At 44.2% G+C, this 144,179-nt stretch overlaps 1 protein-coding gene across 1 annotated transcript; it reads left to right on the top strand.

The window, feature by feature from the left end:
- The first annotated feature begins 48,096 nt into the window (after positions 1-48,096).
- ATP8B3 (ATPase phospholipid transporting 8B3) lies at positions 48,097-135,493 on the top strand. The gene is made up of 28 exons (XM_070732626.1): positions 48,097-48,239; positions 59,354-59,416; positions 70,116-70,207; positions 71,806-71,919; positions 74,629-74,727; positions 77,229-77,290; positions 78,292-78,364; positions 79,841-79,911; positions 82,397-82,479; positions 85,746-85,904; positions 88,060-88,148; positions 89,371-89,564; positions 93,721-93,929; positions 95,210-95,238; positions 96,765-96,915; positions 99,948-100,136; positions 102,996-103,108; positions 104,095-104,259; positions 105,288-105,399; positions 106,583-106,658; positions 109,166-109,307; positions 110,802-111,072; positions 112,063-112,286; positions 118,936-119,019; positions 126,241-126,480; positions 130,087-130,225; positions 132,445-132,575; positions 133,894-135,493. The coding sequence occupies exons 2-28, from the start codon at positions 59,362-59,364 to the stop codon at positions 134,179-134,181; spliced, it is 3,654 nt and encodes a 1,217-aa protein (XP_070588727.1). The 5' UTR covers positions 48,097-48,239; positions 59,354-59,361; the 3' UTR covers positions 134,182-135,493.
- The last annotated feature ends 8,686 nt before the right edge of the window (positions 135,494-144,179 follow it).

Genomic DNA, 144,179 nt, shown 5'->3' with positions numbered 1-144,179 from the left:
ATCTTCTATGTTTCATACCAATGGAACAACCTACCAGCGGACGTTGTGAACTCCAACACTCTGGACATTTTTAAGAGAAGATTGAACTGCCACTTGACTGGTGTGCTATAGGGTTCCTGCTTGGGCAGGGGGTTGAACTTGATGGCCTTCATGGTCTCTTTCAACTCTAACAATAAATAAATAAATAAATGAATGAATGAATGAATGAATGTCACTCACAAACATATTAAAAAGAATAGGACCCAGAACAGACCCTTGTGCCACACCGCTTGTAACCTGTCTCTGCTCAGAATACTCGCCATTAACAATAACTCTCTGATGTCTACGCTTCAGCCAGCTGCAAATCCACTGAACTATCCAGGGATTAAATCCAATCTTCACTCATTTATCTATCAGCTCTTTATGTGGAACAGTATCAAAGGCTTTGCTGAAGTCCAGATAGGCAATATCCACGGCACCACCTTGATCCTTTGCGACATAGTCAAAGATGTTATGTTTCTAGGTTTCTATGTTTATTGTATTACATATTCCTGCAAGGATTTAAATATGAAAGACGGTATTGGAAGCTCCATCCAATTGCAACATATGCAATTCTGCGCGCAGCCTAAGAAATGAAACTAGTGAGAAAATGGGGTGGGGGAGGGTGGTAGCCAAGTGACATGCAGATACCACTAATGAAATTAATGAGATGCCAGATGCTGGGAATAATAAGACAAAAATAAATCTTGGAAGCCTTTTCTGATATGCATCATCAGACCTTTGGATAACACTGCTGTGGGTGGATGATGCAAATATCTTATGCAAATTTATGAGTTTATGGGGGATGAGTTATTAAAGATTTATTAACCTGAGAAGGTTTAGGCTAGGGGAAATCTATCCTGATTATCCAGTTACAGTCTGGAATCCAAAACACAGGGCAGGTCCTTATATAATTGTCCACGGCAGCTTTGCCTACAGCATTGATCCAACAAGAGATTCGACCAAGGAAGCAATATTGCAAAGCTGCTTCTATCATCCTGGGAACAGTTTTTAGGTGCCACGGAAAGTTCCATCCGTTTTGCTACATGTTGGTGGGGAAAAAGAAAACTATTTTGAACAGATAAGGAAAATCCCAGGCCTCCTTATTTGTTGCACGGAGCTGTGAGATGCAGAAAGGCTCGAAGTCGCAAGAGGAAGATCTAAAAAATGGGAAACAGGCTGATCCAGGTAAATTCTGCATCTTTCAAAGTTGATTTCCTCAGAGCTGGGTGATGCTGTGACCAGATATAGTTTTTATTTTGTGCAGAAGACGCGTGTCCTCAGTTGGTATCTCAAGTGGTTCTTGATCTGGAAAACCTCCTAAACCTTCTCTTCTGAAAAATTATATTTGGGTTCAGGCAGTGCTTCTAAGTTATCTTCTGTTACACGGCCCCCTAAGAAGAAGTAAACATTTCATGCCCACACCCCAATTCTCCAATCTGGGCCCCAATGGAATTTTAGGGTTAATATTTATTATTTTACTTACTATAGGCTGCAAGCAAACTATTAGAAACATAGAAGATTGACAGCAGAAAAAGACTTCATAGTCCATCTAGTCTGCCCTTATACTATCTCCTGTATTTTATCTTAGGATGGATATATGTTTATCCCAGACAGGTTTAAATTCAGTGACTGTGGATTTACCAACCACGTCTGCCGGAAGTTTGTTCCAAGCATCTACTCCTCTTTCAGTAAAATAATATTTTCTCACGTTGCTTTTGATCTTTCCCCCAACTAACTTCAGATTGTGTCCCCTTGTTCTTGTGTTCACTTTCCTATTAAAAACATTTCCCACCTGAACCTTATTTAAGACTTTAACATATTTAAATGTTTTGATCATGTCCCCTCTTTCCCCTCTGTCCTTCAGACGATACAGATTGAGTTCATGAAGTCTTTTCTGGTACGTTTTATGCTTAAGACCTTCCACCATTTTTGTAACCCGTCTTTGGACCTGTTCAATTTGCTCTATATCTTTTTGTAGGTGAGGTCTCTAGAACTGAACACAGTATTCTAAATGTGGTCTCACCAGCGCTCTATATAAGGGGATCACAATCTCCCTCTTCCTGACAATACACTTGTATTGTTATTGCATAGAAACATAGAAGACTGACGGCAGAAAAAGACCTCATGGTCCATCTACTCTGCCCTTATACTATTTCCTGTATTTTATCTTACAATGGATATATGTTTATCCCAGGCAGGTTTAAATTCAGTTACTGTGGATTTACCAACCACGTCTGCTGGAAGTTTGTTCCAAGGATCTACTACTCTTTCAATGAAATAATATTTTCTCACGTTGCTTTTAATCTTTCCCCCAACTAACTTCAGATTGTGTCCCCTTGTTCTTGTGTTCCCTTTCCTATTAAAAACACTTCCCTCCTGAACCTTATTTAACCCTTTAACATTTTTAAATGTTGTGATCATGTCCCCCCTTTCCCTTCTGTCCTCCAGACTATACAGATTGAGTTCATTAAGTCTTTTCTGATAGGTTTTATGCTTAAGACCTTCCACCATTTTTGTAGCCCGTCTTTGGACCCGTTCAATTTTGTCAATATCTTTTTGTAGGTGAGGTCTCCAGAACTGAACACAGTATTCCAAATGTGGTCTCACCAGTGCTCTATATAGCGGGATCACAATCTCCCTTTTCCTGCTTGTTATACCTCTAGCTATGCAGCTAAGCATCCTACTTGCTTTTCCTACCGCCCGACCACACTGCTCACCCATTTTGAGGCTGTCAGAAATCACTACCCCTAAATCTTTCTCTTCTGAAGTTTTTGCTAACACAGAACTGCCAATGCAATACTCAGATTGAGGATTCCTTTTCCCCAAGTGCATTATTTTACATTTGGAAACATTAAACTGCAGTTTCCATTGCTTTGACCATTTATCTAGTAAAGCTAAATCATTTACCATATTACAGACCCCTCCAGGAATATCAACCCTATTGCATTTATTTATGTAAATAAAATTTATTTTAATAAATTTTTTTTAAAAAAACAATCTCCCTCTTCCTGCTTGTTATACCTCTAGCTATGCAGCCAAGCATTCTACTTGCTTTCCCTACCGCTTGACTTCACTGTTCACCCATTTTGAGACTCTCAGAAATCACAGCTGGCCTGGGAAGGCTGCTCTACCCACTTACCTGGGGAGTAGGTCACGCTGAACACAGTGGAACCTGTTTTAGGTTAGACAGGCATCGGCTACTATGGTTATGGCCCTCTTTTGACACGGGGCCAGGTCAGCTTAATGAAGGCGATATTTTGGGGTCGCCAACCTGGCCCATAAATGCCGCCTCTGCTGGGCACTCACAGCGAATGGTATTTATTTATTTATTTGTTTTTTTGTTTATTTGTTTGTTTGTTTGTTTGTTTGTTTGTTTATTTATTTATTTATTTATTTATTTATTTATTTATTTATTTATTTATTTATTTATTTATTTATTTATTTATTTATTTATTTGATTTGATTTGATTTGATTTGATCTGATCTGATCTGATCTGATCTGATCTGATCTGATTTGATTTGATTTGATTTTATTTGTATGCCGCCCCTCTCCGTAGACTCGGGGTGGCTATCAACAACAATAAAAAACAGCATGTAAATCCAATACTAAAACAAGTAAAAAACCCTTATTGTAAAACTAATCATACATACACACAAACAAACAAACAAACAAACATACCATGCATAAATTAAAGGCCTAGGGGGAAGGAATATCTCAGTTCCCCCATGTCTGATGGCAGAGGTGGGTTTTAAGGAGCTCATGAAAGGCAGGGAGGGTGGGGGGAATTCAAATCTCCGGGGGGAGTTGGATCCAGAGGGCCGGGGCCGCCACAGAGAAGGCTCTTCCCCTGGGCCCCGCCAAATGACATTGTTTAGTTGACGGGACCCGGAGAAGGCCCATTCTGTGGGACATAACTGGTTGCTGGTATTCGTGCAGCAGAAGATAATCTGGTCCGGTGCCATGAAGGGCTTTATAGGTCATAACCAACACTTTGAATTGTGACCGGAAACTGATCGGCAACCAATGCAAACTGCGGAGTGTATGGAAGGTATGGAAGGAGGCTTTAGGATGCCATTTGAAGCTTTTGCCCAGCTGCTGGGGATGCTCCTCCTTGTTCAGCAGCAGGTTTGCCATGCCATTCATGGCTACTGCGGCACCCACCGAGAACAACAAGAACCCACACAGCTGCTCTGTTTTCCAAGTTCGGAGCAGCGTGCAACTGGGAAAACACTCCCCATCTGGGGGAATCAATTGAGTGGGACTGTGCATGTTCCCTGGGGGTCACATGTGCCCCCCTGGCATTGCTCTCTCCCCGTGGGCTAGCGCCCAGTGAAGGGCTACCAAATTTTTTACTATCACACTGTGGGCGGGGCTTATGCAGGACACCCTGCATTTTCTTTCAACATCTTTCTGTGCAAATTGGGTGCTCTGGGGTGGAGCTCCATTTTCGCTACTCCACTGCGTTTCCCCCCCATCCGGAGACGTACCGGTTGTTGTATCCTGAAATGGCTACCTTGTAACGCTGTAAATAGTTTGTTCCTCTTTTCCAGCGCTGTCTGAGCCCAAGCAGGAAGTCGCTCCTGATTGGCTCAGACGCGGCCGGCTCTCGCTTTGGCGGGAACCGCAAAAGTATAAAAGAAGCGGCTTCTCCCTGCAGAGCCAGTCGGTACTCGCTGAATTGTCACTTTACCTTGCTGAGCTGTCACTTATTCTCTGAGCTGAATAAAAGTACCGATTGCTCAAACCCTGTCTCTGGGTCTACTTCACTGGCGACGAAGGTGGGATGAACTTCGCGTGCAACATGGACAAAATCCAGATCGGCCAGGCTCCAGAACTTTTCGATGCCGAGAAAATGACTTGGGACGAGTACATGGCCACCTTCGAGATATTCCTCGAGGCGGCGGGAATGCAGGACGCCGGAGCCGATCGCAGACGGGCTATTTTTCTAAACTACTGCGGCGCAGAGATCCGTAGACTTGCCCAAACTCTCACCGAACCAGAACAAGCAAGAGCCACAGCGTGGGACGTCCTTCAACAGAAACTAGCGAGCCATTTTAAACCAACCAGACCAGCCGTGGTTTACCGGCATCAATTTCACATGATGGCTCAGAGAGAAACCGAGTCGATAAGCCAATTCACAACGCGGCTTCGAACGGTACTCGCTCAATGCAAGTTTCAAGATCCGGAAGCTCGCCTCACCGACGCCTTGATTTTCGGCATGAAGAACCACACAGTGAGAAGTAAACTCCTCACCGAAGATGAGCCGACTCTACAAACCGTAATCAAATTAGCGCAAACCGCGGAAGCAGCCGACGCAGCGGCAAGAGAATTAAAAGAGCACGGAAGGCGAGAAACCATTGCCAAAATCGACGCCGAGTCTCCCAGCGCCATGGGAACAGACGTCCGCAGCCAGCCAACTAGCAACGGGGACGACTGCCTCCTCCTGCAAGACCAACCGAGACACCCTAGAGCTACTCATCCAGCCCCCTGCGCGGGCTGCCGGGGAAATCACCAGCGCCATCGATGCCCGTTCCGCGACACCACTTGCCGCCGTTGCAACCGGAGAGGCCACATCGCCATCGCATGCAGAGCAACGGCACCAGAAGAAACTTTTGCCACACAACAATACCAGCGACCCCAAAACCACCCCCCCCAATCGCGAGAAAGGAGACCGTTCCGCAACTCGGGTCAAAGGAATTACCCCACCGCTAACCGAGACTACAATAGAGGTAACTCTCAATATTCCGTGAATAACACGGCAACCAAAAAGGGGGCTAAAATTGTTATCTCGTTGTTGCTAAATAACCAGCCTTGCTCAATGGAGCTAGATACGGGTTCGAGATATACCATCATGCCCTGGGAAAAATTTAAGCTATATATGCCTAATGTGTCTGAGGCTGACCTAATTCAAACCTCTTTGGTGATCAGAGACTTCCAAGGGGGGGTAATCTCGGTCCTGGGAACTGCAAATGTACCTATTGTATTTAAGAATGTCAAATGTACCCTTCCCATGCTTATTGTGACGGGGGCCAAACACTCCCTGCTAGGGCTAGCATGGATGGAACCGTTGGGGATTGAAATTTCGGGTGTGTGTAATGTAAACTGTGATATTATGCCTAACTTTGTGAAAGAGTTCCCTGAAGTGTTCAGCCCCACCTTAGGATTGTATAAGGGAACCCCCATATCTTTCTCTATTGACCCCAAGGTCCCACCAGTTAGACTGAAACCTCGCAGGGTTCCCCTCCCGCTTCTCCCCAAGCTAGACTTACAGCTGGACAAACTCATTAGTCAAGGTATCTTGGTCCCTGTGGAACAGGGGCCATGGGAAACTCCCATAGTGACACCCCTGAAGCCAGATGGCTCCTTAAGAGTTTGCGCTGATTACAAATCAACCCTGAATAAGGCACTCCAACACCACCCCTACCCCATTCCGGTTGTGCAACAACTCTTACACTCCCTGGGGGAGGGGAAAAGGTTCGCAAAGATCGACCTGGCGCAGGCTTACCAGCAACTTCCGGTCGATGAACAAACAGCAAACGCTCAAACAATTGTAACGCACAGGGGGGCTTTCAAATGCACGAGGTTACAGTTTGGGGTGAGCATAGCCCCAGGGATATTCCAGAGCATCATGGAACGCCTATTGTCAGGGGTAAATGGGGCCATCCCATATTTTGATGACATCTTAATTGCAGGGGAAAACCAGGAACAAGTGAACAAAAGAATAAGGGAAGTACTTAAGAGGCTACAGGACAAAGGGTTACGAATCAAGCCTGATAAATGTGTCTGGGGAACTAACAGTATTGAATTCCTAGGATATAAAATAGATAAGGAAGGTATCCACCCCACAACTGAGAAGCTGAGAGCAATTAGAGAAGCCCCAGAGCCACGAGATAAGAGTGAGTTGCAAGCATTTTTGGGCCTCCTTAATTTTTATTCCGTTTTTTTAAAGCAGAAGGCAACAGTAGCAGAGCCTCTCCATCGTTTACTCCAGAAGGAAGCCCGCTGGACATGGGGGAAAATTGAACGTGAAGCCTTTGCTCAAATAAAAAATTTACTAACTTCTAAAAGTGTAGTAGTCCAATATAGTGCCTCACTACCCATTAGGCTCACGTGCGACGCTTCGCCGTACGGCATAGGAGGAGTCCTAGCTCACGTTCTACCTAATCAGACAGAGGCCCCAATAGCATTTTTTTCAAGAACCATGACCAGCACGGAGAGAAATTATAGCCAGTTAGACAAGGAGGCTCTGGCATTAGTGGCAGGGGTAAAGAAGTTTCACAATTACATTTTTGGAAGAAATTTTGAGCTAGTCACTGACCACAAACCCCTACTAGGCCTGCTAGCCCCCAACAAGCCCACTCCACCTTTTATGTCTCCAAGACTAATCAGATGGGCCCTTTTCCTCTCTGGGTATCAGTATGAGCTCACCCACAAGGGGGGGAAGGAAATCAATCATGCAGACGGCCTCAGCAGATGCCCCATAGCAGACCTGGTAGAAGACCCTGTTCCAACCACAGACGTGCTAATGATAGAACTCGAGGAAAACCCACTAACCACAGCAAAAGAGGTAGCTGCACACACGCAGCAAGACCAAATCCTGAAACAAGTAGTGAACTGTGTTCTAAAGGGATGGCAAAATGATATGGTTAAACCTGAATTGTGTGATTTTAAGAACAAAAGGCTTGAATTGTCATATGTAAAAGGTTGTTTGCTGTGGGGGGATAGAGTGATCATCCCCAAACGCCTAAGGGAAAAGGTACTCAGAATGTTACACGTGGGCCATCCTGGGATTGTCAGGATGAAGAGCCTAGCAAGGGGGCATTTATGGTGGCCAGGGCTTGATGCTGATATTGAAAGTTGGGTTTCAAAGTGTGACCCGTGCCAAGAGTCTAGGCCCAATCCCCCCAAAACAACTCCGGCTGAGTGGGAACAGCCTGCTGGCCCTTGGTCTAGGATCCACATTGATTTTGCTGGCCCAGTGGGGTCTCAGTATTTCCTAATAGTGGTTGATGCTTTCTCCAAATGGTTGGAAATAATAGCAATGAACAACATAACCACAAGTGCCACTATCAAGGTATTGAGCAGACTGTTTGCATCCCATGGTTGCCCTGATCTATTGGTGTCTGACAATGGACCACAACTAACAGCCAGGCAATTCGAATTATTCCTAGATGGCCTGGGGGTCAGACATGCCCTCATCTCGCCTTACTCGCCCTGGGCTAACGGGTTGGCAGAACGTTACGTAAGGGTGGCAAAAGAGGCATTGCACAGGTCAGGCCCTGGAGATGTGCAACAGAACTTGGACCAATTCTTATTAACCCAGCACATTACCCCTAACTCGCACACACATGTAAGCCCTGCAGAGTTATTGATGGGGAGAAAGTTGAGGTCACCACTAGACAGGTTAAACCCAAGGTTCTGTTTGAATAATAACCAAATGTGCATAAAACCAGAAAGAGAAATGTATTTGGGTCAAAATGTATATGTAAAATGCTTTGATGGAAATGTAAACTGGATGAAGGGAATTATTGTTAAGCAAAATGCACCCAAGACTTATATTGTTAAACTGGAGGATGGTCGTTTGTGGAAACGACACATAGACCACATTCGGAAACGAACTGAAAACCAATTACAACAACCCGCTGACTCGGACTCTCCCCCCTCAACAGACTTTTATACATTGCCCGAACTAAGAAACACGCAGAGAGACTTATCGGGCCAGGGGGAACCATCCAGCGACGCCGAGCCATCCTCGTCCTCCGAGGCCTTCGTTGGGCCCGCCAGGCCTAGTCCGCCGCACCGGGAGAACAGCGGCGAGCCATCCTCCACAGTCAGTGGCGAAGGAGAAAATGGACTGCGCAGGTCAGCGCGAGAGTCTCGAAGGCCTCACCGATTGGACGACTTCGTCACGTGGCTTTCTTGATGGATGGGTCCAACTATGAGGGGAGGGGTGTTGTATCCTGAAATGGCTACCTTGTAACGCTGTAAATAGTTTGTTCCTCTTTTCCAGCGCTGTCTGAGCCCAAGCAGGAAGTCGCTCCTGATTGGCTCAGACGCGGCCGGCTCTCGCTTTGGCGGGAACCGCAAAAGTATAAAAGAAGCGGCTTCTCCCTGCAGAGCCAGTCGGTACTCGCTGAATTGTCACTTTACCTTGCTGAGCTGTCACTTATTCTCTGAGCTGAATAAAAGTACCGATTGCTCAAACCCTGTCTCTGGGTCTACTTCACCGGTCATGGCAGACTCACTGGAAAAAATGTGTAGAGGCCCAAGGACAGTACAGTACTTTGAAGAATTTTAAGTGTTTGTGCAAATCTGTTCAATAAATTTAAAAAAAAAAAATTGCATTACTTTTGGAACGCACCCTGTAGAGTAGTATTAGTTCCTCCCTAGTGCTAGATTGTATCCCTCTGTTAATGCAACTTAGCATCATAAGAAATGGAGCATGATTTTACCTTGAAAGGGATACCAGAGATAAGATTTTGCCCTAAGGTTTAAGATTCCAGAGAGTGCCAGCATCTTCAGGTAGGGGTGCTGTTTTCAAATCATGGGCTGATGGGTCAAAGCTGGCTCTCCTAGTTTGAGCCGCTATGCGCAACCCCAGAATCTGTTACAAACACTCTGGCCTTGTAATAAAACAATGGATCCCTCTGTTAGAATGCAAATCAAGGGTTAAATTGTCCTACCTACCTGAAGCAGTGAAGCAAGAACTCAAATCTGTTCAATAAATTACTTTTTAAAACTATCCATGTTAGGTAGAATCGCGGTGATTAAAATGGACATCTTACCCAAATTCCTCTACCTTTTCCAAACTGCCCCTATTAATATCGAACAAATTTTTTAAAAAGAGATTAATAAAACTTTTTCAAAATTTATTTGGCAAAATAAAAAACCCAGAATTCAATTCAGATACCTCCAAGACACCAAAAACAGAGGAGGATTAGGACTCCCCGATCTGAAACAGTATTACACTGCAGCGTGCCTAACATGGCTAAAAGATTGGATTAATCTTACTAATAAAAGAATACTGGTACTTGAGGGCCATGATCTACAGTTGGGGTGGCATGCCTATTTATGGAAAGACGATAAACAAAAACAAACTGTCTTTAATAAACACATGATAAGAAAATCTCTTCTTAAAACCTGGTATGAGATTAAAAGAAAATTTTACAACAAAATCCCTAGATGGCTATCTACCATGGAAGCCATAGTGTATCCGAATTTGATAGACCCTACCAAGACCATAAAATATAAAGATATTTTACATCCAAATGGAGAACTTAAAACTAAACAAGAATTGGAAATACAAAATTATAGGATGGACGAGTGGACATATATACAAATAAAATCAAGATATAATAAGGATAAACAAATACCAGGTATAGCAAATTCCACCCAAACTCTAGACAAGATCTTAACAGGAAACGCTGAAAAACAGATAACCAAACTATACCAGATTTTACTAGAACACGAGAAAGAAAAAGAGATGATTAAAAATCCAATGGTTGCCTGGGAGAAAAACCTACAAAGAAAAATCCATATAGCAGAATGGGAGAAAACATGGAATACAATAACCAAAATTACCCTATCATCAGCCTATAAAGAAAATTATTACAAACTATTTTACAGGTGGTATCTACCACCGGCAAGACTTGCCAAAATTTACCCAGCACTACAAAATGTATGTTGGAAATGCAATAAAGAAAAAGGAACTTTCTTCCATATGTGGTGGTCCTGCCCTAAAATCCAAAAAATTTGAGAAACAATTTACAAATGGTTAAAGGAAATCACGAAGGAGGAAATAGAGTACTCACCGGAGGGGATGCTCCTCGGAATTTGGAAAAAATCTTACTCGAAACAAACCCTTTTTTTAGTGACTCACATAAATACAGCTACAAGAATTTCAATTGCGCAAACATGGAAGAACAAACAGACCCCCAATGTAAATTTAATAATAGAAAAAATATATACATGTGCAGAAATGGATAAATTGACAAGCCTACTTAAGGGAAACAGAATCAACGAAACTAAAAGCATGTGGAACAATTGGCACGAGTGGATTCAAAGGAAAAGATTTGTATAACCTTATACAAAATAGCAGTACAAACCTTAAAATAAAAAATGAAAATACCATTTGAATGTTTTTACCCTGTTTTGCATTGCATAGTATTAAGTTAATATTATCCATATAACAACTGTAACCGGTAAAAAAGTTGGATAAGACCTGTAAACTGTATAAACAAATTGTGATATATGTATCTATAAAACAATAAAAAGATTTGCAAAAAATAATAATAATAATAATTTAAAAAATAATTGCATTACTTTTCGAACGCACCCTGTATAAAGCCTTAGTGAGACCACAATTAGAGTACTGCATCCAGTTTTGGTCCCCACACTACAAAAAAGACATTGAAGCTCTAGAAAAAGTGCAGAAGAGAGCAACCAGGATCAGTGTTCCCTCTAATTTTTTGGGGGGGTGGGCGGAAAAGTATAGTGTCTGAGCGGCAGTCCCTTTGGGACTGGGCGGCACAGAAATAATAAATAAATAAATAAATAAACAAACAAACAAATAAAAAACCACCCTGTTTTGCCTCAGAGAATTTCAAAATAAAATACTGTACTGTGTGTCTATAACAGTGAGCTCATAATAGGGCAACTCTATCAATATCAAAATGCCACTTAAATAGTTGAGCTAGTTTCAAACTAGATTTTGATTTTCTTTCTCCCATTCTTTTTCTTTCTCTTTTCCTTCCTCTCTTTTTTCTATCTGTTTCTCTCTCTTCCTCTCTTCCTCTCTCTCTCCTTCCCTCTCACTCTTTCCCTCTCGGCTTCTGGGCAGGTTTGGAAAACTCTGAGTTGATGATGATTTTTAAGTGAGCAATTGCTCACTGCTCAGCTTAGAGGGAACTATGACCAGGATGATTAGGGAACTGGAGATTATAACATACAAAGAACGGTTGCAAAAACTGGGCATGGCCAGTGTGGGGAAAAGAAGGACCAGGGGAGACATGATAGCAGTGTTCCAATACTTGAGGGGCTGCCACACAGGGCTGGGTGGGTGTCAGACTGTTTTCCAAAGCACCAGAAGGCCAGATGAGGAATCACGGATGGAAGCTGACCAAGGAGAGATTCAACCTGGAAATAAGGAGGAACTAAAGCAATCAACCAGTGGAACAGAAGTTGCCTGCAGACGTTGTGAGAGCTTCAACACTTATTTATTTATTTATTTATTTATTTATTTATTTATTTATTTATTTATTTAGTTAGTTAGTTAGTTAGTTAGTTAGTTAGTTAGTTAGTCCAATACATAATACACATTGAAGAGAAAGATATGTAATAATATAAATAAAGAATAGAAGAAAAGACATAAAAGTATAGGAAAACATATTTGAAAGGAAGAAAAGATAAATATCTCCGGGACCGCCTTCTGCTGCACGAATCCCAGCGACCAGTTAGGTCCCACAGAGTGGGCCTTCTCCGGGTCCCATCAACTGAACAATGTCGTTTGGTGGGACCCAGGGGAAGAGCCTTCTCTGTGGCGGCCCCGACCCTTTGGAACCAACTCCCCCCAGATATCAGAGTTGCCCTAACCCTCCTTGCCTTTCGTAAAGCTCTTAAGACCCATCTTTGTCGTCAGGCATGGGGGAACTGACACATCTCCCCCGGCCCTATACAGTTTATACATGGAATGTTTGTGTGTGTGTTTGCTTTTAATAATGGGGTTTTTAGTGTTTTTAAAATTATTAGATTTGTTTTTTACATTGTTCTTGTTATTGTTGTGAGCCACCCCGAGTCTACAGAGAGGGGCGGCATACAAATCTAATAAATAATAATAATAATAATAATAATAATAATAATAATAATAATAATAAATGAGATAAGGAGAGACAATTGGACGGGACGGAAGGCACACTGGTGCACTTATGCACGCCCCTTACTGACCTCTAAGAAACCTGGAGGGGTCAATCGTGGATAGTTTAAGGGAGAAATGTTGGAGGTTGACACTACTGAGTCAGGTAACGAGTTCCACGCTTCGACAACTCGGTTGCTGAAGTCATATTTTTTACAGTCAAGTTTGGAGCGGTTAATATTAAGTTTGAATCTGTTGCGTGCTCTTGTGTTGTTGCGGTTGAAGCTGAAGTAGTCATTGACAAGTAGAACGTTGCAGCATATGATCTTGTGGGCAATACTTAGATTGTGTTTTAGGCGATCGTGTTTGAGACTTCCAAAGGGAGATTGGACTGCCATTTTCCGAAATGGTGTAACAACTCATGCTTGAGCAGTGGGTTGGACTAGGTGATCTGCAAGGTCCCTTCCAACTCTAGTAATCTAATACAGTGATTTTCAACCTTTTTTGAGCCGCGGCACATTTTTTACATTTATAAAATCCTGGGGCACACCACCAACCAAAATGACACAAATAAATAAATAAATAAATAAATAAATAAATAAATAAATAAATAAATAAATAAATAAATAAATAAATAAATAAATAAATAAATACATACATACATACATACATACATACATACATACATACATACATACATACATAACCCCCTCATATATACAATCCCATGTAACATCCCCTTATAAATACCTGTACAGTCAATCATCAATCATCCCTCCTGAAATTTATACTACTGTCTCATTTCTGGGTACTTCTCCTGTCTTTCCCCCTTTTCTCTCTCATGTTTCTAATTTCTCTCTCTTCCTCCCTTTTTCCCTCATTCCTTCTCTCCCTCCCTTTCTCTCTCTTTCCTTTCTCTCATTCCCTTTCTCTCTATCCTTTCTATCTCTCACTTGTTCTTTCTCTCCCTCCCTTTCTGTCTCTTTCCTTTCTCTCATTCCCTCTTTGTCTCCTGGGGCTGACTGCGGCTGCCCTCCACCCCCCACCGCGGAGGGAAAGCATTTGGCATCGGCACCGCCAACCCCCCCTCCAGGAGCAGCAAAAGCCTCAGCGACGGAGCCGAAAGGGAAACGGCGCGATCCGTCACTTAGGCTTTTGCTGCTCCTGGAGGGGGGGGGGAGGATTTTCTCCTCCCCACCCCCCCCGGCAGCCAAACGTCGCTGAGGCTTTGGGCATCGGCGCCTTCCCTTCCACGAGCAGCAAAAGCCTCAGCGACGGAGCCGAAAGGGAAACGGCGCGATCCGTCACTTAGGCTTTTGCTGCTCCTGGAGGGGGGGGGGAGGATTTTCTCCTCCCCACCCCCCCGGCAGCCAAACGTCGCTGAGGCTTTGGGCATCGGCGCCTTCCCTTCCACGAGCAGCAAAAGCCTCAGCGACGGAGCCGAAAGGCAAACGGCATGCCCCGTCGCTGAGGGTCTTGCTGCTCGTAGAGGGGTGGCGCTGATGTTCCCTCTCGCTGCCTCCATCTCCCCACGACCGCCTGGGGCCGCTGCAGCCAGCACGCTCCCGCTCCCACCGCCAGTGCCCTCCCGCCGGGCCCAAAGGACACTTGCCGCCGACGCCAGGAAACTCCAGCTGGGCGGGGCGCTGCCGGTGCCTCCGAGCTCCCACTCGCTCTCCTTTTTCCCGCCTTCCTTCTTTGGGGCCCAGCAGGAGAGCGCCAGAAACCGCGGCAACGGGCAGGAACCGGGGGACAGCTGCGAGTGGGAGCTCGGAGGCACCGGCAGCGCCCCGCCCAGCTGAAGCTTGGCGGCACACCTGACTGTGTCTCGTGGCACACTAGTGTGCCGCGGCACACCGGTTGGGAAACGCTGATCTAATATAATCTAATATTTGGGATCTCAACACGTCCCTTACTGATCTCTTATGAATTGGGAGAGGTTAGTGTAGATCAGTGTTTCCCAACCTTGGCCACTTGAAGGTATCTGGACTTCAACTCCCAGAATTCTCCAGGCAGCATTCTCTGGCTGGGGAATTCTGGGAGTTGAAGTCCAAATATCTCCAAGTGGCCAAGGTTGGGAAACACTGGCATAGATAATCTAAGGGTAAAGTTTTGGGGGTTAAGTGTTGATACCGCAGAGTCTGGTAGTGAGTTCCATGCGTCAACTACTCGGTTACTAAAGTCGTCTTTCCTGCAGTTGAGTTTAAAGTTTGCATCTGTTGTGTGCCAGTTTCTTGTTGTGGTTGAAGCTGAAGTATTCATTGACAGGAAGGATGTTGCAGCAGATGATTTTATGGGCTAGGCTTAGGTCGTGTTTAAGGCGACGTAGTTCTAAGCTTTCTAAAGCTAGGATTGTAAGCCTAGTTGTGTAGGGTATTCTGTTGCGAGTGGAGGAGTGGAGGGCTCTTCTGGTAAAGTATCTCTGGACATTTTCTAGAATGTTTATGTCTGGTGTGGGTCCCAGACAGATGAGCTGTATTCAAGGATCCTTCAGCTTCTCTTAGCCGTCTGAGATGGCTTCCTGTGAGCCAAGGAATCTGTTGTGATCTCCCACAGCGACAACTGGTGCGGGGAGAAGAGGTCTGGCTCAGACGTCAAACGGCAAGTCCTTCAGTCTACTGTTACGCTTCCCTGGGTTCTTCAGCAAGCAGGTTGCTTTTGCAGAGGTCAGAAAAGGGAGGATGAATGCCTAGTACGTGTTGAGCCTCCTTTGCTGTCTTGTACAATAATCTCCAAGCAGGGATACAATCAGCAGTGGGTTGCTCCCAGTCTGGCTCACCCATCCACCTATGATTTGGACAGGGAGTCATTGCTCACAGTCGCTCATGCCCTCATCACCTCAAGGTTCGATTACTGCAATGCTCTCTACATGGGGCTACCTTTGAAAAGTGTTCGGAAACTTCAGATCGTGCAGAATGCGGCCGCGAGAGCCATCGTGGGGCTTCCTAGATTCGCCCACGTTTCTGCAACACTCCGTGGCTTGCATTGGCTGCTGATCAGTTTCCGGTCACAATTCAAAGTATTGGTTATGACCTTTAAAGCCCTGCATGGCATTGGACCAAAGTACCTCCAGAACCGCCTGCTACCGCACGAATTCCAACGACCAATAAGGTCCCACAGAGTTGGCCTTCTCCGGGTCCCGTCGACCAAACAATGTTGTTTGGCGGGCCCCAGGATAAGAGCCTTCTCTGTGGCAGCCCCGGCCCTCTGGAATCAACTCCCCCCTGGAGATTAGAACTGCCCCCACACACCTTGTCTTTCATAAATTACTCAAGACCCATCTATACCGCCAGGCATGGGGGAGTTGAGACACCTTTCCCCCAGGCTTTTTTAATATTTATGTTTGGGTATGTATATGTGGTTTGCTTTTTTAAATATGATAGGGTTTTATGTGCTTTTTAATATTAGACTTGTTTTCGCTGGAATATTGTCTTTATTATTGTTATGAGCCGCCCCGAGTCTTCGGAGAGGGATAGCATACAAATCTAATAAATAGAATAGAATAGAATAGAATAGAATTTTATTGGCCAAGTGTGATTGGACACACAAGGAATTTGTCTTGGTGCAGATGCTCTCAGCGTACATAAAAGAAAAAGAAACATTTGTCAAGAATCATGTGGTACAACACTTAATGATTGTCATAGGAGTCAAATAAGCACTGAAGAAACAATCAATATTAATAAAAATCTTCGGATACAAGCAACAAGTTACAGTCATACAGTCCTAAGTGGGAGGAAAAGAATGATAGGAATGATGAGAAAAAAACCTAGTAGAAATAGAAGTGCGGATTTAGTAGAAAGTCTGACAGTGTTGAGGGGATTATTTGTTTAGCAGAGTGATGGCGTTCGGCAAAAAACTGTCCTTGTGTCTAGTTGTCTTGATGTGCAGTGCTCTGTAGTGACGATTTGAGGGTAGGAGTTGAAACAGTTTATGTCCAGGATGCGAGGGGTCAATAAATATTTTCACCGCCCTCTTTTTGATGATTTGGAACTCACTACTGGATACAATACCTTTAAATCAGGAGTGGGGAGCTATGGCCCCTTCCACAGATTATAATGGGGCCATACCAGTATTGGGCTCCTACCAGTACGGATGATGGTCTGTTTCCCAACTTCTGGTGGGCCCAGTAGGCTCGTGTTTTGCCCTCTCCAGGCTCCAAAGTCTTCCCTGGAGATGGGGAGGGTAAAAATACCCTCCCCCACCAGACGCTCTCTGGAAGTGTCCTCACAGAGCCTCTAGCAAGCCAAAAACAGCTGGCCGGCACATACATGCATGTTGAAGCTGAGTTAGGGCAACGGCTCATGTGCCAACAGATATGGCTCTGCATGCCACCTGTGGCACCCATGCCATAGGTTCACCATCACTGATATAAGGAGGGCCAGAGCGGACATGATAGCAGTCTACAAGTATACAAGGGGATGTCACAGAGAGGAGGGGATCACTTTATTCTTCAGGGCAACAGAGGGCCGGACGAGGAACAATGGCTGGAAGCTGACCAAGGAGAGATTCAACATGGAGATAAGGAGGAACTTCCTGATGGTCAGAGCGATCAACCAATGGAACAACCTACCAGCGGACGTTGTGAACTCCAACACTCTGGACATTTTTAAGAGAAGATTGAACTGCCACTTGACTGGTGTACTATAGGGTTCCTGCTTGGGCAGGGGGTTGAACTCGATGGCCTTCATGGTCCCTTTCAACTCTAACAATAAATTAAATAAATTAAATAAAGAAAGAATGAATGAAAGAATGAAAGAAAGAATGAAAGAATGAAAGAATGAAAGAATGAAAGAATGAAAGAATGAAAGAATGAAAGAATGAAAGAATGAAAGAATGAAAGAATGAAAGAATGAAAGAATGAAAGAATGAAAGAATGAAAGAATGAAAGAATGAAAGAATGAAAGAATGAAAGGTATAGAGAAAAAAACTTGATGTGGTAGAAGAAAACTAACTACAGTTTTGAAACCAGCATGCCTAATTAACTATAAAAAAGCTCAAAATCAAATTGTTTTACAAATTGTTCCCCAGTGTAATAAAATAGCTCACAGATGGAAGAGAGACGTTGGAGTAAGAACTGGTAGCCTTCTCTTTTTTAAAGATAGAACAAACCAAGTTCCTTCTCCTGGTCTTCGGAGGACTTTATGATCCCCTTATCATCTTCTTAAGGGAATCTGCTCCAGTCTCTCCATGTCCTTTTGAAGTGCAACCCACAGAAATGAACAAGGGCTTCTGGTTTTTCTAATCAGCACAGCGTAGAAAGAAATCATTCCCTCCAGTGATCCGAACATGATGTTTCTGTTAATGGAGCCAAGTACTTTGTTAGGTTTTCTTTAAATATATATATATCAGTGTTCCCTCTAATTTTTTGGGGGGGTGGGCGGAAAAGTATAGTGTCTGAGCGGCAGTCCCTTCGGGACTGGGCGGCACAAAAATAATAAATAAACAAACAAAGAAACAAAGAAACAAAGAAACAAAGAAAGAAACAAACAAACAAATAAAAAACCCACCCTGTTTTGCCTCAGAGAATTTCAAAATAAAATACTGTACTGTGTGTCTATAACAGTGAGCTCATAATAGGGCAACTCTATCAATATCAAAATGCCACTTAAATAGTTGAGCTAGTTTCAAACTAGATTTTGATTTTCTTTCTCTCTTCCTTACTCCCATTCTTTTTCTTTCTCTTTTCCTTCCTCTCTTTTTTCTATCTGTTTCTCTCTCTTCCTCTCTCTCTCCTTCCTCTCACTCTTTCCCTCTCGGCTTCTGGGCAGGTTTGGAAAACTCTGAGTTGATGATAATTTTTAAGTGAGCGATTGCTCACTGCTCAGCTTAGAGGGAACTATGATATATATATATATGGGTGGCTTCTTAGTACTCCTAGTCTACGGAGAGGGGCGGCATACAAATCTAACAAACAAACAAACAAATAAATAATAAATACTCCTGGATCTTTCTCACAAGCTTAGCTGGGCCTCCCTAATTCGGTATTTACACATTTATTTATTTTATTTATTTATTCATTTGTCCAATACATAAATACACAGGAAGAAAAATAGACGTGTGATAATATAAAAGAGGGTGAAAGTGAACTTAGAGGAGAGAATATATGAAAGGAAGAGAATATATAAGATAGGTGAAAGAAAGGAAAGACAATTGGACAGGGGACGAAAGGCACATCAGTGCCCTTATGTACGCCCCTTACTGGCCTCTTAGGAACCTGGAGAGGTCAATCGTGGAGAGTCTAAGGGAGAAGTGTTTTGGGGTTAGGGGTTGACACAATTGAGTCCGGTAATGAGTTCCACGCTTCGATAACTCGATTTGATTTTACTTTAGATGTCAAAATATTTACTCAGAATAACAGAGTTGGAAAGGATCTTGGAGGTCTTCTGGTTCAACCCTCTATTTGAGTAGGAGACCTTAAGCCAGGGGTATCAATTCGATTTCATTAAAGGCTGCGTCAGGGTTATGTCTGACCTAGGAGGACTAGGGTGGACGTGGCCAGCCTGACGTCACTCATGTCAGGGGCACCTCTGGAGGCCCATGTGCTCTGCCAGCGAAAATGGAGCTCTGTTTTCAGCTGTAACCACTGAAGGTTACTACCACACTGTGGGCGTGGCTTATGCAGGACGCCCTGCTTTTTCTTTCAACATCTTCTCCACTCCTAGCTGCCCCCAAACTCCCTGATGTCTCATCCTACTTAAAGGCAGCGGCAGTAGGCAACTCCGCCAGCACTGGTCCCATTCACCTTGGCTGGCCAGATCCCAGCGGCCAATAAGGTCCCACAGAGTTGGCCTTCTCTGGGTCCTGTCGACTAAACAACAATGTTGTCTGGCGGTCCCCAGGGGGAGAGCCTTCTCTGTGGCGGCCCCGGCCCTCTGGAATCAACTCCCCCCAGAGATTAGAACTGCCCCAACCCTCCTTGTCTTTCATAGATTATTTATGATTTGTTTTTCTCTGCTGTGAGCCCCGAGTCCTCGGAGAGGGGCGGCATACAAATCTAAATAATAAATAAATAAATAAATAAATAAATAAATAAATAAATAAAATAAATAAATTGCTTAAGACCCACCTATATCGCCAGGCATGGGGGAATTGAGACATCTCCCCTAGGCTTATATAGTTTTATGTATGTTATGCTTGTGTTGTATGGTTTTTAAATGTTGGGTTTTTAATATGTTTTCTTTTAAACATTAGATTCGTCACATCGTACATTGTTTTATTACTGTTGTGAGCTGCCCCGAGTCTGCGGAGAGGGGCGGCATACAAATATAATAAATTATTATTATTATTATTTATTTATTTTTATTTATTTATTTATTCATTTGTCCAATACACAAATACATAGGAAGAAAAAAAGACATGTAGTAATATATATAAGGGTAAAAGTGAACTTAGAGGAGAGGATATATGAAAGGAAGAGAATATATATCAGAGGTCCCCAACCTTTTTTGCACCAGGGACCGGCTTTAAGCTAGACCAATTTTCCACGGCCCGGGGGGGGGGGAGCGTTGGTCATATGGGGGTGGGGTTATGGAGGGGTGGAGCTTAGTGACGCAGCCCTCCACTCTTCTCCACACCGCGGGGAGAATCAGGAGGCTCCTTTGGCGGCTGGGGGCTGCCTGGCTTTGTGATTTTGGCTGGGGGGGGAGTTAGGAAGGTCCTACTTCTCCACCCCCCAGCCAAAAATTCAAAGCCTATCTGCTGGATACGGGCGATGAGTGGGACAGAGCGGCGCGGAAGCCTCTTGCAGCAGCTGCTACAGCCACCGGCTTCCGCGCCGCTCGTCCCACCCATCGCCCGTATCCAGCAGAAGCTGCTGCCTGAGTGCTCTTGGCCGGCGGGATTCAAAGTGCTGGGGTGGGGGATGTCCCGACAGCCCCCCACCCCAGTGCTTTGCCTCCCGCTGGGACACCCCCCACCCCAGCACTTTGAATCCCACCGGCCAAGAGCACTCGGGCAGCAGCTTCTGCTGGATACGGGCAATGGGTGGGACGAGCGGCGCGGAAGCCTCTTGCAGCAGCTGCCACAGCCACCGGCTTCGGCGCCGCTCGTCCCGCTCATTGTCCGTGTCTGGCAGAAGCTGCTGCCCGAGTGCTCTTGGCCGGCGGGATTCAAAGTGCTGGGGTGGGGGGTGTCCCAGCGGGAGGCGAAGCACTGGGGTGGGGGGCTGTCAGGACACCCCCCACCCCAGCACTTTGAATCCCGCCAGCCAGGAGCACTCGGGCAGCAGCTTCTGCCAGACACGGGGAATGAGCGGGACGAGCGGCGCCGAAGCCGGTGGCTGTGGCAGCTGCTGCAAGAGGCTTCCGCGCCGCTCTGTCCCACTCATCGCCCGTATCCAGCAGATAGGCTTTGAGTTTTTGGCTGGGGGGGGGACTTAGGAAGGTCCTACTTCTCCCCCCCCCAGCCAAAAACTCAAAGCCTATCTGCTGGATACGGGCGATGAGTGGGACAGAGCGGTGCGGAAGCCTCTTGCAGCAGCTGCCACAGCCACCGGCTTCCGCGCCGCTCGTCCCGCTCATCGCCCGTATCCAGCAGATAGGCTTTGAGTTTTTGGCTGGGGGGGGGAGAAGTAGGACCTTCCTAACTCCCCCCCCAGCCAAAATCACAAAGCCAGGCAGCCCCCAGCCGCCAAAGGAGCCTCCTGATTCTCCCCGCCCTGCCCGACGCCCCACCCTGTCCTGTATAATGTCCTCTGCCGGGAGGGCAGCGGCGCCGCGGACCGGCTGGAAAACCCCAACGGCCCGGTCCCGGTCCGCGGACCAGCGGTTGGGGACCTCTGATATATATGATAGATGAAAGAAAGGAAAGACAATTGGACAGGGGACGATAGGCACATCAGTGCACTTATGTACGCCCCTTACTGGCCTCTTAGGAACCTGGAGAGGTCAATCGTGGAGAGTCTAAGGGAGAAATGTTGGGGGTTAGGGGTTGACACAATTGAGTCCGGTAATGAGTTCCACGCTTCGATAACTCGATTGTTAAAATCATATTTTTTACAGTCAAGTTTGGAGCGGTTCGTATTAAGTTTGAATCTGAGCTCTTGTGTTGTTGCGGTTGAAGCTGAAGTAGTCATTGACCGGTAGGACGTTGCAGCATATGATCTTGTGGGCAATACTCAAACCGTGTTTTAGGCGCCATAGTTCTAGGCTTTCCAGGCCCAGGATTGTTAGAAACATAGAAACATAGAAGTCTGACGGCAGAAAAAGACCTCATGGTCCATCTAGTCTGCCCTTATACTATTTTCTGTATTTTATCTTAGGATGGATATATGTTTATCCCAGGCATGTTAGTCTATTTGTTAGTCTATTTTCGTAGGATATTCTGTTTCGAGTGGAGGAGTGAAGGGCTCTTCTGGTGAAATATCTTTGGACATTTTCAAGGGTTAGGGTTAGGGTTAGGGTTATTAATAATAATAATTAATTATTATTATCCCACCAAAGGATTCTTATGCCACCCCCACCCCTCACCTAGCTTATTTTTTTAATTAATATTTTTTTAATTAATATTTTTGAAAAACCGTGGTATAGACTTTTTGCGAAGTTTGAACCCGCGAAAATCGAGGGAACACTGTATACCAGGGGTCCCCAACCACCGGGCCGCGGACCAGTACCGGGCCGCGGGGCATGTTGCACCGGTCCGTGGAGTCAGCAGCTGCCAGCCCTCATGCCGCCACCCCCTCCCTCCAGCGCTTCGCCTCCTGCCGGGCAAGAGGCCTCAGGAGGCAGGTTCTGCCGGCCACAGGACGATGGATGGGGCAAAGGGGCGGGAAGGACCGAGAGGCTCAAGCCTCTTTTGGCTTCTGCCGCGGGGCGCTTTTGCGTTTTTGGCTGGGGGGAGGCAGGAGGGCAAGCCTGACCCCCTCTCTCCAGCGCTTAGCTCCCGCTGGGCAAGAGGGCTTGGGAGGCAGGTTCTGCTGGCCACAGGACGATGGCGGGAAAGAGGGGCGGGGGGAACCAGCACCCCCATGCTTAATCCCGCCCCCAACCACGCCCCTTTCCGCCCCCACTGGGCCATAGAAAAATTGTCTTGCTGAAACTGGTCCCTGGTGAAAAAAACGTTGGGGACCACTGCTGTATACCATAGATGCAAACTTGTAAACATTGCCATCTGCTGGCTGAATATTGCTGTAGTTGTTGCATAGCAATATATTCCAATGATGAATTCCAACAATATGTTTTAGCATTCAGTCCTTCAATCATCTCTATTGCTCTTCTTTGCACCCTTTCTAGAGTCTTTGCATCTTTTTTATATCATGGTGACCAAAACTGGATGCAATATTGCAACTGTTCTCCTACCAAGGCATTATGGTATTAATACTTCACACGACACTTGTCACAGCTGAATATGTTTGCATGGATTTTATGAGAAAATGTAAAGGAAAAATTCATTGGTGTGTTTATGATGCATAAACACACCAACGCCTTTGATGTTGATGTTTCTCAATCTTGGAAGTTTTCAGAGGTGCCAACTGCAATTCCCAGAATGCTCCAGCCATCTGGGAAAATTCCCTGGTGGTTGGATAATCCTGGGAGTTGGAGTCCACGCTTTTGATATCTGCCAAGGTTGAGAAACACTCTTATACATATCCCAACAAATAGGCAGGGTGAGAAAGGGAGAGTGTGCTCACGAGAGATCAATTTTCTGCTTAAAGAATAATAAGTATCTATCAAAAATTTGCAAAAGTCAACTAGCAAAGTCTGAAGTTTCAAATAGGAATTAGACTCACAACACAGGGGTGGACAACTCTCTACATGGGGCTACCTTTGAAAAGTGTTCGGAAACTTCAGATCGTGCAGAATGCAGCTGCGAGAGCAATCATGGGCTTCCCTAGGTATGCCCATGTTACACCAACACTCCGCAGTCTGCATTGGTTGCCGATCAGTTTCCGGTCACAATTCAAAGTGTTGGTTATGACCTATAAAGCCCTTCATGGCATCGGACCAGAATATCTCCAGGACCGCCTTCTGCCGCACGAATCCCAGTGACCGATTAGGTCCCACAGAGTTGGCCTTCTCCGGGTCCCGTCGACTAAACAATGTCGTTTGGCGGGACCCAGGAGAAGAGCCTTCTCTGTGGCGGCCCCGACCCTCTGGAACCAGCTCTCCCTGGAGATTAGAACTGCCCCCACCCTCCTTGCCTTTCGTAAAGTTCTTAAGACCCATGTCTGCCGTCAGGCATGGGGGAACTGACACATCTCCCCCGGGCCTATACAGTTTATACATGGAATGTTTGTGTGTGTGTTTGCTTTTAATAATGGGGTTTTTAGTGTTTTTTAAATTATTAGATTTGTTTTTACATTGTTCTTGTTATTGTTGTGAGCCTCCCCGAGTCTACGGAGAGGGGTGGCATACAAATCTAATAAATAAATAAATAAATAAACTACGACCCTTTCACAACCTGTGTATTTCAACTCCCAGAATTATCCCATGCTGGCTCAGGAATTCTGGGAGTTGAAGTCCATAAGTCATAACGGGGCCATCTTTGCCCACCCCTGCACAATGTAAAACTGAAACAGTTTTAGAAGTGCAGCCTTAACTAATAGCAATATCATCTTCTACATTTGCAAGTGGGAAAAATTATACAAACTTGAGGGAATCAGATTTTCGCTGGAAAGGAAGACAGGTACAATATTGCAGATTCTGCTTCTAATCCAGTGACCTCACCTTTGGGGTTTTTAAAGTTTAATGCTTTATTTTCATGTGGTAATTATTACCTGGGAAAATAATATTATCTATTAGGTCTAACCTTAGCTGACCTTGTCATGAAAATTATCTATTTTTGATAAGGATTTTCAAGCTCCATTTGATATGAGTCCCCAAACGGAAGAGATCATGAGCTGAAAACTTAAAACTACAGGAAGGTGTTGGTCATGACCTTTAAAGCCCTACATGGCATTGGACCAGATTACCTCTGGAACCGCCTGCTACCGCATGAATCCCAGTGACCGATAAGGTCCCACACAGTTGGCCTTCTCCTGGTCCCGTCGACTAAACAATGTCGTTTGGCGGGCCCCAGGGGAAGAGCCTTCTCTGTGGCGGCCCCGGCCCTCTGGAACCAACTCCTCCCGGAGATTAGAACTGCCCCCACCCTCCCTGTCTTTCGTAAACTACTCAAGACTCATTTATACCGCCAGGCATGGGGGAGTTGAGATAGCTCTTCCCCCTAGGCCATTACAAGTTATGCATGGTATGTCTGTGTGTATGTTTGGTTTTATAATAGGGGTTTTTAGTTGTTTTTTATTATCGGATTGTACATGTTGTGTTTATTATTGTTGTTAGCCGCCCCGAGTCTGCGGAGAGGGGCGGCATACAAATCCAATAAATTATTATTATTATTATTAAAGAAGGACAATTGATTCTCCAGGTCTTTCAGCAAAAAAGGTGTTAACTTATTTTGAACACTAGTTTTGTGTTCTGTCTGGGTTCCCCCAGACGTCAACACCAACTAAAAAGAGTATCCAGACACGCTGGTAAAAAGCAAAGTCATTTTATATCTTTGAAAACAAACACAGATAACAAAAACTGTTCTTACAAACTGGAATGCTATGAAGCTTCACAGAAAAGTCACGACGGCCAGACAATACAACAGGCTTCTTGCTGGCACACACACCACTGTAGATAATAAAACCCACGCCTCTCCCAAGTTTTCAGCCTTCGAGGCCACAAGCCAGAATCAGAGACGCCAAGGATTGAAGCAAGGTCACAGGACTCCCAAAAGATAACTCTCCACAATACAGGAAGGGCGGGCCTGCCTTTTCAACCTTTCTGAGGAGAACCACACCCAAACCCAGCTGTTGCCTATTAGGGATGGAAATACCTGGCTAATTGTCCCCTTCGTTGTGCTGCCCTTCTCTGCCTCATATCTATGATGGCTTGTGCGTTCTCATGTAATGACTCCAGGCTACTTGCTGGGGAGAGCTCCCCACTGGGGGTCTCAGGCTGTTCTCCCTCCTCCTTGTCCTGACATTCCTCTTCCCCATCTGCCTGGTCCTCCTCCTCCTCCTGTTCCTCATCCTCCCCCTCTGAGCATGGAGCCGGCAGAGTTCCAGCCGTTCCCTGAGGAGCCTCAGACTGAATCACAACAGTTTTGTATTTGGATGAAAGAGGCACAGGTATTCAAGAGCCATCAAAACTTAGACTCGAAAAATGTTGCTTTACTGTTCATGGGCTTCTGCGTATGCTGGCACAGTTCCAGTTTAATCATGGAATGAATTTCATTTTTACTTCCACCTATTTCTGCAACTGGATTACCAACCGCCACGGATAGGCTTTGCAAGAATAGAAAAGGGGAAGATTGGAGCTTCCTTCTATTATTGTGTTAATGAGCTAATACCTTATGTAATAAAACTTCTATGAAAGAAGTTGGATGACCAAGTGCTTGTAAAATGTCAGGGCACGGATCAGCTGCCCAGGCAAATGATTCTTTTAGATCCAGAGACAATAAGCAAACCATTGAATAAAGGCATTTTAGGGTTTTTTTTAATTAGCTCAAACAGATTTAAAAGCATCACATAAAAAAGCATACATATTAAGCAATCCTTTGCAAGCTGCCAGGGCTTACTTAATAACAGCAGCAGAGATATCTCAATTTCAGAGAATGATGATGTAATCCATTCAGCTGAGTCCGACTCTTGGCATTTCATTATTTTTTTAAAAAATATTTTTTTATTGTATAAACATTAAAAATAAGACAGTACATAATCTATCGTTTTACAATATACTTATTTGTTTGTTGAAATGTACTTACATCTTATGAGACAAACAACACAACATAACACAACATAACCCCCCATCCTTTTTGAACTGTTATCAACACATTTCATTCTTTATATATTTATACGTCCTATAACATCAGCGGTTGTTGTACGATTGAGATACAATTTCCCTTACTATTACTGAACATCCAAAATACAGTGATACCTCGTCTTACAAATGTCTCGTCTTACAAACTTTTCAAGATACAAACCCGGGGTTTAAGATTTTTTTGCCTCTTCTTACAAACTATTTTCACCTTACAAACCCACCGCCGGCCCTGGGATGCCCCGCCTCCGGACTTCCGTTGCCAGCGAAGCACCTATTTTTGCGCTGCTGGAATTCCACTGAGGCTCCCCTCCATGGGAAACCCTGCCTCTGGACTTCTGTGTTTTTATGATGCTGCAGGGGAATCCCAGCAGGGGAATCCCAGCAGTGCAAAAATGGGTGCTTTGCTGGCAACGGAAGTCCGGAGGTGGGGTTTCCCAGCGAGGGGAGCCTCAGTGAAATCGCAGCATCGCAAAAACACAGAGGTCTGGAGGTGGGTTTTGAGGACTTCGGTGTTTTTGCGATGCTGCGATTTCACTGATGCTCCCTTCACTGGGAAACCCCACCTCCGGACTTCCGTTGCCAGTGAAGCGCTTGTTTTTGCGATGCTGGGATTCTCCTGCAGCATCACAAAAACACAGAAGTCCGGAGGTGGGGTTTCCGATGGAGGGGAACCTCAGAGAAATCCCAGCAGTGCAAAAACGGGCGCTTCGGACGGCAAAAGGGGTGAGTTTTGGGCTTGCACGCATTAATCGCTTTTCCATTGATTCCTATGGGAAACATTGTTTCATCTTACAAACTTTTCACCTTGAGAACCTCGTCCCGGAACCAATTAAGTTTGTAAGACAAGGTATCACTGTATACTATTTAATTCTATGTATATATGCCACATGTGTACATGCATATTACACACAGGCACACAAAAATATATATTATCTTACTATATAAACTGTATGTACACACAAACCCACATGCACAGCTCTTCTAAAATTATACACATTCAACATCATTTACTGCAACGGGAAAAACATACCCAGAGCCCAGAAGAGGGAAAAAAGAAAAAAAAAAATCTATTTTTTTTAACCGGTTCTGCATTTCTGACCAAAATTTTTCTACCAGTTCTGTGTACCTGACCGTACGTGCAGGGGCCCATCACTGGATGAATGTGACTGAATGGTTTTAATGATATGGGTTTTAGGCTTGTTAAATTGGATTTTAGTATTTTGTTTGTTTGTTTATTTATTTATTTATTTATTTATTTATTTGCTTATTTGCTTATTTGCTTATTTGCTTATTTGCTTATTTGCTTATTTGCTTATTTGCTTATTTGCTTATTTGCTTATTTGCTTATTTGCTTATTTGCTTATTTGCTTATCTATCTATCTATCTATCTATCTATCTATCTATCTATCTATCTATCTATCTATCTATCTATCTATCTATCTATTGTATGCCCAGGGCCACCATCAGGAATTTTGGGGCCCCATACAGCCTAAGTGTCTGGGCCCCCCACCATTTTAAAACTATTTTAAGTCGCCAAGCCACTCCATCCCCCGGGGATCATTTCCCGCTTCACGCCAAGCGAGGCGGTCCCATAGGCCAGTGTTTCCCAACCTTGGCAACTTGAAGATATCTGGACTTTAACTCCCAGAATTCCCCAGCCAGCGAATGCTGGCTGGGGAATTCTGGGAGTTGAAGTCCAGATATCGTCAAGTTGTCAAGGTTGGGAAGCACTGCCATAGGCTATTTCAGGAACTGGGTTAAGCCGATTGTGTGGACTCGTCCAGGAGAAAGAAAGAAGCAGGAGTGACAAGGGAAAGAAAGATCCTGGCATCGGTCAGGCGGAGCGAGGCTTATTTACAGCTCCTTGGCACTTCTCCCTTCTTGTTGAAAAAACCATGTGCTTTCTAGCGAGGGGAGAGGGGAGGGGGATCCCACACCCGGCAGCCACCGGAGAGGAGCTGGAAAGGACGAGGGGAGAGAAAAAGCAGGGTACCAGCAGTCAGGCGGGTGTCTTGAGGGGGCACTCCCACCTGGAAGGAAGGGAAGAAAGGCGAGGGCGAGCTATGAAGGAAGGAAGGAAGGAAGGAAGGAAGGAAGGAATGGTAAAAGGGGCGATCAAGAGAGGAATGGGTGAATGAATGGACAGAGGGTGGGAAGGAAGGAAAGAGGGAAGGGACAGGAATAGAGGAAGGGTGCAAAGAAAGCAAGGAAAGGTGTGAAAGGGGAGAGTAAGAGAGGAAGGAGTGAAAGAAGGGAGTGAGGGAGGAAAGAAGGGAGGAAGGAGAAGGAAAGCAAGAAATGGAGGGAGGGAAGGAAAGAAAGAAAGAAAGAAAGGGGGAAGGGACAGGAACAGAGGAAGGAAGGAAGGAAACTTATGAAAGGGGAGAGTAAGAGAGGAAGGACTGAAGGGAGGGAGGGAGGGAGGGAAGAAGGTAGGAAGGAGAAAGAAAAGAAGAAATAGAGGAAGGGAAGGTAAAAGAGAGAAAGAAAAAGAGGAAGAAAGAGAAAGAAAGAAAGAGAATGAAAGAGAAATAAAAAGAGAGAGGGGGAATGAAAGAAATGGAAGGAGGGAAGGAAGGAGAGAAAGAAAGAGGAAGAAAGAAAGCAAGAGAAAGAAAAAAAGAATGAAAGAGCAAGAGAGAAAGAGAGAAAGAGAGAAAGAAAGAAAGAAAGAAAGAAAAAGAAACAAAAGAAAGAAAGAGGAAAGAAAGAGAATGAAAGAGAAATAAAAAGAGAGGGGGAATGAAAGAAATGGAAAGACGGAAGGAAGGAGAGAAAACAAGAGAAAGAAAGAAAGAAAGATAAAGAAAAAAGAATGAAAGAGCAAGAGAGAAATAGAGAAAGAAAGAAAAAGAAATGAAAGAAATTGTGATTTTGACTATGCCGGCTCCTTCCCTCCCCCGCTCCCCACAAACCACCTACCCCTCTACCGCAAGAGGGAAGCGCCCGAGGCGCCGGGTTCTTCCCTTTCTCCCTCGCCCGCATCCTTGCCGCGGTGACTCACCAGGAGAAGGCTGGAGACCCACGCGGCTCCTCGGGGGGCCTTGCGGTTGTGGATGGCGGCGGCGGAAGCCCCCATGGCCGGCGCTGGGTGCGAGGAAGGATGCTTTCTGCGCGGGCGGAGGCCGAGAGCTGAGAAGGGCGCGCCTTGCCCACTCTCGCCGGAAGAGCTGCCCATCTAGCAGTCCTGTTGCCCCATTGCCCGGCAGGGGATGATGGGCAAGGGACGCCTCGGGGAAGGAGGGCAGGGCGGGAAGGGAAGGAGGGGGTTGGCGGGGGTTTAGGAAAGGAGAGCCCGCCGGGCACGAGGGAACGCTGGCCGCGCGGGGCTCCGAGGCCAGCCTTGCAGCTCCTCGGCGGGAGGAGCCGAAAGCCACCGGGAGAGGACTGGGCTCAGCAGGAGAAGCGCCCCCCCCATTATTCAATTTCCCCAGGCCAGTGACACCACTCCCAGTAGTACCGGTCTATCGGCGGCCCTGTGTATGCTGCCCCTCTCCGTAGACTCGGGGCGGCTCACAACAGCAATAGAACAAATCTAATAATTTAAAAACATTTTAAAAACCCCATTATTAATCAGACATACATACAAACATACCATGCATAAATTGTATAGGCCTGGGGGAGATATCTCAATTCCCCCATGCCTGGCGGCAAAGGTGGGTTTTAAGGAGTTTACGGAAGGCAAGGAGGGTGGGGGCAGTTCTAATCTCCAGGGGAAGCTGGTTCCAGAGAGTCGGGGCCACCACAGAGAAGGCTCTTCCCCTATTTAGTTGACGGGACCCGGAGAAGGCCAACTCTGTGGGACCTAATCGGTCGCTGGGATTCGTGCGGCAGAAGGCGGTCCCGGAGATATTCTGGTCCGATGCCATGAAGGGCTTTATAGGTCATAACCAACACTTTGAATTGTGACTGGAAATTGATTGGCAACCAATGCAGACTGCGAAGTGTTGGTGTGACATGGGCATATTTAGAGAAGCCCATGATTGCTCTCGCAGCTGCATTCTGCACGATCTGAAGTTTCCGAACACTCTTCAAAGGTAGCCCCATGTAGAGAGCATTACAGTAGTCGAGCCTCGAGGTGATGAGGGCATGAGTGACTGTGAGCAGTGAGTCCCGGTCCAGATAGGGCCATAACTGGTGCACCAGGCAAACCTGGGCAAACGTCCCCCTCGCCACAGCTGAAAGATGGTTCTTTAATGTGAGCTGTGGATCGAGGAGGACGCCCAAGTTGCGGACCCTCTCTGAGGGGGTCAATAATTCCCCCCCATGCGTTATGGACTAGTATGCTTAATGGATTCTAGTTTTTAAATTGGTTTGGTTTAAACTTCAGTTTCTACCGTGCTATGTTTATGTGTTTATTCTTTATGTTGTAAACTACCCTGAGTCTCTGGAGAAGGGCAGCCTAAAAATCAAAACAAACAAACAAACAAACAAACAAACAAACAAACAAACAAACGTCTAAATGCTATTGCTATTGCTATCACCATCTGTGATCTTCCCAACTGGCTTCTAACAAGCAAAGTCAATGGGCAAGGACAGATTCATCAGGTGACCATATGAATGACTTAATAACCGCAGTAATTCACTTAACAACCATAGTAAAAAAAAAAGGTTGTACAACTGCATCATCTGGCTCCGAGTCCTGAAAGAGGGACGGCATATAAATTTATTTATTTATTTTATTTATTTATTGTTAGAGTTGAAAGGGACCATGCAGGTCATCAAGTCCAACCCCCTGCCTGAGCAGGTATCCTAAAGCACCCCGGCCAAATGGCAGTCCAATCTCCTCTTGAAAGTGTCCAGAGTTGGGGAGTTCACAACCTCCGCAGGCAGGTTGTTCCACTGGTTGATCGCTCTGACCGTCAGGAAGTTCTTCCTTATTTCCAGGTTGAATCTCTCCTTGGTCAGCTTCCAGCCGTTGTTCCTCGTCCTCTGGAGAATAGAGTGGCCCCCTCCTCTCTGTGGCAACCCCTCATATACCTGTATACAGCTATCATGTCCCCTCTGGCCCTCCTTTTCTCTAGGCTATCCATGCCCAGTTCCCGCAATCTCTCTTTGTAAGTCTTGGTTTCAAGTCCCCTAATCATTTTGGTTGCTCTTTTCTGCACCTTCTCCAGAGTTTCAATGTCTCTTTTGAAGTGTAGTGACCAGAACTGGATGCAGTACTCCAGATGTGGTCTGACCAGGGCGTAGTAGAGTGGTATTAATACTTCCCTGGTCTTGGAGTGTATCCCTCTGTTGATGCAGCTTAGGATTGTGTTAGCTTTTTTGGCCGCTGCTGCACACTGCTGGCTCATGTTTAGTTGATTATCCACCAAGACTCCAAGATCTCTTTCGCAGTCACTACTGTGGGGTTTCTCCCAGGCTGTATGTGTTTCTAGGTTTTTTTTTTTACCAAGGTGAAGGACTTTGCTCTTGTCGACGTTGAACATCATGTTGTTAGTGTGGGCCCATAGTGTTAATCTGTCTAGATCTTTCTGTATTTTGAGCCTGTCCTCTTCAAATAAATTCAAATAAACAAACAAATAAATTTAAATTCTGATCCTGATTTTGATCGTAAATTATATGTCACCTCTCCGTGTCTCCAAAACAGATGAATCGACTGCTAACAGGTTTACCTACCTTTAGATTGAATGATTGACATCTTACATAAGTTAGATTTAGGTTGCCTCCTAATTAAAAAGCATGCTATGCACATAAAGAAATACAGTACCAGGAAACATAATGTCAAGGTGTTGTTGTTGTTGCTGGGATTATTTCAACTCGCCCGGTGAATTGGCTGGCAGGAGGTAAAGGCGTGAGGCTGCAGAAAACTTAACGTTATACCAAGATTGAGAAACTGGCTGTAACCACGAAGGATGCATATAAAACCACACCCACAAATGAAAGGAATTCTAAAATCATCCATAAACTGAGCAGATTCTTCTTTTTAATAGAACAGAATTCTTTATTGGCCAAGTGTGATTGGACACACAAGGAATTTGTCTTGGTGCAGATGCTCTCAGCGTACATAAAAGAAAAAGATACATTTGTCAAGAATCATGTGGTACAACATTTAATGATTGTCATAGGGGTCAAATAAGCAATGAGGAAACAATCAATATTAATAGAATTTTTCTTAAAATAAACTTTTTATTTTTTTCTCCAACATAAAATAAAACATGCATAATATAAAAGAAACACAGTATCTGTGCGTAAAGATATTAATATACTGTATAACATTCCCTTCTTACATCAAACAACTATTTTCCTCACATATCTTCCATTTCTAAACCTTTTAAATTTAACTCAATTCCAGAACTTTAATTTATAAGAGCACAAGCTAAAATTAAATATCTCTCCTCTTATATAACATCGAAAAATAGAAGATTGACGTCAGAAAAAGACCTCATGGTCCATCTAGTTTGCCCTTATACTATTGCCTGTATTTTATCTTAGGATGGATATATGTTTATCCCAGGCATGTTTAAATTCAGTTACTGTGGATTTGCCAACCACATCTGCTGGAAGTTTGTTCCAAGCATCTACTACTTTCAGTAAAATAATATTTTCTCACGTTGCTTCTGATCTTTCCCCCAACTAACCTCAGATTGTGTCCCCTTGTTCTTGTGTTCACTTTCCTATTAAAAACACTTCCCTGCTGGACCTTATTTAACCCTTTAACATATTTAAATGTTTCGATCATGTCCCCCCTTTTCCTTCTGTTCTCCAGACTATACAGATTGATAATAGATATAGATAATGTGCCTGTATCTGTTAATAATATTATATAAAAATCTGAAGGATACAAGCAGCAACTTACACTTATATGTGGGAGGAAATGGGTGATAGGAATGATGAGAAAAAACTAGTACTAATAGTAGGGCAGACTTAGTAAATAGTTTGACAGTGTTGAGGGAATTATTTGTTTAGCAGAGTGATGGCATTCGGGAAAAAACTGTTCTTGTGTCTAGTTGTTTTGCTGTACAGTGCTCTGTAGCGACGTTTTGAGGGTAGGAGTTGAAACAATTTGTGTCCAGGATGCGAGGGGTGAGTAAATATTTTCCCCGCCCTCTTTCTGACTCGTGCAATATACAGGCCCTCAATGGAAGGCAGGTTGGCAGCAATTGCTCTTTCTGCAGTTCTGATTAAAGGGTCTGCAGCCGAAGGCAAATCTCTCTGGGATGAATTGAACCTCAACTTCTAGTTTTTCAAGTTTCCACCACCTCCACATCGTGAAAAAAAGAAAGAAAGAAAGAAACAAGATGAGATAACATGCCACCCACCTATTTAGGACTTTCCTTCTTATAAATCAGTCAGTCTGAAGTCGGAAATCCCACAGAAGTTTTGCTTGCTCATTTTCGACCACCTTTTCGGGCTTATGATCCCACCAGTTCTTTGCTACTGGTAAATGGTAGTTCCGGCACAAGTTCCAGTGGATCATCTGTGCCACAGCATCATGTCTATACTTGTAGTCAGTCTGTGCAATAATTTTGCAGCAGCTGAGTATGTGATCGATTGTTTCATCTGTTTCACTGTCAGTACAAATTTGATGATTAAAAAACAGTTTAAAACCCATTAATATATAAAAAAAACAATCATACATAAAATGGAACGGCCCAGGGGAATCAATTTCCCCATGCTTGAGGGCAGAGGTGGATTTTAAGGAGTTTACAGAAGGCAAGGCAAGGAGGGTGGGGACAGACCTGATCTCCAGGAGGAATTGATTCCAGAGGGTTGGGGCCACCACAGAGAAAGCTCTTCCCCTGGGTCCCACCAGATGACATTGTTTCGTCGACGGGACCCGGAGAAGGCCAACTCTGTGGGACCTAACCAGTCGCTGGGATTCGTGCGGCAGAAGGCGGACTCGGAGATATTCTGGTCCAATGCCATGAAGGGCTTTATAGGTCATAACCAACACTTTGAATTGTGACCGGAAACTGATCGGCAACCAATGCAGACTGCGGAGTGTTAGTGCGACATGGGCATATTTGGGAAATTGGGTGTTCTGGAGTGGAGCTCCATTTTCACTACCCCACTGCATCCCCCCACCTAGGTCCGGGCAGCAGCCCACCCCTGATTATTAAGATTTTGGTGATTGTTTCATAAATACATCCCAAAACAAATCATACATAAAATGGAACGGCCCAGTGGAATCAATTTCCCCATGCCTGACGGCAGAGGTGGATTTCAAGGAGTTTGCGAAAGGCAAGGAGGGTGGGGGCAGTCCTGATCTCCGGGTGGAGTTGATTCCAGAGGGTCGGGGCCACCACAGAAAAGGCTCTTTTCCTGGGGCCCGCCAGACGACATTGCTTCTACGTATGCACATGTACAGGAGCAAAATCTTGCTGGGGCGCATACAGGCGATGCCGAGCTGTCCCTGCAGCTCCATTTTTGCTACCGGTTCTCAGTGTGACCCTTCTGGCTAGCAACCCAATGCTGTCATGAATGTGCTTCAAAGGTCGTTACTGTGACAAATGGTCATAAGTCACATTTTTCAGTGCCGTTGTAACTTTGAACGGTCACTAAATTAACTGTCGTAAATTGAAGGCTACCTGTGTGTGAAGCCCACGAACCTCTAAAGCAGCGATGGTGAACCTTTTTTCCCTCGGGTGTCGAAAGAGCATGCACACATGCTATCACGCATGCGCGAGTGCCCACGCTCATAATTCAATGCCTGGGGAGGGTGAAAATAGCTTTCCCTGCCCTCCGGAGGCTCTCTCTAGTGGGCCCAGTAAGGTCATGTTTTGCCTTCCCCAGGCTCCAAAGGCTTCCCTGGAGCTGGTAGAGGAATAAACGTTCTCCCCCGTCCCCCTGGAGGCTCTCTGGAAGCCAAAAACACTTTCCCAGAGCCATTGTGCAAGACAAAAATCAGCTGGCCAGCACACACATAGACGTTGGAGCCAGTAACGGGAAGCCAAAATTTTTACTGCCACACTGTGGGTGTGGCTTATTTTGTGGGTGTGGCTTAATGGTCATGTGACTGGGTAGGAGTGGCTTGCCGGCCATGTGACCAGGTGTGAGTGGCTTGAACGATCATCATTATTCAAGTGAAGTGTTTAGTCCTCAACTTACAACCTTACAAGTGTCGTTCGCTGGGGTGACAATTTGCTTCGTGTTTCCTGCACTCTCCTTCCTGGGTCACCCACCCTGCCTCCGGTTGGGTAGTTAGGTGAACAGGTGCTGCCATCTTGCTTTTTAAATAAGGGGATTTTAGATATTTTTAAATATCAGATTTGTTGTACATTGTTTTTATTATTGCTGTGAGCCGCCCTGAGTCTACGGAGAGGGGTAGCATACAAATCTAATAAATAATAATAATAATAATAGTAGTAATAGTAGTAGTAGTAATAATAATAATAATAATAAAATAATAATAATAATAATAATAATAATAATAATAATAATAAATGCTGCCAGTGCTGCTTCTACCCATGCCTTTTGCTTGCACCTCAGGTGGGAGGTAGCCGCGTGACGCTGGAGGGGAGCTGGGCAGGAGAGAGGGAAGCTCGTCCGAGGCCAGGAAGGAGGAAAGAGGAGAAAAGCAAGGAGTGCAGCAGCAGCAGCAGCAGCAGCAGGGGAAAAAAAGGAGAGCTGAATCAAGACCAGTAATCCAGGAAGTGATAGCCGCCGATCAGCTGGAGCTGTGCACAGATCTTTATACTGTATCTGCCGGTGGAACTGCGTTCCACCCCGTCCTGCCTGCTGCCCACCCCTGGTTGGAGCTGAGCTAGGGCAACAGCTCATGTGCCAGCAGATATGACTCCACGTGCCAGCTGTGGCATTCATGCCCAAGGGTGGGCTGCTGTTTAGAAGGGGGGGGGAAATGCATTGGGGTAGCGAAAATGGAGCTCCACCCCAGAGCACCCAATTTGCACTGAAAGAAATTGAAAGAAAATTCAGGGCATCCTGCATAAGCCACGCCCAGAGTGTGGTAGTAAAATTTTTGGTAGCCCTTCCACTGCCCGTGCCACAGGTTTGTCATCACTGCTCTAAAGAATCACCCCTGCACTTGAAACGGCCTTAACTTTTCCTTGGTTTAGATCTGTGAAATTAGATCGCTTGCATTCAGGTCCGTATGAAAGTTTAGTCCCAACCTGGGAGGCTTTGAAGATTATGATACAAAATCGGATGACGTTCGTTCGTCTACCTGCAGAGGAGGGGAAGGAGGCATTCTTAGCAAAACTGGTCTGGGACAGAAGCCAACAATGTGGTCAAGAGCCTGGTAGGTCAAGCGTGACCGAGATGATGCAGTTCTTCTGCCTGGGGTACCACCCACTGGTCCAACTGGGTTTGGGCCAAAGGAAAAAGCTGGAAAGAAAAGGGGAGCGAGCGATGGTGGGGGTGAAAGAAAAGGTGTTTGGACGACAGGGATGTGTTTAGCTTCTTCTTGGCCAAATGCCCGTCGAGCTTGGAAGAAGTGAAAGGAGCTATCGTATCGCTTGCCACGAGTTGGAAAGATTTTGCTTCTCAGGTATACAGGTGAGCCAGATTGCAGGTATTGTCAGGGGACAGGTTTCAGAAGAGAGAGAGAAAGAGAGGGAGGGAGAGAGAGAGAGAACAAGAGCTTGGGTGGAGTGACTTACTTCCTGCTCCCTTCGTGCTTTTAAAAAGCCTCCATGCCTTGGCAAAGTTGGTCTCCGGTGCCACAACTTGGAAGTCACCTGAGGTCACCAGAAGCATCCTGAAGACCTGGAGAAGGGAGGCAACGTTCCTCTTGGCAGGAAGGGAAGGAGATAGGCAGGTAAGCCATAGAAACATAGAACCATAGAAGACTGACGGCAGAAAAGACCTCATGGTCCATCTAGTCTGCCCTTATACTATTTCCTGTATTTTATCTTACAATGGATATATGTTTATCCCAGGCATGTTTAAATTCGGTTACTGTGGATTTACCAACCACGTCTGCTGGAAGTTTGTTCCAAGGATCTACTACTCTTTCAGTAAAGTAATATTTTCTCATGTTGCCTTTGATCTTTCCCCCAACTAACTAAGCCATGAGAACGTTCATTGCCAGCAAAGCACAGCGTGGATCTATTTCTCTGGTGATCCCTAATGAGCCCCCAGGGGAAGAGAAAATGCAGTTTTGAGTGACCCCAAGCTTCCCCTACTTAAGGAGAACGCAGGGCTGCAACAGGGGAAGTAGGGCAGCCATGTGAACAGGAGAAACATGTTGTGTTGCAGGAAGATGAAGAGCTACTATCATTAAGGTATCTTAGAGACGGAAAGCAGGCTCTTCTACCCAGGGAATCTTGTTAGCTGCAGAATCGGAGAAAGTGCTGAAGAAGTCAATTTGGAAGATGGTTGAAGTCAGAGTAAGGTTTCAGGCTTGGTGGCTTTTCTTTTGGAGCGAAAGGGAGAGAAAAGCATAGAAACACAGATAGAAACATAGACAATTGATGGCAGAAAAAGACCCCATGGTCCATCTAGTCTGCCCTTATACTATTTCCTGTATTTTATCATAGGATGGATATATGTTTATCATAGGCATGTTTCAATTCAGTGACTGTGGATTTACCAACCACGTCTGCTGGAAGTTTGTTCCAAGCATCTACTACTCTTTCAGTATAATAATATTTTCTCACGTTGCTTCTGATCTTTCCCCCGACTAACCTCAGATTGTGTCCCCTTGTTCTTGTGTTCACTTTCCTATTAAAAACACTTCCCTCCTGGACCTTATTTAACCCTTTAACATATTTAAATGTTTCGATCATGTCCCCCCCCTTTTCCTTCTGTCCTCCAGACTATACAGATTGAGTTCATTAAGTCTTTCCTGATACGTTTTATGCTTAAGACCTCCCACCATTTTTGTAACCCGTCTTATCAATATCTTTCTGCGGGTAAGGTCTCCAGAACTGAACAGAGTATTCCAAATGTGGTCTCGCCAGCGCTCTATACAACGGGATCATAATCTCCCTCTTCCTGTTTGTTATACCTCTAGCTATGCAGCCAAGCATTCTACTTGCTTTCCCTACCGCCTGACCGCACTGCTCACCCATTTTGAGACGGTCAGAAATCACTACCCCTAAATCCTTCTCTTCTGAAGTTTTTGCTAACACAGAACTGCCAATACAATACTCAGATTGAGGATTCCTTTTCCTCAAGTGCATTTATTTTATAAGCAATTCATATAATTCAATGGGATGAGAGGAATGGCATGCAAAGAGAAAGGGATCTATTGCACAATGCACCATAGACCTAGGGAAATGACTACCATTCTGTTGATATATATATATATCAACAGGCATGGGGGAATTGAGATATTCTTTCCCCCTAGGCCTTTACAATTTATTCATGGTATGTTTGTATGTATGTTTGGTTTTATAATAAGGGTTTTTTAGTTGTTTTAGTATTGGTTTGTTATATGCTGTTTTTTTATCACCGTTGTTAGCTGCCCCAAGTCTACGGAGAGGGGCGGTATACAAATCCAATCATGTTTTTTTGCTGAATTTGAAAATTAAGGGAGACTAGGATAGATCTATTTCGGCCTCATCAGCTAGCCATACCCACTGGGACTTGAACCTGCAACCTCTAGGCTACAGTATCCAATCCCTTCAGCTCTGCACCAGGGAAGGGTTACATATTTTTGTGTCGAATCACCCTGGTGTATTGAAGGAACATCACAGCTCCTTATTTGCCTCTCGGCCCAACCTAGGACCATTTCCAAGGCAGTTAATTTTATTGATAGCCGACAATTCTATCTGTATGTGTCACATTTATTTTTTTTTTGCTGAATTTGAAAATTAAGGGAGACTAGGATAGATCTATTTCGGCCTTATTTTGGCCTCATCAGCTAGCCATACCCACTGGGACTTGAACCTGCAATCTTTGCCTTGTAAGGCAGAGAATTATCCTCTAGGCCAGTGTTTTTCAACCAGTGTGCCGTGGCACACTAGTGTGCCGCGAGACATGGTCAGGTGTGCCGCGAAGCTCAGAGAGAAAGCAAGAGAGAAAGAAAGCAAGAGAGAGAGAAAACAAGAGAAAGAAAGAGAGAGAGAAAGAGAGAGAAAGAAAGCAACAGAGAGAAAGAGAGGGAGGGAAGGAGAGAGAGAGACATAGAGGGAGGGAGAGAGAGAGAAAGAGAGCAAAAAAGAGAGGAAGGAAGAGAAAGAAAGAGGGCTGGAGAGAGAGAGAGAGAAAGAGGAAGGAAGGAAGAGAAAGAGGGAGGGAGAAAGAAATAGAGTGAAGGGGAGGAAGAGAGAGAGAGAGAGAATTTTTTTCTCCAAACTTTTTTAGCGCCCCCCCCTCAATGTGTCCCAGGGTTTCATAAATGTAAAAAATGTGCCACGGCTCAAAAAAGGTTGAAAATCACTGCTCTATGCCACAGTACATATTTTTGTGTCGAATCATAAATATATATATATAACTCAGGGCATCTTACAGCATATAAAAGAAACAGTAGGATACAATAAGCTAAATCCAATTAATTAAAACTACATAAAGTCAACAGTTATATTAAAAATCAATCATAGTTATTCGAAAAACAACCATACAATCATTCATTGGCCAGGGGCTAAGTTTAATCGCCCCAAACCTGGAAGCATAAATGTGTCTGAAGACTCTTGCAGAAGACAAGGAGGGTGAGGACAGTGCCACAACCGAAAGATGATGGTCCAAAGTCAGCTCCGGATCGAGGACACCCAAGTTGCAGACCCTCTCTGAGGGGGTCAAAAGTTCTTTCCCGCAAGGTGATGGACAGACCAGTGGAAATGTCTTTGGGATGCAGAACCCACAGCCACTCTGTCTTGTCGGAGTTGAATTTGAGCCTGTTAACACCCATCCAGACCCTTGTTAATCTAAATTAGCAAAGTCGGTCATGGTTTATCAAAAGCTTACTTTTCCAGGAGCTGTGAATCATGCCATTTTTCAATCATGCAGTTTGTCCAAAAGCGTTGTCTTTTCTGGTTTTTCCTGGAAGTAGCGTATTCCCTTTTTACACAATTCTAACAACTGCAGATTCAGAACTTTTCCCCAAGAATTTCTTCTCTTTGTTTTGCAAATCTCCTGAACCTCTAAGATTTACCCACGGGCTGTTAGATATTCCCCCATTATCTGAAAATGAATCACTTTCAATGCTAACTTCTAGATCACTGTCTCCTACGCTCTCATCCCCACTGCCTTCCGATAACCTTCTTAAACCAGGATAATCTAAAACCTCTGTTTCCTCATCCTCATCGTGCGGCAGAAGGCGGTCCCTGAGATAATCTGGTCCGGTGCCATGAAGGGCTTTATAGGTCATAACCAACACTTTGAATTGTGACTGGAAACTGATCGGCAACCAATGCAGACTGCGGAGTGTTGGTGTAACATGGGCATATTTGGGAAAGCCCATGATTGCTCTCGCAGCTGCATTCTGCACGACCTGAAGTTTCCGAACACTTTTCAAAGGTAGCCCCATGTAGAGAGCATTACAGTAGTCGAGCTTCGAGGTAATGAGGGCATGAGTGACTGTGAGCAGTGAGTCCCGGTCCAAATAGGGCCGCAACTGGTGCACCAGGCGAACCTGGGCAAACGCCCCCCTCGCCACAGCCGAAAGATGTTTCTCTAATGTGAGCTGTGGATCGAGGAAGACGCCCAAGTTGCAGACCCTCTCTGAGGGGGTCAATGATTCCCCCCCCAGGGTGATGGAATTGTCCTTGGGAGGCAAAACCCACAGCCACTCCGTCTTATCAGGGTTGAGTTTGAGTCTGTTGACACCCATCCAGGCCCCTACCTATGGGACCGCCTCCTGACGCATGAATCCCAGCATCCGATCAGGTCCCACAGAGTCAGCTTTCTCCAGGTTCTGTCAGTGAGACAATGTTGTCTGGCGGGGCCTAGGAGAAGAGCCTTCTCTGTGGGGGCCCCGGCCCTCTGGAATCAACTCCCCCCGGAGATTCACACTGCCCCAACCCTCCTCGCCTTTCGAAAGAACTTAAAAACTTATTTATGCCGTCAGACCTGAGGTCACTCGACCCCAGTCCCTGCCCATTGAATGTTTAATGTTTAGTTGTACTGAATGAATGATTATGATACTTAGTTTTTTATAATGTTTTTAGTTGATTATTTATATTAATTGGATCCGACTGTAAATTGTATATTGTTTTGTGGACATGCTGTGAGCCGCCCTGAGTCCGAAGAGAGGGGCGCCGCATACAAATCCAATAAATAAATAAATAAATAAAATTTTGTTTTAATTTTATGGTTGCTTGGAATTTGTTTTATAACTCTGAGTTTTATTGCTTGTTGTAAGGAACCGATAGCTATGCTTCAAGTTAAAAGCAGTCATACAAATCTTTTTAAATACCGGTACATAAACAAATAGTAATTAACCCCCACTAATGCAGGGATCAACCTCTCATTTTCAACAGAATTATGTTAATTATTACAGTAGTTGTTGCAATAATTGCTCTTAGTCATCTTACCTTTGGACACTTGCAATGTGCTCTACCGATGGCTGTCCTTGAAGAGCATAAGGAAGCAGCATTGGTCCAGAACGCAAGGACTCAGATACTTAATAAGGGGGCTTCAAAAATCTGCCCTTGGCCCACCCCTATTGTGGTTAGTCTTATGACTGATGGCAGTTTTCCCCAATCACATCCTTTCCCACTGAGCTGGGATAATTCTCAGTATTTCTGATTAGGTTGCTTTGGAATGTTGGAGCTGCAATCCTATCAAGGCTTCCTATCAAGGTTGAAAGGGGAAGAGGATTTTGAATACTGTACTATAAAATATGGGACAAATTCTATAAGTGGTTAGAAGGGAGAAATAGTGAAGAAAATCAAACTATAGAGAAAGTCTAAAGTAGTTAATTGTATATATAGTATAAGAAATGTTAGTTATAAGAACAACGCAGAAAAGTAAAAATGTATAAATTTCAGATAATAATTCCTCCAATATCTCCGACAATAACTTCATATGAAAATGGGATTGTAAATAACCCAATAGCTGTTGTTTATTTATTTATATATATGTCAAACAATTATAGGATGGTAATTTGTATAAATAAAACATTAGTAAAGTAATGATAAAAAAGTAATGATAGAAGACAATACACACATTTATAAACACACACAATATGTGTATGTTTATTGTTCTGTCTGGGTCACTCCAGAAGCCAATACCAACCCAAAAAGAGAAGGCAGACACACTGTTAAAAGGCAAAGGCAGTTTCTATAATTCAAGGAAAACACAGGTAACAGAAAATGTCCTTACAAACAGGAAAAACGCTGGAACTTCAAATATATACACGAAGGGAATAGTCCATGAAGCAATACCAGATTCTTGCTGCCAAGACGAAGCTGTAGATAGCAAACAGACGCCTCCCACGAGTCTTCCAGACTGCGAGGCCACAAGCCAAGATCAGAGACGCTGAGAATCAAAACAGGTCACCGCAACTCCAATTGATAACACTCCACATGGCTTCAAGGCCTTGCCTGCCCTTTAAACCCTGCTGATGAGGACCACACCCAAACCCAGCTGTTTCTAATTCAATGGTGAAAATATTTCTTTAACTGCTCCTTTCGTTGCTCTGAACGTCTCTGTCTCATGTCAATGACAGCTTGTGCGTCATCACCTAATGACTCCAAGCTACTGGCTGGGGAGAGCCCCCCCCCCCCCCCGGGGCTCTCATGCTGTTCTCCTTCATCCCATTCCTGACTCTCCTCTCCCCCGTCCGACTGTTCATCCCCCTCCTCTGCGCTGTCATCCTCCTCCGGGCATGGAGCCAGCAGAGACATAGCTGGTCCCTGAGCAGCCTCAGGCTGAATCACAACAGTTTATATTTGAAAAAACCAATAAAATATTTTTTTTTAAAAAAAAGATAGAAGACAATAGAAGAGTAGGACAGGGACCGTGGGCACAATGGTACACTTATGCACGCCCCTTACAGACCTCTTAGATCCAGGGGAAGAGCCTTCTCTGTGGCGGCCCCGGCCCTCTGGAACCAACTCCCCCCAGATATCAGAGTTGCCCCAACCCTCCTTGCCTTTCGTAAGCTCCTTAAAACCCACCTCTGTCGTCAGGCATGGGGGAATTGAGATATTCCCTTCCCCTAGGCTTATAAAAAATTTATGCATGGTATGTCTGTATGTATGATTGGTCTCTTAAATTGGGGTTTCTTTTTAAAATTAACTTAAATATCAGATTTGTTTATATTGTTTTAATACTGTGGTTAGCCGCCCCGAGTCTGCGGAGGGGGGTGGCACACAAATTTGATTAATAAAATAAATAACAAATAAATAAATTGTAGATAATCAAAGCTTAAAGATTTTGCGGTTAGGAGGAGTAGAAACGGCAGAGTCAGGTAGTGCATTCCAGGTGTTTGATTACTCTATTGCTGAAGTCATATTTTTTTGCAGTCTAGTTTGGAGCGGTTGACATTTAGTTTAAATCCATTACGTGCTTGTGTGTTGTTGCGATTGAAGGTGAAGTAGTCGCTAACAGAAAGGACATTTTGGTATATGATTTTATGAACTATAGTTAAGTCAGAATGGAGACGACGGAGTTGTAAGTTGTCTAATAGAAGAATTTCAAGTTTGGCGGAGTAAGGTATTTTGGTTGCGGGAAGAGGAGTGAAGCACTCTTCTTGTGAAATATTTCTGGACTCTCTCAATTGTGTTGATATCAGATATGCAAAGTGGGTTCCTCCACATTGGCAAAAAGCATCCTAACCGCACATACGAATTGAATAAACAATCTCTCACTGCCAGCCCACATTCTGTAAAGGACCTTGGAATACTAATATCGAATGACCTAAGTGCTAAAGCCCACTGCAACAATATCGCCAAAAAAGCCTCTAGAGTTGTTAACCTGATCCTACGCAGCTTCTGCTCAGGCAACCTCACTCTACTCACAAGAGCCTACAAAACTTTTGCCAGACCCATCCTAGACTACTGCTCATCTGATTGACCTCTCCAGGTTCCTAAGAGGCCAGTAAGGGGCGTACATAAGTGCACTGGTGTGCCTTTCGTCCCCTGTCCAATTGTCTTTCCTTTCTTTCACCTATCTTATATATTCTCTTCCTTTCATATATCCTCTCCTCTAAGTTCACTTTTACCCTTATATATATATTACCACATGTCTATTTTTCTTCCTATGTATTTATGTATTGGACAAATGAATAAATAAAAAATAAATAAATAGGTGAGCTGTATTCTAGGATAGGTCTGACAAATGTTTTGTAAGTTCTGGTTAGCAGTTCAATATTACCAGAGAAGATTAAGTATGCTGTATGTCTGCCTTTGTCTTTTTGTGTTATAATCAATAAAAATGTAATTAAAAAATATTTAAAAATCCTATCAAGGCTGAGTAGAACCAGTCTGAAAAGATGATTCTATTTACACAGAAATTGCAACTCTCAATTAACAGAGTTGGAAGAGACCTTGAAGGTCTTCTAATCCAACCTGCTGTTCAACCAGGAGATTTTATACCGTTTAGACCAGTGATTTTCAATCTTTTTCGAGCTGCGGCACATTTTTTACATTTTAAAATCCTGGGGCACACCACCAACCAAAATGACACCCTAAGACACTCTCCTCTCTTTTTCCATCCGTCTCCTCCACACCCTTGTGTGTGTATACACACTCTTGAACCATTTCCAAAAACAGGGGAGGGCTGGAGTTTTTCTCTCTCTTATTCTTTGCGTGCTTTTTATCATATGCTTTAAATCAGTGATTTTCAACCTTTTTTGAGCTGTGGCACATTTTTTACATTTACGAAACCCTGAGGCACATTGAGCGGGGGGTGGGGGGGTTAAAAAATGTTTGGACAAAAAAATTCTCTCTCTTCCTCCCCTTCACTCTATTTCTTTCTCCCTCCCTCTTTCTCTCCCTTCCTTCCTCTTTCTTTCTCTCTCTCTCCATCCCTCATTCTTTCTCTTTCTTCCTTCCTCTCTTTTTTACTCTCTTTCTCTCTCCCTCCCTACATCCCTCTATGTCTTTCTCTCTCTCTCCTTCTCTCCCTCTCTTTCTCTCTCTCTCTCTTGCTTTCTTGCTCTCTCTTGCTCTCTCTCTTTCTTTCTCTTGTTCTCTTTCTCTCTTGCTTTCTTTCTGTCTTGTTCTCTTTCTCTCTCTTGCTTTCTTTCTCTCTATCTCTTGCTTTCTTTCTCTCTTGCTTTCTCCCTCTCTTACTTTCTTTCTCTCTGAGCTTTGCGGCACACCTGGCCATGTCTCACGGCACACTAGTGTGCCACTGCACACTGGTTGAAAAACACTGCTTTAAATCATAGGCCTTCAAACTTGGCAACTTTAAGACTTGAGGACTTCAACTCCCAGAATTCTCCAGCCAGCAATGCTGGCTGGAGAATTCTGGGAGTTGAAGTCCACAAGTCTTAAAGTTGCCAAGTTTGAAGACCTCTGCTTTAAATCAAGAGTCACTTCTCTCTCTGTTGTTTCTCTCTCTTTCCTCTCATTCTCTGTCTCAATCATTTTCTCATTTCTCTTTTTTCCTCCCCTTTTTGCTCATTTCTCTCTCCCTTCCTCTCCTTTTCTCTCTCTTGCTTTCTTTCTCTCTCTCACTCTTGCTTTCTCTCTGTTTCTCTCTTTTCTTTCTCTCTCTTGCTTTCTCTCTCTCTCTTAGAAACATAGAAACATAGAAGACTGACGGCAGAAAAAGACCTCATGGTCCATCTAGTCTGCCCTTATACTATTTCCTGTATTTTATCTTACAATGGATATATGTTTATCCCAGGCATGTTTAAATTCAGTTACTGTGGATTTACCAACCACGTCTGCTGGAAGTTTGTTCCAAGGATCTACTACTCTTTCAGTAAAATAATATTTTCCCATGTTGCCTTTGATCTTTCCCCCAACTAACTTCAGATTGTGTCCCCTTGTTCTTGTGTTCACTTTCCTATTAAAAACACTTCCCTCCTGAACCTTATTTAACCCTTTAACATATTTAAATGTTTCGATCATGTCCCCACTTTTTCTTCTGTCCTCCAGAGTCCAGACTATACAAATTGAGTTCATTAAGTCTTTCCTGATACGTTTTATACTTAAGACCTTCCACCATTCTTGTAGCCCATCTTTGGACCCGTTCAATTTTGTCAATATCTTTTTGTAGGTGAGGTCTCCAGAACTGAACACAGTTCTCCAAATGTGGTCTCACCAGCGGGGTCATAATCTCCCTCTTCCTGCTTGTTATACCTCTAGCTATGCAGCCAAGCATCCTCTTTCTCTCTCTCTCTTGCTTTCTTTCTTTCTGTCTGTCACTCTCACTCTCTCTCTCTCTCAGTAAAAAGTTGCAAGACTGGAACCTGAGCTTCCTTCTTCGCAGCACACCTGACCATGTTTCACGGCACGCTAGTGTGCCACGGCACACTGGTTGAAAAACACTGGTTTAGACAAATGGCCACCAGTTTCTTCTGAAAAACCTCCTGTGATCATGCCCTCACAATTTCCGAAGGCAAGTCATTCTCACTGTCAGGAAATTTCTCCTTATGTGCAGCTCGGATTGCTCCTTCATAAGTTTCCATCTGTTGTTTCTTGTTCTGCCTCCCTTTCCCTCGACCCCCAACAAATGGTACCCAAGGGAATCCAGCCTGCCTCATCCAACATACAGGTGGCACATAGACATCCGTTTCAATCGCCACCAATACACTTGGCATCCGTGAATCTGTCTAATCTGTGATGCACACAACTGAGTTGCACACTTACAGAACCATTGAATTGATGAGCAACCCCTTTAGCCTGCACACAGTAGATTACCTCTGGAACCACCTGCTACCGCACGAATCCCAGCGACCGATAAGGTCCCACAGAGTTGGCCTTCTCCGGGTCCCGTCAATTAAACAATGTCGTTTGGCGGGCCCCAGGGGAAGAGCCTTCTCTGTGGCGGCCCCGGCCCTCTGGAACCAACTCCCCCCGGAGATTAGAACTGCCCCCGTCCTCCCTGTCTTTTGTAAACTACTCAAGACTCATTTATACCGCCAGGCATGGGGGAGTTGAGATATTCCTTCCCCCTAGGCCATTACAAGTTATGCATGGTATGTTTGTGTGTATGCTTGGTTTTATAATAGGGGTTTTTAATTGTTTTTTATTATTGGATTGTACACGGAGTTCACGGAGAGGGGCGGCATACAAATCTAAATAATAAATAAATAATAAATTATTGTTGTTAGCCGCCCCGAGTCTGCGGAGAGGGGCAGCGTACAAATCCAATAAATTATTATTATTATTAAATTATTATTATTTATAGCATTAGTTGCATATCTTGAAGCTACTCAATCTTGAGGTTGGGGGAAAATAAGGGAAGGGAAAGGAAGGAAGGCTATTCCCTTTTATTGCCCTTGCTTCTGTTGATATTATAGTACTTAATTGGTTTTTTTTATTTACATAGAGTTTAGATCTCAATAGTACAGCATCATGAACGGAATAATTGTTATTGTGTAAGTATCACCATAGCAATGGTCCTTTACAAGACGACCAGTGTATGTCCCGAAAGGTTTACACCCTTTAGACCGTACAGGTGAATGGACAGTTCAACACAATAGCATGTAAGCAACCATCCTTTCAGCAAGGCCATCCAAAGCAGGAGCTCTTTGATGATTTTCCCAGGGCAGCTGGGCCACAAAGTGACTTTTAAGATTCTACAACAAAACGATCTGGTAGGTGGACAAAGTTTACAAGCTGTTTCTCCCTGATAATGTAATTTTTATATCCATCCCGTGCTTGACATAGGGAAATGCTTAAAATGTCTATTTACTTGGCATGGCATTGGGCACAATGGTATGATAAAAGTCACGGTGTGACAGTGGGTGTGTGTTAGCTTTCCTGAAGTATTTGTACTTTTTGCTTTCTTAAAATACATACGCTGGATTCTTAAGGATATGGAACCCTTTGTAAAATATGATCTTCTGTCTCCCACGTCTTGGAACCGTTGACCTTTGATTGTTGGTGTGATTTGAGAATAATAACTGACAGAGGTTTTGTTTTGCTTTTGTATGGCTTAATTTCCTGGTCAGGTGGCTTCAGAGAAAAGGTGGCATATAAATTGGTTGCAAAGAATGACAACGATGAATAAAACAGTAATAGCGATCTATAATAGGAATGGAGAAACCCTGAAGATATCCAAACAAATTTATGTATTTATTTACTGTATTTTTCGGGTATAAGACACACCGGAGTATTATTATTATTATTATTATTTATTGGATTTGTATGCCGCCCCTCTCCGTAGACTCGGGGCGGCTAACAACAGTACTGTAGTACAAACCAGCATGTAAATCCAATACTAAAACAGTTAAAAAACCCTTATTTGTAAAACCAAGCATAAATACAAACAAACATACCATGCATAAATTGTAAAGGCCTAGGGGGAAAGAATATCTCAGTTCCTCCACTGCTGACGGCAGAAGTGGGTTTTAAGGAGCTTACAAAAGGCGAGGAGGGTGGGGGCAATTCTAATCTCCAGGGGGGGAGTTGGTTCCAGAGGGCCGGGGCCGCCACAGAGAAGGCTCTTCCCATGGGGCCCGCCAAACGTCATTGTTTTGTTGACAGGAGCCGGAGAAGGCCCACTCTGTGGGACCTAACCGGTCGCTGGGATTCGTGTGGCAGAAGGCGGTCTCGTTGATTCCCTGGTCTGGTGCCATGAAGGGTTTTATAGGTGATGACCAACACTTTGAATTGTGACCGGAAATTGATCGGCAACCAATGCAGACTGCGGAGTGTTGGTGTTACATGGGCATTTTTGGGAAAGCCCATGATTGCTCTCGCAGTATAAGACCAACCTTAGTTTTTTTGGAGGAAAATAAGGAAAATATATTTATCTGGCTAGCATCTTAGTCTGGTCAGCTTCAGCTCATTATTTTGTCCCCTGGTTAGGCCTTTAAAAAAACCTTATTCATAGACAGTAACAATGAAAGAGCTTGCAAGCTAGTAAGAGCTGGGAACCTTGTTAGCACCTGGTTAGGGCTGGAAAGAAACATTTGGAGCAAGTTAGAGCAATGAGAAAAAACCCTATGAAGACTCAGGGCTTGGAAAACATTCTTCACAAAGAGTAACAATGAAAGAGCTTGCAAGTGGGTAAGAGCTGGGAGTTAGCAACTGCTTAGGGATGGAAATAAACATTTGGAGCATGTTAGAGAAATGAAAAGGACCCTGCAAAGACTTAGGGCTTGGAAAACATTCTTTGCAAAGAGTAACAATGAAAGAAGGCTGGGGAAAGCAGTCGGGTTTCAGGCCCGGTTACAGCACGGAAACTGCTTTGGTCGCGTTGATGGATGATCTCTGGCGGGCCCAGGACAGGGGTTTATCCTCTGTCCTGGTGCTTCTTGACCTCTCAGCGGCTTTCGATACCATCGACCATGGTATCCTTCTGCACCGGCTGGAGGGGTTGGGGGTGGGAGGCACTGTTCTTCAGTGGTTCTCATCCTACGTCTCTGGTCGGTCGCAGTCGGTGTTAGTGGGGGGTCAGAGGTCGACTCCGAGGTCTCTCCCTTGTGGGGTTGCCTCAGGGGTCAGTCCTCTCCCCCCTGCTATTCAATATCTACATGAAACCGCTGGGTGAGATCATCCAAGGGCATGGGGTGAGGTATCATCAGTATGCTGATGATACCCAGCTTTACATCTCCACCCCATGTCCGGTCAACGAAGCAGTGGAAGTGATGTGCCGGTGTCTGGAGGCTGTTGGGGCCTGGATGGGTGTCAACAGACTCAAACTCAACCCGGATAAGACGGAGTGGCTGTGGGTTTTGCCTCCCAAGGACAATTCCATCTGTCCTTCCATTACCCTGGGGGGGGAATTATTGACCCCCTCGGAGAGGGTCCGCAACTTGGGCGTCCTCCTCGATCCACAGCTCACATTAGAGAACCATCTTTCAGCTGTGGCGAGGGGGGCATTTGCCCAGGTTCGCCTGGTGCACCAGTTGCGACCCTATCTGGACCGGGACTCACTGCTCACAGTCACTCATGCCCTCATCACCTTGAGGTTCGACTACTGTAATGCTCTCTACATGGGGCTACCTTTGAAAACTGTTTGGAAACTTCAGATCGTGCAGAATGCAGCTGCGAGAGCAGTCAACGGCCTACCTAGGTATGCCCATGTTTCACCAACACTCCGCAGTCTGCATTGGTTGCCGATCAACTTCCGGTCACAATTCAAAGTGTTGGTTATGACCTTTAAAGCCCTTCATGGCACTGGACCAGAATATCTCCGAGACCGCCTGCTGCCGCACGAATCCCAGCGACCAATTAGGTCCCACAGAGTGGGCCTTCTCCGGGTCCTGTCAACTAAACAATGTCAGTTGGCGGGCCCCAGGGGAAGAGCCTTCTCTGTGGCGGCCCCGACCCTCTGGAACCAACTCCCCCCAGAGATTAGAACTGCCCCTACTCTCCTTGCCTTTCGTAAGCTCCTTAAGACCCACCTGTGTCGTCAGGCATGGGGGAACTGAGACATCTCCCCCAGGCATATACAATTTATGAATGGTATGTGTGTATGTATGTGTGTTTAGAAAAATGGGGTTTTTTAAATGTTTTTAGTAGAAATTTAGATTTGTTATAAATTGTTTTTCACTTTGTTGTGAGCCGCCCCGAGTCTGCGGAGAGGGGCGGCATACAAATATAAATAAATAAATAAATAAATAAATAAATAAATAAATAGATAGATAGATAGATAGATAAATAAATAAATAAATTTAAAAAAAGCTCTGAAAAAAGCTACGTTCAGAGTATAAGACGCACCTCAATTTTCAGCCTCTTTTAGGGAGGAAAAAGGTGCCTCTTATACTCTGAAAAATAAGGTATTCATTCATTCATTCATTCATTTATTTTATTTATTTATTTATTGGAGTTTTGTACTGCCCCTCTCCGAGGACGATATATGTAGCTTAGGGGTGAACTATGAAGACCTTGATGTTCACTGGACTTGGTTATTTGCTTGCGGATGTTTCAGTGCCAATGGATGTGGGGTTTGCTCTCCTGTTTACACACAGTAGCTTGTTGTGCCATTGTGGGTGCAAATGTGGGTTTTTTTCCCTTAGTGGTTCCATGACTATTTTCTGCTTGATTGTTTGCTTGGCGTTAATTCCCATTTATCTGGATGTTCTTTGCTGGAGAAGATGCGTTCTGATCTTTTTGTTTCTTTCTTAGCTTTGAACGGTGCGTAAATGTGGCTTACCTCTATGTATCGTAAACTACTCAAGACTCACTTATACCGCCAGGAATGGGGGAGTTGAGACACCTTTCCCCCAGGCTTTTTTATACTTTATTTTATGTTTGGTATGAATGTGCTGTTTGGTTTTTTTAAATAATGGTAGGGTTTTATATGTTTTTAAATACAGTATTAGATTTGTTCCACTACTATATTGTTTTTATTACTGTTGTGTGCCGCCCCGAGTCTTCGGAGAGGGGCAGCATACAAATCTAATTAATAATAATAATAATAATAATAATAATAATAATAATAATAATAATAATAATCTATCGATAATTGATTTGTCTAAATGCCAAACTTCCAGCGATTCCTGGAATAGTCCGAATCATCAACTTCTGCCTCTCTACCTATTTTCAGTTTGATGGGCAAAATATACCAGCATTTTTTAAATGGAAAGTTTTATGTGGTTCAGCCTTGAATGATATGTATGCTTGTGATTTTTTTAATGTGATGATGTTTTAAAATGTATTTTATATCCTGTTGTGAGCCGCCCAGAGTCCTTCAGGAGTTGGGTGGAATAGAAATACAATAAATCAATAAAATAAATAGAAACATAGAAACATAGAAGATTGATGGCAGAAAAAGACCTCATGGTCCATCTAGTCTGCCCTTATACTATTTCCTCTATTTTATCTTAGGATGGATATATGTTTATCCCAGGCATGTTTAAATTCAGTTCCTGTGCATTTACCAACCAGGTCTGCTGGAAGTTTGTTCCAAGGATCTACTATTCTTTCAGTAAAATAATATTTTCTCACGTTGCTTCTGATCTTTCCCCAAACTAACCTCAGATTGTGTCCCCTTGTTCTTGTGTTCACTTTCCTATTAAAAACACTTCTCTCCTGAACCTTATTTAACCCTTTTGTTTCGATCATGTCCTCCCTTTCCCTTCTGTCCTCCAGACTATACAGATTGAGTTCATGAAGTCTTTCCTGATACGTTTTATGCTTAAGACCTTCCACCATTCTTGTAGCCTGTAAATAAAATTGTAATTGACGATTTAGGTTCCTCCTCATGTATAGGTGAGCCAGCTTTGGGTATGTGGCTTGGATTTGTCTGCAGCAAATTCTAAATGTGCTTCCTTCCCCCTTTCCTTTTTGCTAACAAGTTAAATACTTGTACCTGCCTGTTTGTAATACTATCTGTTTTTCTTGGCTTAATTAACTGTCTGATGAGTGAAAGCTATGCAGGAAAATGCAGGAGGAAGAAATAAAGGATTATTTTGCTTGTTGTCTTCTTTCCCTCTGAACTGCATTGTTAGCTAATCTTTCAGGCAATCAAGCTTAACCATGAGAACCTAAAAATGACATTTATGCCTACATGGCATTGGACTAGATTACCTCCGGAACCGCCTGCTACCGCACAAATCCCAGCAACCGATAAGGTCCCACAGAATTGGCCTTGTCCGGGTCCTGTCGACTAAACAATGTCGTTTGGCGGGCCCCAGGAGAAGAGCCTTCTCTGTGGCGGCCCCGGCCCTCTGGAACCAACTCCCCCCGGAGATTAGAATTGCCCCCACCCTCCTTGTCTTTCGTAAACTACTCAAGATTCATTTATACCGCCAGGCATGGGGGAGTTGAGATATTCCTTCCCCCTAGGCCATTACAAGTTATGCATGGTATGTTTGTGTGTATGTATGGTTTTATAATAAGGGTTTTTAGTTGTTTTATTATTGGATTGTCACATGCTGTTTTTATCATTGTTGTTAGCCGCACCGAGTCTGCGGAGAGGGGCGGCATACAAATCCAATAAATAAATAAATAAAATAAAATAAATTTATGACGATGTGTCGAGTCAATTTTTATTTGATTTTATCGAAGAGCCTCGGTGGTGCAGTACTGCAAGCTACTTCTGTTGATCACCGGCTATCAGCAGTTTGGCAGATCGAATCTCAGTGGGCTCAAGGTTGACTCAGCCTTCCATTCTTCCAAGGTGGGTCAAATGAGGACCCAGATCATTGGGGGAAATAGGCTGTAAACAACTTAGAGAGGGCTGTAAAGCCCTGTGAAGCAGTATATAAGTCTAAATGCTAAATTTTTGACTCCTACCAGTCACATAGAGTCTCGGTGGTGCAGTACTGCAAGCTACTTCTGCTGATCACCAGCTGCCAGCATTTTGGCAGATCGAATCTCAGTAGGCTGAAAGTTGATTCAGCCATCCATTCTTCCGAGGTCGGTAAAAGTTTTAGTTTCCACCCATTGCTTCTTGACCTACCCTCAGGTGCTTTGGAGAATAGCTTGACACCCTCATCTTTGTGACATCCCTTGATATATTGGAACGCTGCTATCATGTCACCCCTGCTCATGATTTAACACATATCTTTTATGTACACTAAGAGTTTGCACACCAAAGACAAATTCCTTGTGTGTCCAATCACACTTGGCCAATAAAGAATTCTATTATTGATGCATATTTTTACAGGTAGACGTTGACAGGTAGACCAGTTGCTTAGCACCTCTCTGAAATTCCAACTTACCTGGGGGGTTCCTATTACCCAGATTGAAAGTTCCAACAGTCAACACCCCCCCCAACTCCTCGCAGGCCTGGGACCACTCTTTGAGCACTCAGCAACCTGATCGCATTTACAACAATTTGCAGCATCTTTGCAGTCATATTTTATGATGGTTTTGTCGATACCTTGCCTATAGCAAACTGTTGCTTCATTTCAAAACATGCCTTACATGGCATCGGGCCAGAATACCCTTGGAACCGTCTTCTACCGCATGAATCCCAGCAGCCGATGAGGTCCCACAGAGTTGGCCTTCTCCGGATCCCGTTGACTAAATAATGTCGTCTGGCGGGCCCCAGGGGAAGAGCCTTCTCTGTGGTGACCCCGGCCCTCTGGAATCAACTCCCCCCGGAGATCAGAACCGCCCCCACCCTCCTTGCCTTTCATAAGTTACTCAAAGCCCACTTTTGTCGCCAGGCATGGTGTAACTGAGCTACCCCTAGGCTATTATAGTTTTATGTATGGTATGACTGAGCTGTATGGTTTTAATGTTATGGGTTTTAGATGTTGTTGGACTTGTTATATTGTAAGCCGCTCTGAGTCCTCGGAGAGGGGTGGCATACAAATCTATTTAATAATAATAATAATAATAATAATAATAATAATAATAACAACAACAACAACAACAACAACAACAACAACAACAACCTGGGTGGAGAACTGTAGGAAAAATTAGTATCAGTTTGCCTACAGTTAGAAACATAGAAATATAGAAGATTGACGGCAGGAAAAGATTTGTGATTTATGATTTGTGATTTGTGATTTGTGATTTGTGATTTGTGATTTGTGATTTGTGATTTGTGATTTGTGATTTGTGATTTGTGATTTGTGATTTGTGATTTGTGATTTGTGATTTGTGATTTGTGATTTGTGATTTATGATTTATGATTTATGATTTATGATTTATGATTTATGATTTATGATTTATGATTTATGATTTATGATTTATGATTTATGATTTATGATTTATGATTTATGATTTATGATTTATGATTTATGATTTATGATTTATGATTTATGATTTATGATTTATGATTTATGATTATGACCATTGAGTTCCTCATGATCCATCTAGTCTGCCCTTATACTATTTCCTGTATTTTATCTTAGGATGGATATAATACAGAAAATAGTATAAGGGCAGACTAGATGGATCATGATGGATCAGTTGCATCCCACATGGCTTTGTTAATAAATTGGCACTTGGAAGAAAGCCAATGTTTGGACTCTGATTTATTTCTTGGATGGGACACTGACATTAGGAAATTTTACAAACAACAGCTGTTTTATTATGTGTATTGCTTTTGACAATTGCATTGCTCTTAATTTGACTCCCGGCTCCCGCTTTGGCAGTCCATAAGAACTAGAAACTTGGGCTGTAGTAGTGAAAAAGCTAAATAGTTCAGATAACTGACTTTTGTGTCCTGCCAAAAATGAGGCATGTTTACATCGTTTGCATAACTGGGTCTGTTCTGCCCTGTTGGGTCTTATTCTTTTAGCCTTGGGAGTGATAATTCCCAGGCTACTCAGGTTTCTGAGGTCCTCCTTTACAAACATTTTTCCAGGCGTTTGCTCCAAAGTAGTGAATCGATTTTAAAAACTTAAGAGTATAATATAGCATTTTCTATAATTTCTATAATTACATGGAAGCAACATCTTTTGAATAACCTTTATGCATTTCATCTTTATGGCTTATTTGTTTTCTGTTCCCCCCACCCTCCTCTTTGCCTTCCTTTGGCTGGATTCTCTCTATCGCTACTTGTCTGGAAACATAGAAACATAGAAGATTGACAGCAGAAAAAGACTCATGATCCATCTAGTCTGCCCTTATACTATTTTCTGTATTTTATCTTAGGATGGATAGATGTTTATCCCAGGCATGTTTAAATTCAGTTACTGTGGATTTATCTACCACGTCTGCTGGAAGTTTGTTCCAAGGATCTACTACTCTTTCAGTAAAATAATATTTTCTCATGTTGCTTTTGATCTTTCCCCCAACTAACTTCAGATTGTGTCCCCTTGTTCTTGTGTTCACTTTCCTATTAAAAACACTTCCCTCCTGAACCTTATTTAACCCTTTAACATATTTAAATGTTTCAATCATGTCCCCCCTTTTCCTTCTGTCCTCCAGACTATACAGATTGAGTTCATGAAGTCTTTCCTGATACGTTTTATGCTTAAGACCTTCCACCATTCGTGTAGCCCGTCTTTGGACCCGTTCAATTTTGTCAATATCTTTTTGTAGGTGAGGTCTCCAGAACTGAACACAGTCTTCCAAATGTGGTCTCACCAGCGCTCTATATAAGGGGATCACAATCTCCCTCTTCCTGCTTGTTATAACTCTAGTTTTGCAGCCATGTATGTATGTATGTATGTATGTATGTATGTATGTGTGTGTATGTGTGTATGTATGTGTGTATTTATTTATTTATTTGTTTGTTTGTTTATGCTGAAAGGGACCCTGCAGGTCATCAAGTCCAACCCCCTGCTCAAGCGGGAAACCCTACACCTCCCCAGCCAGAGGGGCACAGTAACATTTTAAGGTTTTGTATTGAATCAATAAAGTTCAGCATAATAACAGATTAGGCAAGTAGCTCAATTTTCTTTCATTGCTATAAAAGTTCAGTTCTAGATAATGATGAAAATGATTAAAGCGTTTATGGGTGAAAACATACTATTTAATTATTTCCTATTTTAAAAGTAATTAAGGATCATACTAAGATATCAGAGAGTGTTAAGTGTTCAATAAATAGTGCATAAACTTATTAACACCCCCCCTTCGTTTCCCCCTCCTCCCCTGCCCGGTGGGGGCAGAAACCCATCGCTGTTTACAGCCTTCCTTAAAGCAGTGTTTCCCAACCTTGGCAACTTGAAGGTATTTGGACTTCAACTCCCAGAATTCCCCAGCCAGCAAAAGCTGGCTGGGGAATTCTGGGAGTTGAAGTCCAAATATCTTCAGGTTGCCAAGGTTGGGAAACACTGCCTTAAAGCAACATCCTGGCCAGGAGGAAAAAATGCCATGGTCAGATTGGAAGGCAGCTGATCAGTTCACATTCCAAACGCATCCTTGAAGCTTATAGGTCATCTGAATGCATCCTAGCAAACCAGACAGGCCTGGTTAGTTTGTATACAAACCTCCCAGGCAGATGGCCAGCTCCTGTGATGCTGCTAGCGGCTTATTCCATCCATCGAGGACGATTGCACAGCCAGGATTAAACTAGCCAGTGACGCCGTTCCTATGCTTGTGCCGAACTGGCGGGCCAGTTTCTTTTAATACGTTTGCTGATGTGAAAAAGAGATAAGGAGAGGGATGAGCCCGTTTAAGCCCGTGGGAAGGAAGGCTCGTGCATTTTATAATCCTAATCTGCCCTTTGGTGTGGGAAGGACTCAGGAGTTTTTCCAAAGAATGCTGTTGCAGTGTCCCCGTCATCACACCCAACTTGTGTTAACCCACCTGATTTTCCTCTGGCCAGGCTGCAAAACTTTATCAACTCTAGAAAGCTTGAAAGTGAACTGTTTTTGCATTCACCGATTCTTGAGTCTCAACTGCCTGTTACCGCTGAAATCCGGTGTTGCTTAAGCAGCTTTTTACCCAGTCTTAATTCTTCTAATCCATTTGACAATCCTTGTGGAAAAACAAATAAACAACCTCCAAGAAACGAAGGCATGTGATGATTGCTTTCTCAGCCAGAGTAATCAGGCTGAAAGATAAGGACTTGTGCCCATCACAAAGCCAGGGTCAAGGGCGAATAAGGATCCGAATCCAGATCTCCCCTCATCCCTGCTCAACCCTTCTAGGACTGGTATCTTCTATTTCTTTGGACTTCAATTTTTTTTAAAAAATTATTTATTTATTTATTTATTCATTCATTCATTCATTTATTTATTTAGTCCAATATATAATGAGGGTTTTAGTGGGTATATATTTATATATACATAGTAAAATACATGATGAAGGTTATAGAGGAGATACTCATAGTAAAATATATCTAAGACATAATAGAAAAGAAGGTATAGTAATAGAACATATCAATGAAAGAATAGAAGAAGAGATATAGGAATAGAAGAAAGGTATAGGAGATATAGGAGAGCAATAGGACAGGGGACGGAAGGCACTCTAGTGCACTTGTACTCGCCCCTTACTGACCTCTTAGGAATCTGGATAGGTCAACTGTAGGTAATCTAAGGGTAAAGTGTTGAGGGTTTGGGGATGACACTATGGAGTCCGGTAATGAGTTCCACACTTCGACAACTCGGTTACTGAAGTCATATTTTTTACAGTCAAGTTTGGAGCGGTTAATATTAAGTTTAAATCTGTTGTGTGCTCTTGTGTTGTTGTGGTTGAAGCTGAAGTAGTCGCCGACAGGCAGGACGTTGCAGCATATGATCTTGCGGGGAATACTTAGATCATGTTTAAGGCGTCTTAGTTCTAGGATTTCTAGGCCCAGGATTGAAAGTCTAGTCTCGTAGGGTATTCTGTTTCGAGTGGAGGAGTGAAGGGCTCTTCTTGTGAAGTATCTTTGGACATTTTCAAGGGTGTTGATGTCTGAGATGCGATATGGGTTCCAAACAGATGAGCTGTATTCGAGGATGGGTCTGGCAAAAGTTTTGTAAGCTCTGGTAAGTAGTGTGAGATTGCCAGAGCAGGAGCTACGTAGGATTAGGTTTACAACTCTTGAAGCCTTCTTGGCTATGTTGTTGCAGTGGGCTTTGGCACTTAAATATTTTGTTATTAGTATATGAGTGGAATTCCCAGAATTCCCCAGCCAACCTGGCCTTTGATGAGAATTCTGGGGGTTGAAGTCCACACATCTGGGAGGCACCAGGGTTGGGAAAGGTAGGTTACCTTATCCCTGGAAAATGAGTATGCACATTTGCACAATGACTAAATAAGCATTGTAACTGCGATGGAATGTACAAGAGGTGGGCAAATTATTCTGGATGGGGAATGTATCAGATTCTCCTTGGAGCAAACTCTGTTGGGATCATAGCCAACAAGGGCCAGGCTAACAAATTGCAAGAAGGTTAAATGACATAATTTTTTTTTTTTTGCATTTTAGATTTCAAAATGCCAAGCCAGGAGTCTCTCAAGAGCTACCAGGATGAGACTCAAACAGGACAAGGTAAGTATATATGGGGATTTTTAGAATCACAGGTGAGAACATTTTTAGGGGTGGGTGGGAAATACAGATTTTTGAACCAAAAATGTATATAACAGAAGCAATCTTTTTTCCAGGTTAAATCTTGTTCTTCAGCTTTAGTTTAATCTCCAGTTTATGTAATCGAAAGGAGTGGGGAGGATGGAGGATACTTTAGACTGAAGCTTGAAAAACTAGATTTTGTTTGGAGATATGCTTTTATCAGCCTTGGTATTTCCTCCCTGGACCTGAGATTGGCAGAGTTTGTTGGCAAACTTTTCTCCACTGTGATCAATAACAAGGAATCCTTTGTGGCATGTTTTGTTTTATACGAGTCACTCATCCATCCAAGATCCCAAAGTGCTTGATAGCTCACTGAAAGGTGTGTGTACATATGTTCCTCACATAAGCTCCCATTTATAGAGCGCTGGTGAGACCACATTTGGAATACTATGTTCAGTTCTGGAGACCTCACCTACAAAAAGATATTGATAAAATTGAATGGGTCCAAAGACGGGCTACAAGAATGGTGGAAGGTCTTAAGCATAAAACTTATCAAGATCCTATTGGGATTCCCCACCTCCGTTTGAGCCTCCCGACCGGCCGACAGCTCCGCGGCTCTTCTGACAAGGTGACAGCTGGGTGGCGGGGCTTCTCGGCGGCCTCACGAACCCGAATGCCGAACCCAAACTTTTGCCGAACCTCCGGGTTCGGTGTTTGGGACAACGGCGAGAAGCCCCCCGGCTGTTTCAAAAGACGACAGCTGGACAGTGGGGCTTCTCGGTGGCCTCCCGAACCCGAACCGAACTTTTGCCAAACTTCCGAGTTCGGCATTTAGAAGAACGCTGAGACGCGCCTGGCTGTTTCAAAAGGTGACAGCCGGGCGGTGGCGCCCAGCGGAGCGCTGTTTTTGCGATTTTTTTTTGCTTGCACGCATTAATTGATTTTACATTGTTTCCTATGGGAAACATTGTTTCGTCTTATGAACTTTTCGCCTTACGAACCTCCTCCCGGAGCCAATTAAGTTCATAAGATGAGGTATTACTGTATTTCCTAAGCTGTTTCTTCAGTGTTTCCTGTCCTGAGACAGTTTGTGCTTAGCAGCTTGTGGTTGGCAGTTTGTGGTTACGTTTTCTGTACCTTATGCAGACATTATTAAACTTTAAGTGTAAAAGGTTATGGTTGGGCAGAAGGAAAAGCAAGTAGGATGCTTGGCTGCATAGCTAGAGGTATAACAAGCAGGAAGAGGGAGATTGTGATCCCCTTATATAGAGCGCTGGTGAGACCACATTTGGAGTACTGTGTTCAGTTCTGGAGACCTCACCTACAAAAAGGTATTGACAAAATTGAACGGGTCCAGAGACGGGCTACAAGAATGGTGGAAGGTCTTAAGCATAAGACGTATCAGGAAAAACTTCATGAACTCAATCTGTATAGTCTGGAAGACAGAAGGGAAAGGGGGGGACATGATTGAAACATTTAAATATGTCAAAGGGTTAAATAAGGTTCAGGAGGGAAGTGTTTTTAATAGGAAAGTGAACACAAGAACAAGGGGGCACAATCTGAGGTTAGTTGTGGGAACGTGAGAAAATATTATTTTACTGAAAGAGTAGTAGATGTTTGGAACAAACTTCCAGCAGACGTGGTTAATAAATCCACAGTAACTGAATTTAAACATGCCTGGGATAAACATATATCCATCCTAAGATAAAATATAGGAAATAGTATAAGGGCAGACTAGATGGACCATGAGGTCTTTTTCTGCCGTCAATCTTCTATGTTTTTATGTTTCTACATAGTTTATCATGGCTGAACCTTGGTTCATTGTACATAAGCATTTTACTCTCTCAGTTATGCTTGCCTGAAGAGGGTGAGTAGGATAGGAAAGACTAAGCAAGAGTAAATGAGATATTACAGTGAATGGAGAATCTTCATTTATGCAAAGCCAATGGTGATTTTGCTGGGGGCAGATCCTTGCTTATCAGGACCACAGAGGGCACAAAATGTTTGAGGCCTCCTGAACTCTCAGCATACACACGTGGAGGATTGGGATGATGTTGAGATCCCAAATACAGTAGTACCTCTAGATCCGAGTTTAATTCGTTCCAGAATGGAGCTCGTATGTCGATCAGCTCGTATCTGGAACAAATGGCTTTAGACTTTGTTTTTCCCCCCGTGGAGATAACCAGAAGCAAGGATTCTTGCGCCACCTAGTGGAAACTCAGCTCGTATCCCGAATTTGAGCTCGGGTCTGGAACAGAAATTTCGCTCCCATCGTGGCTCGTATCTTGGAATACTCGCATGTGGAGCAACTCGTATCTAGAGGTACTATTCTATTAGATTAGATTAGATTACTAGAGTTGGAAGGGCGGGGGCGGGGGGGGGTATGGTATGAATGAATGTACCGATAGTAGTGTGAATGATATGTCTGGCCCACCTGACGCCCGGGAGACAGGAGAGGGAGGGGCACCGATCTCTGGGGTGACAGGGGGTCGGAATATCCCTGTGTTGCTGGGGAGAGGCAGATATGGCGGGGGCCACAGAGTTAGCCGTTCCAGGGGAACGAGGGACCGTTGCTTAATAACGGTCCCCTGTTCTGGCTCTGTGAGCCCAATCTTGGGTACTGGTGATGAGTGTAACTCTGGCCCTGGGCTCAGGTTGCTGCTATTGAATGCCAGGTCGGTGGTTAATAAAGCTCTCCTCATCCGGGATTTGATCCTGGATGAGGAGGCCGACCTGGCATGTATTACTGAAACCTGGCTGGGCCCGGAGGGAGGTGTTCCTCTCTCTGAAATTTGCCCAGCCGGGTTTCAGATATGGCATCAACCGCGACCCCAGGGGAGGGGGGGAGGAGTGGCTATTGTAGCCAGGGAGAGCCTTTGCCTGCGTGGACTCATTGCTCCGGAAATAGCGGGTTGCGAGTCTCTCTTGATGAAGTTGGACTTAGGAGTTCAGGTGGGCTTATTTCTCACGTACCTGCCTCCCAGCTGCGTGTCAAGAGCCCTGCCTGTGCTACTCGAGGAGGTAGCCGGGTTGGCGGTAGAGTTCCCCAGACTTATTGTCTTGGGGGACTTCAATCTGCCGTCACTCGGCGAAACCTCTGGGTTGGCACAGGAGTTCATGGCCACCATGACAGCCGTGGACCTGACTCAAGTAGTTCAGGGTCCGACTCATGAGGGGGGGCACGCACCTGACATGGTATTCCTTTCCGAGCAATTGAGTAATGGTCTGAGACTAAGGGGCTTAGAAGTGTTGCCTTTGTCATGGTCAGACCATTTTCTACTACGGCTTGACTTCCTGGCTCCAATCCTCCCCCGCAGGGAGGCGGAACCAATGAAGATGTTCCGCCCCAGGCGCCTGATGGACCCAGAGGGCTTTCAGACGGCGCTTGGGGTTATTCCAGAGGCACTCGTCCACAGTTCGGCGGAGTCTCTCGCGGAGGCCTGGAACAGGGCTGCAGCGGGGGCTCTTGACCGGATTGCGCCTTTGCGACCTCTCCATGGCGCTAGACCCCGTAGAGCCCCATGGTTCAACGAGGAGCTCCGGGAGTTGAAACGCCAAAAGAGACGTCTAGAGAAGCGATGGAGGAAGAGTAGGTCTGAATCCGATCGAACACTTGTAAGAGCTTTTATTAAGACTTACAAAGTGGCGCTCAAGGCGGCAAGATGCGCGTACCATGCCGCCTTGATTGCATCAGCGGAATCCCGCCCGGCCGCTCTGTTTAGGGTGACCCGCTCCCTTCTCAACCAGGGGGGAGTTGGGGAGCCCTTGCAGAGTAGTGCCGAGGATTTTAACACGTTTTTCGCTGATAAAGTCGCTCGGATCCGGGCCGATCTCGACTCCAATTGTGTAACAGAGTCGACTGACAACGAGTCAGTCGAGGTGACTGGGGCACGTACTTGTCCACCTGTCTGGGAAGAGTTTGATCTGGTGACACCTGATGAAGTGGACAAGGCCATCGGAGCTGTGAGTTCCGCCACCTGTTTACTGGATCCGTGTCCCTCCTGGTTGGTTTCGGCCAGCAGGGAGGTGACACGGAGCTGGGCCCAGGAGATTACCAACGCTTCCTTGGGGAGGGGAGTTTTTCCATCACTCTATAAAGAAGCGCTTGTGCGCCCCCTCCTCAAGAAGCCCTCTCTGGACCCAGCCGTACTTAACAACTATCGTCCAGTCTCCAACCTTCCCTTTATGGGGAAGGTTGTTGAGAAGGTGGTGGCACTCCAGCTCCAGCGGTCCTTGGAAGAAGCCGATTATCTAGGTCCCCAGCAGTCGGGCTTCAGGGCCGGTTACAGCACGGAAACCGCTTTGGTCGCGTTGATGGATGATCTCTGGCGGGCCCGGGACAGGGGTTTATCCTCTGTCCTGGTGCTCCTTGACCTCTCAGCGGCTTTCGATACCATCGACCATGGTATCCTTCTGCGCCGGCTGGAGGGGTTGGGAGTGGGAGGCACTGTTCTTCAGTGGTTCTCCTCTTACCTCTCTGGCCGGTCGCAGTCGGTGTTAGTGGGGGGCCAGAGGTCGACTCCTAGGTTTCTCCCTTGTGGGGTGCCTCAGGGGTCGGTCCTCTCCCCCCTGCTATTCAACATCTACATGAAACCGCTGGGCGAGATCATCCAAGGACATGGGGTGAGGTATCATCAATATGCGGATGATACCCAGCTTTACATCTCCACCCCATGCCCAGTCAACGAAGCGGTGGAAGTGATGTGCCGGTGCCTGGAGGATGTTGGGGCCTGGATGGGTGTCAACAGACTCAAGCTCAACCCGGATAAGACGGAGTGGCTGTGGGTTTTGCCTCCCAAGGACAATCCCATCTGTCCGTCCATCACCCTGGGGGGGGAATTATTGACCCCCTCAGAGAGGGTCCGCAACTTGGGCGTCCTCCTCGATCCACAGCTCACTTTAGAACAACATCTTTCAGCTGTGGCGAGGGGGGCGTTTGCCCAGGTTCGCCTGGTGCACCAGTTGCGGCCCTATCTGGACCGGGACTCATTGCTCACAGTCACTCACGCCCTCATCACCTCGAGGTTCGACTACTGTAATGCTCTCTACATGGGGCTACCTTTGAAAAGTGTTCGGAAACTTCAGATCGTGCAAAATGCAGCTGCGAGAGCAGTCATGGGCCTACCTAGGTATGCCCATGTTTCACCATCACTCCGCAGTCTGCATTGGTTGCCGATCAATTTCCGGTCACAATTCAAAGTGTTGGTTATGACCTTTAAAGCCCTTCATGGCATCGGACCAGATTATCTCCGAGACCGCCTCCTGCCGCACGAATCCCAGCGACCGATCAGGTCCCACAGAGTGGGCCTTCTCCGGGTCCCGTCAACTAAACAATGTCGGTTGGCGGGCCCCAGGGGAAGAGCCTTCTCTGTGGCGGCCCCGGCCCTCTGGAACCAACTCCCCCCGGAGATTAGAACTGCCCCTACTCTCCCTGCCTTCCGTAAACTCCTTAAAACCCACCTTTGCCGTCAGGCATGGGGGAACTAAAACATCTCCCCCTGGGCACGTTTACTTTATGCATGGTATGTCTGTATGTGTGACTGTTAGCAAATGGGGTTTTTTAAATATTTAAATATTTTACATCTGTTTGATTGCTTATGATTTGTTTTTTACATGTTGTGAGCCGCCCCGAGTCTTCGGAGAGGGGCGGCATACAAATCTAAGTAATAAATAAATAATAAATAATAATAAAGGGACCTTGTAGGTCATCTAGTCCAACCCCTGCTCAAGCAGGAGTCCCTACACCATTTTGGAAAAATGGCCATCCAATCTCCTCTTGAAAGTCTCAATTGTTGGAGCTCTCACAGCCTCCAGTGGCAAGCTGTTCCACTGGCTAATCGCTTTCACTGTCAAAAAGTTTCTCCTTATTTCTCCTTATCTCTCCTTGGTCAGTTTCCTAGTCCGGCCTTCTAGTGCCTTGGAAAGCAGTCTGCCCCCCCCCTGTGTGGCAGCCCCTCAAATATTGGAACACTGCTATTAGAGATCTTGTGATCCCTGAACTTCCCACTGAGTGAAAAAGTCATCAACAGACACATAGACGTAAACAATTTATACATACTTTTCAATCAGCCAAACAGAAAGCAAAAAGAGCAAAATACTTCCTCAAAAAAAAAAAAAAGATCTGCTAAGACACATTCTACCAAGTCCTGCCTGTCGGCGACTACTTCAGCTTCAACCACAACAACACAAGAGCACACAACAGATTTAAACTTAATATTAACCGCTCCAAACTTGACTGTAAAAAATATGACTTCAGTAACCGAGTTGTCGAAGCGTGGAACTCATTACCGGACTCCATAGTGTCATCCCCAAACCCTCAACACTTTACCCTTAGATTATCTACAGTTGACCTATCCAGATTCCTAAGAGGTCAGTAAGGGGCGAGTACAAGTGCCCTAGAGTGCCTTCCGTCCCCTGTGCTATTGCTCTCCTATATCTCCTATGCCTTTCTTCTATTCCTATATCTCTTCTTCTATTCTTTCATTGATATGTTCTACTACTATATCTTTTCTATACTTTCATAGATATATTTTACTATGAGTATCTCCTCTATAACCTTCATCATGTATTTTACTATGTGTATATACAGTGATCCCTTGATTTTCGCGGGGGTTGCGTTCCCAGACTGCCCGCGAAAGTCGAATTTCCGCAAAGTAGAGATGCGGAAGTAAAAACATCATTATTGGCTATGGACAGCCAAAAACTACCCCCGCACACCCTTTTCCAAGGCCGCGCAAGGAGCCGGGCTTGAAGTTGGGGGCGGAGAGCGACAAAAGTGCAGAGGTCGGCAAAGATTGTTTGAATGTTGGCCGCCCCCGCCCCTCCAGCGCCTCCGGCCCCCTCGCTGCTACCCCCGCCCGCCCCATCCACCCCTCTCACTGGATTTCTTGGGACATGGGTCCTCCTGCAGCAGCGCTGGCGGCTACGGCTTCTCATCCTCCTCATTTGGCCTCTAGCCACTCTGAGCGCTTTGAGAATGCCCGCCCTGCCCCTCTCGCAGTCCCTTAGCTGAGAGCACTTTCATCCCAGCTGTCAGTGAGGGGGCTGCAGCAGAGGCGGTGCAGGCGTTCTCACAGAGAGAGAGCAATAGACAGAGCAAGATAGAAAGGAGAGAGGGAGAGAGGGAGAAAGAGAGAGAGAGAGGGCAAGAGGGGGGAGAGTGGAAGGTAGAGAGAGAGAGAGAGAGAGAAATGATAGAAAAAAGGGGAGGAAAAAAGAGAAATGAGAAAATGATTGAAGCAGAGAATGACAGGAAAGAGAGAGAAAGAGAGAGAGAAGTGACTCTTGGTGATGACGTATGACGTCATCGGGTGGGAAAAACCATGGTATAGGGAAAAAAACCACGGAGTATTTTTTAATTAATATTTGTTGAAAAACTGTGGTATAGTCGTTTCGCGAAGTTTGAACCTGCGAAAATCGAGGGATCACTGTACATACATACATACATACATACATACATACACACACACACACACACACACACACACACACATATATATATATAAACCCACTAAGACCCTCATTGTGTATTGGACAAAATAAATAAATAAATAATAAAAAAAAGTATAATGGAGAGCAAACCCAACTCTCTACCAATACTGATAATGTTGCCTAGTTTGGTAATTAAACATTTGCAAAAACAAAAAACCCCAACCAAGCTCAGAGAGCACTGAGAGGACACCTCATTTCAGCCCTGAACTACAAATATCCTTTTCCACTCGGGAAGACTCTGTGTGATGATCACTTAGCACAGGGGTCTCCCACCTTGGCGGCTTTAAGACTTGTGGACTTCAACTCCCAGAGTTCCAGGAACTCTGGAAATTGAAATCCACAAGTCTTAAGGTTGCCAAGGTTGGAGACCCCTGAGTTAGCATCCTTTCTCAGCATCCTTTCAGTGAGATCCTCATTGTTACAAGGGATTCTTCACCTTTTGAAGACCCCCCCCCTGCCCCCTCTCCAAGGCACCTTTGAGATTCTGGGGAACCTCTGCACAGTGAAGGACTGCAATTTTTTTTACTACCACACTGTGGGCGTGGCTTATTTTGTGGGTGTGGCTTGCCGGCTATGTGACCAGGTGGGAGTGGCTTAAAGGTCATGTGACTGGCTTAAAGGTGGCCAACTTGACGTTACTCACGTCAAGGGTTTGGGTTAGGGTGCCTGGCCTCTCCTCGCCTCAAAAAGATACAATATCCCTGTCTATTTACTATTACTGAACATCCAAAATATACTATTTAATTCTATGTATATATGCCATATATGTACATACATATTACACACAAGCACACAAAAATACACATTAACTACTATATAAACTGTATGTGTATGTACAGCTCTTCTAAAATTAGGAACCGGGGTGGCGCAGCAGGTAGAGTGCTGTACTGCAGGCCACTGAAGCTGACTGTAGATCTGAAGGTCAGCAGTTCAAATCTCATCACTGGCTCAAGGTTGACTCAGCCTTCCATCCTTCCGAGGTGGGTAAAATGAGGACCAGGATTGTGGGGGTAATAGTCTAGCTCTGTTAAAAAGTGCTATTGCTAACGTGTTGTAAGCTGCCCTGAGTCTAAGGAGAAGGGTGGCATAAAAATCGAATAAATAAATAAATAGATAGATAGATAGATGGATGGATGGATGGATGGATGGACGGACGGACGGACGGACGGACGGACAAACAAACAAACAAACAAACAAACAAACAAATAAATAATACACATTCAACCTCATTTACTGTGAGAGGGGAAACATACCCAGAGCCCAGAAGGGAAAAAAAGAAAAAAAATTCAAAATTTTTCTCCCGGTTCTGCCAACCTGAGCTGACCAATATTCTTCTACCAATTCTGCCTACCTGACCAATATTTTTTAAAATAAACTTTATTGATTTTCATAAAAATTTAACAAACAAACAAACATTTAACATGGAAATGGAGTTGCAATTCCCCCTCTTGTCATAGAAGTCAAATTTCTTTACAGAAAAAAGAATACATTGTTAATACCTTAAGTTCACATATTAATTTAAATGAAAAGAAGAAATTTTATTCAACTTTATACTTAAAAAAACCTTCATCTATAAACCAGATAAAAAGAAAAGGTAAGTCATTGCGATATATCAACAATTTTCACATAAATTTTGCATTTAGTTTTTCTTTTCGTTTATCCATATACAGTGATCCCCCGCTCGTTGCGAGGGTTCCGTTCCAGGACCCCCCGCAACGAGCGGGTTTTCGCGAAGTAGCGCTGCGGAAGTAAAAACACCATCTGCGCATGTGCAGATGGTGTTTTTACTCCCGCAGCGCTAGCGAGGAGCCGAAGATTGGGGGTGGCGCGGCTGTTTTAAAATGTCGCCGCCGGCATGGGGGGCTTCCTAGCAGCCCCCCAAACCCGGGTTGGGGGTCCGGGGGGTGCTGGCAAGCCCCCCATGCCGGCGGCGACATTTTAAAACAGCCGCACCGCGCTGGCTGTCGGCGCTTTCGAGCTGAGTCCCGGAGCGAATTCGCTCCGGGACTCAGCTCAAAAGCGCCGACAGCCAGCGCCAGCGAACGGCTTCTCCGCGCTGGCTGTCGCCGCTTTCGAGCTGAGTCCCGGAGCGAATTCGCTCCGGGACTCAGCTCAAAAGCGCCGACAGCCAGCGCCAGCGAATGGCTTCTCCGCGCTGGCTGTTGCCGCTTTCGAGCTGAGTCCCGGAGCGAATTCGCTCCGGGACTCAGCTCAAAAGCGCCGACAGCCAGCGCCAGCGAACGGCTTCTCCACGCTGGCTGTCGGCGCTTTTGAGCTGAGTCCCGGAGCGAATTCGCTCCGGGACTCAGCTCAAAAGCGCCGACAGACAGCGCCAGCGAACGGCTTCTCCGCGCTGGCTGTCGTCGCTTTCGAGCTGAGTCCGGAGCGAATTCGCTCCGGGACTCAGCTCAAAAGCGCCGACAGACAGCGCCAGCGAACGGCTTCTCCGCGCTGGCTGTCGCCGCTTTCGAGCTGAGTCCCGGAGCGAATTCGCTCCGGGACTCAGCTCGAAAGCGGCGAGAATGAACGGCGTGGGCGGGCGAAGGGCGGGCGGCAGCGAGGAGTTTGCGTGGGCGGTGGGGAAACTCCTTGCTGATGCCCGCTGCTCGCCCTCCCGCCAGCAAGAGGGGGAAGACCCAGGGAAGCTGCCCAGCAGCTGATCTGCCGGGCCCCATCTACGCATGCGTGCCCATAGAAAAAAAGGGCACACATGCGCAGATGGTGTTTTGACTTCCGGGTTGAAAAATCGCAAATTACCCTGTTCGCAATGGTCGGGGACGCAATAACCGGGGGATCACTGTATACACCTTATTCCAAATCACATAAAATTCTGATTCCTCTTGGTTATTTAACTGACGGCTGACCAATATTTTTCTACCGGTTCTGCCTACCTGACCAATATTTTTCTCCCGGTTCCACGTAGCTGACCATACCTGTAGGAGCCCATCCCTGCCTCTGCAGATCCCTCCTCAGAATAGTAGTTTTCAATGCATAACTAAACATCTACTGACACAAATTGTATTGCGAAGGCAATTGATTATACTCGGACTTGGTGATGAGGATATGAACAACTTGTGTAGATATTTAAGTTTGAAGTACAAATGGTGCTGACCATTGGCAAGGACATGCTTTTGAGAGGAAAAGATAGTCATCAGGGTGAAAACCAGTGTTTCCTGTCCTTTTCTTCCAGATTTTACCTGGGTGGTTAAAGCTAACAACCGGGCTTATCATGCACAAATTCGAAAGAAGCATCTCTGGTGTTTGAAGAAGAGAAAATATGCAGTAAGTCTTATTAGAGGCCATGGGTGGGAGACAGGGAGGAATTAAAATGTTAGGGGTTTCAAATCCTCTTTATATTCTGCTTTTGTGTTTGTGTGTGTTTGTGTTTTAAGTTTAGTGAGCCTCCCAGAAGCTAACTAGTCTCTTCCCTTCTCTTTTCCAGTTCCTCTCTCCTCTCCTCTCCTCTCTTATCGTCTCCTCTTTTATCGTCTCCTCTCCTCTCTTATCATCTCCTCTCCTCTTTTATCGTCTCCTCTCCTCTTTTATCGTCTCCTCTCCTCTCTTATCGTCTCGTCTCCTCTCCTCTCTTATCATCTCCTCTCCTCTCTTATCATCTCCTCTCCTCTTTTATCGTCTCCTCTCCTCTTTTATCGTCTCCTCTCCTCTTTTATCGTCTCCTCTCCTCTCTTATCGTCTCCTCTCCTCTTTTATCGTCTCGTCTCGTCTCCTCTCTTATCATCTCCTCTCCTCTCCTCTTTTATCGTCTCCTCTCCTCTCTTATTGTCTCCTCTCCTCTTTTATCGTCTCCTCTCCTCTTTTATCGTCTCCTCTCCTCTTTTATCGTCTCCTCTCCTCTCTTATCGTCTCGTCTCCTCTCCTCTCTTATCATCTCCTCTCCTCTCTTATCGTCTCCTCTCCTCTCTTATTGTCTCCTCTCCTCTTTTATCGTCTCCTCTCCTCTCTTATCGTCTCCTCTCCTCTCTTATCGTCTCCTCTCCTCTTTTATCGTCTCGTCTCGTCTCCTCTCTTATCATCTCCTCTCCTCTCCTCTTTTATCGTCTCCTCTCCTCTCTTATCGTCTCGTCTCCTCTCCTCTCTTATCATCTCCTCTCCTCTCTTATCATCTCCTCTCCTCTTTTATCGTCTCCTCTCCTCTTTTATCGTCTCCTCTCCTCTTTTATCGTCTCCTCTCCTCTCTTATCGTCTCCTCTCCTCTTTTATCGTCTCGTCTCGTCTCCTCTCTTATCATCTCCTCTCCTCTCCTCTTTTATCGTCTCCTCTCCTCTCTTATTGTCTCCTCTCCTCTTTTATCGTCTCCTCTCCTCTTTTATCGTCTCCTCTCCTCTTTTATCGTCTCCTCTCCTCTCTTATCGTCTCGTCTCGTCTCCTCTCTTATCATCTCCTCTCCTCTCTTATCGTCTCCTCTCCTCTCTTATTGTCTCCTCTCCTCTTTTATCGTCTCCTCTCCTCTCTTATCGTCTCCTCTCCTCTCTTATCATCTCCTCTCCTCTCTTATCGTCTCCTCTCCTCCCTCCCCTCTCCTCCCTCCCCTCTCCTCCCTCCCCTCTCCTCTCCCCTTCTCCCTTCTCCCTTCCCCCTTCCCCCTTTCCTTCCCCTCTCCCTTCCCCTTCCTTCCATTCTCCCTCCCTCGCTTCTTCTCTTTTCACATTTCTAAACCCTTTTCCTGTTTGGAAAAAAAAATGGCAAAAATGTCACCAATCTCTTGGTCTTGCCAAGAATACCTACCTAGATAATATAATTATATTATATTCCATTCTTCACACTTGATTTCACAAAGTGGATTTTGATTTATGAAAGTTTATATAATAAATTAGTTAGCTCAAGTTTCATGTGGATTTTTACTGGCTTATCGTTCACAGGTCAATGCCATTAAGACGGCCAAGTACAACTTTTTCACGTTTCTCCCTCTCAACTTGTTTGAACAATTTCACCGGATGGCTAACGTATACTTCTTGTTCATGATTCTTTTGCAGGTAAGAGGAACCTTTAGCCTATTCTCAATTAGCAACAAAATTAGGACCTTTCTACTTTAAAAAAAATAGAGATACTGTATGTACATAACCTGTTCTGAGGCACCAAAAGCTGTCAGTGCTCTAAAGAAATTGTAGTCCCAGTCCAGACAGACAGACAGAGTGATAGAGTTAGAGATAGATAGAGACAGAGAAAGAGACAGGTAGATAGAGATAGAGGAAGAGATAGAGATAGAGAAAAAAATGGAGATAGAGATAGACATACACTGCTCAAAAAAATAAAGGGAACACTCAAAGAAAACATCCTAGATCTGAATGAATGAAATAATTCTCATTGAATACTTTGTTCTCTACAAAGTTGGATGCGCTGACAACAAAATGAAATTGATTGTCGATCAGTGTTGCTTCCTAGGTGGACAGTTTGATTTCGCAGAAGTTTGATTTACTTGGAGTTATATTGTGTTGTTTAAGTGTTGCCTTTATTATTATTTTTTTTGAGCAGTATAGATAGAGATAGAGAAAAGCCTCACCTTTCAATCTTGAAATGGTGAAGAAATTCTCGGGCGGCACTGACTCTGTCGATTTTGTGTGCTTCAGTAAGCATCTTGGGCATCCATCATAGCAGCTTTCATGCCCTTAGCATTCAGGTAGCGTATTAGAATAGAATAGAATTTTATTGGCCAAGTGTGATTGGACACACAAGGAATTTGTCTTGGTGCATATGCTCTCAGCGTACATAAAATAAAATATACATTTGTCAAGAATCATGCGGTACGACACTTAATGATTGTCATAGGGGTCAAATAATCAATGAAGAAGCAATATTAATAAAAATCTTAGGATATAAGCAACAAGTTACAGTCATACAGTCAACATGGGAGGAAATGGGTGATAGGAATGATGAGAAAAACTAGTAGAATAGATGTGCAGATTTAGTAGAAAGTCTGACAGTGTTGAGGGAATTATTTGTTTAGTAGAGTGATGGCATTTGGAAAAAAACTGTTCTTGTGTCTAGTTGTCTTGGTGTGCAGTGCTCTGTAGCGACGTTTTGAGGGTAGGAGTTGAAACAATTTGTGTCCAGGATGTGAGGGGTCAGTAAATATTTTCCCCGCCCTCTTTTTGACTCGTGCAGTATACAGGCCCTCAATGGAAGGCAGGTTGGCAGCAATTGCTTTTTCTGCAGTTCTGATTCTCCTCTGAAGTCTGTGTCAGTCCTGCTGGGTTGCAGCACCAAACCAGACAGTTGTAGAGGTGCAGATGACAGACTCAATGGTTCCTCTGAAGAACTGTATCAGCAGCTCCTTGGGCGGTTTGAGCTTCCTGAGCTGGCGCAGAAAGAACATTCTTTGTTGTGCTTTTTCAACATGGGAGGAAATGGGTGATAGGAATGATGAGAAAAACTAGTAGAATAGAAGTGCAGATTTAGTAAAAAGTCTGACAGTGTTGAGGGAATTACAGCATGAATTACACACTTGGAGGGAAATGGAATGAGGATGCCCATCTCTAACCTTCACCACAATGCCAGTCGATGATCTACTGACCACTGGCACTGCTCATTCTCTTCCGCTGGCTTCTTGCTAGACGAGAGTAATACCAACGTATTATTTTATTTTTTATTTACTTATTTTGTCCAATACACAATGAGGGTTTTAGTGGGTATATATCTATATACGCATAGTAAAATACATGATGAAGGTTATAGAGGAGATACTCATAGTAAAATATATCTAAGAAATAATAGAAAAGAAGGTATAGGAATAGAACATATCAATGAAAGAATAGAAGAAGAGATATAGGAATAGAAGAAAGGTATAGGAGATACCTCGAGGTTCGACTACTGTAATGCTCTCTACATGGGGCTACCTTTGAAAAGTGTTCGGAAACTTCAGATCGTGCAGAATGCAGCTGCGAGAGCAGTCATGGGCTTACCTAGGTATGCCCATGTTTCGCCATCACTCCGCAGTCTGCATTGGTTGCCGATCAATTTCCGGTCACAATTCAAAGTGTTGGTTATGACCTTTAAAGCCCTTTATGGCACTGGACCAGAATATCTCCGAGACAGCCTGCTGCCGCACGAATCCCAGCGACCGATTAGGTCCCACAGAGTGGGCCTTCTCCGGGTCCCGTCAACTAAAGAGCCTTCTCTGTGGCGGCCCCGACCCTCTGGAACCAACTCCCCCCCAGAGATTAGAACTGCCCCTACTCTCCTTGCCTTTCATAAGCTCCTTAAGACCCACCTTTGTCGTCAGGCATGGGGGAACTGAGACATCTCCCCGGGCATATACAATTTATGAATGGTATGTCTGTCTGTATGTTTGTTTAGAAAATGGGGTTTTTAAAATATTTTTAAACTGTAATTTAGATTTGTTGTAAATTGTTTCACTCTGTTGTGAGCCGCCCTGAGTCTGCGGAGAGGGGCGGCATACCAAAGCTAAATAATAAATAAAATAAATAAATAAATAGGAGATATAGGAGAGCAATAGGACAGGGGACGGAAGGCACTCTAGTGCACTTGTACTCGCCCCTTGAACATTCCCCTTGAGAACTATGGGCCTTGTAACCTTACTTGCTGGATAACTCTCATATATGTTTTGATTCTGCTTTCTCCAAATGGAAGGAATGTCTTGTTCCTGCTGAAGATATGAATGCAAAGATTCTCCCTTTAAGCCTCCTATGTAATAAGATTTTCCCCCCTTTTCCCTTCTATTACAGACCTTCCCGCAAATCTCCACCCTGCCTTGGTTTGCACTTCTCTTTCCCCTCGCTATCTTGCTCTCCATCAGAGGCATCCGTGATTTGATTGACGACATTGTAAGTATTTGTTTTCAGAAAGGAGTAAACATCTTGCGCCCCCTCAACTCTCCGATCTGGGCCCCAGTGGAATTTTAGAGTTAATATTTATTATTTTACTTATTATTAAGCTGCAAGCAAACTACAGTGGTACCTCTACCTAAGAACGCCTCTACCTATGAACTTTTCTAGATAAGAACCAGGTGTTCAAGATTTCCCCCCCCCTCTTTTCAAGAACCATTTTCTACTTACAAACCCGAACCTCCGAAACTGTAACCGGAAAAGGCAGGGAGAAGCCTCTGTGGGGGCTCTCTAGGAATCTCTTGGGAGGAAACAGGGCCGTAAAAGGTGGGGAGAAACCTCTGTGGGGCCTCTCTAGGAATCTCCTGGGAGGACCCAGGGCTGGAAAAGGCTGGGAGAAGCCTCCATGGGGCCTCTCTAGGAATGTCCTGGGAGGAAACAGGGCCAGAAGAGGTGGGAAGAAGCCTACGTGGGGCCTCTCTAGGAATCTCCTGGAAGGAAACGGGGCTGGAAAAGGCGGGGAGAAGCCTCCATGGGGCCTCTCTAGGAATTTCCTTGGAGGAAACAGGGCCTCCACCCTCCCTGTGGTTTCCTCAATCGCACGTATTATTTGCTTTTACATTGATTCCTATGGGAAAAATTGCTTCTTCTTACAAACTTTTCTACGTAAGAACCTGGTCACAGAATGAATTAAGTTTGTAAGTAGAGGTACCACTGTATATTAAAAATCAATCATACTCATTCAAACATTGATCATACATAACATTCGTCGGCCAGGGGGCCAAGATCTAATGCCCCAAGCCTGGTGACATAAATGAGTCCCAAGACTCTTGCAGAAGGTGACGAGGGTGGGGGCAGTGTGAATCTCCGGGGGGAGCTGATTCCAGAGGGCCGGGCCTTCCACAGAGAAGGCTCTTCCCCTTGGCCCCACGAAGCAACATTGTCTGGTTGACGGGACCTGGAGAAGACCAACTTTTTGGGACCTATCCGGTTGCTGGGATTCATGTGGCAGAAGATGGTCCCGCCAGTAATCTGGCTCAATGCGATTTATATATATATATATATGTCACATGTTTTTCTGCTGAATTTGAAAATTAAGGGAGACTAGGATAGATCTATTTTGGCCTTATTTCGGCCTCATCAACTAGCCATACCCACTGGGACTTGAACCTGCAACCTTTGCCTTGTAAGGCAGAGAATTATCCTCTAGGCTACAGTATCCAATCCCTTCAGCTCTGCACCAGGGAAGGGTTACAAATTTTTGTGTCGAATCACCCTGGTGTTTATTGAAGGAACATCACAGCTCCTTATTTGCCTCTGGGCCCAACCCAGGGTCATTTCCAAGGCAGTTAATTTTATTGATAGCCGACAATTCTATCTATATGTGTCACATGTTTTTTTGCTGAATTTGAAAATTAAGGGAGACTAAGATAGATCTATTTCGTCCTTATTTTGGCCTCATCAGCTAGCCATATCCACTGGGACTCGAACCTGCAACCTTTGCCTTGTAAGGCAGAGAATTATCCTCTTGGCTACAGTATCCAATCCCTTCAGCTCTGCACCAGGGAAGGGTTACCCTGGTGTATTGAAGGAACATCACAGCTCCTTATTTGCCTCTCGGCAATAATATATAATATTAAAATATACAGTAGTCCCTCGCTATACTGCGCTTCACCTACTGCGGCTTCACTTCATCGCGGGTTTCTGAGGAAGTCGATCGGCAGATTTAAACAGCCCACCGAACTCGATCGGCAGGTTTTTCAACAAAAAAAATATATCTAAAATTGTAAATACTGTATTTAAAGACTGTACCTAAAATAAATACTGTGTGGGAAGGGTTTATAAACACTTAAAACAATGAAAACTTACCAAACAATTACAATATAAATACTTAAATAAGTACTATCAGTCGATAAATTCCCCATCGCGGATTTCACCTATCGCGGCCAGGTCTGGAACGTAACACCAGCGATAGGTGAGGGACTACTGTAATATAGGTGTTTTTTTCAAGAGGCAACTGTTTTTCTGGTTTTTTTCTTTCAATTATATTGAAATATAATATACTATAATGTAAAATATAATAGTTAAAATATAGCAGTTAACTCTATGCTATTTATGCCCTGGGATTCTCGTGTTGACCGAAGCTAAATGAACTACATTTAACAGGATTATCTTCATCCATAAAAGGCAAAAAAAAAAAGACCAGGGACTTGCCTATCATTGCAAAAGCCCATTTCCTGTATGCATCCTCGGTATAAACTTTTCATGATTTGATGGGAATATTTCACATTCCGCTGTAATGTGAGATGAGAGTTTCTGGTCAGAGGACTGGCAATTTTTGATCTTGGATTAAAGCAGCATTTCTACAAACTTGGCATGGTTTCTTGGAGCTGAAGGCCACCTACCTGCCAAGTTTCAAAAACCCTGGATTAGACGAAGTTCTGGATGAGCAGATGCTCAGTGAACCAATACATTTCATTCATTCTTTCTTTGCTTCGCAGGCACGACACAAAAGCGATGGAGAAATCAACAACCGACCTTGTGAGATCTTGACAGGTGGAAGGTAAGCCAACCTGGAAGATGCTTTCAGAAACATGTTTCACCTCCTTTGAGAAGCACCATCCTTTTAAGGAAGAGCATAAAGTCGGAGAACAGGGGATAACTAATACTTTTCGAACTATTCTTCCAGGAGGTTATTCATAGTAATGGGCTTCCTGGAATGGGAATAGCAAGTGATGGGTAAATATGGAGACCTTCAAGACACTGGCCAAAGATCCATATTGTTCTGTTCTCGGGCTTCCAATAAAATCCAATCTCCGGACAATTTATTTATTTATTATTTATTAATTGGACTTATATGCCGCCCCTTTCCATGGACTCGGGGCAGCTTATAAGATCGGCAGCCTGCACTGGTCACAATTCAGAGTGTTGGTAATGACCTTTAAAGCCCTACATGGCATTGGGCCAGAATACATCCGGATCCGCCTTCTACCGCACGAATCCCAGCGGCCGATAAGGTCCCACAGAGTTGGCCTTCTCCGGGTCCCGTCGACCAAACAATGTTGTTTGGCGGGCCCCAGGGGAAGAGCCTTCTCTGTGGCGGCCCCGGCCCTCTGGAATCAACTCCCCCCAGAGATTATAATGGCCCCCACCCTCCTTGTCTTTCGCAAATTACTCAAGACCCACCTTTGTCGCCAGGCATGGGGGAGTTAGGATATTCCTTCCCCCTAGGCCATTACAAGTTATGTATGGTATGTTTGTGTGTATGTTTGGTTTTTATAATAAGGGGTTTTAGTTGTTTTATTAAATAGGATTGTTACATGTTGTTTTTTATCATTGTTGTTAGCCGCCTCGAGTCTGCGGAGAGGGGCGGCATACAAATCCAATAAATAATAATAATAATAATAATAATAATAATAATAATAATTTCAATAAAAAATACAATATATAAAACATTTCTAATCCAATTAATAGAAATAATTAATTTAAAAATTATCTTAAAAAGCTAAACATTTAAAAATGAAGCCAAACTTTACTTATCTATCATCTTTCTCATGTTCCCAGTTTCTGCAAAAGGAAATGGTGTGATATACAAGTGGGTGATATCGTTTGCCTCCACAAAGATAGCTTTGTACCGGTAAGAATTTGTCTTTTCCTGTCTTAATCAAGGCTGCCCCCTGAATAAAAATTTTTAAGTTCTCAAGAGCAGTGTTCCCTCTAATTTTTTGGGGGGTGGGCGGAAAAGTATAGTGTCTGAGCGGCAGTCCCTTTGGGACTGGGCGGCACTCTTTCCCTCTCACTCTTTCCCTCTCGGCTTCTGGGCAGGTTTGAAAAACTCTGAGTTGATGATGATTTTTAAGTGAGCCATTGCTCACTGCTCAGCTTAGAGGGAACTATGCTCAAGAGACAAAATCATGGTTGAGCTGCTATCAGGACCGTTTTGCTTTTCCAGCAAGTTGTCAAGGTTTGTTTGTTGATTTGATTTGATTTGATTTGATTTGATTTGATTTGATTTGATTTGATTTTTATGCCGTCGGGATAATTGTTTGCAATATTCAGCAATATTCGGTGGTTTATCAATGTGATTGGGGTGTAACGTGTTTAAGTGATGCCTTAATTTATTTGGCTTCATTTATTTATTATTTATTTATTCATTCAATTTTTATGCTGCCCTTCTCCTTAGACTCAGGGTGGCTTACAACATGTTAGCAATAGCACTTTTTAACAGAGCCACCATATTGCCCCCACAATCCGGGTCCTCATTTTACCCACCTCGGAAGGATGGGAGGCTGAGTCAACCTGGAGCCGGTGATGACATTTGAACCACTGACCTACAGATCTACAGTCAGCTTCAGTGGCCTGCAGTACAGCACTCTACCTGCTGCGCCACTCCGGCTCTTGAAATGGAAGGTTGAAATGGAAGATCAAGATTAGAGGCGGGCACCAAATTTCCTTTACTACGGACCAAACAAACAAAATGTTCTTGGCGAAATTATTTCACAAGTGGTTAAAAATATTGAGATTCTAAAAGAATCTCCTACCACTTCTAACTGGCAGGTTTATTTCGGTTCAAAACAGAAGAGCAGAGTTTTGAAAAAAAATTGTATGTACAAATCTCGATCTTTAGATTGGATTCAGCGGTTGGAAAGGAATGTCTTTTGTCTTATAGAGGCTGGTGTGAAATTGCTCGTGGAAAAAAGACAGGTTTTAACATAACCTCTCTTCATTTGCACAGCGATGCTATTTTGTGCATAACTAGACCTGAAATCCAAGCAGTTCAAAAGCACGTGAAAAATGCAAATAGGGGCCACATTTGGTGGGAAGGTAACAGCGTTCTGTGCGTCTTTGGCGTTCAGTCATGCTGGCCACATGACCACGACATGTCTTCGGACAGCGCTGGCTCTTTGGCTTTGAAATGGAGATGAGCACTGCCCCCTAGAGTCAGGAACGACTAGCATGTATGAATGCGAAAGGAACATTTACCTTTATTTTATATTTACTAAGCTTTGACAGATAATGTAAATGTGACAAAAGCCAACATTTTCAGAAGGTGGATTGGAAATTGCTGGCTGTGTTTGGGTCTATCGACAAAGCTTTCTGCTTTTTTTCCCAGGCTGACCTCCTCTTACTCTCCACTTCCGAACCAAACAGCCTCTGCTATGTGGAGACCATGGACATAGATGGGTAATGTTACATAGAAACATAGAAGACTGATGGCAGAAAAAGACCTCATGGTCCATCTAGTCTGCCTTTATACTATTTCCTGTATTTTATCTTACAATGGATATATGTTTATCCCAGGCATGTTTAAATTCAGTTACTGTGGATTTACCAACCACGTCTGCTGGAAGTTTGTTCCAAGGATCTACTACTCTTTCAGTAAAATAATATTTTCTCACATTGCTTTTGATCTTTCCCCCAACTAACTTCAGATTTTTTGTTTTTGCTTGTTATTTTTAAATGAATAGAAATGTGTAGAGCAGTACACTAATCAGCAGTTCTTTATTGGTCAAGTGTGAATGGACACACAAGGAATTTGGTTAGATTATTATTAGAGTTGGAAGGGACCTTGTAGGTCATAGAAACATAGAAACATAGAAGTCTGACGGCAGAAAAAGACCTCATGGTCCATCTAGTCTGCCCTTATACTATTTTCTGTATTTTATCTTAGGATGGATATATGTTTATCCCAGGCATGTTTAAATTAAGTTACTGTGGATTATCTACCATGTCTGCTGGAAGTTTGTTCCAAGGATCTACTACTCTTTCAGTAAAATAATATTTTCTCATGTTGCTTTTGATCTTTCCCCCAACTAACTTCAGATTGTGTCCCCTTGTTCTTGTGTTCACTTTCCTATTAAAATCTAATCCAAACCCCACTCAAGCAATAGTCCTTACACTGTTTCAGACAAATGGCAGTCCAATCTCCCTTTGAAAGTCTCAAATGTTGGAGCTCTCACAACCTCCGCAGGCAAGCTGTTCCACTGGTTCAGATGTAGGCAAAGTTGGCTCTTCTATGACATGTGGAATTCAACTCCTAGAATTCCTGAGCTAGCATGATTGGCTCAGGAATTCTGGGAGTTGAAGTCCACAAGTCATAGAAGAGCCAACTTTGTCTATCCCTGCCCTGGTTGATTACTCTCACTGTCAGAAAGTTCCTCCTTATTTCCAGGTTGAATCTCTCCTTGGTCAGCTTCCATCCATTATTCCTTGTCTGGCCTTTTGGTCCTTTGGAAAACAGCCTGACCCCCTCCCCTCTATAGTAGCCCCCCGAGTATTAGAACACTGCTATCAGGTCTCCAGTGCATAAGCTCTTAGTATACATACAAGCAATAAGTGATAAATCATAGTTATCGTAAAAATATATTCATCATATATCATAAGACACAACATTTAGCGATAGTTAATCATATTAGGATACTAAATAAACAATATAAATCGTAAGAGACAAGTAACAAAGTTAGAGTTTGATTGCCCTGTCATTATACATAGAACACAGACCTTCTCAAAGACTGACTGGGGGATTCTGGGAATTGAAGTCCATACCTCTTAAAGTTCCCTAGGGTTGAAAAACACCGAGGTAGATTTTTCCCACATCAAAGGTGCTCTTGCATAGTGGTTGGAATAAGGGCAAAAAAAAAAAAAAGTATTTTTATACCAGTTAAACCAATTATTTAGTTAAGGATGATTTCAACTTGTTTCATCCCTGGCATAGGGAATAAAATTGAAGACAATATAGGAAATAATTTTGGTAGGGACTCGTGCTCTGGTTAGATGCCAGAAGAGAGACACTTTCAATCAATTAAACATGAGCCAACAATGTGCAGCAGCAGCTAAAAAAGCCAACACAATCCTAAGCTGCATCAACAGGGGAATACACTCCAAGACCAGGGAAGTCTTAATACCACTCTACTACGCCCCGGACCGACCACACCTGGAGTACTGTATTCAGTTCTGGTCACCACACTTGAAAAGAGACATAGAAACTCTGGAGAAGGTGCAAAAAAGAGCAACCAAGATGATTAAGGGATTGGAAACCATGACTTGCGAAGAGAGACTGAGGGAACTGGGCATGGATAGCCTAGAGAAAAGGAGGGCCAGAGCAGACATGATAGCAGTCTACAAGTATACGAGGGGATGTCACAGAGAGGAGGGGATCACTTTATTCTCCAGGGCACCGGATGTCACAGAGAGGAGGGGATCACTTTATTCTCCAGGGCACCGGAGGGCCGGACGAGGAACAACGGCTGGAAGCTGACCAAGGAGAGATTCAACATGGAGATAAGGAGGAACTTCCCGACGGTCAGAGCGATCAACCAATGGAACAACCTACCAGCGGACATTGTGAACTCCAACACTCTGGACATTTTAAAGAGAAGATTGAACTGCTACTTGACTGGTGTGCTATAGGGTTCCTGCTTGGGCAGGGGGTTGAACTCGATGGCCTTCATGGTCCCTTTCAACTCTAACAATAAATAAATTAAAAAATCCATTAATTGGAATAAGTACATTTGGATGAAATGGCATTGGTTTATTTGTGCACAGGAATACAGGTAGAAATGTTCTCCATTGTATTTAAATGGAAACAATACAATGCAGTGCTATGATACAAAAAAAAGCATCACTCATTTTCCAGTTTTTAAGCTGATTCCACTTTGCTTTTTTTCAGAGAGACCAACCTGAAATACAGACAGGCTCTTCTGGTGACACATGAGCAGCTGACTTCCGCGGATAACATGGCTGCTTTTGATGGTCAGCGTTTTCCCCTAATCCTTCCTTTTCATTTTCAGAAACGGTTCCCTGTGCTGGTGAAATCCAACTTTTTTTACTACTGGTTCTGTGAGCATGGCTTGGTGGGTGTGGTGGGTGTGGCTTGGTGGGTGTGGCAGGGGAAGGATACTGCAAAATCTCCCTTCCTTCCCCACTCCAGGGGAAAGATACTGCAAAATCTCCCTTCCCTCCCCACTCCAGGGGAAGGGTACTGCAAAATCTCCCTTCCCTCCCCAGTCCAGGGGAAGGGTACTGCAAAATCTCCCTTCCCTCCCCACTCCAGGGGAAGGATACTGCAAAATCTCCCTTCCCTCCCTGCTCCAGGGGAAGGATACTGCAAAATCTCCCTTTGCTCCCCACTCCAGGGGAAGGATACTGCAAAATCTCCCTTCCCTCCCCAGTCCAGGGGAAGGATCCTGCAAAATCTCCCTTCCCTCCCCGCTCCAGGAGAAGGATAATGCAAAATCTCCCTTCCCTCTCTGCTCCAGGGGAAGGATACTGCAAAATCTCCCTTCCCTCCCTGCTCCAGGGGAAGGATACTGCAAAATCTCCCTTTGCTCCCCACTCCAGGGGAAGGATACTGCAAAATCTCCTTTTCCTCCCCGCTCCAGGGGAAGGATACTGCAAAATCTCCCTTTCCACCCTGCTCCAGGGGAAGGATACTGCAAATTCTCCCTTCCCTCCCTGCTCCAGGGGAAGGATACTGCAAAATCTCCCTTTGCTCCCCACTCCAGGGGAAGGATACTGCAAATTATCCCTTCCCTCCCCGCTCCAGGGGAAGGATACTGCAAAATCTCCCTTCCCTCCCCGCTCCAGGGGAAGGATACTGCAAAATCTCCCTTCCCTCCCTGCTCCAGGGGAAGGTTACTGCAAAATCTCCCTTTGCTCCCCACTCCAGGGGAAGGATCCTGCAAAATCTCCCTTCCCTCCCCGCTCCAGGGGAAGGATACTGCAAAATCTCCCTTCCCTCCCTGCTCCAGGGGAAGGATACTGCAAAATCTCCCTTTGCTCCCCGCTCCAGGGGAAGGATACTGCAAAATCTCCTTTTCCTCCCCGCTCCAGGGGAAGGATACTGCAAAATCTCCCTTCCCTCCCCGTTCCAGGGGAAGGATACTGCAAAATCTCCCTTCCTTCCCTGCTCCAGGGGAAGGATACTGCAAATTCTCCCTTCCCTCCCTGCTCCAGGGGAAGGATACTGCAAAATCTCCCTTTGCTCCCCACTCCAGGGGAAGGATACTGCAAATTCTCCCTTCCTTCCCTGCTCCAGGGGAAGGATACTGCAAATTCTCCCTTCCCTCCCTGCTCCAGGGGAAGGATACTGCAAAATCTCCCTTTGCTCCCCACTCCAGGGGAAGGATACTGCAAATTCTCCCTTCCCTCCCCGCTCCAGGGGAAGGATACTACAAAATCTCCCTTCCATCCCCGCTCCAGGGGAAGGATACTGCAAAATCTCCCTTACCACCCCGCTCCAGGGGAAGGATACTGCAAAAACTCTCTTCCCTCCCCGCTCCAGGGAAAGGATACCGCAAAATCTCCCTTCCCTCTCTCCAGTCCAGGGGAAGGATACTGCAAAATCTCCCTTCCATCCCCGCTCCAGGGGAAGGATACTGCAAAATCTCCCTTACCACCCCGCTCCAGGGGAAGGATACTGCAAAAACTCTCTTCCCTCCCCGCTCCAGGGAAAGGATACCGCAAAATCTCCCTTCCCTCTCTCCAGTCCAGGGGAAGGATACTGCAAAATCTCCCTTCCCTCCCCGCTCCAGGGGAAGGATACTGCAAAATCTACCTTCCCTCCCTGCTCCAGGGGAAGGGTCCTGCAAATTCTCACCTTCCCTCCCTGCTCCAGGGGAAGGATACTGCAAAATCTCCCTTTGCTCCCCACTCCAGGGGAAGGATACTGCAAATTCTCCCTTCCCTCCCCACTCCAGGGGAAGGATACTGCAAAATCTCCCTTCCCTCCCCGCTCCAGGGGAAGGATACTGCAAAATCTACCTTCCCTCCCTGCTCCAGGGGAAGGATACTGCAAAATCTCCCTTTGCTCCCCACTCCAGGGGAAGGATACTGCAAAATCTCCCTTCCCTCCCCGCTCCAGGGGAAGGATACTGCAAAATCTCCCTTTGCTCCCCGCTCCAGGGGAAGGATACTGCAAAATCTCCTTTTCCTCCCCGCTCCAGGGGAAGGATACTGCAAAATCTCCCTTCCCCCCCCATTTCAGGGGAAGGATACTGCAAAATCTCCCTTCCTTCCCTGCTCCAGGGGAAGGATACTGCAAATTCTCCCTTCCCTCCCTGCTCCAGGGGAAGGATACTGCAAAATCTCCCTTTGCTCCCCACTCCAGGGGAAGGATACTGCAAATTCTCCCTTCCCTCCCCGCTCCAGGGGAAGGATACTGCAAAATCTCCCTTCCCTCCCCGCTCCAGGGGAAGGATACTACAAAATCTCCCTTCCTTCCCTGCTCCAGGGGAAGGATACTGCAAATTCTCCCTTCCCTCCCCGCTCCAGGGGAAGGATACTACAAAATCTCCCTTCCATCCCCGCTCCAGGGGAAGGATACTGCAAAATCTCCCTTACCACCCCGCTCCAGGGGAAGGATACTGCAAAAACTCTCTTCCCTCCCCGCTCCAGGGAAAGGATACCGCAAAATCTCCCTTCCCTCTCTCCAGTCCAGGGGAAGGATACTGCAAAATCTCCCTTCCCTCCCTGCTCCAGGGGAACGATCCGGCAAAATCTCCCTTCCCTCCCCGCTCCAGGGGAAGGATCCCGCAAAATCTCCCTTCCCTCCCCGCTCCAGGGGAACGATTTGCAAAATCTCCCTTCCCTCCCCACTTTGGGACCAGCCAGAGGTGGTGTTTGCCAGTTCTCCAAACTGCTCAACATTTCTGCTACTGGTTCTCCAGAACCTGTCGGGCCCTGCTGGATTTCACCCCTGGTTCCCTGGGATGTGTGCTTTCGTTTATGATGAGCCTGGTTCTACTGGGGTTCTACGAGATTTAAAGAATGCTGTAATTGAATTCTCTTCCCTTTGCTATTTACGTTTTGATTTTGTAATTGACTTTAGAGATACATTTCATGGAGGAAAATGTGCTTGATTTATTTTTAAAAAATACACATATCCATCCTGGTTGGAATAAAGGTACCATATTAACACAAATGCTAAAATAGGTGATGGGGTTGCAGGAAAAAGAGGGTTCTTTTACAGAGGAGAAGCAGACGAGCCAAATTCTCATCTCCTCTTTCCAACCATCCAGGTGAGGTGGTTTGTGAAGAGCCGAACAGCCGGTTACACAATTTTATCGGTACCTTGGAATGGCACGGAGAGAAATACCCTCTTGATTGTGAGAAAATCCTGTTGCGTGGCTGCAGAGTACGTAACACAGAGGTCTGTTATGGCCTTGTTATTTATGCAGGTAAGTGAGCAAGATCAGGCTGGCTTTTTGTGGAATCGGGGTTGGGAGGGACCTCCTGAAGTCATCTAGCCCAACCCTGCTGCATATGCTGCTCTAACAGTGGAACTTTTGCAATTTAGTGCCCTTGGGGCAATGTGTCATTGCCATCTCTCTCCAGCAAAAAACAAACGAACAACTGTCTGTCCGTCAGTCCATCCATCTCTATCTGTCTGTCTGTCTGTCTGTCTGTCTGTCTGTCTGTCTGTCTGTCTGTCTGTCTGTCTGTCTGTCTATCTATCTATCTATCTATCTATCTATCTCTACCTACCTACATACTACCTACCTATCTATCCTATCTCTCCATCCGTCAGTCCATCCGTCAGTCCATCCATCCATCCATCCATCCATCCACCTATCCATCCATCCATCCACCCACCCACCCGCAAGAAAGATGACTTTAGTAACCGAGTAATTGATGCATGGAACTCACTACCAGATTCTGTAGTATCATCACCTAGCCCCCAAAGCTTTTCCCTTAGATTATCCACTTTTGACCTCTCCAAATTCCTAAGAGGTCAGTAAGGGGCGTGCATAAGTGCATCAGCGTGCCTTCCGTCCCCTGTCCTAATATTTATCTTTTACTTGTATCATGTATACAGGTACCATACAGTGAGACCTCTACTTAAGAAAGCCTCTACTTAAGAACTTTTCTAGATAAGAACCGGGTGTTCAAGATTTTTTTTGCCTCTTCTTAAGAACCATTTTCTACTTAAGAACCCGAGCCCGGAAGAATTTCCCAGGAAATTTGAGAGTGGCACGAAGGTCCAGCCAGTTTCCTGCCATTCCCCCTTTAATCCCAGCCATCTCGGGCTTTTCTGGGCTGCCAGAGGAGCCTTTCGGAGGCGCTTAAGGAGGCTTTGGCAGTCCAGAGCGAACGAAGCATTTTCCTTTCTCTGGGCGCTTGGAGAGGGAATAAACTTCTGCCAGCGCCCAGAGAAAAGAAATGCTCCCTTCGCTCTGGGCAGCAACTGTCCTCCTCCTCTTCTTCCTCCTCCTCCTCCCACCCAAATTCCGAGCTTTTATTTCTTTCCTAATGGGTTTGCATGCATTATTTGCTTTTACATTGATTCCTATGGGAAAAATTGCTTCTGCTTACAAACCTTTCTACTTAAGAACCTGGTCATGGAACGAATTAAGTTCTGAAGTAGAGGTACCACTGTATTATATCTTTGTATACAACCAATATGTATTTGACAAAACAATAACAAACAAATAAACAAAATAAATTTCTGTTGCATATTTGGTCAGCAACTAACCATATTAATTCATGCCACCTGGGCTGTGGATAATCTCAACTAGGTTCTCTCTTGCTTCACTTTGAAACAGCTGCACCCATACCGGTGATGAGATTAGATTAGATTAGATTTATTGGATTTATATGCCGCCCCTCTCCGCAGACTCGGGGCGGCTCACAACAATGATAAACAATACATAGTAACAAATCTAATATTTAGCAATCTAAATTACAGTTTTGAGTTAAAAAATGCAAAAGAAACCCCAATATATAAAAAACAAGCACACAGTCGAATCATACACAGAAACTACATGGGCAAGGGGGAGATGTTTCAATTCCCCCATGCCTGACGGCAGAGGTGGGTCTTAAGGAGTTTCCAAAAGGCAAGGAGGATGGGGGCAATCCTAATCTCTGGAGGGAGCTGGTTCCAGAGGGTCGGAGCCACCACAGAGAAGGCTCTTCCCCTGGGTCCCGCCAGACGACATTGCTTCGTCGACGGGACCCGGAGAAGGCCAACTCTGTGGGACCTAACCGGTCGCTGGGATTTGTGCGGCAGAAGGCGGTCCTGGAGATATGCTTTGAAACTGTTTAAGAGTTTTTAAATTTTTTAAAAAGCCAGATAAATAAAGGAACCTAACAACCCATCAATCAAAATCAAATAATGTGCCAGCTCCCAAACATTATGTCATTATGGAAATTGGCGGCAGCCTGTTTGCGCATATGTCCATCTGCCTTCAACCATCACCTTAAACTCAGGTGGCATTGAGAATAGTAGCCAATCCAGTTCACACCTACGGGCATTTGGTCACTGGTTTCTCCCACTGTGGCAGCTGTGTTTATCTTTTGTTTTAAATCCAACCATCTCAAATGTCTCGTTTCCAGGTTTCGATACCAAAATCATGAAAAACTGTGGAAAGATCAAGTTAAAAAAAACAAAGCTCTGCCATCTGATGGATCGTCTCGTGCTCTTGGTAAAAGCTCCCTGCTATTCAAGATTTCTAATGGCCAACGAGGAACAAGAGGGATAAGAAAGGGAGGCGGTTCTACCTTGAGTAGGATGAGAACAGGAAGAGGAAGTAGAACTGGGACTGGGACTAGAACTAGAATAGAATAACTTTAATGTCATTTTGAATGTACACTAATTGAAATACCTTAAAATGAAATGAAAAAGGGTCAAAAATTGCAAGATTTATTTATTTATTTATTTATTTATTTGTTTGTTTGTTTGTTTGTTTATTCCAATACACAATGAAGGTTATAGAGGATATACTCGTAGTAAAATATATCAGAGAAAGAATAGAAGAGAAAATATAGGAATAAAATATATCAGTGAAAGAATATTCCAAGTTATATACTGGCATGATCATTTTTCACACTTATTGACCAGAGGTCCCCAAACTTGGCAACTTAAAGACTTGTGGACTTCAACTCCCAGAATTCTCCAGCCAGAATAGCTGGCTGGAGAATTCTGGGAGCTGAAGTCCACAAGTCTTAAAGTTGCCAAGTTTGAAGACCTCTGCTTATTGGCCATTGCCACATCCCCATGGTCACATGATTTACATTCGGATGCTTGGCAATATTTGGTGATGTTTGCACTGTCCCTGGGTCATGTGACCTTCTGAGAAGCAAAATCAGCAGGGAAAGCAGATTCCCTTACAGTGGTTCTCAACTTTTCTAATGCCGAGACCACCTAATACAGTTCCTCATTTTGTGGTGACCCCCAACCATAAGTCTAGCACCAATTCTCCCAACAGAGCTTTAAGCTGATTGGTAGGAAGATCAGAGGGACACACCCACTGTAAACACCTGATTGTAAAAATATGTTCCAAGGCGCCAGAATAGAAGTTTTAGTTCCTAACGCCATTTGTCTTTTCCCATTATCTTAGGCGACACCTGTGAAATGGTCATTCGACCCCCAAAGGGGTCCTGACCCCCAGGTTGAGAACCACTGCCTTAACAACTGTGTTACTACTTTAACAACTGCAGTGATTCACATAAGAAACATGGCAAGGAAAGTCGCATAAATGATGCAAACCTCCCTTCACAAATTTCTCACTTAAACAATATAAATGTTGGGCTCAATTGTGGTCATAAGTTGAGGACTAACTATATTTGGAGCTGCTGAAGGTCGGTCCTGAGGTTTTTCCTTCACACTAATCCAATGCCGTTCTTATCGTTCCATGTTTCCGACAGATCACAGTCTCTCTCCTCCTGATCTCCTTCGGCCTTGCCGTTGGCTCAGGAATATGGGCCACCAAGTTCTTCCAGGAACACAGCTACCTTTTTAATTTCTACCGCCACACCAGTGCAGCCAGCTACGCCTTCTTTGCGTTCTGGGGATTCCTCATCCTCCTCAGCTTGGTCATCCCTATGTCCATGCTCATCACGTAGGTGTCGACTCTTTCTTTTCTGATCATAGAGCCGGGGTGGAGAACCACGGCCCTTTTAGCAGTATCCTGAGGTAAAATCTCAATGCAGAAGGAAGAACTACAAAGAGAATGCTGAGTCATTCTGAGTTAATTAAGCATGCAGCAACCTGATTGGGTGATAAATATATAAATATGTAAGAGCTTTCGTATTGCTCTCTGCTCTGATGCTCTCTGATGTTCCTGTTGCTGTATTGCTGTATTATTCTGTTGGTTCCTGTGAGCTACTATAATTGAGATAGTTTTAGTGATATAGTTGTACTGATTTTAATATATATGGGATTTTTAGTAGTAATTTTAATTAATTAGATTTGTTGTCGTGCTGGGGTTTTTTGCATTCTGTGAGCCGTCCCTAGTCTTCAGAGAAGAGCGGCAAAGAAATCTAATTAATAATAGTAATAGTAATAATAATAATAATAATAATAATAATAATAATAATAATAATACAACAACTACCATCTACCAGTGGCAAAGAACTGGTGGGATCAAAAGCCCGAAAAAGTGGTCGAAAATGAGCAAGCAAAACTACTGTGGCACTTCCGACTTCAGACTGACCGAATTCTGAAGCATAACACACCAGACATTGTGATCATGGAGAAAAAGAAAGTATGGATCATCGACATTGCAATCCCAGGAGACAGCAGAATTGAGGGGAAGCAGCTAGAGAAATTAGTGAAATATGAAGATCTAAAAATCGAGCTGCAACGACTCTGGCATAAGCCCGTGAACGTGGTCCCAGTGGTACTTGGCACGCTGGGTGCAGTGCCAAAGGATCTCAGCGGACATTTGAAAGCCATCGGAATTGACAAAATCTCCATCTGTCAATTGCAAAAGGCCGCTTTACTGGGATCGGCAAACATAATTCGCCGCTACATCAAACAGTCCTAGGTGCTTGGGAAGCGGCCGACTGGTGATGAAATACGAAATCCAGCATAGTGATCTCGTTTGCTGTGTTGTACTGACATAACAATAACAATAACAATAACAATAACAATAACAACAACAACAATAACAATAACAATAACAATAACAACAACAACAACAACAACAATAACAATAACAATGCCATATTTTTGCAATAATTCCTGCTGCTGCTAAGTTTCATTGAAAACTTCAACTCCATATCTATTGGTCTGTGGCTGGCTGGTTGGGCTGGCTAGCTTCCGAAAGTGCAGCTCTGACAAACTCCAGAATTGGATTCCTTACTGGTACGGGTCACTCTGCGCCCTGGTAGTAAAAACAGCGATGCATGCGCAGTTTCGGGTGACCAGCAGGCGGGTGCGTCCCGGCAAAATTTTGCTTCTGTGCATGCGCAGGAAGCAAAATCTCACGAGGGGATGTGGGCGTGTAAGATTTTGGCAATTTTTTTCCTTCCGCGCATGCGCCGGTCACCCAGATCAACGCACGCATAGCACCGGTAGTGGCAGTAAGTAGGAAATCCTGCCTGTTCGACTCCCAGAATTGGAAACAGATGAATAAGTATAAAATGTGAACTTGGAGAGGGATGATAAGCCGTATATGGACAAACCCTACAGCCGTGATGGCGGATCTATGGCATGTGTGCAGGAAGTAGCACGTACAGCCATCTCTCCTGGACATGCAGAGTTATCGCCTGTTGCTCTTCCGGGTTCCAGCGTGCCACACAGCTGGTGTTAACACACGTGGGAGTGCCAAAAACTGAAATAACAGCCACTCATGTGCGCGCTTGGAAGATTATTTATTTATTTATTTATTTATTGATTGATTGATTGATTGATTGATTGATTGATTGATTGATTGATTGGATTTGTATGCCGCCCCTCTCCGTGGACTCGGGACGGCTAACAACAGTGACAAAAACAGAATGTAAAAATCCAATACTAAAACAACTAAAAACCCTTGTTATAAAACCAATCATACATACAAACATAGCATGCATAAATTGTAGAAGCCTAGGGGGAAAGATTATCTTAGTTCCCCCATGCCTGACGGCAGAGGTGGGTTTTCAGGAGCTTACGAAAGGCAAGGAGGGTGGGGGCTATTCTAATCTCTGGGGGGAGTTGGTTCCAGAGGGCCGGGGCTGCCACAGAGAAGGCTCTTCCCCTGGGCCCCGCCAACCGACATTGTTTAGTTGACGGGACCCAGAGAAGGCCAACTCTGTGGGACCTAACTGGTCGCTGGGATTCGTGCGGCAGAAGGTGGTCCCTGAGATAATCTGGCCCGGTGCCATGAAGGGCTTTATAGGTCATAACCAACATTTTGAATTGTGACTGGAAACTGATCGGCAACCAATGCAGACTGTGGAGTGTTGGTGTGACATTTATTTATTCATTCAGTCATTCAGTCATTAATCCATTCATTCCTTTAAAAAAAATCTGCTTTTTTATTTAATTTTATTAAAACAAAACAAAACACCAACAATCATACAACAAATATAGGAGTTCCTACTGCTCCGCTCTTGTCAGAGGTTTCCGGAGAAAAACCTTTACAAATCTTATCGTGCAAAGAAACATTTGCTTATACTTCATACTATTTACAGATTTATAGCTATTAACTAATTACTATTTATTTATTTGTAATATATTTAATTGTTCAATTATTCCTTAATCTTCTATTCAACCAATCATAGATCTTTTCCCAGACTTTATAATACAGTGGTACCTCTAAAGCAATGATTTTCAACCTTTTTTGAGCCGCGGCACATTTTTTACATTTACAAAACCATGGGGCACATTGGGGAGGGGGCTAAAAAAAGTTTGGACCAAAAAAATCTCTCTCTTCCTCCCTTTCACTCTATTTCTCTCTCCCTCTCTCTCTCCCTTCCTCTTTTTTCTCTCTTCCTTCTTTCCTCTTTTTTGCTCTTTCTCTCTCCCTCCCTACCTCCCTCTGTCTTTCTCTCTCCCACCTTCCCTCCCTCTCTCTCTCTCTCTTTCTTTCTTGCTCTCTCTCTTTCTTTCTCTCTTGTTCTCTTTCTCTCTTTCTTTCTTTCTTTCTTGCTCTCTCTCTCTTGCTTTCTTTCTCTCTTGTTCTCTTTCTCTCTCTTGCTTGCTTTCTCTCTTGCTCTTTCTCTCTCTTGCTTTCTTTCTCTCTTGTTCTCTTTCTCTCTCTTGCTTGCTTTCTCTCTTGCTCTTTCTCTCTCTTGCTTTCTTTCTCTCTTGTTCTCTTTCTCTCTCTTGCTTGCTTTCTCTCTTGTTCTCTTTCTCTCTTGCTCTTTCTTTCTCTCCTTCTCTTTTTTTCTTTCTCTTGTTTTCTTTCTCTCTCTGAGCTTCGCGGCACACCTGACCATGTCTCGCGGCACACTAGTGTGCCACGGCACACTGGTTGAAAAACACTGCTCTAAAGAACTTAATTTGTTCCGTGACCAGGTTCTTAAGTAGAAATGTTCTTAAGTAGAAGCAATCTTTCCCATAGGAATCAATGTAAAAGCAAATAATGTGTGCAAACCCATTAGGAAAGAAATAAAAGCTTGGAATTTGGGTAGGAAGAGGAAGAAGAGGAGGATGACAGTCACTGCTGAAGGAAGAAAGTGAGGTGGGGGGAATAAAAAAAATCCAAAACTTTAAGGCTTAAAAAGAAAAAGAGGGACTCTGAGGCAGCACCCAGAGAAAGGAAAATGCTCTGTTCTCTCTGGACTGCCAAAGCCTCCTTAAGCGCCATCGAAAGGCTCCTCTGGCAGCCCAGGAAAGCCCGAGATGGCCAGGATTAAAGGGGGAATGGTGGAAATTGGCCAGGCCTTAGTGCCGCTCTCAATTTTCCTGGGAAATTTTTCCGGGCTCGGGTTCTTAAGTACAAAATGGTTCTTAAGTAGAGGCAAAAAAATCTTGAACACCCAATTCTTATCTAGAAAAGTTCTTAACAAGAGGCGATCTTAAGTAGAGGTACCACTGTATTCTGTTTCCTCTTGTCCCCTTTAAAAAAATATTTTTTGTAGACCTGTGTAATAAAATAAAATAAATAAATAAATGATGAGTAGCATCACAGTTTGAAAGCAGAATCTTCCCATGTCCTTCCTGGAGATTTGAAGGATTGAAACAGGACTCTTTTCACCCAAATATTCTGGCTAGATTTTCTTGACCAGGCAAAAAAACAATGTGGCATCTCACCTGCCTCCCTGGTTATTGTCATCCTTCTCCCCTAGATTTGAATTTATCTACCTGGTCAACAGCTGTTTCATCAACTGGGACATGGAGATGTATTATGCGGAGAAGGACACCCCTGCCAAAGCTCGGAGCACAAGTCTGAACGACCAGTTGGGGCAGATTGAATATATTTTCTCAGACAAAACAGGCACGCTGACTCAGAACGTCATGACTTTCAAGAAATGCTGTATCAACGGAATCATCTACGGTAAGGTTGACCTGGAAATGAATGGATTCAGAACGCAGGCAAATGTACTGGCCATTTCAAAGTGCTGAAATTTGCAAACACTTGAATTAGTTAGGATAACAGAATACAAAATAACAAGAGTTGGAAGGGACCTTCTTGGTCATCTAGTCCAACATCTCCCACCCGCCCAAGCAGGAGACCCTACGCCAGTGATGGCGAACCTATGGCACGCGTGCCACAGGTGGCACGCAGAGCCATATCTACTGGTACACAAGTTGTTGCCCTAGCTCACCTTCAACATGCATGTGAAGTTTTTGCTTACACAGAACTGCCAATACAATACTCAGATTGAGGATTCCTTTTGCCCAAGTGCATTATTTTACATTTGGAAACATTAAACTGCAGTTTCCATTGCTTTGACCATTTATCTAGTAAAGCTAAATCATTTGCCATATTACAGACGCCTCCAGGAATATCAATCCTATTGCACACTTTAGAGTCATCAGCAAATAAGCAAACCTTCCCTACCAAACCTTCCCCTATGTCTGTTCTAGTTCTGGTGCAGCTGACCACATGGAATGGAGAGTGTGTGGCGGATGGTATTTGTAACTTCTCTTGGGCTTTGCACTTGAACTTCCTGTTCCTGTGCAAGAACATGTATTCCATTGGCTGTTGTCAGACTCCCATGAGGCCATGTACAAATCCTAGCAGTTTGTCTGAGCTACATTTGGTTGATGTTTGGCTGATGCAATGAAGGGGTTTGTTGGGCAATTCTTATAGCAGCTGAGGGCTAACCCGATCTTTGTATATATCTAGCTGCATGGAATTTTTGCCTATGAATACAGCTATCTATTAATTGATTGATTGATTGAGTAAACAAACAAATAAACAAACAAACATACAATAGATGGATAAATAAATCAGAATATTTAAATTCAGTTCAATTTGCAAAATAAAAAAAATATTCATCAAGTGAAACAATGTGAAAACCAAAATAAAGCAAAGGCTTAAAAGAACCATTATTGCCCGGCACAAAAAGGAGATGAAAAACTAACAGGTTTGCCTTGTTCCCAGGCAAAAAACCTCTTTCCAGATTTTCTACTATGAAGAATATTTTGTTTACAAAAGAATTTAGTAGAAATATCAGATTTCAACTGCCAGAGTACAACTTGCAATCTTCCTTAGAAATCAGGGTTTCTTGAACTGGGGGCATGCTAGATTTTTTTAGGATGCCTACGTTCTTAACTTCCAAGCCTTGTTTCCTTAATATTCTCTTTCTCCCATTTTCACATATTTCATAGGTTCAAGCAAGACTGAATGCAAATCAATGGTATGTCACATGTTCCCGCTGGAGGTCTGCCTGTTCCTGTGGCCCTACAAAGGGATATTGCGCAATGGCAATCAAATGAACTTTCCGCCAGCTGGTGGCAGAATTTTACCACTGCGTTTATAGAAGCAAAATAATTTTCTCAATCAGAAACTCATTCAACTCCATTCTTTTATTTATTTATTTATTTTAATAAAACTTTATTAATTTTTTTCAGAAAAAAACATACAGACATACAAACATTTAAACACATAGTAGGGGTTACAATTACCCCTCTCTTTTTAGAAGCTAACTTTTAATACAGAAAAAAGAATATATTCTTAAATCATTAAGTCAACATGTTAATCTAGATGAAAAGAAGAATTTTGTTTACACATTCTAATAAACATAAAACTAAGTTAATAAAAGAGAAAAATTCTAAAGTAATTTTAATATATTCATACATTTCTCATAACATTTTATTTTTATTTTTATCTCTCCACTTATAAACTTTATTCCAAATAGTATAAAATTCAGATTCTTCTTGGTCGTTCAGCCTTCTTGTCATCATATCCATCTCTGCACAGTCCAATTTTTTTTTACTACATCTTCTTTTTGGGGGACATTTTCCCCCTTCCAATTTTGTGCAAAAACTATCCTGGCCGCTGTTAAAATATGTACAAATAATAAAAAATATCTTTTTTATATTTCTGCTTGGTTATGCCTAAAAGGTAAAATTCTGGGGGGTTTCCTATCTCTTGTAGTGTAATCTCTTTTAACATTTTTTCTATCATTTTCCAATATATCTTGACTTTATTACAGGTCCACCATTGATGATAATAGGAACCTATTTCATTTTTACATTTCCAACACTTTGGGGAAGTAAAATAGAATGTTCCCAAATACAACTCCATTCTTTTAAACATCACAAGGCAGTTGGGTGTATCAGTTTGAAGACACTTTAGGGTGAATGCACAACAAGAGCTCCCAGCGCCCAGAGAAAGGAAACACTTTATTCGCTCTGGGCAGTCCGGAGAAAGGAAAATCGGGACTTTTTAAAAACCACACGAGACAAATTATTAAAATTTGGGTCTGTCCCACCAAAAGCAGGATGCCTGGTCCCCTTAGTCCAGTGTTTCCCAACCTTGGCCACTTGAAGATATTTGGACTTCAACTCCCAGAATTCCCCAGCCAGCGAGTGCTGGCTGGGGAATTCTGGGAGTTGAAGTCCAGATATCTTCAAGTGGCCAAGGTTGGGAAACACTGCCTTAGTCTAACTGCTATTGCTATAAATAGGAGGCCTTCTATGAAAGGTCATAAGAAGTGAATGACTTCCAAATTGAGCAAAATATTTGAGCCAATGATGTACTGGGGCCCTCTGGAGGACCTTAGCCAAAGAAAGTGCCCCACCCCAGCACTCTATGATTTTTTTCCTCCTTCCCAAGATGTGGGTGTACACAAACTTAGAGCCAACTAATATAAATGGGTAAAATTATCCTGGTGATTTTGAAGCCCATCTCTTGAGCTTTTTTTTTTTTCTTTTCTCCAAGGATTTGAGCTGGAATAAATATATAGACAAGAAGCTGGAATTTCATGATCCGTTGCTTTTGGAGACCATCCGGCGCGACCAGGACCCGGTGGTGAGGGAATACATGCGTTTGCTTGCCCTGTGTCACACTGTCATGGTGGAGGAGAAAGAAAGTGAGTAGACTAGTAGTTGATTCTACTTTCGGTCATCTCAGTTTTGCAGGAGTTGATCACGAGCAAAGCTAGAATATAGAAAGATAGAAGAAACATAGAAACATAGCAGAAAAAGACCTCATGGTCCATCTAGTCTGCCCTTTACTATTTCCGATATTTTATCTTAGGGTGGATATATGTTTATCCCAGGCAGGTTTAAATTCAGTTACTGTGGATTTACCAACCACGTCTGCTGGAGGTTTGTTCCAAGCATCTACTACTCTTTCAGTAAAATAATATTTTCTCATGTTGCTTCTGATCTTTCCCCCAACTAACCTCAGATTGTGCCCCCTTGTTCTTGTGTTCACTTTCTTATTAAAAACACTTCCCTCCTGAACCTTATTTAACCCTTTAAGATATTTAAATTTTTCGACCATGTCCCCCCTTTTCCTTTTGTCCTCCAGACTACACAGATTGAGTTAATGAAGTCTTTCCTGATCAGTTTTATGCTTAAGACCTTCTGCCATTTTTGTAGCCTGTCTTTGGACCCGCTCAATTTTATCCATATCTTTTTGTAGGTGAGGTCTCCAGAACTGAACACAGTATTCCAAATGGGGTCTCACCAGCGCTCTATACAGCAGGATCACAATCTCCCTCTTCCTGCTTGTTATACTTCTAGCTATGCAGCCAAGCATTCTACTTGCTTTCCCTAACGCCTGACCGCACTGTGCACCCATTTTGAGACTGTCAGAAACCACTACCCATAAATCCTGGGCTGATTTCTTCAATCATCCATTTGTTTATTTTATTGGCTGCCCACCAAATTCTCAGGAGTCTTCCACAACACCGGAGTTCAAAAAACGTCAATACCTCTTCCTAGCCTGCTTCTTCAAAGTCCAACTTTCGCTTACATAGAGTATTGCAACGAATACTAAAGCTTGCACAATTTTGATCATAATAGTTATAGATACATCACAGCATTTGAAGAATCATAGGATGGCGTCTGTTGATTTATTCTATTATCAAAGGCTCTCAGAGAAGTATAGATGGCTTCCCCCACAACATATACACACTTTTTATCTTCAGGCTAATCCTGTGAGGGTTTTTTTATTGCCTTTCAACTAAACATTGGTGAAATGGTTTAGAACAGTGTTTCCCAACCTTGGCCACTTGAAGATATCTGGACTTCAACTCCCAGAAGTCCCCAGCCAGCATTCGCTGGCTGGGGAATTCTGGGAGTTGAAGTCCAAATATCTTCAAGTGGCCAAGGTTGGGAAACACTGGTTTAGAAGACACAGTAAAGGAGCAGATAATAAAGACAACAATTCCTGGGAACCATTAATAGCCTAAAAATAGCCACAGCAGAAATAATAATTTAAAAAATACGCTAGAGTTTTTAAAAGGCAGGAAGAATATAAGGCAGGATATCTAAAGATGCTAGCATAAACCTCAGAGGGGTTTCCTTGAGAAAAGGTTGCCTACCCAGACCTTCCTCCCAGCTCTGAAATTTAGAATGTTTTACAAGGTCAAAATATTTCAAGTACTGTACACTTCATTTCTTATAATTGCAAGCCAATATTTTTTTGCTTATGTTTTGCTGTATGTTCTGACCTATAAAGCCCTACATGGCATCGGACCAGAATACCTACAAGATTGCCTTCTGCCGCACGAACCCCAGTGGCCGATTAGGTCCCACAGAGTTGGCCTTCTCCGGGTCCCGTCGACTAAACAATGCTGGGCCCAAGGGAAGAGCCTTCTCTGTGGCGGCCCCGGCTCTCTGGAATCAACTCCCTCCAGAGATCCGAACAGCCCCCACCCTCCTCACCATCCATAAGATGCTGAAGACTCACCTCTGTCGCCAGGCGTGGGGATGATTACCTTCCCCTTCGTTGTCTCTCTGACCTCTATAGCATGATTAACTGGGTTGAGTGTGTACGAATGCATAGTTGTGATTTTATGATATGGATTATTTTATATTAATGTTTTTTAAATTGACTTTTTAAATTAAAATTGACTTTTTTAAAATTAAAATTGACTTTTTTAAATTGACTTTTTAAATTAAATATTAGATTTGTAATGTACTGTATAACTGTTATGTTGTGAGCCGCCCCAAGTCTTCGGAGAGGGGCGGCATACAAGTCTAATAAATTATTATTATTAATTATTATTATTGTACTGCGCATAGAAAGGGAAATGTAGTAACTAGGTGCTAGATACCCATCTAAAGCAGAAGATTCCCCAAGATTCCTCTAGGCAGCAGTAGGATGGATGGATGGATGGATGGATGGATGGAGGGAGGGAGGGATGGAGGGATGGATGCATGGATGCATGGATGGAATTAATGAATGAATTAATGCAAATATACATGTACCAGGATAATACAGCTAGTCCTTGACTTATGACCACAATTGAACCTCCAAATGTTTGTTGCTAAGTGAGATGTTTGTAAAGTGAACTTTGCCCCACTATACAACCTTTATTTATTTATTTTGGTTTATTCATTTATTTTATTTTATTTCAATTTATTTATTTGATTTATTTTGATTTCTATTCCGCCCTTCTCCTGAGACTCAGCGTGCTTACAACATATTTTTTTTTTTACCTAAATACACGTATCCGGCTTGGTTTACATCCTGATTTTCATCAGAAGCACATACAGAGTTGTATATGTTTTTACATCAAATTGAAAACATTTTAGTCTATGTTCACTGTAAATACAGTACATTTTATGAAACGAAAAAATAAAAAAGAAAAGAAATATTTTAGAGAAGGAGGACTTGAAAGGGAATAGGAAAAAAAGACTTCAAAAAACCGAGAAAATCTAGTTTCCAATTTTGAAAAAAGAGATAAACATATTGATTGTTAATCTTTTAAACCTTGCGTTCTATTTCACTTATTTGATTGTTTCTTTGTTTAAATCAATTATAGAATTTATCCCAAACTCTATAATAATCCGTTTCTTTTTTCCCCATCTAATTTTTTTGGTTAGCATATCCATTTAAGCACATTCCAATTTTTTAAAAATAATTTTGGAACAATCTTTTTGCTTTCAGATGAGCTTGTTTACCAAGCTGCTTCTCCAGATGAGGAAGCCCTGGTAACAGCTGCCAGAAACCTGGGTTATGTCTTCCTCTCCCGCACTCAAGATACCATCACGATAAGTGAACTGGGCATACCACGGACTTACAAGGTGCTGGCATTGCTCGATTTTAACAGTGTGAGAAAACGGATGTCTGTTTTAGGTGAGTATTTGTTGAGCTGCAAAGTATAGCTTGTCTAATGGGTATTTGGGCAAATGTGCAGGATTGGGAAATATATATACAGTGATACCTCGTCTTACAAACTTAATTGGTTCTGGGACAAGGTTTGTAAGGTGAAAAGTTTGTAAGACAAAACAATGTTTCCCATAGGAATCAATGGAAAAGTGATTAATGCATGCAAGCCCAAAACTCACCCCTTTTGCCAGCCACAGCGCCCATTTTTGCACTGCTGGGATTCCCCTGAGGCTCCCCTCCATGGGAAACCCCACCTCTGGACTTCCGTGTTTTTGTGAGGCTGCAGGCGAATCCCAGCAAGGGAATCCCAGCAGCGCAAAAACGGGTGCTTCGCTGGCAACGGAAGTCTGGAGGTGGGGTTTCCCAGCGAGGGGAGCCTCAGCAAAATTGCAGCATTGCAAAAACACGGAAGTCCTCGAAACCCCACCTCCAGACTTCCATGTTTTTGTGATGCTGCAATTTCACTGAGGCTCCCCTCACTGGGAAAACCCCACCTCCAGACTTCCGTTGCCAGCGAAGCGCCCTTTTTTTGCACTGCTGGGATTCCCCTGCAGCATCACAAAAATGTGGAAGTCTGGAGGTGGTGTTTCCCATGGAGGGGAGCCTCAGGGGAATCCCAGCAGTGCAAAAACGGGCACTTTGCTGGCAACAGAAGTCTGGAGGCGGGGCATCCCAGTGGCGGAGGCTTGGGTTTGTAAGGTGAAAATAGTTTGGAAGAAGAGGCAAAAGAATCTTAAACCCTGGGTTTGTATGTCAAAAAGTTTGTATGACGAGGGGTTTGTAAGACAAGGTATCACTATATTTTAAAGTAGAGAATTTATTTTAAAGGAAGATTGTTTTATTGCTTAGAACAATAGGAAGCGGTGGCATACAAATTAATGCAACTAAATAAATCTGGTGAGGAAAAAAACTGTATTAAAAATCTGAGCTAAAATTGACAAATGAAAAATGAAATCAACCGATAGGAATTTTGATGTCTCTGTGCGTCCATGTTCACTCCTTACCTGCTGCTGAATTGGGATTAATTAAAATTAAATTTACCATATTTTTCAGCGTATAAGACGCACTGGAGTATAAGACGCACCTAGACTTTAGAGGTGGAAAACAAGGAAAAAAGTATTCTGAACCAAATGGTGTAGTAATATATTATTTAATAAAATACAAGTGTGGCAGAATACTTTTTACAACCATGTACACTTTTTACAAACTTCAAACTTGACAGTTTTAAAACTAGTGGACTTCAACTCCTAGAATTCCTCTTCCAGTCATGCTAGATGGGGTAATTAGAAGGCAAAAACAGCCCCATGTTTGTTTTTTAGAAACATAAAAACATAGAAGACTGACGGCAGAAAAAGACCTCATGGTCCATCTAGTCTGCCCTTATACTATTTCCTGTAATTTATCTTACAATGGATATATGTTTATCCCAGGCATGTTTAAATTCAGTTACTGTGGATTTACCAACCACGTCTGCTGGAAGTTTGTTTCAAGGATCTACTACTCTTTCAGTCAAATAATATTTTCTCATGTTGCTTTTGATCTTTCCCCCAACTAACTTCAGATTGTGCCCCCTTGTTCTTGTGTTCACTTTCCTATTAAAAACACTTCCCTCCTGAACCTTATTTAACCCTTTAACATATTTAAATGTTTTGATCATGTCCCCCCTTTTCCTTCTGTCCTCCAGACTATACAGATTGAGTTCATTAAGTCTTTCCTGATACGTTTTATGCTTAAGACCTTCCACCATTCTTGTAACCCATCTTTGGACCCGTTCAATTTTGTCAATATCTTTTTGTAGGTGAGGTCTCCAGAACTGAACACAGTACTCCAAATGTGGCCTCACCAGCGCTCTATATAAGGGGATCACAATCTCCCTCTTCCTGCTTGTTATACCTCTAGCTATGCAGCCAAGCATCCTACTTGCTTTTCCTACCGCCCAACCACACTGCTCACCCATTTTGAGACTGTCAGAAATCACTACCCCTAAATCCTTCTCTTCTGAAGTTTTTGCTGTTTTTTCACAAGAAACGAGGCATTTCTGCCTTCCTGCAGCACCCAAGGCTCCCCAGACCTTTTCCCCACACTAATTTTGTGAAAAAATGGGTGAAAAACAGCAGGGGCGTGAGGCTTCGGGACAGCAAAAATGGCTGCATTCCGTGTATAAGATGCACCGACATTTCCACTCTCTTTTAAGGGGCGGGGAGGGGGGGGAACCTGCGTCTTATACTCCGGAAAGTATGGTAATTGTTTTATGACAAAATAAACTGGGAGATATCCCAAGGGTATTTTTTCCAAAAGGCAGCTGGACCTTCTTGGTTGTTTGCTTTGAAAACATTTCACTTCTCATCCTGGAAGCTTCTTCAGTTCTAACTGACTGGTGGGGAATGGAATGATGGGGTGGGGTGGGAGAAGAAAATTGTTGCTTTTTTGATGGAGATGGGCAGGGGCAGGCTTCAAAAATCTTAGCAAGGGGTTCTCTGCTCGGTTGCTGGGTGGGCAGGGCCATGGTGGGTGTGGCCTAGTCGGTCTCCTGCACCAGAGTGTGCCTCCTTGAGCCTCTGGGAGGGCGAAAACAGCTTCCCCAGGCCCGTTTCTGGCCTTTCTGAACTTCCAGTAGGCCCGTTCTTCACCCTCCCAACGCCTCCACGCGTGCCCTGCCCTTACCTGCAATTTCCAGGGGGTTTTTTGCTTCCGTGCATGCAAATAAATGAATGAATGAATGAATGAATGAATGAATGAATGAATGAATGGATAAATAAATAAATAAATAAATAAATAAATAAATAAATAAATAAATAAATAATTATCTTGATCTCTTTTTCTCAGTGCAGGACCCTGAAGGTTGCATCAAGCTTTATACCAAGGGAGCAGATTCTGTGATCCTAGAAAGACTCCACAGTGACCGGATCAATGAAGGTTGCACCATCAAAGCACTGGATGTAAGTTTTGCATTGTATAGAAAAGCCAGGATGGGGAGCCATGATTGTTTAGCTGAAGCTCTGCCCCATTTTAATTACAGTCAACAATTACAGTCAATTTCTCTGCTTACTTTTGAGTCAATCACTCTTCATCCAGGGACCCTCTGCCAGTAAAAACAGAGCTCAGGAGGGCCACACACGGTCCTCCTGAGCTCCATTTTCGCTGGCAGAGGGTGGCAAGAGGCTGTCGCAGCTCAAAACAGAGATTGCGAGGGCCACACGCGGTCCGCCTGATCTCCATTTTCACTGACAGAGGGTGGCAGGAGGCTATCACAGCTGAAAACGGAGATTGCAAGGGCCACACATGGTCCTCCTGAGCTCCATTTTCGCTGGCAGAGGGTTGCAGGAGGCTATCACAGCTGAAAACGGAGATTGCAAGGGCCACACACGGTCCTCCTGAGCTCCATTTTCGCTGGCAGAGGGTTGCAGGAGGCTATCACAGCTGAAAACGGAGATTGCAAGGGCCACACATGGTCCTCCTGAACTCCATTTTCGTTGGCAGAGGGTTGCAGGAGGCTATCACAGCTGAAAACGGAGATTGCAAGGGCCACACATGGTCCTCCTGAGCTCCATTTTCGCTGGCAGAGGGTTGCAGGAGGCTGTCACAGCTCAAAGCATAACCTGGGAGCCTGTTTTCACTGGCTGAGCGCTCAACCCACCACAGGTGCTCCCGACACAAGTGACATTGAGTCTAGCCATGTCCATCCCTGACTATTCCCACTCGGCCCTCCCAAGATCAAACACACCCCTGATGCATCCCTCAACGAAATCGAGTTTGACATTACTGTATTAGAAGATCTCCAAAGTCTCTTCCAACTCTACTATTCTGCTATGTTACACTGCTGAAGTTCCTGGAGGAAAGTTTGGATGAGAACCTCACAAATAAGCAGAAAAATCCATAGCAAGTGCCACCTCCTGAACAACCCATGCTTGTCCTTTCCCCCCAGAGTTTTGCAGCGGAGACCTTAAGGACTTTATGCCTGGCTATGAAAGAAGTGGACGAACAGGACTACACTCTGTGGAGAAAGAAGCACCATGCAGCAAGCATCTTATTACAGGGCCGGGCCCAAGAGTTGGACAAAGTATATGAGGAGATTGAGCAGAATCTCAAGGTAAAAGTTGGTTTTGGTCTGGATTGTCAACCGAGTCAAAGGGAGAACTTGGAGAGTTGACATTATTCTGACATTATCCCGAGTCTGGAAGGAGTTGGGTGGCTTATTATTTGAATGAATGAATGAATGAATGAATGAATGAATAAATAAATAAATAAATAAAATTAGAATTCTTCATTGGCCAACTGTGATTGGGACACACAAGAAATTTGTCTTTGGTGCATATATAAAAGAAAAAGATACATTTGTCAAGAATCATGAGGGACAAACTTAAATGATTGTCATAGGGGTCAAATAAGCAATGAGGAAACAATCAATATTAATAAAAAATCTTAACAATTCAAGCAACAAGTTACAGTCATGCAGTCATAAGTGAGAGGAAATGGGTGATAGGAATGATGAGAAAAAACTAGTAGTGATAGTAGTGCAAACGTAGTAAATAGTTTGTCAGTGTTGAGCGGATTATTTGTTTAGCAGAGTGATGGCATTTGGGAAAAAACTGTTCTTGTGTCTAGTTGTCTTGGTGTGCAGTGCTCTGTAGCGACGTTTTGAGGGTAGGAGTTGAAACAGTTTATGTCCAGGATGCGAGGGGGTCAGTAAATCCATTTCCGTCAATGGAACGGCATTCCTCCCGTTCCGCCTAGTAGCCCACCCCTGACTATGACAATCATTAAGTGTTGTAACTCATGATTCTTGACAAATGTATCTTTTATTTTATGTACACTGAGAGCATATGCACCAAAGACAAATTCCTTGTGTGTCCAATCACACTTGGCCAATAAAGAATTATATTCTGTTTTGTTCTGTTCTGTTCTATTCCTCTTGGAGAAGGGCGGCCTATAAATTTGATTAAATAAATAAATTTGATTAAATATTCTATTCTATTCTAATTCTATTCCATTCCATTCTATTCTATTGGGCTCAATTGGGTCATATGCCAAGGACTACCTGGACTATACTCTGAAATTCATACTGTGACGTTTGTATTGTGAAGTTTGGAATCAAACGCTTGTTTGTTTTTCTTTCAGCTCCTGGGTGCCACAGCCATAGAGGACAAATTGCAGGATGGGGTTCCTGAGACCATTCATCTCCTCAAAAGGGGGGACATTAAAGTGTGGGTGCTAACTGGAGATAAGCAAGGTACATCAGCCCATTTCTAGCACCAGGGAATCCTCCAGAATTTTTTTTCTAAATTATTCTAAGTGATTTCACTCTACTCCAAGACACATTCCTACAGCTAAGTAAAGAATCTGGAAAGTTAAGTTTATAAACCAGGGGTCTGCAACCTTGGCAACTTTAATCCTGGAGGACTTCAACTCCAGAAAGAAACAGACTGATCAATAACAGCAAGACTAGGTGTAAAAATAGGCTATTGAATTTTGATTGATTGGAAAATGTTTTCTGCTATAGCTATTTATTTATTTATTTATTTATATTTATTTATTTTTTAGATTTGTATGCCGCCCCTCTCCGCAGACTCGGGGCGGCTCACAACAGAATAAAACAATTCATAACAAATCTAAATTGTAGTTTAAAATATTTAAAAACCCCATTTACAAAACAAACATACATACATACAAAACATACCATTCATAAATTGTATATTCCCGGGGGAGATGTCTCAGTTCCCCCATGCCTGATGACAAAGGTGGGTTTTAAGGAGCTTGCAAAAGGCAAGGAGAGTAAGGGCAGTTCTAATATCTGGGGGGAGTTGGTTCCAGAGGGCCGGGGCCGCCACAGAGAAGGCTCTTCCCCTGGGGCCCGCCAACCGACATTGTTTAGTTGACGGGACCCGGAGAAGGCCCACTCTGTGGGACCTAATCGGTCGCTGGGATTCGTGCGGCAGAAGGCGGTCTCGGAGATATTCTGGTCCAATGCCATGAAGGGCTTTAAAGGTCATAACCAACACTTTGAATTGTGACCGGAAATTGATCGGCAACCAATGCAGACTGCGGAGTGTTGGTGAAACATGGGCATACCTAGGAAAGCCCATGACTGCTCTCGCAGCTGCATTCTGCATGATCTGGAGTTTCCGAACACTTTTCAAAGGTAGCCCCATGTAGAGAGCATTACAGTAGTCAAACCTCGAGGTGCTGAGGGCATGAGTGACTGTGAAAGCAGTGAGTCCCGGTCCAGATAGCTATATTCTTAAGGTATATGTATTGATGCATATGTATATGGAACTGTGGAGAAATTTATTTTATGTTTTTTTAAAGAAAGAGGAATACCTGTAGTCTTAAAAATAACTTTTTTTCATGGATGGAAGCAGAATGTGCCACGCTCCATCTTTTAATCCCATTGCTGGTCTTCGTTGGGTTTGCAGAAACTGCTGTCAATATTGGGTTTGCTTGCCAACTCCTTTCCGAAGACATGACCATTCTGGAGGAGAGCGAAATCAGGTACAATTGCAAGATGTGTTTGGATGTCTGTGGTTGGGCAAGTGAAAGGAAGTACAGTGTTCCCTCGATTTTCGCGGGTTCGAACTTCGCGAAAAGTCTATACCACGGTTTTTCAAAAATATTAATTAAAAATACTTTGTGGGTTTTCCCCCTATACCATGGTTTTTCCCGCCCGATGGCGTCATATGTCATCGCCAAACTTTCATCCGACTTTAATAAATATTTTTTAATAAACTTTAATAAATAAACATGGGGAGTAATGATCTAAATGGTTGCTAAGGGAATGGGAAATTGTACTTTAGGGGTTTAAAGTGTTAAGGGAAGGCTTGTGATACTGTTCATAGCCAAAAATAGTGTATTTACTTCCACATCTCTACTTCGCGGAAATTCGACTTTCGCGGGCAGTCTCGGAACGCATCCCCCGCGAAAATCGAGGGAACACTGTAAACCCAAAGTGAGAAATAATTAGGTGTTGTTTGGAAGTCCTAGATCAGGGGTGGCGACTCGAAGCTGCGCGTGCATGGCACCAATAGTGGAGGTAAGTTGTTGGGGAAGAGTTTTGCGCAAGCAGAAAGTAACCCCACCAACTAGCCACAGTTCACAACTATATCTAATTGAAGTTTTCAATGAAAAACACTGCAGCAGGCTTTCTTGTAAAAATATATTTTACTTTTCTTCTTAATAAAATGTTTCTCTAGATAAAGTATCACAATACTATCATACACTACTATTACATCCACCACTGCAACCACCCACAAACCACTAAGCATTAAACCACCAACCACTATAACAAATCACTCTATGACAAACCACCCAGTGCAAACCACACCCATGCCAGGGCGTTACTCCTAATACAGTGGTACCTCATGATACGAACCCCTTGTCTTACGAACAACCCGAGATACGAACCCGGGGTTCAGAAAATTTTTGCCTCTTCTTATGAACTTTTTTCTTCTTACAAACTCGCCACCGCCAAGAAGCCCCGCTGCCCGGCTGTCACCTTTTAAAACAGCCCGGGGGCTTCTCGGCGGCCTCCTGAATGCTGAACCCGGAAGTTCGGGTTTGGCGTTCGGGTTCAGGAGGATGCTGGGAAGCCCCCCGGCTGTTTTAAAAGGTGACAGCCGGGCGGCGGGGCTTCCCAGTGGCCTCCCGAACCCGAACTTTTGCCGAACTTCCGGGTTCGGTGTTCGGGAGGCCGCTGGGAAGCCCCGCTGCCCGGCTGTCACCTTTTAAAACAGCCGGGGGGCTTCTCGGCGGCCTTCCGAATGCCGAACCCGGAAGTTCGGGTTTGGCATTCGGGTTCATGAGGATGCTGGGAAGCCCCCCGGCTGTTTTAAAAGGTGACAGCCGGGTGGCGGGGCTTCCCAGTGGCCTCCCGAACCCGAACTTTTGCCGAACTTCCGGGTTCGGTGTTCGGGAGGCCGCTGGGAAGCCCCGCTGCCTGGCTGTCACCTTTTAAAACAGCCGGGGGGCTTCTCGGCGGCCTCCTGAATGACGAACCCGGAAGTTCGGGTTTGGCTTTCGGGTTCAAGAGGATGCTGAGAAGCACCCCTGCTGTTTCAAAAGGTGACAGCCAGGCGGTGGCGTTTTTTTGCGGTTCTTTTTTCTTCGTTGCACGGATTAATAGATTTTACATTGTTTCCTATGGGAAACAATGTTTCGTCTTATGAACTTTTCGTCTTACGAACCTCCCCCTGGAACCAATTAGGTTCGTAAGACGAGGTATTACTGTATATAGATTACAGCCAATCAGATTGCAGCACAGTTAGCAAATCCATGATTACATACAGATTATGGCTTGCATCAGCCTTCCCCATGGTTACAGACCATTTTCTTGCATTATAATATTACCTCAAGAAATAAACTTATTTCTGGCATAAGAAGCAACCCCCGCTTGGTGCAGAGCAAATATGGACTCTGTTCCTGAACACCCAGCTTTTCTTTATCTTTATTTCAGACTCAGAAATTAAACTTTTCATGAACATCCTATAGAATTCAAAAAAATCTCCTGGGAATGGAGATTTTTGCTGTATCCTTCCCTTGATATGTCCACCAAGCCACACAATGCCCACCAAGCAACAGCCACAGAAGGATGGGAGGGTTAAGATGTTGCAGATGCATTTTGAACAAGTGCCGGGGTCAGGGTGGTGCAGTATTTAGAGTGCAGCACTGCAGGCTACTTCAGCTAATGCTAACTGTAGTTCAGCGGTTCAAATCTCACCACCAGCTCAAGGTAGACTCAGCCTTCCATCCTTCCCAGGTGGGTCAAATGAGGAGCCAGATTGTTGGGGACAATAAGCTGACTCTGTAAACTGCTTAGAGAGGGCTGCAAAATCACCAGGAAGCGGTATATAAGTCTAAATTCTATTGCTAAATGGCTCAACACTGGTGATTTCAATCGGTTTGATGACTTCCGGATTCAAGACGCCATCTTGTTTTGACGCCATCTTGTTTTGACGCCATCTTGTTTTGACGCCATCTTGTTTTCCCGCCATCTTGTTTTTCAGTGAGATTCTGGAACCATCCTGGTACAGCAGCAACAGTTTGGCTGGCAGCGGTGAAGCCCTGTGCGACATCGGCTCTTTTCTTCCTTACCAGGCATCGGGAGCGCATGTCAAAAAAGCCCTGGTGGTCACTGGGGACTTCCTTGTAAGATAACATTTTTAACGGGTCCCTCTTCGCTGTAGTATGGGTAGTCCTCGATTTATGACCTCGATTTGAGGTTAAGGTTGACCTTGCACAGGTTCGACTAGTGCACCAATTGTGATCCTACAGGGTGTGTTCCAAAAGTAATGCAATTTTTTTTTAAAAAAAGTAATTTATTGAACAGATTTGCACTAAGACTTAAAATTCTTCAAAGTACTGTCCTTGGGCCTCTACACATTTTTTCCAGTGACTCTGCCATGACCGGTAGGTGCCCTGGAAGGCGTCTTCAGGTACCTTTCGCAAGGTCTTCGTCACAGCTGATTGGATCTCTTCTATGGATAAAAAATGGGTTCTTTTCAGGGCTGGGAACAAAAAGAAGTCTGCTGGGGCGACATCAGGACTAGGGGGGGGCAGTGTTGGCACCTGGTGTTTGGCCAGGAACTTGCGGACTCGTAGTGCATTGTGTCAAGGCGCGTTTTTCATCCATAGAAGAGATCCAATCAGCTGTGACAAAAACTTTGCGAGAGGTCCCCGAAGACACCTTCCAGGGCATGTACCGGTCATGGCAGAGTTGCTGGAAAAATTGTGTAGAGGCCCAAGGACAGTACAGTGGAACCTCATCTTACGAACACCTCTTCTAACGAAACTTTTCAAGATACGAACCCGGTGTTTAAGATTTTTTTGCCTCTTCTTCCGAACTATTTTCACCTTACGAACCCAAGCAGCTGCTTGAAGAAAGAAAAGGGGGGGCAGCTTGGAGGAGTAAAGATTTTGCATTCTTGCAAAGGCACTGAAACGGTGTCTTTTTAAGAAAGAAAAGGGAGGGGCAGCTTGGAGGAGTAAAGATTTTGCATGCTTGCAAAGGCACTGAAACAGTGTCTTTTGAAGAAAGAAAAGGGAGGGGCGCCCCCCTTGCCTTTCTTCCTTCCCACTCACCCTTTAGCATAGCCTTGCTTCTTCCACTCGCCCCCTTTAGCTGTTCCTCCCTGCCCTCTGTTCACCTCCCTTCTAAAGTTTGGGATTTTCCTGAAGGATTTGCACACATTATTTGCTTTTACATTGATTCCTATGGGAAACATTGTTTCATCTTACGAACTTTTCACCTTACGAACCTCCTCCTGGAACCAATTAAGTTCGTATGATGAGGTACTACTGCACTTTGAAGAATTTAAAGTGTTTGTGCAAATCTGTTCAATAACTTTTTTTTTAAAAAAAATTGCATTACTTTTGGAATGCACCCTGTACTTGGATCGAGAGGTTCTTCTCAGAGTCACTCATGTCCTTATCACCTCATGGCTGGACTATTGCAATGCACTCTATATGGGGTTACCCCCTGAAGAGTGTTCGGAGACTACAGTTGGTTCAGAATTCAACCGTGCAAGCCTCTAGATACACCTTCAACCCAATTCCAGCAACCCTTCTTGGTAGGACAGCTATAACTCTGGGAAAAGAAATCACGCCCTTGGGTTATGTGTCTGGGCTTCATCTCTTCCCCAGGAGAAAATCTTTCACACGGAGGAGGACAAGAAGTTAAAGAAGAAGAAAAGCCTTTTGGAGCGCTTTCGCTTTCGGACGAAGGACACCGTCAAGGAGCACGGGAACCTCATTGAAAAAGCCTTTGTGGAACTGGCTACCACTTGCCAAGCTGTGATCTGCTGCAGGGTCACCCCCAAGCAGAAGGCCCTCATTGTGCAAATGGTGAAGAGGCACAAGAACGCCATCTCCTTGGCTATCGGAGATGGGGCCAATGACGTCAACATGATTAAAAGTGAGTCTCCGGCCCCTTTTTGGTCTCAGAGATAACAGTCTGGGATTGCCAGGTTATGATCTTAAATTGGCTTTCCTCAGCCAAGAGGCAAGGAGATGGAACAGGTAGCCCTCAACTTGCAACGGTTCGTTTAGTGACCGTTCAAAGTTACAATGAAAAAGGTGACCTATGACCGTTTTTTTAAAGCCCTACATGGCTTAGGACCAGATTACTTATGGGACTGTCTCCTGCCTCACACGTCCCAGTGGCCAATTAGAGTCCACAGAGTTGGCCTTCTCCAGGTCTTGTCAGCCAAACTAACTTTCTTTCTTTCTTTCTTTCTTTCTTTCTTTCTTTCTTTCTTTCTTTCTTTCTTTCCTTCCTTCCTTCTTTTCTTTCTTTCTTTCCTTCCCTTCCTTCTTTCTTTCTTTCCTTCCTTTTTCTTTCTTTCTTTCTTTCTTTCTTCCTTTCCTTCCTTCCTCTTTCTTTCTTTCCTTCCTTCCTTCCTTTCTCTTTCTTTCTTTCCTTCCTTCCTTCTTTCCTTTCCTTCCCTTCCTTCCTTCTTTCTTTCTTTCTTTCCTTCCTTCCTTCCTTTTTCTTTCTTCCTTCCTTCCTTCCTTCCTCTTTCTTTCTTTCCTTCCTTCCTTTCTCTTTCTTTCTTTCCTTCCTTCTTTCTTTCTTTTCTTCCTTTTTCTTTCTTTCTTTCTTTCTTTCTATATTTCTTTCTTTCTTTCTTTCTTTCTCTTTCTTTGATTTTTTTTATGCCGCCCTTCTCCTTAGACTCAGGGCGGCTTGCAACATGTTAGCAATAGCACTTTTTAACAGAGCCAGCATATTGCCCCCACAATCCTCATTTTACCCACCTCGAAAAGATGGATTTTGAGATTCAAACTGGTAGGAGGAGGTAAGAGGAACCCGCCCCTGCTTCCAAATCTGTTATTCTGTAAAATAATTGCTGAAGCCAGAATTGGGACGTGGTCTGATGTTAGCCCTGCCTTGTGTTCCCTCCAGCTGCGGACATAGGGGTTGGAATCAGCGGGCAAGAAGGCATGCAGGCAGTACAGTGCAGCGATTATGCGCTGGCTCAGTTCCGTTACCTTCAGAGGCTCCTCTTCGTCCATGGCAAGTGGTCCTACCTCCGCATCTGCAAATTCCTCCGCTACTTCTTCTTCAAGACATTTGCCGGCATGATGGTGCAAATCTGGTTTGCTTTCTATACCGGATTCACAGCACAGGTGAGTGGTAATTCCCCACATTCCACCCTAAACCCCTGATCTTTTCAGTTTGCTTTCTATTTCTGAGCTCCTGTGATGTTGGGAAGCTCCCAGCCAGACATAGGGGACGAATCAAGCAGGGAAGTAGTCTTGAATCCTTGTGTGGCCACAAGAGGCATAGGTATGCCCATGTTTCGCCATCACTCCGCAGTCTGCATTGGTTGCCGATCAATTTCCGGTCACAATTCAAAGTGTTGGTTATGACCTTTAAAGCCCTTCATGGCATTGGACCAGAATACCTCTGAGACCGCCTCCTGCCGCACGAATCCCAGCGACTGATTAGGTCCCACAGAGTGGGCCTTCTCCGGGTCCCGTCAACTAAACAATGTCGGTTGGCGGGCCCCAGGGGAAGAGCCTTCTCTGTGGCGGCCCCGACTCTCTGGAACCAACTCCCCCCGGAGATTAGAACTGCCCCTACTCTCCCTGCCTTCCGTAAAGTTCTTAAAACCCACCTCTGTCATCAGGCATGGGGGAACTGAGACATCTCCCCCGGGCATGTACAATTTATGTATGGTATGTTTGTGTGTGTGCTTATTAGTATATTGGGGTTCTTTTTAAACTTTTTTAAATATTTAAATTTATTTAGATTTGTTAGGATTTGTTTATGCCTTGTTGTGAGCCGCCCCGAGTCCGCGGAGAGGGGCGGCATACAAATCTAAATAATTAATAAATAAATAAATAAATAAATAAATGAATGAATGAATGAATGAATGAATGAATGAATGAATGAATGAATGAATGAATAAATAAATAAATAAATAAATAAATAAATAAATAAGCCTGACCCTCCTCACCCCCATTTCCCTTTAAGTTAAATAAAACCTTATCAGCTTGTTTCCAAGAGGAAACAAGAAATCTGGGGAGATTCTTGTAATGTAGGTAAAACACAATAAAGTGGTTGACTTGAACTTTTCACGAGTGGCTCTGGTTGTAGGCTTGTCCTCAACATTTTAATTTAATTTAATTTAATTTAATTTAATTTAGTTTAGTTTAGTTTAGTTTAGTTTAGTTTAGTTTAGTTTAGTTTAGTTTAGTTTAGTTTAATTTAATTTAATTTAACTTAACTTAACTTAACTTAACTTAACTTAACTTAACTTAACTTAATTTAATCAATTCAATTGATTTATATGCCGCCCAATCCCATGGGACTCAGGGCAGTTTACAACATATAAAATAATACAGAGATACAGCAATAAGTCAAATATAAAACAATACAAACGTTAATAACCCAATGAAACTAATCAATGAAAACCCTAAACTACACTGTACAGTCTACGCTCATGCATACCAAATAATCATAGCTCAGCTGTGACCAGTAATGGGCAGCCAAAAACTTTAGTGGGTGTGGCTTATTTTGTGGGTGTGGCTTGATGGTCATGTGACTGGGTAGGAGTGGCTTGCCAGCCATGTGACCAGGTGGGAGTGGCTTGAACAATCATCATCGTTCAAGTGAACTGTTAAGTCCTCAAATTACAACCTCACCAGTGTCGCTCTCTGGGGTGACAATTTGCTTCGTGTTTCCCGTGCTCTCCTTCTTGGGTCACCCCCTGCCTCAGGCTGGGTAGCTAGGCGAACGGGTGCCAATCAGCTGTTGAGAAAAGATGGGGGAGGAAATGGGCCCCCTGCAACTCCTGCCCGTGCTGGTCTCCCTGCCGCTTTTCGAGGAGGATGAGAGGGTGGGATGGTCAGCTGGAGCTGGACACACAGCTTCATTTATGTTGTGAGCCGCCCCAAGTTCTCGGAGAGGGTCGGCATACAAATCCAATGAATAAATAAATAAATTTCCACTGGTGGAACTGCATTCCACCCCATCCTGCCTGCTGCCCACCCCTGGCTGTGACTAGTATGTTAAACCCCAGGCCTGCTGGCAGAGCCAGTTCAAGGCCTTTAGGAAGGCTTGAACGGGTCCAAACACGAGCTACAAGAATGGTGGAAGGTCTTAAGCATAAAACGTATCAGGAAAGACTTAATGAACTCAATCTGTATAGTCTGGAGGACAGAAGGGAAAGGGGGGACATGATCGAAACATTTAAATATGTTAAAGGGTTAAATAAGGTTCAGGAGGGAAGTGTTTTTAATAGCAAAGTGAACACAAGAACAAGGGGACACAATCTGAAGTTAGTTGGGGGAAAGATCAAAAGCAACATGAGAAAATATTATTTGACTGAAAGAGTAGTAGATGCTTGGAACAAACTTCCAGCAGACCTGGTTGGTAAATCCACAGTAACTGAATTGAAACATGCCTGGGATAAACATATATCCATTGTAAGATAAAAGTACAGGAAATAGTATAAGGGCAGACTAGATGGACCATGAGGTCTTTTTCTGCTCTCAGTCTTCTATGTTTCTATGTTTCTAGTAAGGTGGGAGTGGTACGGATATCGGGGGGGCAGATGGTTCCAAAGGGCGGAGCAGTCACAGAGAAGGCCCTCCCCTACAGGCCTGTCAACCTGCATTGCTTAGTTGGTGGGACCCAGAGAAGTCCAACCCTGTGGGATCTGATTAGTCTCTGGGCGGTATGCGACAGGAGATGGTCTAGTAAATATTTCTCTGGTCGACTAGTTTTGTCACATTGTCAAAGAATGAAGGATGATATTTCTAGCGTGATCTGTTCTTGACAAACCCATGATATGCTTCAGGTTATGACCTTGTTTGTCTCTACGTGTTCGGAGATTCATTGCTTAATTATCTTTTCCAGAATCAATCCCAGGTATTGATGACAGGCTGATAGGTCTGTACTTTCCTTCATCCATTTCCCCACTTTTTGGAACATAGGAACTACATCAGCTCATTCATTCATTCATTCATTCATTCATTCATTCATTCATTCATTCATTTATTGGATTTGTATGCCGCCCCTCTCCGTGGACTCGGGGCGGCTAACAACAGTGATAAAAACAATATGTAGCAATCCAATAATAAAACAACTAAAAAAACCTTATTATAAAAACCAGACATACATACAGACATACCATGCATAAACTATAGAGGCCCAGGGGGAAAGAATATCTCAGTTCCCCCATGCCTTGACGGCAGAGGTGGGTTTTAAGGAGCTTACGAAAGGCGAGGAGGGTGGGGGCAATTCTGATCTCTGGGGGGAGTTGGTTCCAGAGGGCCGGGGCCGCCACAGAGAAGGCTCTTCCCCTGGGTCCCGCCAAACGACATTGTTTAGTTGACGGGACCCGGAGAAGGCCCACTCTGTGGGACCTAATCAGTCGCTGGGATTCGTGCGGCAGAAGGCGGTCATCTGGTAGTTTCCTGGTGTTCCAGGATCTATGAAAGGTGTGGTTCAATGGTTCTGAGATCATGTCTACCGGTTCCTTCAGAACCTTGGGGTGTAATCCATCCGATCCCTGATAACATGATAAGATTTTCAGCATGAATTAATTTTGAACTCACCCCATGTCTTTAAAACAATTGTGACACACCAATGTATTTTACCTATGTGTGGTGGAATGCTGTCTGGATTCCCAGGAAGGGGGGGGGGCTAAATTTCAGAGGACAAAGAATTGGAGGCTTAGATAGTTTGGTTAGGACAGGAGTCTGCAACCTGTGACTCTGTGGCTTTTTCATCCCTCTGCTGCGGCTCCCTGTCACTCAAAATATGCGTCAAAATTGCCAATGTGTGATATTCACCACCGGCACATGATTTATTGAGCTTTTCAACCCATCCTTTTTTTTTCCAGAGTTCAAAAGGTTTTTGTTGCATGCAGAAATAAAAATGTGTTTTCTCTGTAGCAGGTCATTGATTTCATAAATGCAGCACACTATAGTTTTTTTATACATAGTGTAAAGGTAAAAAATGATATATGCAGTGCTATCTTCATTTTAGATGTCAAAAGGGTTTTGTGGCTCCTGGTGTTTTTTTTAATGTGGGAAATAGGTCCAAATGGCTCTTTGAGTGTTTAAGGTTGCCAACACTTGTGGTTAGGAGAAAGAGAGCTATAGAAGGTTCTCTCCTCCCTAGCAATTCTCTGAGTATATCTTTTTTTACTGCAAATAGTTATTTTAGGTTAGCAAATGGTTTATAAGAGAGGAACAATAAAGGAAACTGCTCAAAACTAATTCTACCTTGTATACCTTGGTTCTTGGGGCGCCTGACACTGTGCATGCTTATATCAGTCAGTTACCGGTACTACTATGGGGAAAGGGAAAGGACGAGGCACAGTTAAACAGAAGGAAGGAAACATTGTGGCATTTATGCGCACAAGGCATTGTGCATATTGTACTGAAGGATCAGCTGCATTGGAGAGCGAGGCTGTGCAAAGCATTTAAAGGCACATTGCAAAGAGTGTCAGGCATAAACACAGCTTCCTCCTTGATGCCCGGAGGTAACTGTGTTTTACGGAAGGCTTGGCAGAGCTCCTGGCGGGATTTTTTTCCAGCTTATGCAGAGGAAAATATAGCTACATCTCCGCTAGTAGTGGGATTATTGTTGGAGCTTGCACATACCTATAGAGACTAAGCCCTTGTCTTGATTAGTTGGAATCTACCTGTTTCTCCTGTAATTTGCAGGTGGACCAGAAGCGATTATTCACAAAGACTGTGGGCTTTCTCTGGAATAATTGGTGCTCCCTGGCATATTACCTTCTCAGAAAAGCCGTCCAGCTTTAGGAATTTATTTATTTTATTTTATTTATTCATTTGTCCAATACACAAATACATAGGAAGAAAAATAGACATGTAGTAATATATATAAGGGTAAACGTGAACTTAGAGGAGATTATATATGAAAGAAAGAGAATATATATGATAAGTGAGAGAAAGGAAAGACAATTGGACAGGGGACAAAAGGCACACCAGTGCACTTATGTACGCCCCTTACTGGCCTCTTAGGAACCTGGAGAGGTCAATGGTGGAGAGTCTAAGGGAGAAATGTTGGGGGTTAGGGGTTGACACAATTGAGTCTGGTAATGAGTCCCACACTTCGAAAACTCGATTGTTGAAATCATATTTTTTACAGTCAAGTTTGGAGCGGTTCGTATTAAGTTTGAATCTGTTGTGTTGTTGCGGTTGAAGCTGAAGTAGTCATTGACCGGTAGGACGTTTTGTGGGAATGCTGTGCCCAAATGTGTTTTTCACGTTCTCCTTCCTTATACTGATACCTTCCCACAATATAACAGTCTCTTTGCCATTGATAAGCATACATTCAGTAATGGGCTGCAGCCGCTATGGCTGGGATCGGGACTCCGATAGCGAAAATGGAGATGGGCATTCATCCGTGTGCCCGATGAGAGCGTCCTTGTGTGAGATTTTGCTTGCTGGCAAGCGCAGAAGCCAAATCTCATGCCAACAGAAGTGCTTGCATCCGTTAGGCTCCACTTTAGAAGCATAATCAAAGCTGTGTTCAGATTCTAAAGAATGGTTTTCTCTTCCGATTCTAGATAATGTGTTCACATGGAACAGGGATGGCTAACCTTTTTCTCCTCATGTGCAGAAAGCACGCGTCAGCGCCCATAATGCAACTTGGCCCCCTCTGCACGTTTGTGCAACCCCCACCCCCACACGCATGTGCGCATGACCTCTCTGCCCCTCATTTTGGGTCTAGTAGGCCTCCATGCAGCCTTCTGGGATCAAAATCAGGTCGTGAGGGAGCCGCTCCCCCATTTTGGGCCTTGCAGGCCTCCCTGCAGCCTCCTGGGATCAAAATCAGGTCGTGAGGGAGCCGCTCCCCCATTTTGGGCCTAGCAGGCCTCCCTGCAGCCTCCTGGGATCAAAATCAGGTCGTGAGGGAGCCGCTCCCCCATTTTGGGCCTTGCAGGCCTTCCTGCAGCCTCCTGGGATCAAAATCGGATCGTGAGGGAGCCGCTCCCCCATTTTGGGCCTAGCAGGCCTTCCTGCAGCCTCCTGGGATCAAAATTGGGTCGTGAGGGAGCCACTCCCCCATTTTGGGCCTAGCAGGCCTCCAGGCAGCCTTCTGGGATCAAAATCAGGTCGTGAGGGAGCCGCTCCCCCATTTTGGGCCTAGCAGGCCTTCCTGCAGCATCCTGGGATCAAAATCAGGTTGTGAGGGAGCCGCTCCCCCATTTTGGGCCTAGCAGGCCTCCCTGCAGCCTCCTGGGATCAAAATCAGGTCGTGAGGGAGCCGCTCCCCCATTTTGGGCCTTGCAGGCCTTCCTGCAGCCTCCTGGGATGAAGATCGGGTCGTGAGGGAGCCGCTCCCTCATTTTGAGCCTAGCAGGCCTCCTTGCAGCCTTTTGGGATGAAAACTGGGGCGTGAGGAAGCTGCTCCCCCAAATTGGGCCTAGCAGGCCTCCTTGCAGCCTCCTGGGATCAAAATAGGGCCGTGCGGGTTGTTCCCCTCTATGCTACCCCACCCCACACACATACACGCACGACCCTCACCTCCACACATTCATGTATGTCTCCTGCATGTGCCTCGGCCTCTGCACATCCCAGCTGGCTGGTGGAAGGCGGCATGCACATACGCAGTGGAGCTGAGCTGGCCGACGGCTTGCGTGCCTGCAGAGAGGGCTCTGGGTGCCAGCTGTGGCATGTGCGGTTTGCCATCACAGCCATGGAATGTACTGAGGAAGAAAACAATAGTCCTGGTTGTGGATTTCAAGGTGCCTCTCTAATCTCCCCCTTTCTTTTTTCTCTTTCCATTCAGCCTCTGCTAGAGGGCTGGTTCCTTGCCCTTTATAATGTCATCTACACATCGTTCCCAGTCCTGTGTTTAGGCTTGTTTGAACAGGTAAGTTACTTTGCCTTGGGCAATGTTTTACACTCTATCATTTTAATCATAAGTTAAATCAATGGCCACTACTGCTGTATGTTCGTAAATATCCTTTACCTCCCTAATGCAAGAGAGAGAGAGAGAGAGAGAGAGAGAGAGAGAGAGAAAGTGCACCCCTGATTTAAAGACATCCAAGAAATATCCCACTTAGCTACAGCCTCAAATAGCCCAGTGTTTTTGATGTCTCCGATGAGAATAACTAGAGCATATTTTACAGGAGAACCATGTAGAAGACAAGTGGGGGGGAATGGCACTGTTTGCTTTGAGAAGCTACAAGCAAGTTTGGTTTCTCTAAACTATTTTTTTCTCCACCTTAGCAATTTTAAAATGTGGATGCCAACTCCCAGTTTTTCTCTCTACTACCTATAGAAAAAAAAATTCTCCCAAGATGGTTTTTTCATTGCAAAGTGCAACCTGTGGGATTGTATGGTGATCTCCCTTCTAAATTCGAATGAATTTATTTATTTTATTTATTTATTCATTTGTCCAATACACAAATACATAGGAAGAAAATAAACATGAAGTAATATATATAAGGATAAAAGAAAATAGAAGAGAAAATATATGAAAGGAAGAAAATATACATGATAGATGAGATAAAGGAAAGACGATTGGACAGGGGACGAAAGGCACACTCGTGCACTTATGTACGCCCCTTACTGGCCTCTTAGGAACCTGGAGAGGTCAATCGTGGAGAGTCTAAGGGAGAAATGTTGGGGGTTAGGGGTTGACACTATTGAGTCCGGTAACTCGATAGTTAAAGTCATATTTTTTACAGTCAAGTTTGGAGTGGTTCGTATTAAGTTTGAATCTGTTGCGTGCTCTTGTGTTGTTGCGGTTGAATTCAAAAATTGTTTTCTCTTTTCAAAACCAGGCAGGGTTGGCTAGATGTTTGCCACCTATTCAGGCGTTTGGAGAATATGTACAAATCAGTGAGATTTGTAGAAAAGAGGCAGAGTGATGCAGTGGTTAAGTAGTGTTGAGATTGTCATCCATGTACAAGTCTCCTGTTACCCAGTGAACTATTTTGAACCACTCTCTACAGTAGGGGTGTCCAACATTGGCAACTTTAAGAGTTGTGGACTTCAAATCCCAGAATTCTCTAACAAGCATGGCTGTCTGGGGAATTCTGGGAGTTGAAGTCCACAAATATTAAAGTGGATTTCAACTCCACTTTAATATCTTAAAATCTTAAACACAAAACCTACCACAGGACATATCACAGGGCTCACTAATGGTGAATTCACTACCTGACTCTGTGGTTTCTACTCCTAACCCCAAAACCTTTAACCTTAGACTACTTACAATTGACCTCTCCCCCTTTCTAAGGGGCGTGCATAAGTGCACCATTGTGCCTACCATCCCTGTCCTACTGTTCTATTGTCTTCTATCATTACTTTTTATCATTACTTATCTAATGTTTTATTTGTACAAATTGCCATCCTATAATTGTTTGACAAATAGATAGATAGATAGATAGATAGATAGATAGATAGATTAGATAGATAGATAGATAGATAGATAGATAGATAGATAGATAGATAGATAGATAGATAGATAGATAGATAGATAGATAGATAGATAGATACCTCACTTGAGACACATCCACACTTGAAGCCTTTATGCACAGAACAACACTACACTGACATTCCATAAACTCAGCAGTGAAATCTATTTACCTTCCGTACCAGTTCGGAAGTGTGTGTTTTGCCAAACCGGTAGCATTTCACCCCTGCATAAATTTAGATTACATAGATTACAGATTACTAGAGTTGGAAGGGACCTTGTAGGTCATCTAGTCCAATGCACCACTCAAGCAGGAGTCCCTATACCACATCAGTCAGATGGCAATCCAATTTCCTCTTGAAAGTCTCAAGCGTTGGAGCTCTAACAACCTCTGCAGGCAAGCTGTTCCGTTGGTTGATCGCTCTCACTGTCAAAAAGTTTCTCCTTATTTCCAGATTGAATTTATTCTTGGTCAGATCCATTGTTCCTTGTCTGGCCTTCTGGTGCCTTGGAAAACAGCCTGACCCCCTCCTCTCTGTGGCAGCCCCTCAATTATTGGAACACTGCTATCATGTCTCCCCTGGTCCTTCTCTTGGCTAGACTTGCCATGCCCAGTTCCTGCAACTGTTCTTCGTATGTTATAGTCTCCAGTCCTCTAATCATCCTGGTTGCTCTGTTCTGCACTTTCTCTAGAGTTTCAATATCCTTTTTGTATTGTGGTGACCAAAACTGGGTGCAGTACTCTAGGTGTGATCTAACTAAGGCTTTATAGAGTGGTATTAGTACCTCCCTAGTCCTAGATTGTATCCTTCTATTAATACACTTTAGGATTGCACTGAAGATGTTATCTTTCTTAGTAACGAAACGTTTGGAAACCAACCAACAAAACTGGAGAACGAACCTTCATAGCCAACAATATCTCCCTACAATATCACTTGGCCCAACCAACCCAAGAGGTTTGCTGTGTGAACCTGAGAATCAGATTATTTTGCAGTACAGTGTTCCCTCAATTTTTGCGGGGGATGCGTTCCGAGACCGCCCGCAAAAGTTGAATTTCTGCGAAGTAGAGATGCGGAAGTAAATACACTATTTTTGGCTATGAACAGTATCACAAGCCTTCCCTTAACTCTTTAAACCCCTAAATTACAATTTCCCATTCCCTTAGCAACTATTTAGATTATTACTCACCATGTTTATTTATTAAAGTTTATTTAAAAAAATATTTATTAAAGGCGGACGAAAGTTTGGCGTTGATCTATGACGTCATTGGGCGGGAAAAACCGTGGCATAGGGAAAAAACCGTGAAGTATTTTTTAATTAATATTTTTGAAAAACCGTGGTACAGACTTTTTGTGAAGTTCGAACCCGCAAAATTCGAGGGAACACTGTAATTGTTATCTATAACCAGCACAATTTGGTTCATAAGTTACAGTAAGATTTGTGTGGCCTTAAAACTGTAACAAATTTAGCAAATCAGAAGAAAAGGACAAAAAGAAAAACCCAAACTTGGGACATGTCATGAAGCTCATTGTAAGATTATAATTCAAAACTCACATTCATATTGAGTTAAATTCTAGATCAATTAAAAAACAACAATGAAGTTAGCTTTTACTCCCATAGTTTAAGTTGTCATTTTTTCCATATATATGGAAAAAATTAATTAAAGATATTAAAAGCCACACTGATATATTTTGTAGCAATACACGGTATAACCACATTTTTAATTAAACACTATGTGCCTTTCAGTAATGTAGAATGAGCCTACCTTGACAACATAAGTATAGATGCTGTTATTTAAACAGTGAAAATGGAGAAGAAGTAGATAATAACCTAATGGTTACAGGCATTACTTAACATTTTGAGAAAATCCCAAATTGCATAGGCCTAATTTTCCCCTTTGTCCTTAGAAACATAGAAACATAGAAGACTGACGGCAGAAAAAGACCTCATGATCCATCTAGTCTGCCCTTATACTATTTTCTGTATTTTATCTTAGGATGGGTATATGTTTATCCCAGTCATGTTTAAATTCAGTTACTATGGATTTACCAACCACGTCTGCTGGAAGTTTGTTCCAAGGATCTACTACTCTTTCAGTAAAATAATATTTACTCATGTTGCTTTTGATCTTTCCCCCAACTAACTTCAGATTGTGTCCCCTTGTTCTTGTGTTCACTTTCCTATTAAAAACACTTCCCTCCTGGACCTTATTTAACCCTTTAACATATTTAAATGTTTCAATCATGTCCCCCCTTTTCCTTCTGTCCTCTTTCTTTCTCAAGTAATTTTGTAAAAAAAAAATTAAACTATGAAGTCTCTTGTAACTCTTCCAATATAATTCTTCATGCATTTCCCACCCCAAAATTGTGACATTAATTTTCTTTCAGACTATCAGGGAATGAGTTTGGCTGTAGAGCTGTAGGTTACCATATCCATCTTAGAAATAGGGAATCTGTACCTGACATTACCAGCAGGGGGCAGCAGTATCCCTTTTTTGATAGGACTTTGTCCTCTGTCCCTTTACTGAGGCAAAGATGGGAAATACTGTACAGTATTTGTTTATTATCCCCCCTTTATTACTTTTATAAATAATCCAAGACAGCAAATACAGTGATCCCCCGTTTATTGCGTACCCAACCATTGCGAACAGGGTACTTCGCTATTTTTCAACCCGGAAGTCAAAAATACCATCTACGCATGCGTGCCGGGCACGCATGCGTAGATGGCAGCGGCTTCCCTGGGTCTTCCCCCTCTTGCTGGCGTCAGCGAGGAGTTTCCCCACCGCCCACGCAAACTCCTCGCTGCCGCCCGCCCTTCGCCCGCCCACGCCGTTCATTCTCACCGCTTTTGAGCTGAGTCCGGGAGCGAATTCGCTCCCGGACTCAGCTCAAAAGCGCCGATAGCAAGCGGCAAGGAACGGCTTGTCTCGACGCTTTCGAGCTGAGTCCGGTCAGCTCGAAAGCGCCGAGACAAGCCGTTCCTTGCCGCTTGCTATCGGCGGTTTTGAGCTGAGTCCGGAAGCGAATTCGCTTCCGGACTCAGCTCAAAACCGCCGATAGCAAGCGGCAAGGAACGGCTTGTCTCGGCGCTTTCGAGCTGAGTCCGGTCAGCTCGAAAGCGCCGAGACAAGCCGTTCCTTGCCGCTTGCTATCGGCGGTTTTGAGCTGAGTCCGGAAGCGAATTCGCTCCCGGACTCAGCTCGAAAGCGCCGAGAGCCAGCGCCCCCCGGACCCCCAACCCGGGTTTGGGGGGCTGCTAGGAAGCCCTCCATGCCGGCGGCAAACAGCCGCCCCGCCCCCAATCTTCGGCTCCTCGCTAGCGCTGTGGGAGTAAAAACGCCATCTGCACATGCGCAGACGGTGTTTTTACTTCCGCAGCGCTACTTCGCGAAAACCCGCTCGTTGCGGGGGGTCCTGGAACGGAACCCTCGCAACGAGCGGGGGTCTACTGTATATATAATATTCCTTTCTCCTCTTATCCCCCCCCACTCCCCAATCACAATCACACTGTGAGGGAGGTTGGGGTCAGGAAGAATGCCTGGATCATCCAACCAGCTTTCATTTTATTTATTTATTTTTATATATTTTATTTATTATTAGAGTTGGAAGGACCTTGCAGGTCATCTAGTCCAACCCCTGCTCGAGCAGGAGACCCCACATCACCCCAGACAGATGGCAGTCCAATCTCTTTTTGAATGTGCCGAGGGTTATCTTATTGATATATTTTAATAATACAGTGATCCCCCGAGTTTTGCGATCCCGATCATTGCGAAAGGCTATATCGCGATTTTTCCACCCGGAAGTAAAAACACCATCTGCACGCATGCGTAGATGGTGGAGTTTGCGTTCCCCGCCGGGCAGATCAGCTGCTGGGCGGCCGAAGGAACCTTCCCTGGGTCTTCCCGCCGGCATGGGGGGCTTCCTAGCACCCCCCGAACCCCCAACCCGGGTTTGGGGGGGTGCTAGGAAGCCCCCCATGCCGGCGGAGACCTTTTAAAACACCCGTGCCGCTTCCCAGCTGAGTCCTGAAGCCAAGCGCAGAAGTTCGCCTTTGGCGCTTGGCTTCAGGACTCAGCTGGGAAGCGGCACGGGTGTTTTAAAAGGTCTCCGCCAGCATGGGGGGCTTCCTAGCACCCCCCCAAACCCGAGCTGCAAACAGCGGGTAGGCGGGCGAGCGGCAAACGGCGGGTGGGCGGGGTGAACAAGGAACCTTCCCTGGGATCGTGCACGAGCGGCGGGCAAGCGAGCGGCGGGCGGGCGGGCAGCGGAAAAGCGGCGGACAAGGAACCTTCCCTGGGATCGTGCACGAGCGGCGGGCAAACGAGCGGCGGGCGGGCGGGCAGCGGAAAAGCGGCGGGTCTTCCCAGGTGCGGAAGTAAAAGCACCATCTGCGCATGCGCGGCCATGAAAAAAGGGGCGCGCATGCGCAGATGGTGCTTTTACTTCCGCACCGCTACTTCGTGAAAAACCGATCATCGCGAGGGGTCCTGGAACGGAACCTTCGCGATAATCGGGGGACCACTGCATTATAGTAATAATGTTGATACATATGTATCACTGATATATTTTAAGGCGTATGTGTTTCGTTATAAAAATGGAATTTGTGGAGAAAAATAAAAATAAAATTTATTTTGAAAAAAAAGAAAAAGAAAGCATACGTTTGTCAAGAATCATAAAGTAGAACACGTAGGGTATAAATACGCCATCAAATCATATTAGGAACCAGTCAATATAAATCATAAGGTGTTCTGTCGGGCTCTCTGGTAGAATCCTCCCAAAAATTCACAGTTACAAATTTCACACACACACACACATTTGAAAATGCAAAACAATGTTCTTTATAATGAAAATTCACTTAAACGAAGCCCTCTTTTGGTATAGCAAAGAGCACTCGTCTCCAAACAAACTGGTACAGTAATTGATACAAGTCCCTTATCAGTTCTGTGATACTTAGCTTGCAGCTGTGAGGCAATTCACAGTCCTTCTTCTTTCACAAAGTGAAACACACTTTGCTCTGGTTTAGTTTCAAAGCGGGGAAAAATCAGCACACAAAAGGTCCAAGTCAGTAAAGCAGTCATGAAACACAACGATCAGATAATCCTCCACAATGGCCAAACCCACAGGCTGCTCTTTATAGCAGCCTCACTAATTACCACAGCCCCACCCAACCACAGGTGGCCTCATTTTCTTTGATAATAATCTCTCAGTTGTTGCTGCCTATGCATCGCTCTCCGCATGCGTGGCTGTATCATTAACTCTTGTTCTGAATCCAAGGAGGAGCTAGATAATTGATCACCTTCTGAGCTGTCTGCCATACTCTCCTCCTCCCTGTCACTCATGTCTTCTTGGTCAGAGGAGCCTTCATCATCAGATTCCACCGGGGGCAAAACAGGCCTGCAGCATGTGGATGTCTCCCCCACATCCACAGTCCTTGGGGCAGGAGCTGGGCCAGAGCTAACCACAACATAAGGATACAAGCAACAAAGTTACAGTCATACAGTCATTAGTGGTCGTTAGGCGATCAGTTGTGGTCGTAAATGAAGGACTACCTATAATCTTATCCAATGCGACTCCCTCCAGAGCTGTTTAATCTGCAACTGTCAACAGTCAGTTCTATTCTTCCGAGTAGCTTTTCCCCCCATTCCTGAGTTGCCTTCATTCTTTCTCCCATTAGGATGTGAACGCCAAGAAAAGTCTGCAGTTCCCTGAGCTCTACAAGGCAGGTCAAAAAGACCTCTTCTTCAATTATTGGATATTCTTCGTGTCGTTCGTCCATGGATCCTTTGTCTCTTTGGCCAACTTCTACGTCACCACGTGGGCTATGGGGGACAGATCGGGCACCCGGGTCACGGGGGATTACCAGTCCTTTGGTATGATTGTTGCAACCTCCGCCATCTTGTCAGTCTTAGCTGAGGTGAGTAGCTTTGTGTGGTGGTGGAGAGGTTGAGTATGGTGGAATTTATTTATTTATTTATTTTGTCAAGTACGTATTGGCAGCATACAAAGATATAACAAGGTTTATATACATGATACAGTGGTACCTCTGCTTACGAACTTAATTCGTTCCGTGACCAGGTTCCTGATTAGAAAAGTTTGTAAGAAGCAGCAATTTTTCCCATAGGAATCAATGTAAAAGCAAATAATGTGTGTGATTGGGGAAACCACGGGGAGGGTGGAGGCACTGTTTCCTCCCAGGAGATTCCTAGAGAGACCCCACAGAGGCTTCTCCCTGCCTTTTCCGGCCCTATTTCCTCCCAGGAGATTCCTAGAGAGGCTCCACAGAGGTTTCTCTCTGCCTTTTCCAGCCCTGTTTACTCCAAGAAGATTCCTAGAGAGGCCCCACGGAGGCTTCTCCCCGCCTTTTCCGGTTACATTTTCGGAGGTTCGGGTTTGTAAGTGGAAAATGGTTCTTGAGAAGAGGCAAAAAAACCCTTGAACACCTGGTTCTTATCTAGAAAAGTTTGTAACTAGAGGCATTTGTAGGTAGAGGTACCACGGTACTAGTAAGAGAGAAACATTAGGACAGGGGACGGAAGGCACTCTGGTGCACTTATCCAGGCCCCTTATGACCTCTTAGGAATCGGGAGAGGTCAACAGTGGATAAAGTTTTGGGGGTTTGGTGATGATACTACAGAGTCAGGTAGTGAGTTCCATGCATCAACTACTCGGTTAGTAAAGTTGTATTTCCTGCAGTCGAGTTTGGAGCAGTTTACTTTAAGTTTATATCTGTTGTGTGCTTGTGTGTTGTTGTGGTTGAAGCTGAAGTAGTCGCTGACAGGAAGGACATTGTAGCAGATGATATTTATTTATTTGTCTGTCTGTCTGTGTGTCTGTCTATCTAATCTATCTATCTATCTATCTATCTATCTATCTATCTATCTATCTATCTATCTATCTATCTATCTATCTATCTATCTATCTATCTATCTATCTACAGTGATCCCCCGATTATCGCGAGGGTTCCGTTCCAAGACCCCTCGCGATAATCGATTTTTCGTGATGTAGTGGTGCAAAAGTAAAAACACCATCTGCGCATGCGCGCCCCTTTTTCCAGGGCCGCGCATGCGCAGATGGTGTTTTTACTTCTGCACCTGGGAAGACCCAGCAGCTGAGGAGCCGCCTGCCTGCCCCGCTTGTCCGCCGCTTTTCAGCTTGTCCGCCGCTTGTCCGCTTTTCCGGCCGCCGCTTTTCCGCCCGCCGCTTGTCCGCCGCTTGTCCGCTTTTCCGCCCACCGCTTTTCCGCCCGCCGCTTTTCCGCTTGTCCGGCCGCCGCTTTTCTTGTCCGCCCGCCGCTTGTCCACCGCTTGTCCGCCCGCCGCTTGTCCGCCGCTCTGGGAGTTGAAGACCCAGGGAAGGTTCCTTCGGCCGCCCACCAGCTGATCTGCTCGGCAGCGCAGTAGCAGCGAGGAGCCGAAGATGGGGTTTCCCCGTTGCCCACGCAAAGGGGAAACCCCATCTTCGGCTCCTCGCTGCTACTGCGCTGCTGAGCAGATCAGCTGGTGGGCGGCCGAAGGAACCTTCCCTGGGTGCCGCCCGCCGCTCAAGAGCAAGAGGGGGAGAGATAGAGAAAGAGAGAGAAGGAAAGAAAGAGATGAGAGAGGGAGGAAGAGAGTGTGAGAGAGGAAGAAGCAAGATAGAGAAAGAGAGAGAGAAAGAAAGATGAGAAAGGAAGGGAGTGACGTCATCGGGTGGAAAAATTGTGATATAGCGTTTCGCAAAGATCGAGATCGCGAAACTCGGGGGATCACTGTATTTATTAATTTTGTATGCCGCCCCTCTCCGTAGACTGGGAATAGATTTAGGAGCAAATGCCTCCAAAACATCCTTAAAGATACTGCCCAGAGATAGTCCAGAGTTGGCATAAAAAATAAAACGGATAAAGAGGTGGTTCAGGATTGTGCTGAGAAAAGGAAGAAACACATAAGGGTGCTTTTTTAAATATAAATTTAAGAAAGCTTGGGAGAATAGCTTGACTCCCTCTTCTTTGTGGCAACCCCTGAGATACTGGAAGATTGCTATCATATCTCCCCTAGTTCTTCTTTTCATTAAACTAGCCATGCCCAGTTCCTGCAACCGTTCTTCATATGTTTTAGCCTCCAGTCCCCTGATCATCTTTGTTGCTCTTCTCTGCACTCTTTCTAGAGTCTCAACATCCTTTTTATATTGTGGCGACCAAAATTGGGTGCAGTAACTCTGCATCCAGTTTTGGTTGCCACAATATTAATTGTGGCTCGAGTGTGGTTATAATTCGAGGACTACCTGTAACGCGGGGAAAAATGCACTTTGTTGCCACCACCATTGTAGACATTCTAAGAGACAGAATCCTACTCATCTCCTATCTGCTTCTGTTCGTTTGAGGGGTGGGCTGGGGGAGAAATTTACCAAAACTGCTATAGAGGCAGAGAATTCAGGAAGACTATTTTTATTACAGTCTCTCTCCAAAACTTTCTCTCGATCTCAGAAGTGTTAAACAGTTCCCATGAAAGCCATACTTGAATGAAATGAGTTTGACCCTCTGCTTGACTGGGTCTATTTGATCCCCCCTTAGGATTAGTTTACTACCTCAATTGACTCCATCTTAACCTCCCTTAACCCGGTTAAATGCATTATGGGAACAAGATCAGCATGTCTGACACTGCAGGGTTTATTTAAAGCAATCTAATGCAGGGTATACCAGTAGTATATTTTTTTAAATAGGAAAATGAACGCAGTAGAAATGAGAGAGATATGCCCAAGGGTTTTTCTTTCTTTCTTTCTTTCTTTCTTTCTTTCTTTCTTTCTTTCCTCCTTCCTTCCTTTCTCTCTCTTTCTTTCCTCCCCTCTTCTCTTTCTTTCCCTTCCTTCTTTCCTTCCTTTCTCTCCCTCTCTCTTTCTTTCTCTCTCTCTCTCCCTCTCTCTCCCCCTCTCTTCTCTCTCTCTCTCTTTCTTTCCTGCCTTTCATATGTTGCAAATAACTCAAGGCATCAAGGTACCATCGGGATCCACCAGGAAGATGACTTTTTTTTAATTGTTGTGATTAGTAAGTGTGGGTATTAAATTGTTTGTGCTGTTTTTTTTAGGGGATTTTATATTATACTGATTTAGAAGGTTTTATATTTTATATTTAAGGGTATTTATATTATTGTATTTGGTTGTAAGCCGTACAGAGTCCTTCAGGTGTGTGGCGGCATATTAATCCAAATAGATACATGGATGGATGGATGATGGATGGATGGATGGATGGATGGATGGGTGTTTAGGTAGGTAGGTAGGTAGATAGATGGATGGATGGATGGATGGATGGATAGATGATAGATAGATAGATAGATAGATAGATAGATAGATAGATAGATGGATAGAACATATTAATACATGACTTCCTTCGCCTATTTTCTCCACAACAACCACCCGATGAGGTGGGTTGGGATTGAGAGAGTATGAATGGCCCAGGTGTTGCCCTTCTTCTCCCCCAAGTCAACCTTTTTTTTCCAGCACAATTTTGACAGTGTCTCTCCCCCTCTCCCCTTCCCTCCTTCCATAGATCATGCTGGAGTTGAAATTCTGGACCGTCTTCTCCTCCCTGGCCATCTTCATCAGCCTCCTGCTCTATTGCCTTTTCACCTACTTCACTCAAAACTTCCAAGCCTACACAACTTCTCCCCTGATGTTCCCCTTTCCTGGTAAGTCCTCCCAGATGGGAACTCTCTGGGCTTTCTCTCGCATGGGCAAAACTCAGCTGCAAGCTGATTGGCGTATGGGAGGGCTGAGTCATACGGTATTTACAACCTGGTCCCTTCATGGCACGGACCAGATTATCTCATGGACCGCCTTCTGCTGCACAAATCCCAGCGACCAGTTAGGTCCCAAAGAGTGGGCCTTCTCCGGGTCCCATCAACTAAACAATGCCGCTTGGCAGGACCAGGGGAAGAGCCTTCTCTGTGGCGTCCCCGGCCCTCTGGAACCAACTCCCCCAGAGATTAGAATTGCCCCCACCCTCCTTGCCTTTCGTAAGCTACTTAAAACCCACCTCTGCCGCCAGGCATGGGGGAATTGAGATTCCCTTTCCCCCTAGGCCTTTACAATTTTATGCACGGTATGTCTGTATGTATCTTTGGTTTTTTATATTAATGGGTTTTAATCGTTTGTAGTATTGGATTATTATTGTACGCTGTTTTATGATTGCTGTTAGCCACCCCGAGGTCTTCGGAGAGGGCGGCATATAAATCAAATAAGTAAGTAAGTAAGTAAGTAAGTAAGTAAGTAAGTAAGTAAGTAAGTAAGTAAGTAAGTAAGTAAATAAATAAATAAACAAACAAACAAATAAACAAATAAACAAATAAACAAATAAACAAATAAACAAACAAATAAACAAATAAAAGATAGAGGATGAGATTAATTAATTGGATCCCTTATTTACAGACGGGGGTTCCTACTTACCACCACTACCAGTGTGATACACGCACAGTTTCGGGTCGCCAGCATGCATGTGCGTACACATCACAGTGAAATTTTGCTTCTGTACATGCGCAGGAAGCAAAATCTTGCAAGAGGATGTGTGCGTGTTGCTGGTGTGTGCACACATGTGCCTGAGCGAGATTTTGGTGGTGGTGGGTTTGCTTCCATGCATGCGTAGAAGCAAATAATTGCCACAATCTCGCACATGTGCGTATCCTCTTGCATCCTGTGCATGCGCAGAAACAAAATCTCGCTCGGGCGCATGTGTGCACACACCAGCAACATGGAGCTGCGTGCACCCAATACTGCTTTAAACCATGATATTAAACATCATATTAAAAAGAAGTCAGAGGCTGGGAGCAACCTAAGGAAGGGATATTTATTATTATTGATTATTAGGATTTCTGGGCCGCCCTTCTCTGTAGACTCAAGGCAGCTTATTTAGCTGGTTCTGACTGATTTGGGCGAACCATTGGTGGAAGGTCTTAAGCATAAAACCTATCAGGAAAGACTTAATGAACTCAATCTGTATAGTCTGGAGCAGTGTTTGCCAACCTTGGCCACTTGAAGATATTTGGACTTCAACACCCAGAATTCCCCATACACAATGAGGGTTTTAGTGGGTATATATCTATATACACATAGTAAAATATATGATGAGGTTATAGAGGAGATACTCATAGTAAAATATATCTATGAAAGAATAGAAAAGAAGATATAGTAATAGAACATATCAATGAAAGAATAGAAGAAGAGACATAGGAATAGAAGAAAGGTATAGGAGATATAGGAGAGCAATAGGACAGGGGACGGAAGGCACTCTAGTGCACTTGTACTCGCCCCTTACTGACCTCTTAGGAATCTGGATAGGTCAACCGTAGATAATCTAAGGGTGAAGTGTTGGGGGTTTGGGATGACACTATGGAGTCCGGTAATGAGTTTCACGCTTCGACAACTCGGTTACAAATCTTCAACTTGCCAAGGTTGGGAAACACTGGTCTGGAGGACAGAAGGGAAAGGGGGGACATCATCGAAACATTTAAATATGTTAAAGGGTTGAATAAGGTCAGGAGGGAAGTGTTTTTCATAGGAAAGTGAACACAAGAATAAGGGGGCACAATCTGAGGTTAGTTGGGGGAAAGATCAGAAGCAATGTGAGAAAATATTATTTTACTGAAAGAGTAGTAGATCCTTGGAACAAACTTCCAGCAGACGTGGTTGGTAAATCCACTGAATTTAACTGAATTTAAACGCGCCTGGGATAAACATATATCCACCCTAAGATAAAATGCAGGAAATAGTATAAGGGCAGACTAGATGGACCATGAGGTCTTTTCCTGCCATCAGTCTTCTATGTTTCTATAAATAATCAGTCCAACTCAAGTATAAGATTTATCAAGTTGTGTGAATTGCCCTAGTCAATGCACCTTCCTTTCTCCTCCAGAGGCCACCAGGAATGCTCTGACTGACCCAACGTCTGTGCTTGTCATCTTGCTGTGTGTTGTGGTGAACATCATCCCCTCCCTTGCCATCCGTTTCGTGTACAATACCATCAGTCCTCCAACTATGTCAGAGGTGAGTCCAGCTTTCCAAGGGCAGCAGGCATCAAAAGAGAGTCTGGTTGGTCAGGTTGCAAGGAACGATGGAAGGAAAGTGACGGATGAGTGATTTTGGCTCAATGAACCAGATTGACTTAAAAAGACAGGCTTTTAAATAATTACTATGTTGTGCTGGTTTGATTCTGATTTGGTGTATTATGTGAGTTCACAAGCTAGATCAGTGTTTCCCAACCTTGGCAACATGAAGATATTTGGATTTCAACTCCCAGAATTCCCCAGCCAGCGAATACTTTAAGTTTATATCTGTTGTGCAGTAAATGAGTTTGAATGTGTATAATTTTAGAAGAGCTGTGTATGTGTGTACATACACAAACGGTTTATATAGTAGATAATGTATATTTTTGTGTGCCTGTGTGTAATATGTATGTACACATATGGCATATATACATAGAATTAAAAAGTATATTTTGGATGTTCAGTAATAGTAAATAGGGAAATTGTATCTCTTTGAGGCGAGGAGAGGCCAGGCACCCTAACCCAAACCCTTGACATGAGTGACATCAAGTTGTCCACCTTTAAGCCAGTCACATGACCTTTAAGCCACTCCCCAGTCACATGATTGTCAAGCCACTCCCACCTGGTCACATAGCCGGCAAGCTACACCCACAAAACAAGCCACACCCACAGTGTGGTAGTAAAAGTTGTTGCAGCCCTTCACTGGTATTATTATTATTATTATTATTATTATTATTATTATTATTATTATTATTATTATTATTAGTGATGGGAGAACCCAAGGTGGGCAAGTTCGGACAAACTTTACGCAAAATTCGGCCGAATCCGAACCCAACCCGAACCCGAACGGGGAATCTCTCCCACGAAGCGATTCCGGGGGTGGAGCTTTGACATCACCAGCAGGTTGCTAAGGACGCCAAGGTGATCACTTCCTGGATTCCATGGAATCCAGGAAGTGATCACCTTGGCGTCCTTAGCAACCTGCCGGTGATGTCAAAACTCTGAATGCCAAACACGACCCAGAACTTTGCCCAAAGTTTGGAAAAATTTCGGGTTCGTGTTTGGCATACCAAACACCGCAAAATTCGGTACGGACCCGAATTGTGCGGGTTCGGTTCACCCATCATTTATTATTATTATTATTATTATTATTATTATTATTATTATTATTATTAGCATTAGCATTAGCATTAATATTATTAGTATTATTGTTATTATTATTATTAATTAGATTTGTATGCCACTCCTCTCCGGAGACTCAGAGCGGAGACTTAGAGGATATATATGCCGATCCATCTTTCTTCTTTCTTTCCTTCCAGATGTTCCAAGTCCGGGAGATCCAGAAGAAGCAATCGACGGTGGAGCTAACATCTCACCACAGTAGGAACTCCCCCCTGAGGCGTTCCAGCTACGCCTTTTCCCACAAGGAAGGATACGCCCACCTCATCGCCAAGGGAGCCAGTCTGCGGAGCAAGCCTGCCCCTGTCCACAGACAACTGAATGGCTTGTTCAGCAACCACAACCCTGGAAAAGACAACTCACTGACAACTGAGACCAACGCCGCCCCTGAAGAAGCCTCTGCAGAGCAAAAGATCCACTTCCGTTGAAAGAGACAAATTTTATTACTGGTAACAGGAAGGCCCTGTATTCCCTGTCCTGCACAGGTGCGACTTTTACCTGAATGCCACAATTCCTTCCAGAAACCGAGGATTGCACTGGGCAGAAGCTTTCCACGGGCAGTGTCGGTCTGTCAATCATGAAATTCTGAGATTCAAAACTTAGAGATTTCATTGGTCAGAACTTCTCGTTCTTTTTTCCTGCCATATATCCTGTTCTGTGCAATATTTCTTGTGAGTGATAACACGCCTTGGCTAGGTTACGTACAGCTGCCCTGAGTCCTTTGGGTTTGGGCGGCATAGAAGACAAATTAAATAAATAGATGGTGGGCAGTCGGTTGGTACCGGTCAACTGGCCCATGCCATCCTAACAAAACAGTGTTTGTTCTGGTTTCAAATCTGGAAAGCTTGGCAAACCTCAGCCCGAGGTCTCTACACAAGCTGAAAAGCCTGTGAACTGTGCAGGGTACTTCTTGGTACAGGAGAAAGTCCTTGCATCAGAAAGTCACCATCTCAGGCAGGAGGTCCTCCAAATACCAGTTATGGAAAGGGCAGGTGGCGAATACCAGAATGAAGGCATGCCATAAGTTTTAAGAGGTTTGGACTTCAACTCCCAGAATTCCTTGGGCACCATGACTTCCGTGGTCACCGTGTCCTTCATGGTATTTCAGATGTAGGAACCCAAGTGGTTAAGCTGGTTTGCAAAGCCAAGTCTAAACACCATGGTTGCCAAAATGAAAATTTCCTCTCCCAAATGTGAGAAAAGGCTGTGCCATACAGCACACTCTTCATAATGTTTACCGATCAAAAGGTCTCTGGAAAGTCCATAAAAAGTCACCATTGCAATAGCCTTCTTTTTTTTTTTTTGTTGCCTCCATTGTCTGGTGTTTAAGTTTCATTTCCTTAACTTGAGAAATGCCAATTCATATAATTTGAGAAAGTAAGAGAAGGGCAGCCAAATCTGACAGAATTATTACCTAATTTAGAATAAACCTGCAAAGAGCCTGTTGGGAGATCTGTGGAAGTCGACAATCAGTCCTCGTGCCAACTGGCTATTACCAGCATTTGGTATCTCAAGATAGACTGCTCCTCTTTATGGGTGGTTCCTACTCAACTATCATGGCTTTACGGGCAGGGGGCAGACAATCAAAGTAATACGATGGCGTAATTTTCAATCTACTTTTTAAGATTTATTTTAAAAAGTAGGGCTTTATCTATCTTTTCTGGCTGTGAGAAAGGTGAACAAGATGTGTTTACATATTTCTTTTAAAAATATAATAAACATATTTTTTAAAAAAACCAACCTCCTTTTAGCATTGAATTTGTTTATAAAACCCTTCCTTCCTTCCTCCCTTCCTTCCTTCCCTCCCTCCCTCCTTCCTTCCCTCCCTCCTTCCTTCCTTCCCTCCTTTCTTCCCTCCCTCCTTCCTTCCCTCCCTCCCTCCTTCCTTCCTTCCTCCCTCCTTCCTTCCCTCCTTCCTTCCTTCCTTCCCTCCTTCCTTCCCTCCTTCCCTCCTTCCTTCCTTCCCTCCTTCCTTCCTTCCCTCCCTCCTTCCTTCCTTCCCTCCTTCCTTTCCTCCCTCCCTCCCTCCCTCCTTCCTTCCCTCCCTCCTTCCTTCCCTCCCTCCTTCCTCCCTTCCCTCCTTCCCTCCCTCCCTCCCTTTGTTGCATAATAGATAAAGAACCAGCATCGTTTCAGAAGTTGCTGAATGACTAAACGCTCAGCTGTCATAGTTTGTGGTTAAGGTTGTTGGCAATTGTAATTCAATAATTTCTGAAAGGTTATTGGTTTCATGTACTGTATTATTTAATTTATACTGGGTGTCACATTAAGTGGATCTGCCAGTGTTTCTCAAAGTTGGCAATTTTAAGAGGTTTGGTCTTCAACTCTCAGAATTCATCAGTCATCCTGCTGGCTGGGGAGTTCTGGGAGTTGAAGTTCATACATTTTAAAGTTACCAAACTCTGTAGGGCTGAAAGTCCCATGCAATGAATTTCCCCTTAAGCAGTGTGTATGTGTGTGTGTGAGAGAGAGAGAGAGAGAGAGAGGGAGGGAGAGAGAGAGAGAGAGAGAGAGAAGCAGATAGACAGACAGACAGACAGACAGACAGGGACAGAAGATGTATATTACACCAATGTTTTGAAAGCATTGGGATTTCCATCAAAACTTGGGCTGTGTTCACAGATGTCTCAACAATTTTGCACAATCCAGCGCTCCTAAAATAAAATAGACTCCACACTTTTGGAAAAAATTTGTCTGATCTTGCATGTCTTTAAAAGCATCACATTCAAGCTGCCTTCCTCACCTGAACCAGGTTTCTACAATACAAAAATATCCAACCATTGATGAGCACAGTCCAAATCTCTGTTCTTCCAAAGTGACAAAACCCCCAAAGCAGGGGGTTGGACTAGAAGACTTTCAAGATCCCTTCTGTTGTGGTTGGCTCTGGGCCAGCTCCTGCAGTGGGGGATTTTGATGTTGATTTATGGGAATCCTCGTTTTATCAGAGACCTGTTTTGTTGCCAGCGGAATCGGACAATGAAGTTGGCTCACAGTCAGGGACAGACAGTGGGGGTGAGGAGACTGACAGGGAGATGGGTGCAGCCAGCCCACTGGTCAGTGCTCCAATTAGTGAGTCATCAGAATCGGAGGAGGACCCACTTGTGGATGCCCGTGTGCTCAGGCTTGTGGCACGAAGGGAACAGTTGCGCAGGCGTCTCAGAAGATAAGTGAGCACACCTGTTCAAAGGGTAATTATGTTAATGAGTTTGTGATAAATACAGGTATTGGGAAGCGTGGACTGTGGGCGTTTATCTGTTTGGGAAAGAGAGACTTCTGAAAAAAGATTGCTACAGCGTGGAGAGCTCTTAGTATTCAAAGACTTTTAGTGAACTTTGGATATTCAATGGTTAAAGAACTTTTGCGGGCTTTCGGCGTATATGGCTGTGTGGATTTACAGCTGTCTTATCTCCCAGTTTATTTTGGCACGCTTCGGCATCCAAGGACTTTCGAGTGAGAGTAATTTGACTCCTCGGAGCTTGGGTTTCAAGACTGTTTATAAACTTGCTTTATTCATTTTGACTGAGTGTGTGTTTGAAACTTATTCCGAATTCACTGGGGGCTAATTGCCAATAGCCCAGCATAACACCTTCCAACTCTGTTGTTTATTTATTTATTTATTTATTTATTTATTTATTTATTTATTAGATTTGTATGCCGCCCCTCTCCAAAGACTTGGGGCGGCTAACAACAATAAAAAAGACAATGTAAACAAATCTAATATTAAAAATAGTCTAAAAAAACCCAATTTAAAGAACCAAGCATACATACAAGCATACCATGTATAAATTCTATAAGCCTAGGGGGGAAGGGAAAATTTCAATTCCCTCATGCCTGACGGCAGAGGTGGGTTTTAAGGAGCTTGCGAAAGGCAAGGAGGGTGGGGGGCAACTCTGATATCTGGGGGGAGCTGGTTCCAAAGAGTTGGGACCGCCACAGAGAAGGCTCTTCCCCTGGGTCCCGCCACACGACATTGTTTAGTCGACGGGACCCGGAGAAGGCCAACTCTGTGGGACCTAACTGGTCGCTGGGATTCGTGCGGCAGAAGGCGGTCCCCGGAGATATTCTGATCCAATGCCATGAAGGGCTTTATAGGTCATAACCAACAATTTGAATTGTGACCGGAAACCGATCGGCAACCAATGCAGACTGCGGAGTGTTGGAATAACATGGGCATGTTTAGGAAAGCCCATGATAGCTCTTGCAGCTGCATTCTGCAGTATCTGAAGTTACCGAACACTTTTCAAAGGTAGCCCCATGTAGAGAGCGTTACAGTAGTCGAGCCTCGAGGGGATGGGGTTGTTGTTGTTATCATTATTTTCACAAAAAACAGTAATACACAGCAAACGAGATTTATATACTGGATTTCGTATCACACTATCACAAGTCAAACACTTTTCAAGTGTCTAGGATTGTGTGATGTATTTTCGTATGATGTGCACAGATCCAAGTACAGCGGCTTTTTGCAACTGACAGATCGTGAATTTTTCAATGTTCATTGTTTTCAGTGCTGGTTGAGGTCGTTTGGCACAGCACCCAGTGTGCCGATTACCACTGGGACCAGCTGTATTGGTTTATGCTAGAGTCGTTGTAGTTCTATTTTAAAAACATAGAAACATAGAAGACAGACGGCAGAAAAAGACCTCATGGTCCATCTAGTCTGCCCTTATACTACTTACTGTATTTTATCTTAGGATGGATATATGTTTATCCCAGGCATGTTTAAATTCAGTTACTGTGGATTGACCAACCATGTCTACTGGAAGTTTGTTCCAAGCATCTACTACTCTTTCAGTAAAATATTTTCTCACGTTACTTCTCATCTTTCCCCCAACTAACCTCAGATTGTGCACCCTTGTTCTTGTGTTCACTTTCCTATTAAAAACATTAGCAGTGCAACTTGTAAATTTGAATGAGGGCATTAGAATAATCACAGTTTGCAAAGAGTGGTGTAGGCCGGGTTTGTCAAACTCACGTTGTCAAAGTGGCGTCACGTGACGTATCAGGACTTTTTTCCCTCGGATGTGGGCAGATGTGGGCGTGGCCAGCATGTGACACATCTGGGTGTGGGCGTGGCCAGCACGTGGCGCATCCGGCCCGTGGATCAGGATTTTGACAGCCCTGATCTAGACGAGCAAAGTTTATCAGCCATTTTGACATGTTGGGATTTCAGTTCCCAGAATTCTCGAGTTGAAGTCCACACATCTTTAAACGTCTACGTCTACGTACTAGGGAATTCTGGGAATTGAAATCCTCTACTTTAGAGTGAAAAAGACGGTGACTTCAATTTCAGCCTTTAAGGCAGGAGTGGAGAACTAAAGCCCTTTTATGACTTGTGGATTTCAACTCCCAGAATTCCTGAGCTAGCACTAAGTTCAGCACTATCTAAGTTTTATTTACTTATTTATTATTTAGATTTGTATGCCGCCCCTCTCCGTGAACTCGGGGCGGCTCACAACAGGCATAAACAAATCGTACAAATCCAAATAGATTCAAATAAATTTAAATTTTTTTAAAAAGTTTAAAAAAGAACCCCGATATACTAACAAGCACACACACAGACATACCATACATAAATTGTACGTGCCCGGGGGAGATGTTTCAGTTCCCCCATGCCTGACGACAAAGGTGGGTTTTAAGAACTTTACGGAAGGCAGGGAGGGTAGGGGCAGTTCTAATCTCCGGGGGGAGTTGATTCCAGAAAGTCGGGGCCGCCACAAAGAAGGCTCTTCCCCTGGGGCCCGCCAACCGGCATTGTTTAGTTGACGGGACCCGGAGAAGGCCCACTCTGTGGGACCTAATCAGTCGCTGGGATTCGTGCGGCAGGAGGCGGTCTCAGAGGTATTCTGGTCCAATGCCATGAAGGGCTTTAAAGGTCATAACCAACACTTTGAATTTGACTGGAAATTGATCGGCAACCAATGCAGACTGCAGAGTGATGGCGAAACATGGGCATACCTAGGTAAGCCCATGACTGCTCTCGCAGCTGCATTCTGCACGATCTGAAGTTTCCGAACACTTTTCAAAGGTAGCCCCATGTAGAGAGCATTACAGTAGTCGAATCGCGAGGTGATGAGGGCATGAGTGACTGTGAGCAATGAGTCCCAGTCCAGATAGGGCCGCAACTGGTGCACCAGGTGAACCTGGGCAAACGCCCCCCTCGCCACAGCTGAAAGATGGTTTTCTAATGTGAGCTGTGGATCGAGGAGGAAGCCCAAGTTGCGGACCCTCTCCGAGGGGGTCAATAATTCCCCCCCAGGGTAATGGATGGACAGATGGAATTGTCCTTGGGAGGTAGAACCCACAGCCACTCCGTCTTATCCGGGTTGAGTTTGAGTCTGTCCACTTCATCAGGTGTCACCAGATCAAACTCTTCCCAGACAGGTGGACAAGTACGTGCCCCAGTCACCTCAACTGACTCGTTGTCAGTCGACTCTGTTTCCCAATTGGAGTCGAGATCGACCCGGATCTGAGCGATTTTATCAGCGAAAAACATGTTAAAATCCTCAGCACTGCTCTGCAAGGGCTCCCCAACTCCCCCTTGATTAAGAAGGGAGCGGGTCACCCTAAACAGAGCGGCCAGGCAGGATTCCGCTGATGCCATCAAGGTGGCATGGTACGCGCATCTTGCCACCTTGAGCGCCACTTTGTAAGTCTTAATAAAAGCTCTTACAAGTGTTCGATCAGATTCAGACCTACTCTTCCTCCATCGCTTCTCTAGACGTCTCTTCTGGCGTTTCAACTCCCGGAGCTCCTCGCTGAACCATGGAGCTCTACGGGGTCTAGCGCCACGGAGAGGTCGCAAAGGCGCAATCCAGTCAAGAGCCTCCATTGCGGCCTTGTTCCAGGCCTCCGCAAGAGACTCCGCCGAACTGTGGACGAGTGCCTCTGGAATAACCCCAAGCGCCGTCTGAAAGCCCTCTGGGTCCATCAGGCGTCTGGGGCGGAACATCTTAATTGGTTCCACCTCCCTGCGGGGAAGGATTGGAACCAGGAAGTCAAGCCGTAGTAGGAAATGGTCTGACCATGACAAAGGCAAAGCTTCTAAGCCCCTTAGTCTCAGACCATTACTCAATTGCTCGGAAAGGAATACCATGTCAGGTGCATGCCCTCCCTCGTGAGTCGGACCCTGTACTACTTGAGTCAGTGATACCTTGTCTTACAAACTTAATTGGTTCCAGGACGAGGTTCTTAAGATGAAAAGTTTGTAAGACAAAACAATGTTTCCCATAGGAATCAATGGAAAAGTGATTAATGCGTGCAACTCCAAAATTCACCCCTTTTGCCAGCCAAAGCTCCCGTTTTTGTGCTGCTGGGATTCCCATGAGGCTCCCATGCATGGGAAACCCCACCTCCAGACTTCTGTGTTTTTGCAATGCTGCAGGGGAATCCCAGTAGGGGAATCTCAGCATCGCAAAAATGAGCGCTTCGCTGGCAATAGAAGTCCGGAGGTGGGGTTTCTCAGCGAAGGGACCTCAGTGAAATCGCAGCATCACATAAACACGGAAATCCTCGAAACCCTACCTCCAGACCTCTGTGTTTTTGTGATGCTGCGATTTCACTGAGGCTCCCCTCGCTGGGAAACCCCACCACTGGACTTCCGTTGCCAGCGAAGCACCCATTTTTGTGCTGCTGGGATTCCCCTGCAGCATCACAAAAACACGGAAGTCCAGAGGTGGGGTTTCCCATGGAGGGGAGCCTCAGGGGAATCCCAGCAGCACAAAAACGGGTGCTTCGCCGGCAACGGAAGGTCTGGAGGCGGGGTATCCCAGCAGCGGCGGTGGGTTTGTAAGGTGAAAATAGTTTGTAAGAAGAAGCAAAAAAAATCTTAAACCCAGGGTTTGTATCTCGAAAAGTTTGTATGACGAGGCGTTTGTAAGACGAGGTATCACTGTATCATCAACCACAAATAGTTCCCTGAATGTCCCTCTGCCATGATTTCTAACAGAAGATCTACAATTATAATTGTTCTTTTGCAGGAAAGGTTAGACTTCTGTTTTTATCCTAGGAGTCCACAACTGGTGCTTTCTCCAGGTCAGTGGCTACTCTTAAAGCAGCAGCTAACAGGGTGACCAGAGCAAAGAAACAAAAGTGGCCAAAACCAAAATTTAACACGGTTTAATTTAATTTGCATCCAAAAATGTAATTAAAATAACTAACAGATAATATGAACAATTGCTATCTATTTAGACGTTTCCTCTTCAGTCACATTAAGGCCGAGTTTGTGCACTTAACCTTAAAACCTGGGTTAAGAAAACATCATATTCAGGTTTATGAAACATCCTGAGCCCAAACAGACCAATCATATATTATGGCTTAATGAGAGGGCTGCTTCGCCCCAAGGCTTGTACATCAAATCAAAAACGAGCCAACCTTTTAGCTAATTGAAAGTACTATGCAGGCCCAACCTTAGAGAAGATTCATGTACTTGGGAGTCACATCCAGGACTGAGAACTTTGTGTCTCTCCCTCTAGAGGTTTGTTTGTTTGTTTGTTTGTTTGTTTGTTTGTTTGTTTGTTTGTTTGTTTGCTTGCTTGCTTGCTTGCTTGCTTGCTTGCTTGCTTATTTATTTATTTATTTATTTATTTATTTATTTATTTATTTATTTATTTATTTATTTATTCCAATACACAATGAGGGTTTTAGTGGGTATATATATGTATATACACATAGTAAAATACATGATAGAAACATAGAAGACTGACGGCAGAAAAAGACACCATGGTCCATCTAGTCTGCCCTTATACTATTTCCTGTGTTTTATCTTACAATGGATCTATGTTTATCCCAGGCATGTTTAAATTCAGTTACTGTGGATTTACCAACCACGTCTGCTGGAAGTTTGTTCCAAGGATCTACTACTCTTTCAGTAAAATAATATTTTCTCATGTTGCCTTTGATCTTTCCCCCAACTAACTTCCGATTGTGTCCCCTTGTTCTTGTGTTCACTTTCCTATTAAAAACACTTCCCTCCTGAAGCTTATTTAACCCTTTAACATATTTAAATGTTTCAATCATGTCCCCCCCTTTTCCTTCTGTCCTCCAGACTATACAGATTGAGTTCATTAAGTCTTTCCTGATACGTTTTATACTTAAGACCTTCCACCATTCTTGTAGCTCGTGTTTGGACCCGTTCAATTTTGTCAATATCTTTTTGTAGGTGAGGTCTCCATAACTGAGCACAGTACTGTACTCCAAATGTGGTCTCACCAGCGCTCTATATAAGGGATCACAATCTCCCTCTTCCTGCTTGTTATACCTCTAGCTATGCAGCCAAGCATCCTACTTGCTTTTCCTACCGCCCGACCACACTGCTCACCCATTTTGAGACTGTCAGAAATCACTACCCCTAAATCCTTCTCTTCTGAAGTTTTTGCTAACACAGAACTGCCAATGCAATACTCAGATTGAGGAGATACTCATAGTAAAATATATCTCAGAAAGAATAGAAGAGAAGATATAGGAATAGAACATATCAATGAAAGAAGAGAAGAAGAGATATAGGAATAGAAGAAAGGTATAGGAGATATAGGAGAGCAATAGGACAGGGGACGGAAGGCACTCTAGTGTAAAGTGTTGGGGGTTTGGGGATGACACTATGGAGTCCGGTAATGAGTTCCATGCTTCGACAAGTCGGTTACTGAAGTCATATTTTTTACAGTCAAGTTTGGAGCGGTTAATATTAAGTTTAAATCTGTTGTGTGCTCTTGTGTTGTTGTGGTTGAAGCTGAAGTAGTCGCCGACAGGCAGGACATTGCAGCATATGATCTTGTGGGCAATACTTAGATCTTGTTTAAGGCGTCTTAGTTCTAAACTTTCTAGGCCCAGGATTGAAAGTCTAGTCTCATAGGGTATTCTATTTCGAGTGGAAGAGTGAAGGGGTCTTCTGGTGAAGTATCTTTGGACATTTTCAAGGGTGTTGATGTCTGAGATGTTGTACACTGAGATGTTGTACATGTTGTACACTGAGTTGTATACTCTTGTCCTGGCTCACACTGATATACACATTCAGCCAGGGGTGTCTTAAGTGTACAAATTTTTTAAAAGGCCATTTTCAATGGTTCAGTACTTCAAGATGGTAGTGTAACCTTAAACCTAATCATGATTGGTTGATGTTGCTACAGAGAGGGATCTAAGTCTGAAGTTCTACTCACTAAATGTTCTGCAATTTCTTAGAGAATGTGAGTGGCATTATCACTATCACCATCATCATCATCATTATTATTATTATTATTATTATTATTATTATTATTATTATTATTGGTCTGTATTGGCTGTGGTGTAGTGTTTTAGGGATTTTTCCTCTTCCACCTCTCTGTCCCAAAAATTTACAGCACTTTTTTGGGGGGGCAAAAAAAAAGGTGGTTTGTCAATATATATATCAACTTTATTTGATTAGTCGATCAACCATATCAAAGCGAGAAAAAGG

This window comes from Erythrolamprus reginae, chromosome 1, assembly GCF_031021105.1.
Source record: "Erythrolamprus reginae isolate rEryReg1 chromosome 1, rEryReg1.hap1, whole genome shotgun sequence".
In the NCBI taxonomy this organism is placed as follows: domain Eukaryota; kingdom Metazoa; phylum Chordata; class Lepidosauria; order Squamata; family Dipsadidae; genus Erythrolamprus; species Erythrolamprus reginae.
This window is presented reverse-complemented; position numbering and strand designations above follow the sequence as displayed.

Excerpts from the sequence above, each read along its gene's own strand:
- ATP8B3 (XM_070732626.1), top strand. The coding sequence starts at position 59,362 with ATGCCAAGCCAGGAGTCTCTCAAGAGCTACCAGGATGAGACTCAAACA. Across the intron at positions 82,480-85,745 it reads TAACATGGCTGCTTTTGATG|GTGAGGTGGTTTGTGAAGAG; the intron begins GTCAGCGTTTTC and ends CCAACCATCCAG. Across the intron at positions 93,930-95,209 it reads TATCAACGGAATCATCTACG|GTTCAAGCAAGACTGAATGC; the intron begins GTAAGGTTGACC and ends CATATTTCATAG.